The 135595-nt window shown below is 41.9% G+C and overlaps 3 protein-coding genes across 11 annotated transcripts; 1 reads left to right on the top strand and 2 right to left on the bottom strand.

The window, feature by feature from the left end:
- The first annotated feature begins 36438 nt into the window (after positions 1-36438).
- Positions 36439-99916, top strand: LOC308677206 (serine protease 27-like). 6 transcript variants are annotated; one of them, XM_081343421.1, is made up of 7 exons: positions 76709-76965; positions 77368-77485; positions 88904-88930; positions 94965-95130; positions 96418-96695; positions 97289-97479; positions 99543-99916. In XM_081343421.1, the coding sequence occupies exons 2-7, from the start codon at positions 77434-77436 to the stop codon at positions 99804-99806; spliced, it is 978 nt and encodes a 325-aa protein (XP_081199547.1). In that variant the 5' UTR covers positions 76709-76965; positions 77368-77433; the 3' UTR covers positions 99807-99916. The 6 variants fall into 6 exon arrangements, with proteins under 6 accessions (XP_081199543.1, XP_081199548.1, XP_081199547.1 ...); XM_081343419.1 differs by lacking the exon at positions 76709-76965 and adding an exon at positions 79015-79162 and having other exon boundaries at positions 77436-77485; XM_081343418.1 differs by lacking the exons at positions 76709-76965; positions 77368-77485 and adding exons at positions 77504-77690; positions 79015-79162.
- Positions 52048-77057, bottom strand: LOC308677199 (von Willebrand factor A domain-containing protein 5A-like). Of its 4 annotated transcripts, none has more exons than XM_081343400.1 (19): positions 77018-77057; positions 74562-74631; positions 74088-74290; positions 73438-73660; positions 72369-72535; positions 70475-70589; positions 69795-69967; positions 69111-69199; positions 68226-68370; positions 65620-65699; positions 65266-65380; positions 63426-63590; positions 63149-63252; positions 62152-62357; positions 60532-60615; positions 58481-58573; positions 57121-57272; positions 56131-56254; positions 52048-53910 (listed from the first exon to the last, which is right to left on the bottom strand). In XM_081343400.1, the coding sequence occupies exons 2-19, from the start codon at positions 74614-74616 to the stop codon at positions 53831-53833; spliced, it is 2373 nt and encodes a 790-aa protein (XP_081199526.1). In that variant the 5' UTR covers positions 74617-74631; positions 77018-77057; the 3' UTR covers positions 52048-53830. The 4 variants fall into 4 exon arrangements, 3 of the variants coding, with proteins under 3 accessions (XP_081199526.1, XP_081199527.1, XP_081199525.1); XR_014028434.1 differs by lacking the exon at positions 77018-77057 and adding an exon at positions 75178-75293 and having other exon boundaries at positions 52405-53910; positions 57086-57272; XM_081343399.1 differs by lacking the exon at positions 77018-77057 and adding an exon at positions 75178-75294 and having other exon boundaries at positions 52409-53910.
- Positions 99917-112108: 12192 nt separating the features above from the next.
- LOC308677787 (olfactory receptor 10AG1-like) lies at positions 112109-113044 on the bottom strand (the record flags this gene model as incomplete). The annotated part of the gene is made up of 1 exon (XM_081344483.1): positions 112109-113044. One exon carries the CDS (start codon positions 113042-113044, stop codon positions 112109-112111), a length of 936 nt encoding a protein of 311 aa, XP_081200609.1.
- Positions 113045-135595: the final 22551 nt, after the last annotated feature.

Genomic DNA, 135595 nt, shown 5'->3' with positions numbered 1-135595 from the left:
CCTAGGACTGAGAGTTAAGGGACGTGGTGGCTCAGTGGGTTAGGACGCTGAGCTTGTCGATCAGAAGGTCGGCAGTTTGGCGGGTCGAATCCTGAGTGCCGCGTAGCAGAGCGCCTGTTACTCGTCCCAGCTTCTGCCAACCTAGCAGTTCGAAAGCACGTAAAAATGCAAGTAGAAAAATAGGGACCACTACGGTGGGAAGGTAACAGCGTTCCGTGCGCCTTTGGCGTCTAGTCATGCCGGCCACATGACCACGGAGACGTCCTCGGACAAACGCTGGCTCTTCAGCTTTTGAAACGGAGATAAGCACCAGCCCCTAGAGTCGGAAACGACTAGCACGCATGTGCGGGGGAACCTTTACCTTTACCTAGGACTGAGAGAGAGTGGCTGACTCAAGACGCCCATTTGGCTTTATACTGAAACTAGAACTCAGGTCTTCAGTTTATCCCCACTGTTCCATTAAAATTAAATTAAGCACCAGGATCCCGTCACTGATTTTAATGTATTGAGCAATTCTTTATAAAGAGCTTTAAGTAGAGGTGATCCTCAATGTACGATCACAATTAAGCCCAAAATTTCTATTGCTAAGTGAGATATTTGTTAAGTGAGTTTTGCCCCATTTTACAATCTTTCTTGCCACAGTTGTTAAATGAATTGCAGTTAAATTAGCCAACAGGGTTGTTCAGTGAATCTGACTTTCCAATTGCCTTTTCTTGTCAAAAGGCTGCCAAAAGAAATCACATGAACCCAGGACACTTCAACTGTCATAAATATGAGTCATTGGCCGAATTTTGATCACGTGACCATGGGGATGCTGCAATGGTCCCGAGTGTGAAAAAACGGTCTTAAGTCACTTTTTTTGTGGTCATTAAATGAGCTATTGTAAGTTGGGGACTACCTGTGTAGCTCTGTTTTTTTTCCAACCTGTTCTTTAATCCAACTTGTCAGGTAGATCTTTATTATTCCTGTTTGTTTGGATGTGAGATCTAATTTAATCTGTATTACTGGTCCCAAATTAGTTTCCTAAGAAAGGAAGGTGCCATTTGCAGCTGTCAGATCCAGACAGGAACAATTGCCTGTGGTTGTTTCCAACTCTTTATCTTTTCTTCTGGTTCAAGGAAGAGTGAATATCAGCATTTTTCAATCTTAGTCTGTTTGTTTTTCGAAGTACGGTGAGCACCAGTTTTGATGAACTCTACATTTATATTACTGAGACAGTTGATCACTAGAACGGATGTTCTGAATACCATATGTAATTGGATGGACTGATTTTGTGTGCTTGTATGTGTGTGCCTGTGAAAAAGTTTTGACTCTGGACGATTGCCTGGATGAATTCCTGCAGTGTTCTTAGCAAGATTTTCCTTAGGGCTTTGCCATTACCTGCTTCCTACTGCTGAGAGGAAGTGAGTGGCCAAAGTCACCTGGCTGATCTTGTCCCTAAGGAGTGACTAGAACCAGGTCTTCTGATTAGCAGCCGGATGCCTTAAAATACTGCACCAAACTGACCCCATTTTTTTAAAAAACAGCGCTGATGATGTTACCTACCGGTAGTTAGGGTAGTGAAACGTCTGCAAGAAGACAAGCAAGCTCAGAGAGCACCAGTGACCCCTCAATATTAAATCTATCGGACTGTTCAGCTCTATAACAATTTTAGGCACATTATTTTACATTTTCCTCAAACAAGCCTTAAAACTGAGCCAATTTGACATAGACTCTAAACTAGAAAACGGCAGAGAAGTTCATATCATTACTTACATCTGTACTGTACAAGCCATTGTACATACAAAAGAAACAAGGCCAGCCACTATTAAAGGTAATCCTTGACTTAGAACCACAATTGGAACCAGAATTTCCACTGCTAACTTTGTGTGTGTGTTAAGTGAGTCACACTTGATGTTACAACCTTTTTTCTTATGGTTGTTAAGCGGATCACTGCAGTTGTTGAGTGAAACATGCAGTTGTTAAGTGAATCCCGCTACCCCTATTAACTGCTTGTTGGAGCCCAGCTGGGAAAATTGCAAATGGCAATCACATGTCCTTGGGAATTCGCAACTGTTGTAAATACACACTGGCTGCCAAGCACCTGAATTTAACCCTATGACAGTGAACATGCAGTGACGCTTCTGAGTGCGAGGGCCAGTGGCAAGTCACTTTTTTTCCCCAGTGCCATTGTAACTTTGAACAGTTGGTAAACAAATGGTTGTAAGGCAAAAACTATCTGTACTGAATATGTAGCTTTATTAGGGTGTTGTCAGTATAAAATCACCTTTACCAATATGAGCTTCCTGGAGAAAAAAAAACCCAAAGAAAGATCAGCTTTTTATTTCTTCTTCCAAAATAAAAAGGAAAAACAACAACACTTTTTGACTGGGAGTAAGTAGGAATTATTCTAGCCATATAGCTCCCTAAGATTTCCCCCATATACCTAAAGGCTTGTATTGGCCAGTAGCTAGAAAGATTCTGGGGAACATTTTAATTCCAAATGAAACAATAAAAACATAAATGCACTGTTATATATAAGTGCCAAGCATTTGTTAATCAGCTCAGTGCATTCTTCTTTGGATAACTGAAACACTGCATGGCTGAAGCATACTGTATTTATTTTAAAAGATTAACTGGGTAAAATATGCCCATGTATGTCTTGGTATAGCAAAAATTGGTTTCCAAAATAGAATGCAAAGAGATCCCAATGGGAGTAATCAGAAAAGAGCAAATAGGGACTATATTTGCTTCTGTCCTAAATTATTACTTTTTCCTTATAAAGGGATAGATGGTTTTCATTGTCCTGAGGAAAAATGTACATTTAAGAACCATGGGTCTAGAAAAGGCTTTCAACTATGATGCTTAAAGTATGAAATCCTTTCCAAAAGGAGAGAGATTAAACTCTTCTCTCCCTATTTTTGTTTGATTAGGCAAGAGTTTTAACTATTCCTTATAATTAAGGCCTAGTATTTATTTATTCATTCTTTTTAAACCGCTGCAATTGAAAGTGTTTATTTAAACTTTTATCTCCATCGGCAGTTCCTGGATGTTCGAGTCCCCTCTTGTGTTGCTGCCAAGGAGAAGTTTAACTGTTAACTTTTGGTCTCTACCAGCATCAGTTCTCTGCAAATGTCTTTTGCCCAGGGAAGTTGATTAAAATGCAATTACAGTATAACCTAACACCCCCACCCCCACCCCAGAAGACCATCTTTGTTCTTCCAGAAAGCTCAAGGGCTGATTTTGGCTCAGTCCCCTACCTTACAGGGCAATTGTGCAGCTAAAAGGCAGGGAGTGGGGTTGTGTCTGAAGCTTTTAGGAAGAAGAGTGTTATGTAACAAATTATAACAACTCTTTTGTAATTTCGGAAACACCTACTCTGGCCATGATCCTGTTCTCTAAAAATAAAATAGAGCCCTTAACTTCATTGCCTTGTTCTTCTCTGATCAGACTACTAAAGCCAAATGGACTTGTTGTCCAAGAAACTGAATTCAGAGCCCAGTATCTGTTTCTATCAGAAATTAATGTGATAGAAATGGAAAATTGTGACATATATAATTGGAGCATAATCATAGAAGCTACATTTAATTTTAATGACATTTAAATGTAAATGAGGGGAATCAAATTCACGTTTATTTAATGCTCTAGTTTTTAATTAACTCACTACTTTTGAAAAGATGGCTTCAGTCCATCACTCAAGGACCACATAAATCTTCCTGCTCGGAAAAAGAGGTGCCGGTCTGGTTTATTATGCTTAAAAGTAAGTACACCACTCACATCATCTTCGGTTTTTACCAGTCCCTGGAGGGTAGTAAAAGCAAAGGGATTAACAAACTCCCTACCCCAGTGGGATGCCAATGCTTATCTGGGTGTTTAGCTTGTACTGGGTCAAATGGCTGTCTCTGATAAAGTCATCCTTCTCCATGTCTTCGATCAAAGTCTCATTTATTTGATTTGGGCTTAGCATGTTTTGTGAACCCAATCTTTTCAGCTTCTAAACCATGCTTTGACATAGCAGGCTTTGTAAGTCCATCTTACAAATCTTGGCTTATTACTGTACAATATGTGAAGTAGACCAGTGTGCAGCTGCACCCAGAACCAACTAAGCATTGTTGTGTCTGAAGCATATACTTTGGAGACAACTCCTTTGACTCTCAGAAAAACCTTCCTTTCTGAGCTTTCTACTTTATTTTCAGTTTGCGGTCAGTGACTGTATATTTTCCTAATCCATCCACTTAAATGCTGCTTTTTCTGACAGAACTGGGTGGGACTGTTTTGCCTGGCACATTCCTTGGACATATCTATCTGGTCAAACCAGTTAGGCCCTGTGCTGTTTGCATCCTGGTCTGGACTAATCCCAGGGCAGGATCTCTTTGAGCTACACAAATCACTCTTGTCATTCTCTAGTTAATTAACAAGGCGTCTGATACTCTGTATACTTGGGCAAGTCTCTGTTTGGGATAAAAGGTCCCCACACTCTCCCACTCTCTCAAAACACCTTCTTTGTTTGGTATAAAAGGTCCCGCATTCACAAAACCATTCCTAAGACTTCCCTCTCAAATCTCTTGGCCTGAAACTTGCTACCTTCTTTAATGACAACAGATAAATGGAACTGCCCAGAACTTGCTTTCAGTCAGGAGCTGGAGAGTGAACCAGAACCAAAATAGAGTTCTGAGGTTTGTAAACCACACTTTGTATCAGATGCAGAGACCTGATAACAAACTGGACCAGAATAAGCAATCAGCTGAGTTAACTCTTTCTTTCCTCTATAGAAATGGCTATTTCCATTGGAGAATCCCACACCCAAATGTAGATGTATTGTGTAGGCTGTAGCAGGTGAGGAAACAGTTAAATGCCCCACCACATACTGTACTGTATGCAGTTATAATATACATTCTTGTTGTTGCAATTAATGAACAAAAAAACTGTCTGCTGTTTCCAAGGAGTCAGTTAAAGTCAAATCTAGTTTCTCCTGAGTTCCTTGCACGTTGCGATAAGCCCTGATATATATAAATGGATAGAATTTTATTGATCTCTGGCCATGTGAAGAATGCTTTTTTTTATTTTTTTTTTATTGAAGAGTTTTAAAATACAGTTTTCCTTTAAGAATCCCCCCTTCCCCCTCCCTCCTCCCCCCTCCCTACCTCCCCCCCTCCCCCCCTCCCCCCCCCGACTTCCCAGAGCTAAATACAAGGTATATATATAAAAAGCAATCATAAACAATCATATGCTAACAATTATAAACTCTAAAATCCATCACTCTCTAGCTTATATAAGATGAAACAAATAATAATAATATTGAATATGTATAAAAAAAAACTAAGATAATAAAAGAAAAAAACAACGAAAGAAGACTTATTCAAATGCTACATAAAACTTCTTAACCCTATACTTGTTCTGGATAAAATCAATCCATTTTCTCCATTCCATAATATAGCGTTCTTGCGAATGATCTTTCAAATAGGCCGAAATCTTCGCCATCTCTGCCAGGTCGGAAACCTTTAAAGTCCACTCCTCTATGGTCGGCAGTTCCTCTTTCTTCCAGTATTGGCCTATCAAAAGTCTTGCCGCCGTAATTAAATTCAACATCAACTTGGTGTCCACAACTGTGGCATCTGTAATTATTCCCAACAAAAAAAATTGCGGACAAAACTTTAACCTCTGTTTAAAAATCTTCTGCATATTCCACCAGACTTTTATCCAAAAAGCCTTAACCTTTTTACAAGTCCACCATATGTGAAAATATGTTGCATCTTCATCACCGCACCTCCAACATTTAGGCTGATAATTCGGATACATACTTGCAAGCTTTTTGGGATCTAAATGCCATCTATAAAACATTTTGTAAAAATTCTCTCTTAAATTTTGAGCTTGTGTAAATTTTACGTTCCTCACCCATATCTTTTCCCACGTGTCCATTGTGATGACTTCCTGGATATTTTGGGCCCATTTTATCATACAATCCTTAACAAGCTCTGTTTCTGAGTCAATCTCTATCAATGCAAGATATATCCGTTTGATATGTGCTGGTCCCTGATTCCTAATTTGCTTTATCAAATTTTCATCAGTCATTGTAAATCCATTTTTCTGGTCTTCTTTCCACCTGGCCCGTAACTGAGTATATTGAAACCAATTTTGAACAACCTTCTCTTCTCGCAAGAGGCTATATGATTTCAAACACCAAACATTTCTTTCCAAACTGAGAATCTCCTTGTACGTAGTCAAATCATGTTTGAAGCCAGCATGTATATTTTCTATTGCGTGTTTTGGAATTGCCCACAATGGTATCTTGCAACTTAACTTATGTCTGTACTTCTTCCAAACTCTCAGCAATGCCTGTCTTAAAATATGCACCCTAAACACGTTGTCTACCTTCTTATCATACAACAAATATGCATGCCAGCCAAACAACAAATCGTGGCCCTCAAGATTTAATAACCTCCCTTGCGTCAAATTAATCCAGTCACTTATTCCTACTAATGCAGCAGCTTCATAATATAATTTAAAATTAGGCAATTTAAGGCCACCTCTCTCACGAGTATCCTGCATAATCTTAAGTTTAACTCGTGGTTTTTTCCCTGCCCACACAAATTTATTGATACCTCGCTGCCATTCCTCCAGATTAGAATCTTTCTTAAGAATCGGTATCATTTGAAATAAAAATAAAAATTTAGGCAGGACATTCATTTTTACTGCTGCAATCCGTCCCAACAAAGACAATTGCAATTTTTTCCAACTCTCCAATTCTTTTTGAATTTTCCCCCATAATTTTTCATAATTATTTTTATATAGCTTTGTATTAGAGGGCGACAAAATCACCCCCAAATATTTAACCCTTTTAACAATCTCAAATCCAGTTAATCCTTCTAAAAGGGCCTTTTGCGATGTTGTCATATTTTTGGCCAAAATTTTTGTTTTTTGTACATTAACCTTAAATCCAGAAACCTTCCCATATTGTGTTATTATTTCCATCAGGTCCACAACAGAGTTCTCTGGCTGGGTCACTGTAACAACCAGATCGTCTGCGAATGCTCTCAATCTATAGTCCTGATCTCCAATTTGAATCCCCTTAATTTTTTCCGAATTCCGAATTTTAACCAATAATATCTCTAATGTTAACACAAATAACAAGGGCGATAACGGACACCCTTGCCTTGTGCCCTTCTCAATATTACATGCTTCTGTCAAACTATTATTAACTATAATTCGGGCAGTTTGTTTTTGATATAATGCCCTAATCGGTTGTAAAAATTTTTCCCCAAAATCCATTTTATCTAAAACTTTCAACAAAAATTTCCAATTCAATTGATCAAAAGCTTTTTCAGCATCTAAAAAAATTAGCACCGCAGCAATCTGGTTGTTCCTTTCCAAAAACTCTAACACATCAACTATATGCCTCACATTATTTTTCATTTGCCTACCACTAATAAACCCTGTTTGATCCCCATGAATCACCTGTTGCAGAACCCTCATCAGTCTATTAGCCAAAACCTTAGCAAATATCTTGTAATCTGTGTTTAAAAGCGATATCGGTCTATAATTTTTAACTTGAGTAACATCTTGGTCTTCCTTCGGAATCAAAGAGATAAAAGCTGTTCTCCAAGACGGTGGCACCTTTCCCCCCCTCTGGATTGTCTGGAACAGTTCCTTTAACGGTTTTATCATTTCTAATTGTAAATTTTTATAATAGGCCGCAGTCAAGCCATCCGTACCTGGTGCTTTATCCACCTTCAATTCCTTAATTGCTATAAAAATTTCTTCTTCTGTGATCAATTGATTAATCCCTTCTTTTTGTACTTGCGTAAGAACCGGGATGCTAGCATTTTCCAAATATATATCAATGTCCTTTTCATTAATTTTCTCCTTAGCATATAGTTTAGAATAAAAATCCACAAAAGTGTCCTTAATAAGGTCCTGTTGAAACACAACCCTTCCTTTATGCTCAATCTTGTCTATATTAGAAGCCCTTTGTTTTTTCCTCAATCTATAAGCTAACCATCTGCCTGGTTTGTTAGCGTTACAAAAAGTGTTATGCCTGGCAAACCGCAGATTGGTTGCCACTTGGTCAGCCATTAATTTATCAAATTGTCCTCTTAACAATTTAATAGCCTCCTTAGTCTTCACATCCTCTGAATTCAAAATCAAAGCCTTTTCTTTTTCCTTTATTTCATTCTCCAATTCTTTCCTCCTAGCTTCCACAGCACGTTTATGTTTGTTGTTCATATATATCAACACCCCTCTCATGTATGCCTTGCTAGCATCCCACACCATGTCCATAGAAGTACCTTTGTTCATATTAGTTTCAAAAAAATCCTTCATCCGCTGTTTGCATTCTTCCACATTTCTCTGATTTCTAAACAAATTCTCATTTACGCGCCACGAGCGCCTGTCTCTTTTCTCCTTATCAATCTCTAACCACACTGGACTATGATCAGAAATAGTTCTTGCACAAATCTTCACCTTTTTAGTCCTCAAAAAAAAGTCATTAGTCACCAAAATAAAATCAATCCTCAAAAAAGATTTATGTCTATCAGAATAAAAAGTATAATCCTTTTCCTGCAGGTGTCTCTCGCGCCAGATATCTCGCAATTCCAAGTCATCCTTCATTTCAAAAAAAGATTTAGGCAGTCTAGCATGACTTGGAATGCGCTTAAAAGCTCCAGCCTTATCCATCTGTACATCCATAACACCATTCCAGTCCCCCATAAAAATAAAAGATTTATAATCCAACTGGGTAAGCTTTGTATAAAGTAAACTAAAAAAGTCAGCCTGTTGTTGTTGTTGATTAGGAGCATACAGTCCAACTAGAAGCGTCTTTTTGCCTTCTAACAACAAGTCTATCAGTACATATCTTCCATGCTTATCTGCTTCAATTAAATCCGCTGTTATGGCACTTTTAATATAAACAACCACTCCATTTTTCTTATTCATTGCAGAGGCAACAAAATGCGTACCCAGTCTTGAGTTCAATAAAAACTTTTGGTCCATAGCCCTAATATGCGTTTCTTGCAAACATATAACATCTATCTTAAATTGTTTTAAATATTGAAAAACCTTCTTTCTCTTCTGTGGTGAATTTAGTCCATTAACGTTCCAAGTCAAAAATTTAGTTGCCATGCATATCCTCCCAAAGCTCTTGAAGCACTGCTTTGATAGGACTATCTTCTTTAGGCCGTGCTCCTCCCACTGCTTGGCTATGAGTACGTTGTGAAGATTCTGAAGACTTTTGCTGATCTTGTTCTTTTATTTTCTTTGCTCTTTTTAAAGCAGCACGCGTTACCCTTTGCTCTCTAGGATCATCCAGAGAGGTTGTAGCTTGATCTCCTCCAGCACCATTTTCCTCAGTTACATCCTCTTGATGTTCTCCTTCTCCTTCTCCCGATCCCTTTGCAGCTTCCAGAAGTGTTAATGGGATTGCTTTTAAAACAGTATTGTAGAAATCACGCGCTTGCTTCACAGTAATCAACCGGTACCTTTTGCCTTCATACATCACCATCAGCCCGTCTGGAATCTCCCATCTGAACCTTATATCTCGTTGCTTGAGCTCTTGCACCAGAAATGTAAAATCCTTCCTTCTCCTCAAAATCTTTGGAGGGATCTCTTTTAAAACCAAAACTTCTTGATCAGCAATCACAACTTTAGCATCATAAGCAGCTTGTATAACTTCATCTCTGATTTCTCTTTTTGTGAAGTAAACCACCACATCTCTAGGCAACTTTCTCTGTCTGGCAATCCATGAGTTTACACGGAACACTTTATCCATAGCTGCTCTTATTTCAGATGCTGGCTGATTCAATACCACTTCAAAAGCCTCAGAAACCAGCTGCTTTAAATCTTCCTTAATGTTCTCTTTTAAACCTCTGATTCTAACAGCAAACTGCATCTGGTAATATTGGGCAAGGCTTAACTCCCTTTCCATTTTGTCTCTTAAATTTTCATTCTCCCGTACTTTAACTTCTAATATTTCATTCTTTTGAGTCAAATCATCCAATTTTTCATCTAAATCTTCCACACATTCCGCCACTTTATGCACTGAAGACAAAATGTCTACCTTCATCACGCTGAGCTTCTGTTCCATCCTCTCTTCCATTCTCTCCTCCAGTTTCTCCAATTTCTCCTCCATCTGTGCAAATTTATCAGCCATTGATTGATTAATTGATTCCAAAAGTTTATCCAGAGCATCTCGTAAGTCCTTCGGTGTCAATACATCAGGAGGATGCAACGCCTGTAATGATGATTGTTGCACCGGAGAAGATCCACCACTCCGTAGAGTTTTAGGGGGAGGTTTAGTCGCCATCTTTAACTTTTCAATTGTGACGCACTTTCACTAAAAGTTTAAAAAGTCCATCAAGCTAGAGAGTATAATAAAATAATCCTCTTCACCTTTTCCTCTTGTACCGCTCTGCCTGCTCCTTTAATCCATAGTCCTTTCTTCAGGCAGGGGTGGTCTCAGACGCCTGGCTCTGCTCCAAAAAATCCGGAGCAGAGACGCCAGCCAGCTGGGAGCAACCCAGGCTTCGGGGGAGTTCAATCCTTCAGCCGCCCAAGCTCCAAGCTCAGGCGGCCCCGGAGAACTCTACCCCTACCTGGGGCCTCACCCCCTCCTCTTCTCCCGAGGAGGGGGCTTCAAATTCGCCCGAACAGCTGATCGGCGCTGTTTCGGGCGAAAAAACAACAGCTGAGCCGCGGGCAGCCCGGGAAGGCTGTCTCCGTCGCCGCGGAGCCACCGGAAGTCCGTGAAGAATGCTTTTCATTGAAAGATAAAATGCTTTGGATGGCATCATGGTTCATATTAGAAATTGCATTTATGTAGAGGTGACGAGATGGGACACTTTGTATAGTGTGAAAATAGTGGCATTTTTTGCTAGAAACTGGCAGACAATATCACAAATCGTGATCACAAGATTGCAGGCACTGCAACCTATTATAAATATGAGCAGGTTGCCAAGTGCCTGAATTGTGATCGCATGACTGTGGAGGGGCACTGCAACAGTTTCCGATGATCATAATTGTGAACGTAGGTTGGGGTCGATTTGCAATGAAAGAGGGCATTGTAATAGTTGGGAGAAATGCATATATACATGTGCATACAGGCTGACTCTATCCACTGCCAGGAGTTCGATCCTAAATGGCTCAAGGTTGACTCAGCTTTCCATCCTTCTGAGGTTGGTAAAATGAGGGTCCAGAGTCAGTAATATGCTGATTCTGTAAACCGCTCAGAGAGTGCTATAAAGCACTATGGAACAGTATATAAGTCTAAGTGCTATTGCTTTTGCTAAATATGTCATAAAGTAAAAAGGTAAAGGTTCCCTCGCACATGCGTGCTAGTCGTTTCCAACTCTAGGGGCCGGTGCTCATCTCCGTTTCATAGCCAAAGAGCCAGCACTTGTCCGAGGACGTCTCCGTGGTCATGTGGCCGGCATGACTAGATGCCAAAGGCCCACGGAATGCTGTTACCTTCCCACCGTAGTGGTCCCTATTTTTCTACTTGCATTTTTACGTGCTTTCGAACTGCTAGGTTGGCAGAAGCTGGGACGAGTAACAGGCGCTCATTCTGTTTTGCGGTACTCGGGATTCGACCCGACAAACTGCCGACCTTCTGATCGATAAGCTCAGCATCCTAACCCACTGAGCCACCGCGTCCCTATAAAAAAATATAAATATGTCATAAGGTGGGCCTTAATAGTAATCCCCCCTGGATATGAATTATGAAATTCATTTCCAGCTGAGATGCAGAATTATTCTTTATTTTTATTCTGAAATCTAGTTAAATTTTGTCTTTCAGATGGGCTTTCTAGACAACCTGGCATTTCTTACTTGTGCCCTGGGAGAAATAATTTAGTTCCTGAATTAAAAGCAATGCCATGTTTTTGTACTTATACCTGAAAGCTTGTTTGTAGAAAAATCTTTCAGACTTCCAAAGGCTGCTGAACCCTAATCTCATCCGTCCCAGATAGTACAGGCAACTGATACCCGGAAAACCTCAAGCTCTCCACCACTTTAGAACATCTGTGATGCTGTGTGAATTGCTGAGGCAAAACATACAATTTCCCTTACAATATTTGTTGAATTACTGTATGATTTTTCACACAGCTCCAAGATGCAGAGAAGATCTTACTGCTTTGTCTTCCATCTTGTCTACAGGAGACTGATGGAAAGGAGGCAAAAAGAGAGCAGTGAATGAGAGAGACTGAGTATACAGACAACTCTGTTGATGGTTGCTTTGTGCTTATGGGAAGCCTTTAATCATTGCAGCTGTAATCACATGTGCACTTACCTGGGAGTAATTCTCAATGAGATTTAATCTGGAGTCGATATACTCGGGCTGTCCATTTCTCACTGCACAGTTGTGGCATGACGCATGGTTCTGGAATTATTGCAATAAGCCTGTAAGCCTTTGTGGGATTGACTGGGCTTTAGCTGCTAAGCTATGGTTCCAGATGTTTTGGTCTGTAGCTCTCATCAGCACCAGCCAGCATTGCCATTGGTAAGGGAAGATAGGAATAACAATCCAAACATCTGCAAGCACCCAAATTTGCAGAGATTCTTGTGCTTATTGTTACTTTGTGGTTGTTTTGGAATATATTTTTTTATAAGAAGAAGGGGGAGGTGGGTTTTGTTTTGCTTTTTTTTTGCTGTAAACCACTCTGAGCTTAAGTGGAGCATGTAGGATAAAAAAAAATTCCCATTAAATTCAAATGATCATTTTATAAAAAATCCATTTGCATGGATTAAACAGGCAACACTGTTCAACTGTTACAGAGATTACCTATTACCTCAAGCTTTTTTCAGCACAGATCTTTATATAATCATTTGAGCAACTTTATATTCTGAATTATATAGTGTGCTTGTAGTATATTCTTCCATTGTTATAGAATCTTGAGGTTTATTTGATATGTGTGCTTAAGAAAACACGTATTTTTTATTTTCTGTAAAAAACCAAAGAATACCCGAGCTGCTTTACTCAAGAAGCAGGCGAGACAGCAAGTTAACAGTTTAACTTTTATTCGGAACCAGGCAAAGAACAAGGGAACAAGACATTTATTTATACTGACAGCTGCCGGCGGCTTGACCAATCAGGGGTGAGTCTGATCCCGCGCCGTAGTCTCCGCCAATCGGAGCCGTCCGGTTTTGACAGCTCGGAGCTGTCATCTGTAGCGCGTGTTGAACTGTCAATTGTTGGCGCTTGCGCGGTTTCGCCCGGCAGCTTTTGACAGCTGTCAAAAGCTGCCGCGGTTTTACCTCAGCCCTTGTAACTTCTGTTTAACTCACTATAATAACAATTAGTAAATACACAACACCCCTTCCCCCTCCCTCTGATTGAGTTGAATTTACCCCAACTGTTTCTTTTTTGGGTTTCCCCATTCGTAGTCTTTCAGGTATGTGGGAGGTTTCTTTAATCTCTCGGAGCGCCGGGGGGTAGTCTCGGTAGTATGTTCTGGTTCTCTTGGTGCTTCTTGGGTTGGCTCCGGGGGTGGGGGGTTTGGCTCTGCTGGATCTGCGTTGATTGGAGTGGGGTGTTGAAATGGTATGTTCCGGTCAGGGGAGTTTTGGCGTGCCAGTCTTTGCGCCGGTGCTTCTGTCGGTATTTCGTCGTCACCCCTTCCCCCTATAGTTTGAGGACTGCGTTGGCGTAGTTGGTCTATGTGTCTGCGGATGTGTATATTTTGTCCGATGTCAATGATGTAAGACAAAGGGCCTGTTTGTTCGATGACCACCCCTTGTGTCCATTTGTTTCCTCCCCCGTAGTTTCTCGCCCAGACAGCTTGCCCAGTGGTGAGAGTTCTATGATGGAGGGGTAGGTCTGGGTCTGGAGGGGATCTGTCAGGGTGGAGACGGTCCAGTCTGGTGGTCAATCTTTTGCCCCAGCGAAGCTCTGCTGGGGACTTTCCGGTAGTTGTGCAAGGCGTGGTGTGTTGGGAGAGAAGAAATTGTGCCAGTCGTTGGTGCCAGTTGCCGGAGATGATCTTGCGCAGGGCCTCCTTGGTTGATTTTACCATCACCTCTGCCAAGCCGTTCGATGATGGGTGAAAGGGAGCCGAGGTGGTGTGCCTAATAGAGTTCGCCGTTGTGAAACTCTGGAATTCGTAGGAGGTAAATTGGGGCCCGTTATCGGAAACTATAACATCAGGGAGGCCGTGAGTGGCGAATAATCCCCTTAAAACTTGTATAGTGGCCGAGGAGGTTGTATTGGCTACCGGCGCCACTTCGAGCCATTTTGAAAAGCTGTCTACGACAATTAGGAATGATTGTCCCTGGAACGGACCTGCATAATCTATATGAATGCGGGACCAAGGTGACTTTGTCGTTTCCCATCTATGTACGGGCGCCTGTGGCTGAGCTGCTCTAACCAGCTGGCAGGAATAGCAGCCAGCTACGTGTGCCTCAATGTGTTTGTCTATACCCGGCCACCACACATAGCTCCTGGCCAGAGCCTTCATTTTGACGGTGCCCGGGTGCCCTTCGTGGAGGCTATCTAGCACCTTAAGCCTGTGTTTGTCAGGGATGATTACTCTGCAGCCCCATAAGAGACATCCCTGATGGGTGGATAATTCCTTTTGTTTTAAGAAGTAAGGTTGGAATTGTGGTTCCTGGGGTGCATATTGCCAGCCCGTGGTGACATAGCCTAGGACTCTGCCTAGGATTTTGTCTCCCGCGGTAGCTGCGGAGATATCTTTGACAGTTAAGGGGCATTCTGGCAGTTCTGAGATAGCCAGTATCCTTCCAGCTGGTGCTGGGTCTGGGTCAACAATTGGCTGCGGCAGTCTGCTCAGGCCGTCTGCATGGCCCATGGTTTTCCCTGGCCTGTATTCTAGTTTGTATGAATAGGCTGATAGAAATGTAGACCATCTCAGGATGCGGGGAGATAATATTTGTGGTGTTAGCCTGTTTACTGTAAAGAGTCCTAATAGGGGCTTATGGTCAGTGTAAATAGTAAATGGTCGACCATACAGGTAATCATGAAATTTTTTTACGCTGGCCACTATAGCTAGAGCCTCTTTATCGATTTGAGCGTAATTCCGCTCAGGTTTTGACAGCGTTCTCGAATAGAACGCTACAGGGGTCTGTATTCCTTCTTTAGTTAAATGGCTTAGGACCGCTCCGATGCCGTACGGGGAGGCATCGCAGGCGAGACATAAGGGCAGCTGATCGTTAAACAGGGCTACCGTTGTGCTGCTGGAGAGTAAGTTTTTTAGGAGGTTAAAACTTTTATCATGCTCAGGGGTCCACGTCCAAGGTTTGCCCTTGTCTAATAATCTATGTAAGGGTTCTGCAATGGAGGCTTTATGCGGTAGGAAGGTGTGGTAAAAGTTGACTAACCCTAAGAAAGCCTGAAGTTCTTGTTTGTTTTTGGGGGTCGGTGCTGTTTTGATAGCTTTAATTTTTGTGTCCGTGGGGTGAATTCCCTTAGCGTCTATTTTAAACCCTAAGAACTCTGTTGAGGGCACCCCGATGGAGCATTTGTCTCTTTTTAATTTGAGACCGGCCTTCCTGAACCTTAGGAGTACCTTAGTTAGTTTGTCCGCTAGGTCATTTTCTGATTCCCCTGCAATTAGGACGTCGTCAAAATATGGGCAGACCCCGGGAATTCCCTTAAGTGTTTTCTCCATGATTTCCTGGAAGATTCCCGGGGCTGCAGAGATGCCGAATTGAAGGCGGTTAATTTTGAATGCTCCCTTGTGGGTGACTATTGTTTGAGCCAAAGCGGTGTCAGGGGTGACAGGCAACTGTAAATACGCCTGCGCCAAGTCTAACTTGGCAAATATGGCGCCTGACTTGATGGCCGCGAGGATGTCTTTGACAGCCGGTACCGGGTAGGCATGTGCGTTTAAAGCGAGGTTGAGGGTCGCTTTATAATCGGCACATAATCTAATTTGGCCGTTTGGTTTAACTGGGGTCACTATGGGTGTCTCCCACTCGGCCCCTTCTACCGGTTCGAGGACCCCTAAGTTTGTTAATCTGTCAAGCTCCGCTTCTATTTTTTCCCTCAAGGCGAAGGGAACCCTTCTGGCCTTGATTCTGACAGGCATCACATTTGGGTTCAGTTTAAGTGATACGGGCGGTCCCGTGTATTTCCCTAGTGAGCTGTCAAAAACGTCCGCGAATTGACAGCAGACGGATTCCAATTTTGACAGCTGAATGGCGTTGACACCTGTCAACGCTATTCCTAGTGCCTCAAACCAGTCTAATCCTAGCAGGCTTATTCTGTTTTCTTGGGTCACCAAAATAGGAAGGGATCCTTTAAATTTTTTGAACTCTACGGGGACGGAAGCTTTTCCCCGGAGTTTAATGGGCGTTTTCTGGAAGTCGGCTAGGCGGAGTTTGGTGGGTCTGAGGGCGGGCCTTTTCCTACTTCGGTTACAAATGTCCCTGTACGTTTGCCATGAGATTAGTGAGACGGAGGACCCAGAGTCCACCTCCATCTCACAGGGAATTCCATGAATCCGGACGTCCACCTTGATTTTGGGCTTAAGAATGCTGTGGACTGTATGTTTCTCCGCCCTCCCCCTTACATTAGACACTGGGGTTCTGGGGCTGTGCCTAGCTCTGTGTGTATATGGGGCCATACCTTCGGCTGTCACCTCCAGGTCGTGCAGGTTTTCCCGGCTCCGGCTGCGGCACACGGCTTTGAGGTGGCCTGTCTTCCCGCACCCGTGGCATTTGGCACTGCGGAACTGGCACGTTGCCCTAGGGTGGCTTCCGCCGCAACTGGCACACTTCGCCCTGTTTGTCGGGAAGTTGGGCCCCCTCTGATTGTTGGCAGGGCCCCCCTTGTAGTTGCGTTGCATCCTCAGTTTCTCGAACCGCCGTTGCACCGCGTCTATATCTGAGGGGCCATCGTCGTCCTCAGACCCGCTGAACCTGCCGTCTTCCTGGTGCACGGACCCCCGTGGTCCGCTGTCCGGTACCCGTCAGTCGTCTCCGTGGCAGTCTTCGTATGCGATGACTTCCCTAGCCACATCGGTCATTGTCATTTCAGGCTTGGCGATCAGCTTCTTCCTCAGCCGTTCGTCCTTGAGCCCTATGACAATCTGGTCCCGGATTCGGTCTTCCAAATCCGGGAACCGGCACCGACGTGCGGCATGTCTGACCCTGGTTATGAAGTCATTTGCTGACTCGTCAGGAAGCTGGAGTTTCCGAGCGAAGTTCACTCTCCAGTAGAGTTCTGACTTGAGGGGCATGAAGTATTTACTCAGCCCCTCAGTGAGGTCTGCATAGGAGATGGTGGCGACCGGCTCCGGGGTGAAGATTCCCACAGCAGCATCATAAACGGCGGGGCCGCTGAGCCAGAGGAGGGCGGCCGCCTTGGCCCGGTCATCCGTGATCTTCTTGACTACCAGGTACCCTTCTACCTGGCCCAGATGCGATTCCCAGCCTTCTGGGTGGCGGGTATCGAATTCTCGAATGTGGCCGTGGTTTGTCATGCTGTCTGTAATTGAGGTGCCGCTGCTTGCGTTGAATGGAAGTTTGACTTCCAGTGACTTCAGCAAGTGACCAGCTCGGCTAAGGGAAAAAATCTCTTCTCCCCTTAGGTAGTGACTTCAGCTAAGCAAGCAGCATCCCACCCTCGTCGCCAGTGCTTTACTCAAGAAGCAGGCGAGACAGCAAGTTAACAGTTTAACTTTTATTCGGAACCAGGCAAAGAACAAGGGAACAAGACATTTATTTATACTGACAGCTGCCGGCGGCTTGACCAATCAGGGGTGAGTCTGATCCCGCGCCGTAGTCTCCGCCAATCGGAGCCGTCCGGTTTTGACAGCTCGGAGCTGTCATCTGTAGCGCGTGTTGAACTGTCAATTGTTGGCGCTTGCGCGGTTTCGCCCGGCAGCTTTTGACAGCTGTCAAAAGCTGCCGCGGTTTTACCTCAGCCCTTGTAACTTCTGTTTAACTCACTATAATAACAATTAGTAAATACACAACACGAGCTATTACAAATTTTGCATTAGAGATGGTGGATGAAATCCATAGTCTTCTGATACCCTATTCTCATTTTTATTTGAGCCAAATTGCACTTCTTTTTCCCTAGTCAAAGAAGAGCTAAGAAGACATCACCAAAGAGAAGGGGGCAAGCTATAATTATCTGTACAAGCCTGCCCAAAGATATCTTTGGCATGTGAAATTAAAAGTCCTGGTGGTACCCTGATAGTACATTGACCATGCATTGTTCTTGAACAGGTTTCACAACCTGCCTTAATTTGCCAATCGCCACAATTGTGACTCTCAATATCCCTTTTGTGGTGTCGGAGCCAAGCCTAACTTAGCCTCGGTTGTCTCTTCACACAAATACCAGATTAGCTTTGACCATCACTTATTAATTATGTTCTTTTCTTTTTCCTCTCTGTCTTATACTCCTTCAACCCTATTCCTCCTGAACACCCTGGACTCACTTCTGGAACATTTTGTTCCTGGCCCATCAGAGCACTGCAAATTGCCAATCTCGGCTCTCTTTTTTCCCCTGTCTCTTGCTCTGTAGCTCTAAAGGAAAGCCCTTGAAGAAAACAGAAGGCCTCTAGGCATACAACAATGCATGGTTTCTCTTCCTTGGCTTCGTTGAAAGGAAGTGTGTGTGGGAGGGAGAGAGTCGCTTGGACTAGCTTAGGAAGGGAGGCAGCAGCCTACAGTTAATGACCACCAGAGGTGAGGGAAAGCATTTGTGTGTATCATTGTGTGCTGGAAACTGTCTTCAAAGTGATCTTGTGTGCAACTGGACGTACTGCTAGAACTTTCCTCATGGGGAAAATAAAGGGTGCAATGTGGTCATGATGCCACTGAGGGACAATTTCAGAATGGCATTACCTACCTCACTTGGTCCAGGCCTCAAAGAGGCTGGCAAAGGAAACTGTGAAATAAGGCAAGGGGGGGGGGTAGCTTGGACACTAGGAGCATCTCTAAAAATAGGACACTTGGCAGAGCATGTGAGGCCAATGAAGACTGATTTAAAGAGACACCAGAACAAACATGGGGCGTGGGAGACACCAACCCTTTTTATAAAATCCAAACATACTTAACACCATAACATCACATTTAATGTTTCTCCATTTGGATGGAATCAAGAATTGCCAGAGGATAACAGAGCTTACTTTGTGAGGGAGGGGTGGAGAGCTAAGGGTACTTCAGCTCCTCCTACATTTTGAAGAAAATAGGTGGTAGTGGGATAGAGAAAATAGGATTTCACTGGATTTCATGTGATTTAACTGGGTTTTCTGTGAAGAAATTAGCTTGAACCATTGAGTTAAGATATTTAAGGTTTTATGAGTAATGTTGAATTTAATTATGTTTTAAACTTGGTAGTTTGAGAAAGAGAAGTTATACGTAAAATAATCATTTTAACATGGATTCAACTTTACATACTGGCTTCTGCAGTCCTTTGAGACATTCCTTGTAACACTTCTGCTCTGTTCCAATGAAATAGGCTCGTTCAAAATCAAGTGAAAGTAGCTGCTACAGATTAACAGAAATATATTGTTTTATCATAGCTTTCCCTAATCTCTTAAAGATGGTTGAATTTCAACTCAGCTCCCACTATCTTGCAATTTTGGCTAAGAACAATGTCTAAGAACAGTTAAAGTCAGGATGGAGCAGTAGCCTGTTCTAGGGCCTTCAACAATATTGCCATTTCCACTTCCCACTGCCTTAAAAAGCTTTGTAAGGTTGGTACACAACCGTGTTCATTCCCACCAATCTCAAATGTAGAAAACAGCATCATGATAAGAAAAAAGAACAGAGAAATAGGGTTGGGGGTAGCTTCTGCCAAGGGACTACTGCATTGTACAGAAGCTTATACAGTGGCACACCTAGTGGAGGACAGAGTGTTTCCATGGTAGCCAATGAAATCAATTAACATAAGTTTATTCCAAGTTCTTTTTTTAATCCAACCAGAGGATGGTGAAAAAATTAAAAATGGAGCTTGGAATATTCTTGGCTGGAAAAAAAATGATGGCAGCTATAGCTGCCCCTAATCTACTCTTGGCTGGGAATTTGCAGAAAACAAGCTGGCTGAAATGGCCCACATGTTTTTGTGTCAGCAAATGAGAAACACAACATGCTTTTGACACATGTGAGTGTGAGATGATGTCACTGCATAAGCAAGAGCAGTTGCAGCAGCAATGCAAAGTAGGCATAAGTTATGTATTACTGTACGAATTAACGTTATGTATTAACGATATGGTTGGTTATGCATTAAGTGTTTAAGTACGTGAGGTAAACCGGCAGCTTTTGACAGCTGTCAAAAGCTGCCGAGGGCTAACGCGCAAGCGCGAGGGTTTGACAGCTGTCAGCTGTCAAAGCTATCGCAAACAGCGCAGGCGCGGCTAACAGTGACAGCTCCGGCTGTCAAAACCAGTCGCCGCCGATTGGCCCTCGCGGACCGCGGGAAACCGGCGCGGTTCAGATTGGCTAGCCAGCGTGCCAGCTGGGGTATAAAAGCAGGCGCTGGAAGACTGTCAGGTGCCCGGTTCCTCACCATTAAAGGTTGTTAAACGTGAGCCAGCTGTCTTGCGTGATCCTTACCTAAGACACTTCACTGGCGACGAAGGTGGGATTCACTGCCACACAAAGCTGAAGTCACTAGCCGGGGAAAGATAATCTCTTCCGTGGCTCAGAGCTAGTCACAGCTGAAGTCACTGAGCAGGAAGTTCAACTTCCTCAAAAACGCTCGCGAAGCAGTACCCAGATCCGGGACAGCATGGCCAACCTCGGGCATATCCGCGAGTTTTAAATTCGTCACCCAGAATGTTGGGAGTCGCACTGGGGCCAGGTCGAGGGGTTCCTGCTGGTCAACAAAATCATGGATGATCGGTCCAAGGCAGCGGCACTCCTCTGCCTCAGCGGACCAGCCATGTATGATGTGGCCGTCGGACTTTTCAGCCCGGAACCCATCGCCTCAGTATCATATGCGGAACTCACGGAGGGGCTAAGTAAGCATTTCATGCCGACTAAATCTGAACTCTTCTGGCGTGTGAACTTTGCACGATGGTGCCAACTCCCAGAGGAATCAGCCACAGATTTCATAGCGGGGTTCCGGCATGCCGCACGGAGATGCCGGTTCCCGGATTTGGAGGACTGCATCCGCGACCAGATAGTCATCAGGCTTAAGGACGAGCGACTGCAAAAGAAGCTGGTTGCGAAGCCCACCTTGAGTTTGGCCGAGGTATCCATGGAAATCATGGCTTACGAGGACAGCCACCGCGAAACAACTGGATGACCAGGGAACGGACCATTTGGGTCCATACACCAGGAGGATATAGCCCCCAGCAACTTTGGGGACAACGACGTGCTGACCGATGTAGATGCCGTCCAGCGGAGGTTCGAAAAACTCCAGACCCGCTGCGACGGCCGCGGGGGCTTGCCGAGCAACAAAACCTCCAGCAAAAACCCCAATTACCAAGGGGCAATCCCCAAGAAAACCTGCCCAGATGCGCCAGCTGCGGAGGAAGCCACCCCAGGGCCACCTGCCGTTTCCGTAGCGCAAAATGCCATGGCTGTGGCAAAACCGGGCACCTCAGGGCCGTATGCCGAAGCCAGAACCGGGAGAATCTGCATGAGCTTGAAGTGACGTCTGCAGGTATGAGACCAACAACGACCGATAGGGAAAGGGCCCCGGGGTCCCTAGTGCAAACCGTAGCTAGGTATAAGGGGTCACTGCGGTCCATCAAATACTTAAACCGAAGGTCAAAATCAAAGTCCAGCTCCAAGGGGTCCCCTGCGAAATGGAGGTCGACTCGGAGTCTTCGGTCTCCCTCATTTCGTTAAAAACCTTTCGGGAAATTTGCCGCCAATGTAAGCAGCAAATTCCCTTACAACCCACCCAAATACACCTAGCCGATTTCCAAAAAGCCCCCATCACACTTAAGGGAAAAGCTAAGATTCAGGTGGAGTTTAAACATTTCAAGGGATTTTTAACAATTCTAGTAACCCAAGGGAACCGAACTAGCCTAATAGGCCTCGACTGGTTCGAGGCCTTAGGAATTGCCCTAACCGGAGTTAACGCAACCCAGGCCGCAAGCCTCGAGGACGTATGCAATCAATTTGCGGACGTCTTCAATGGCTCGCTAGGGAGGTATACAGGTCCCCCAGTATCCCTAAAATTAAATTCCGAAATATTACCAATAAGATTAAAAGCCAGAAGAGTCCCATTCGCGCTCAAAAGTAAAATTGAGAGTGAACTAGACCGACTGGTTGAACTCGGGGTTCTAGAACCGGTCGAGGGCGGCACTTGGGAGACCCCTATAGTAACCCCAATTAAACCTAATGGCCAAATAAGAATTTGCGCCGACTATAAGGCCACCCTAAACCGAGCATTGAATTCGCACGCTTACCCGATCACAGCAGTGAAAGACGTCCTCGCTGCTATACGATCAGGTGCCATCTTCGCCAAGTTGGACTTGCCGCAAGTGTATTTGCAACTACCCGTCACCCAGGAAACCGCAGATGCGCAGACTATCGTTACCCACCGCTGGGCATTCAAAGTGAAGCGCCTGCAGTTTGGGATTTTGGCAGCGCCGGGAATTTTCCAAGAAATTATGGAAAAAACCCTTAAAGGAATTCCCGGGGTCTGCCCTTACTTTGACGACATACTAATAGCAGGCGAGTCAGAAGCAGACCTAGCAGACAGATTGCGCGAAGTCCTAGGCAGATTCAGAGCAGCGGGGCTCAAACTAAAAAGAGACAAATGCTCTATTGGGGTACCCTCTGCAGAGTTCCTGGGATATAAGATCGACTCCCAAGGAATCCACCCCACCGACACAAAAATAAAAGCCATTAAATCCGCCCCCACTCCAAAAAACAAACAGGAATTACAAGCCTTTTTAGGACTGTTAAATTTTTATCATACATTCTTGCCCCATAAGGCAACGATAGCGGAACCCCTGCATAGGCTACTGGACAAGGGAACCCCCTGGTCCTGGTCCCCCCGGCACGACACCAGTTTCCAGCACTTAAAAAGTCTACTCACAAGAAATGCCACAGTAACGCTATTCAGGGAAGAACTTCCCCTGTGCATGGCATGCGATGCTTCCCCATATGGGATTGGAGCAGTTCTAAGTCACTTGACTGAGAACGGAACTCAAAAACCAATTGCATTTTACTCGAGAACACTGTCAAAACCGGAGCGTAATTACGCGCAAATAGATAGGGAGGCTTTAGTGATAGTTGCCGGCGTGAAAAAATTTCACGACTACCTATATGGTCGGCAATTTACAATCTTCACAGACCACAAACCACTGTTAGGAATTTTTACATGGGATAAGCAGACGCCCAAAATTCTCTCTCCCCGAATATTAAGGTGGTCTACCTTTCTATCTGCGTATTCGTTTAAATTAATCCACAAGCCAGGGAAAGAAATGGGGCATGCTGATGGGCTTAGTAGACTTCCCCTTCCTACCAATGATCCCGCCCCCACCCCAGTGGGCAACATCTTTGCCATTTTAGAACTACCAGAATGCCCATTATCCTCAAAGGATATAGCCACCGCCACAGCCACGGACAAGACCATTAGCAGAGTTCTAAACTGGGTCACCTCCGGTTGGCAAATAAAATCCCCCGGTCTTGAATTCCTGCCATATTTCTCCAGAAGACAGGAACTGTCTTCCCATCTGGGGTGTGTTCTATGGGGAAATAGGGTCATAGTCCCTGACAAACATAGACCCAAAGTTTTACGCACATTGCACGAATGACACCATGGGACAGTAAAAATGAAGGCATTGGCGAGAAGCTACGTCTGGTGGCCTGCCATCGATAAAGATATCGAGGCACATGTAGCCGGATGCTACTCCTGCCAACTAACCAGACCTGCACAACCACACGCCCCAGTTCATAAGTGGGAGGCAACAAAAAATCCTTGGTCTCGTGTGCACCTAGATTTTGTGGGACCCTTCCAGGGTCAAGTATTTTTGATAGCAGTTGATAGCTATTCCAGGTGGCTGGAGGTCGTCCCTGTCAGTAGCACAACTACAGCTGCCACAGTATAAGTTCTGAGGGGGCTTTTTGCCACACATGGCCTTCTGGATGCAGTGGTCTCAGATAACGGCCCCCAATTTACTTCCCGCGAATTCCAGATTTTCACCAGGGAGAACTCTATTAGGCATGTCACGTTGGCTCCCTTCCACCCCTCGATGAATGGCTTGGCTGAGGTTATGGTGAAATCCATAAAAGACGTGCTACATAAAATCATCACGGGAAACTGGCACCGCAGGTTGGCCCAATTCCTTCTTGCCCAGCACACCACCCCCTGCACGGCTACAGGGAAGTCACCAGCAGAACTTCGTTGGGGGCGACGCCTGGTGACCAGACTCGACCGATTGCACCCCGACAGGGCAACAGCGGATCCTGAACAACCTCTGCCACACAGAACATTTGCTAGGGGTCAAACTGTCTGGGCAAGAAACTATGGGGGAGGGAACAAATGGATTCTGGGGGTTGTAACTGAGCAAACAGGGCCCTTATCATACGTGATTGACGCTGGCGATAATTGCCCCGTACGTCGGCATATCGACCAACTTCGGCAGCGCGGCACTCAAAACATGGGGGAAAGGGACAGCGGGTCATTTCCAATGCCCAGCACCATCCCCAAATGGAATGACACCCCCCGCGCAACACCCCCAATAATCTCGAGCAACGGCGGAAACCAGGGATCTCCGGATCCAGACCCCACACAAGGAATGGTGCATCCAGAACCGAGGGAAGGGGAACCGAATTCAGCAACACCCCTTCGCTGTTCAGTAAGAACCAAGAAACCCCCGGCATACTTAAGAGACTATGAATGGGGCATAAGTAAACGACAACCAAAAGGGGGTAACCCCACCAGTTCAGGGGAGGGGTAAGGGGTGTTATGTATTACTGTACAAATTAATGTTATGTATTAACGATATGGTTGGTTATGCATTAACTGTTTAAGTACGTGAGGTAAACCGGCAGCTTTTGACAGCTGTCAAAAGCTGCCGAGGGCTAACGCGCAAGCGTGAGGGTTTGACAGCTCTCAGCTGTCAAAGCGCTCGCAAACAGCGCAGGCGCGGCTAACAGTGACAGCTCTGGCTGTCAAAACCAGCTGCCGCCGATTGGCCCTCGCCAACCGCGGGAAACCGGCGCGGTTCGGATTGGCTAGCCTGCATGCCAGCTGGGGTATAAAAGCAGGTGCTGGAAGACTGTCAGGCGCCCGGTTCCTCACCATTAAAGGTTGTTAAACTTGAGCCAGCTGTCTCGCGTGATCCTTACCTAAGACACTTCAGCATATGTTAAGCAGGGACTTGTACATAATGTCACTGTGGGGTGAAGCTTTCCATAATTTGCCATATTTTGCTGCAGACATTGCAGGGGTTTTTTTGTGGGGAGGGAAAGCAATAACAAATTTACTGCACTTTTATGTAAACTATGACAGAGTTAGTAATAAAGGCAATTTTGAGCCAGTTTTGAGCCAGTTCAAGGTTGAAACCAGGAGATATTGAATTCTAGTACCACCTTAAGCATGAAATCCACCTGGGTGGCTTTGGACAAGTCTCTCTCTCAGCCCAACTTACTTCACAGGGTTATTGTTAAGGGGAAAACAGGAAGAGGAAGGAGTATTAAATATTTACTATCTTAGGTTATTTATACAAATAATGCAGGCAAAATATAAATAAATCCATCCAGCTATTGAATTCTGCTAATATTATGACAATGGGCACATCTGGAGCCTTTAAATTCTTGGGTGCCATACTCAACTGAAAAATATGAAGGGTCTAGAACAGTTATTCCCAAACAATGTTGTTTCAGATGTATTAGAATGATAAGTGAAGGGATTTTATTGTGCTTATGATGTTAGTATAAGTTTGACATTAGCAGCTATTTTATATTGTAACACTACTAACCATTTTATATTGATATTTGCATTGTTATTATGTAATCATTGTTTTGTTATTTTGTAATCATTGTTTTGTAGTCAGATGCTTTATGTATTTTGGAAAAGTAAAAGCCTCATGTTAAAGGGGAGGGGAAAAAGAGCTGTGGTGGAGCCTGGGTGGTTGTGTATGAGTCATCATCTAGGAATTATTTTTCTGTACCTTTTGGTTCTTAGTACCAAGACCAGATCTCTTTGTTCTGAAGGGAAATAAAAGGTGGAAGACATCTTTCCTGGTTGTTGCCTTCATCTCTCTACCAGCCACGAAGAGAGATGTGGCCACCCAACTCTATTTTGATCAAAATAAAAGTTGTTTGCTTGCTGAAACCTCGGCTCAAGAGTTTCTTTTGGCTCTTTTAAATTCCTGAGTAATGCTGGGGCAATTGTGAGGCTAAGCGTAAAACCTTACATCCTTTACTTTTCCAAAATACATAAAGCATCTGACTACAAAATAATGATTACAAAATAACAAAACAATGATTACATAATAACAATACAAATACCAATATAAAATGGTTACTAATGGTTACTGTATAAAAGAGCTGCTAATGTCAAACTTATGCTAAAATCATAAGCACAATAAAATCCCTTCAATAACACTCAAAACATTTTTAGCCAGCATGGCCATTGAATAATTCTGGAACTCTTGTCTCAGCCCATTTTGAGGGCCCTAATTTGGGGAAGGGAAGGCCAAGGATTGTTGGAAAGGAGGAGAATCCAGATCTTGGAATTGATATTTCCTCTCTTAATTACCAAAGCAAAACATGGTTCCAGAGTCTGATTGTGAGTGAATTTTTCAGGGATCATAAAGGATATACAAGGAATATGGATTTAAATTTTCAAATGTCTACTGTGCAGATTGCAGGTGGTTTACATTAAATGGTTGACCCTCCCCCCCAAAACACCAGCAAATATGAATTTTACAGGACATTATCTGACTCAATAGGGACGTGGTGGCTCAGTGGGTTAGGACGCTGAGCTTGTTGATCAGAAGGTTGGCAGTTTGGTGGGTCGAATCCCGAGTGGCGCATAGCAGAGTGAGCACCTGTTACTCGTCCCAGCTTCTGCCAACCTAGCAGTTCGAAAGCACATAAAAATGCAAGTAGAAAAATAGGAACCACTACGGTGGGAAGGTAACAGCGTTCTGTGCGCCTTTGGTGTCTAGTCATGCTGGCCACATGACCATGGAGACGTCCTCGGACAAGCACTGGCTCTTCGGCTTTGAAACGGAGATGAGCACCGGCCCCTAGAGTTGGAAACGACTTGCACGCATGTGTGGGGGAACCTTTACCTTTACCGTTTATCTGACTCAATGGTCCTCCTTTCCCAGATAGTTGTCTCCAGTTAACTGGCACCTTCTGCCCTGAAGGCCTGTTGGAAGCTTTCACTACCTTCTGAAATGTTAGCCAGAAGGGGCTATCCTAATACTGGGGTGAGACTATTTGAGCAATTGGGCTGCTACTGAGAAGACTTGCTTCTGGTTACTCTTTCCCTAATATCACAGGAAGGTGAATTTTCTGTATATCCTCTTGACTAGGATGTAATGGATTCTACCTTGCTCAGAGGCTCCTGAAAGTACTAAGAACCTGAGTTGCAAAGGGCTTTGTAGAGAATATCCAACATACTAAATTAGACTGAGAAGCAGACTAACAACCAGTGCAGGTCTTTTAATTTCAGTGTTTTTCTGCTACATCCAGGCTTACCAGTCAGCAAACAGAAAAGTACATTTTGTTCTGATTGAAGCTTCCAAACAGGCTTCAAGGCTGTCCCACATTCTTTTTTAACCTACGTAAGTATTATATTTGTCTCCTTTGAAGTACCCCTTCATGGATACTGTCTTGTCGTGGCGAAGGGGCTTGCATAATTCAATGAAGCTATGAGCTATGCCATGCAGGGCCACCCAAGATGGACAGATCATAGCAGAGAGTTCTAACAAAACGTGATCCACTGGAGAAGGAAATGGCAATCCACTCCAGTATCTTTGCCATGAAAGCCCCATGGACAGTACCAAAAGGCAAAAAGATATGACGCTGGAAGATAAGCCCCTCAGGTCAGAAGGCATCCAATATGCTACTGGGGAAGAGCAGAGGGCTAGTACTAGTAGCACCAGAAAGAATGAAGCAACTGGGCCAAAGCCGAAAGGACACTCAGGTGTGGATGTATCTGGTGGTGAAAGGAAAGTCCGATGCTGTAAAGATTTTTTCTCCATAGGAACCTGGAATGTAAGATCCATGAATCAAGGAAAGCTGGACGTGGTCAAACAAGAGATGACAAGACTGAACATCGACATCTTAGGAATCAGCAAACTAAAATGGACAGGAATGGGTGAATTTAATTCAGATGACTATCAGGTATACTACTGTGGGCAAGAATCCCTCAGAAGAAATGGAGTAGCCTTGATAGTCAATAAAAGAGTAGGAAAAGCAATACTGGGATACAATCCCCAAAATGACAGAATGACCTCAGTTCGAATCCAAGGCAAACCATTCAATATCACAGTAGTCCAAGTCTATGCCCCAACCACCAGTGCTGAAGAGGATGAAATTGACCAGTTCTATGAAACCCTACAGCACCTTATAGAACTAAAACCAAAAAATGATGTCCTTATCATCATGGGGGATTGGAATGCTAAAGTAGGAAGCCAAAAGATAACTGGAATAACAGGCAAGTTTGGCCTTGGAGTACATAATGAAGCAGGGCACAGGCTGACAGAATTTTGTCAAGAGAATATGATGGTCATAGCAAACACTCTTTTCCAACAACTCAAGAGACGGCTCTACACATGGACATCACCAGATGGTCAACACAGAAATCAGATTGACTATGTGCTCTGCAGCCAAAGATGGAGAAGCTCTATACAGTCAGTAAAAACAAGACCAGGAGCTGACTGTGGCTCAGACCATGAGCTTCTCATTGCAAAGTTTAGGCTTAAACTGAAGAAAGTAGGGAAAAGCACAAAGCCACTCAGGTATGAACTAAATCATATCCCTGACGAATATACAGTAGAGGTGACAAATAGATTTAAGGAATTAGATCTGATAGACAGAGTGCCTGAAGAACTATGGATGGAGGTTCGCAACATTGTACAAGAGGTAGCAACTAAAACCATCCCAAAGAAAAAGAAATGCAAGAAAGCAAAATGGCTGTCTGAGGAAACTTTGCAAATAGCTGAGGAAAGAAGGGAAGCAAAAGGAAAGGGAGAAAAAGAAAGATACACCCAATTGAATGCAGAATTCCAGAGAATAGCTAGAAGAGATAAGAATGCCTTCTTAAATGAACAGTGCAAAGAAATAGAAGAAAACAATAGAATAGGGAGGACCAGAGATCTCTTCAAGAAAATTGGAGATATGAAGGGAACGTTTCATGCAAAGATGGGCATGATAAAGGACCAAAATGGCAGGGACCTAACAGAGGCAGAAGAGATTAAGAAGAGATGGCAAAATTACACAGAAGAACTATACAAGAATGAGCTTAACATCTCAGATAATCAAGATGAGGTGGTCACTGACCTCGAGCCAGACATCCTAGAATGTGAAGTGAAATGGGCCTTAGGAAAGCTGAGCAACAACAAAGCTAGTGGAGGTGACAGTATTCCAGCTGAGCTATTCAAAATCGTAAAAGATGCAGTAAATTTGTCAGCAAATTTGGAAAACTCAACAGTGGCCACAGGATTGGAAAAGATCAGTTTACATTCCAATTCCAAAGAAAGACAGTGCCAAAGAATGTTCAAACTATTGCACCATTGCACTCATTTCACATGCTAGTAAAGTTATGCTTAAAATCCTACAAGCTAGACTCCAGCAGTATGTGGATCGAGAATTAACAGAAGTACAGACAGGATTTCGAAGAGGCAGAGAAACTAGAGATCAAATTGCCAACACATGCTGGATCTTAGGGAATCAGGGGCAGCTGCTGAGAAGGCACACTTCCAATATTCTGCCAGATGACAGCATTTAAGGGAGAGGTGTGTCCACCTATTGGACCTGATGGTATGGGTAGATACCTTTAAGGAAGATGGTCCCACAAATAATCTGGCCCCATGCCATCCAGGCCTTAAAGATGACAATACTGAGCTGCATCTAGAAAGAAATGGGAAGACAGTGCAGCTTGTGCAGCATGGAGTATAACATGGTCAAATCAAGAGGCACCTAAAACTGTACATGCCACTGTTTTATGGCTCAGTTCTAGTTTTGGGTCCATCTTCAAAGGCAGTAATGTAGAGCACATTGCAGTAATCCACTGGGAAGTGACCAAGTCGTGGGTAACTATGAGCAAGGCCTCCCTTTGTGTTTTTTTTTTTAAAAAGCAGTGTATCCTGAATAAGACACTGAAGCAAAACAAGGTTTGGGCTCCTCATATGGGAGTGTGGATGTTCATGAAGGGACCAAAGACTAAGTGATGACATGTGGAACACAGTGCCGTTATGTAAATAACCAGACTTCTGTACTTGTGTCAAATATGAAAACAGAATTCCATCATTGTGTCATTTGCACTATGACCCTATGATACATAGGCCTTATTATAGATGCTGTCAGCAGGGAGATTGGATTTGTAATATTAGAAACAAATAAGTTATGCTTAAAATCCAACAAGCTAGACTCCAGCAGTATGTGGATTGAGAATTAACAGAAGTACAGACAGGATTTCGAAGAGGCAGAGAAACTAGAGATCAAATTGCCAACACATGCTGGATCTTTTTGGTCCTTTATCATGCCCTTCTTTGCATGAAACAAATAAGTTTCTAAGTCAGAAAACTAGAATGTGATGCTATATGAATAGCCTGTCTTTTCTTTCTGTTGTACCAGGAAAAAAAAAGGGCTTCCTTGCAAAATATTTAGCATCCATTTGAAAAGTTAAGAAATCTCAGGGACTTATGGAGATTCATATCGATAACAAAGTGAAGTTGCTTAAAACTGATAAAAATACTCAACGTACGGCCACGGTAAGCCCAGAAATATGGTCATAATTCATTGCGGTCATAAATTGAGGCACCATATGACTGGACTTGATTTTAAAACCATTTTACAGTAGTCATAAAGTGAATCACCATAGTCATTAAGCAAATCACATAGTTGTTAAGTGAATCTATTCTCCTAAATGGGCTTTTTTTTGCTAAAAACTGGCAAAAAATGCTAGAAATGGGAAAAAAAGTTACAAATTGCAGACATGTGACTGGAATGCTGCAGCTGGTCATAAAGGTGAGCTGGTTGCCAAGCTCCTGAAATGCAATCATTTGATCTCTTCGGGGCAGGGATTCAAAATTGTGAAGTAGAATCATAAGTAGTTTTTTTTTAAGTCCGTTGTAACTTCAGACATCAAAACGGCTGTTAAATGCCTAGTCATAAGTCAAGGACTACTTGTATTGATGATGTAGTCTGGAGAGAATAATGCAATAATCCATGCAGACATCTGGTGGACATCTAGTTTCTTCAAGTTATGTTTGACCGGATACGGGGTCCATAGCATATCTTTCTATTATTGGCTATCCTCCTTGTGTTTTAACAACTGCATCACAGCCAAAAATTCAACAGATGCTGTAGCAGGAAAGGCCTTGCCTATTGAATTTCTGCCTCACACACAACTGTCAAGGCTTCAGGGAAGTAAGTGCCAGGCCAACCTGAGGCAGCTGCCCTTGCAAATCCCCCTCTGTTCCTTCTTTCCTCCCACCCGTGTGAGGCTTTGGCTGGTTACTCAGCCAGTGCCTTGGGTGAGGCGTTTTCCCAGTAAAGGAACAAAAGATCCAATGCCTGGTGCTGTGAAACTGTGTATGTGTGTGTGTGTGTGTGTGTGTATGTGTATAAATCAGAGAGTGAGAGACTTCTCAATGCCCCTTTGTGAAGCATGGTTGGCCTGCCAAGACGTAGGACTTGCAGGCTGACAAACAGCCACCCTCTTACACTGTTTTTCAGTTCAGGTCCCTCTTGGGACTCCCCCTGAATGAGATTTGGGTCAAGGGGTGCCCTGTGGAGGGAAGACCTCTCGAAGGAAAAGCCTTTCAGAAGACAAGGTGGCTGAGAGGGGAAGCTGAGTGTGGGGAAGGTTTCCATGGCAATTTAGGGAAGGGGGAACAGGCATCCAAAAGGAACTGGCCTTGAGCCTGGAAATATGTTGGCCCAAGAGGCAAGTTTCCAGGAGCTTCTGGCCAGGGACCCATCTATTCCACCCTTGCAGCACCCTCAGGCTGCCAGAGGATCAAAGCAGAAGGGGAAATCCCCCCAATTTTTCACCCTGAACCATCTGGTTGCTCTGACTTGGGGAGAAAGGGTGGAGGAGAAAAAAAGGCAGGGAATGGGCTGGGCCTAGTTTCCTTAACTAGCTTCCTCCTAAGCCTGCCAGGCATTAAGCTTGGATGGAGCTGTTTGCCAGAGGTGGATGAAATCCTCTCACTTGCAACATCCGGTTGTGCACGAGCAAGGAATTAAGTCCTGTTGCAGCCATCCAGTCACAGGTCATCAAATCACTCATCACTCAGCCAGCGCAGCTTGCCAGCTGTGTGAATTTCACAAGCACCCAGCCTTTTCCCATTTCAGAATTCACAGCTATTCCCGATTCTCTTTGAATGCAATTATTTTCCTTCAAAGTAGCTATCCAGAGAAGGTTTTGTTCACACACAAAAGAGGTATGGTTTGTTTGTGGTCTTTGGCTAGAATAATTCTATGAGGTCCCCATATTTAGAGGCAATATCCTGATTACCAATTCCCTTGGGCCAAAAGCGGGGTTTGTAGGGGACTGTTTTTGCTTTTAGGTGGATGTTTCCTTAGATTGGATACCCTAAGAAGAATAATACTAAATTAACTGATCCTTTGGTCTGATTTAGCAGAACAATTCTTATACGCTGATGGATGATCTCTCAGGCAATTACAATACAGGTAGTCCTCAAACTTACCACCACAAGTGAGTCCCAAATTTCTGTTGCTCAACAAGGCAATTGGTAAGTGAGTTTTGCCCCATTTTATGACCTTTCTTGCCACAGTTGCTAAGTTAGTAACATGGTTGTTAAATGAATCCGGCTTCCCCATTGACTTTGCTTGTCCTAAGGTTGCAAAAAGTGATCACATGACCCTGGGATGCTGCAAGTGTCATAAATACATGCCGGTTCCCAAGCATCCAAATTTTGACTATGGGGGTGCTCAACTCTCAAAAGCATAAACAACGGTCATAAATCACTTTTTTCAGTGCGGTTGTAACTTTGAATGTTCATCAAACGAAAGTAAGTCAGACATGTCAAACTCGTGACATCACATGATGTGCAACATATCGGGATGGTTTTGCCATTGCCGGCAATGGGGAGGGTGTGGCTGCTGGATGACGCGTCCGGCCCACAGGCCAGCAGTTTGACACCCTTGGTGTAAGTCAATGACTATCTTTATTTGTGGTTCTGAAATCCACAGTTCATATCAGCACAAGCTTGATTTGACCTATACTTGGGCTGCTTGTGAAAACATCTAGCTGTGATGGAAAAGGAAAGACCACATAACAATTTCATGCTGAATAGATACTCACATGGCTTACTTTCATCCAGGTCAATTTAATTGTGAAAAGATAAGGGATGAACAAAGATTTATGATTTATTTATACCCTTTATGGGGTCAATGGCACTTAGGCTCACATAAACAGCAAAATTATAGAAATAACCCCCCCTCCCCAATGCTGTTGCACTACAGTTCTCAAAGGCCCCTCTAGTGCTATCTATGGAAAAAAATTGGAGAGCTAGAGATACCCATGCAAGATCAGGAAATCTATAAATCAAAAGATGCTGAATAAAATTCCAACATGCTTCACCACTTAGCTGTGCTGGATGGGTCTGAAAGACATTGTGATTTCACCAATAACTGTTCACAGGTTTTCTACTTCTGCCCAACAGTATATTTCTACTATAGGCTGGAAAAATGGGTGAATAATACTATTGGGATCTGAAATTCTGTGACTGTCCAGGAATTTCTCACCTGTGTTTTTTGATAACAATTGCTAACATTTTGAGAGGAATATTTGCATTACTTGTTTTAAATATAAAAACATGACAGTGATTTTCTGTTAACGACCTTCCTAATTGGAAGATTTGGAAAAGAGGAGAATGCCATGAAGAACAGATTGCCTCTTCCTCCTGGCAGTTAAACCTCTTGTTAATGTTGAGTCCTACCCTTACAATTCATGTGTTTTTAGCATAGAGGCACTATTACTTCAGTCTTTTTAGGATATATTGACATTTCAACAGGTACATCTTTTCCTGACAGTGTTAGAGTCCTAAAAGACATTTCCAACTCCATTAAGCACTGGGTACCTCTACATTGCTGGTAAATACATAAAACATCTCATTGGTGCAGGAATATCTTGATAATGTGAACCAGAACATGTTGGTCTAGCTCATTCTTTCTGTGCAAATTTGGTGGGCAGAGATCTTGACATAAATAAACTGTTAAACTCCACTTGATGTTTTAACAGTCAGAGGAAAGTGGCCCTAATTAAAAGATACAACAGTACAATCCAATTGATTGTGAAGCCATGCCTAAAGAACAGGAACTAATAATAAGCCATATGGAGGAAGTTCAGTGGTTTGGAGTTTGTTGTCCTTTAACATGAGCGTCGAACCAAAGTAATTTGACAAAAAATTGGGGAAACTGCAAAAGAAGGCTGGATTAAAAGTCAAGCTGAAGTGCATTAAACAATAGCATAGTACTCTTAGTAACATTTGTGAAAGACCAAAAGAAAGATGTCATTCCCATGGTGATTAGAGACCAAAGAAAGAAGGAGGAAGCAATTTGTTGAGGGAAATGTCAAGATTTTAACAATTACAATTAGCTTCCTCCCCAGAGTTTTCACACATAGCTGCATATGGATGAAAAGGTACAATAAGCAAGGGTATCACCTTGAAAAGAAAAACGAAAAAGTAAAGATGAGATATAAGCAATGTTGATGAGAGAGATCTCTGAACAGGTATTCCTGTTAAGTGCTGAAGATTCCTTGCAGCATTCATTTTTACAGGTTCACTTTCTACCTAACTAAAATATAAACAATCCAAAGTTCCACTAACGAAGATTTACAGTTCATAACAAGTTGCAATGAAATATGAGTCCTTAACATGCCGTTGCTATAAAACAACCTAAAAGCTGCGTCTTGTGTTCAAAATGTAGGATGCAAGAAAAAAGAATGCAAGAAAAGGATGAAAAGCTTTTACCCTTTTTTTTCCTCCCAAGGGAAAAAAAACTCTTTCTTTCTTTCTTTCTTTCTTTCTTTCTTTCTTTCTTTCTTTCTTTCTTTCTTTCTTTCTTTCTTTCTTTCTTTCTTTCTTTCTTTCTTTCTTTCTTTCTTTCTTTCTTTCTCTTTTTCTTTCTCTCTCTCTCTCTCTTTCTTTCTCTTTCTTTCTTTCTCTCTCTCTCTCTCTTTCTTCTTTCTTTCTTTCTTTCTTTCTTTCTTTCTTTCTTTCTTTCTTTCTTTCTTTCTTTCTTTCTTTCTTTCTTTCTTTCTTTCTTTCTTGTCATCAGAAGTGACTTCTGCTTTTGCTGATGTACAGTGCCATGTGGTTTTGCTTTCCTGGCAAACATTTGACAATAAAAACCAAGCTCTTGCTTTCTGTAGTTGTTCATTTGTGACATTTCCTTATTTCAGTCATTTGTCCTAGGCTAAGGCGACAGGGTCTGGCTAGCAACATGATGAAATGAAATGTGACTTTTAATATGTGGGTGAATCTAAAAGATAACTGTGGCTTAATAGGTGACTAGGCCAGCAAGAAAACACACCCATGCATGATTAAGACACACCTCTAAAGAACTGACTATGTGCGTGAAATCATCTTTTTTATATTGCTAGATATCATTTGTAACTTGCAACGAGCTTGTACATGCAGTGATCACAGCAAATGGAAGCTAAGCTTATATTCAGTAAACCTTGGAAAAAAGAGAAGAGTTCCAATTTTTCAGTGTTTTCTTTCACTGCTGTATATGTATCAGTGTCTTACAGAGTTATGAGACCTAGTATGATATAATGACTAGAGCTGCTGAATTAGGCCAGACCCAGAGATAATGAATGCCACACCTGTTCTTGTAATAAATTTAATATCCTGAAAAGGAAGGAAAGAAAACCAATTTACTGTTTTAATATTTACATAAACATCCCTGCCTAGTTGCCTCATAGTAATTTCCAGGTGTCCAAGACGAATATGGTAACAACTATTGGATATAGATCTAATTTAAAAGTTCAGTAGGTTTAAAACAAAATGTAATGTGGCAGCTTCCTTAAAAATAGATTGCTTGGCATTGGCAAGGCCTCATCTGGAATAAAAGCCAAGTTTTGATTGCTTTATTCAAAGAACATATAAACAATATGGAAAGAGAGGGATTTAATAATGTGAGATTTAAAATGCATGAGCAACTCAGGCACAGAAAATGGTTAATAGAGGAATTAGGCATGTTTAATTTAGCAGAAAGTAAAGCTAAGCATAGATATGATGGCAGTTTTCAAGTATCTGAGAGCAGGTTATGTAGCTTCATATGCCAAAAAAGACTGAATTACGTGCCAAGAACAATTGTGCTGGAAATCATAGGTTGCACATTTATAGTCAGTAATACCAGATGTACATCATTTTCCCTAGGTCTGAAGATTCTGTGCAGAAGACTTATTTAGTATTCCTATAAGGGAAGGAAGGATGAAAAATCATTGTCACAATGAGTTGGATATCTTGATCAATCGCTTCATAAAAAAAGGCTTGGGAAGATCTAGATGTGATTATCTATCCTTAATTTTATTACATTTATGGTTATATTCTGGTCTTGTGACCCATCCAGCTGAATGTAGAATCCAGTCATCTCTTGTAGTGTTTCAAATCCTTTTGCAAACATGAGTCCTTAATAGTCCACCTTGCATGAAAGGTCCACCTGTACGTAGTTTAGGAGGCCAACAGATTGCAGATCTGTTGTGTGGACAACACAGTTTTTCCATTTGCATAAATAAGCAAATGTGCCTCTTTGTGTTAGAAGAGAGGAAATGCTATCATTTTTCTAAAGAAAATGAGATCAGCTGTTCATCAGTGCTATGGATAGAAGGAAAAGAACTCACTAGTTCAGTTTCAGAAGGAAGGAAGGAGGAAAACTATTTAGGTTGCAAAGCTATATGCGCTTACTTTAGAATTAGTTACTAAACTCAGAGGGACTTATGTCTGAGTAAATAAGCATGCACCGGTCCAGCCAACATAGCCTGTCATAAGGATGATTGAAAAATGGAATTGATAATATCAAACATTGCAGCAATTAAAGGTTGTGAAAGCCTATTATTTTAAGCACTTGAAACAGGCAACTCCCAAGCTTCCACACTGTTGGCATGGTTAAAAAGGTAGACTTTCCTATATCTGGCTTTCCAAATAAAGCACAAACAGCAAAGCTAAACCTCTTTGAGAACTATATGAAACTGAAGGAGATGTATCCACCAGAAGGTAGCAGCCAGGTTGACAGGGAAGGTAAACACAAACAATAACCATGGCATGTAGATGTGCTTAGCTTAATCCTGATAAGTATAAATGGGGACTTAATCATAGGCTTGGTCTGAAACTAGCTCTTTTATAGTTAAGCAGCAAATAATTAAGTTTACACAGGAGGGTGTAGGATAAGCAGCAAAGAACTGCGGTTGCAGAACCTCTTCTGTGGTGTTATCATAGGTATCCACAGCAAGGAAATAAAAAATGGCAGCTGCAGCTTTGCAAACCACGCCTCACTTCTTGTGACATGCAAAAAAGAGGTGGGGTTCTGATAGTACATACGTTGACTGTCGCTATCCCTTAGACTTATATATCGCTTCACAGTGCTTTACAGCTCTCTCTAAGCAGTTTACAGAGTCAGCATTTTCCCCTAACAATTTGGGTTCTCATTTTACCAACCTCGGAAGGATGGAAGGCTGAGTCAACCTTGAGCCAGTGAGAATTGAACTGCTGGCAGCTGGCAATCATCAGAAGTAGCCCGCAGTATTGCATTCTAAGCACTGCGTCACCGTATTGAACTACTGGACATTCCCTGTAGATCTCACTACCTCTTCCAGTTCTGTTTTTCATCTCCTCCTGTCTGTATTTTGAAAGTAAAGAGGCTGAAGGGAGAAAGGATCAGGTCCTTAAGGGTTAGTTAGCTTGTTTGTTTTAGAAATTCAGCAGTGAAAATAACAACAGGTTAGTGCTGGCCAGCAAGAGATTGCTAGGGTATCTGGCCTTAGCTTCAGAAGAAGCTTTTTGGGTGATTATTAGGACAACCCTCAGCTTAGTCCCTTAACAAGGTTAATACATAGCTTAACATGTTGAGAAAAGAATGTCTCTGATAAATGCTTCAGCATAAGTTTCCAGTAGGCTGCAACTTTCAGGTTTGAGTTTTATCTCATTGGTGGGGAACCAGCAACACCCATCTGGCAGAACCAGCTTCCTTCCTGGCTTAATCTTCCTTCAACAACATGCTAGTCCTGTTTTTAACTACAGGCTTAGGCCTTCTCTCAAGAGAAGGCTCAATCTGCATTTATAGGGACCCTGTGTAAGGCCTGGCAAACACTGCAAGCATTAGCTAGGCTGATATTTCTCTGGAAGCCAGCCACCCAATCTCATCTGCAGGCCAAGGGCCCAGAGATTAGAGAAGAGAGGTCATGCCTGCTGCAGCTTAAAATGTGTAATTGCAGCTGGGCAGAGATGCCAAACCTTGACTGTGGCATCAACCACAACATCATCAATGAAGCAAGCCATAAGAGTCAGTTGTTGCAGAGAAGAGAGAAAATAAAACTGAAATGGTTAAAGAAATGTTAAGTGTGAGCTAATCCTGAGAGGAAGAGATTCTTAGGATCTGGCAAAACAATTACTAGATCAACTTCAAGTTGTGGTTAAGGGGGCACATGAAGATCACCCCGTTTGCTTTTTCAGCCGAGAGGATGGATGAATTTTGTTCTAGACTGGGCACTCCCTTAGTTTCCTCAAATGTAGTGTTCTTTGGTAAACCTGTCATCCTATTTGCTAAGTGGAAGAATTATTCACACAGCTGGCATCTTCTAAGAGTTTCAGGTCTGTGGGGTTCACTGATGTTTGTGTGAACCAATAGATATAAACAGACATTCCGGGAATTAAACATTAGAGTAAATTTAGAGGAAAGCGAAGGAAAGCTTAATCCCCAAACATCCCACTGAGCCTTCTACCTAGTTGCCTCTGTGATTTGGACAAGTTTTTACTTTTGGTTTTGGTAGTGAATATGGATAGCATTCCTATTTATTTCCAGATTGTATTAAATGGCTGGGATTCCTACATTCCCTGGGTTAGAGTGCCACCTAGTGGCATTTACTGAACATTTCACAGCAGCAATATTTGCCTACAGTACTTTCCCCTGTTTCTTTGGTGTGTTATTCACTTAATAATCATTATGTATAATTTTTTAACTAAGAAAAAATAAAAAAGATTGGTGGTATTTTTAAATATATGAATCCTTTTAAAACTGTTTTTTTTGGGTGTGTGCTTGTGCCTTTGAGTCACAATGACACCTGGCAACTGCCTGGAAAAATTTCTGCAGTTTTTCTTGGCAAGGTTTTTCAGAAGTGGTTTTCCCTTGATTCCATTCTAGGACTGATGGAGAATGACTGGCCCAAGGCTACCAAGATGTTTGCATGCCTAAAGGGCAGACTAGAACTCACACCCCCAGTTTCTAACCTGATGCTTTATCCCCCACACTTAACTGATTTTTAAAAAACTAACTCAAAACTAATTTAGAATTAGGACAAGTTTAGTCTAGGAAATTACTGTTCAAGAGGTAATTTTGTTATCCTTGCAGTATTTTCATCACAGCCAGTTTTGCACCATCAGAAATATGCTACAGAACAGTCCATATCAGCAGGGCAAACCTTATTATTACTGGAAATAAAAAAAATTGAGCTGTCTTCTCTTTTTTATAATATATTTTATTATTTTTTTTAGCATGGTCACCTTAATATTTGGTAAACAGTGTGTTGTTTGGGTTTACATTTAAAAAACATTCACTAACAATTGGTTTCTATGATCTATAATCCACATAATAGCTTTACTTGATTTCCTCTTCTTCCCATAATGTTCTCTTTTACCAACCTTAAGTTAATACAATTCTTATTGTTTTGATAGATAACAGTTGAGTAAAATCTTTTTTCTAATATTTTCGCAAATAATAATCACATCAATATAATATTTCTTTTCTATCTAGTCATTCTGGTTGCCTCATCATAGATCCCGTTTACAGTTCTTATTTACATTTGTTTTTCCTGCAATGTACAAGACATTCTTACGGGTTAAGATTTACTCACAGTTAATTACATTTAAATATTTGATTCTATTTTTTTCTCATGTAAACCATCCCATAATGTTTACCTTACTTAAGGACTAAAAAAAGACTTAGAGAAAAAAAGAACAAGAGTAAAGAGGGATAAAAAGATAGTATGCTACCGAAAGTCCATGTTTCCCCTAAGCTAATACATATATATTTTGATAATGTCAAAAATGGATCTTGGGAAAGCATGGACATGGGTAATATGTGAAAGAACTTAGATTGAAAGTGGTATAATCTCAGGAATAGAATAGAATGAGTATTCTGTATTCTGTAGCTTCCAACAAAATAAGGAAAATGAACTTTAAAAGGTGAAAGCTGCATGGAACAAAATAAAAATAATTACAGGTAGTTTTTTTAACACAATTGGGACTGAAATTCAGTCATTAAGCATAGTAGTTGCTAAGTAAAACAGTGACTGTACCTATGATCTTACTTTAGCTTTCCTTTTCTTTACAGACCTGCGAAAATTATAAATGCAAGGACTAGTTGCAAAGTTTCTCCTTCTTCACTGCTGTAATTGTGAATGCTCACTATATGAGGTGGTCATTAAAAAAGATTACTTTTACAGAGTGCCATATGTGTGTGCAGTTAGCTTATAGAAAGTATGGAAAAGGATGTTTATTGAAAGGAATGAAATAAAAGAGTTTGTGGAGGAGAAACGTAAGATGTAATCAAGAAACCATGAACATAATAAGCCATAGGTTAAGTTATATGAACTGTATGATCAGAAATCCTGCTTATTCTTTGTTTCACTGGAAATGGGTTGTTAAATTTCTTAATACATTTTACTTGAACTTTTCTGCAATAAGACCTACCGTATTTTCCAGCGTATAAGACGACCCGGCGTATAAGACGACCCCTGACTTTTGACAAGATTTTCAAGGTTTTTCGTCTTATATGCCGGAAAATACTTACATGTCAGTTGCCAAGTGTCCGACACAAGCCTGATTCAGATTCAGCCCCGTTTGATGCAAATGGTGCAAAGCCACGCACTCTTCCAGGCCAGACTCTGCAAACAGCACGCCAGAAGCCGCAACCACCGCGGGAACTCTGAGTCCCCGCCTTTCGGCAGCCTGCACGGCCAAGCGCGATTCGGCTTTGAGAAAGCATTTGCAGACGAAGCAGCCGCCGCGTCTGGAGCCAAGCCCCGCCCAGGAGACGGTTGGCCAGGCGGGCCCGGAAGACACGCTAGAGAGCCGGGCTTGGGGCGGCCATGCCGAGGCCGGCTGGCGAGAGCCGCTGCATGGTCTGCGGGCAAGAGGACACCAAGTACCGCTGTTCCGCACTCCGTGACCAGGCAAGCAATTCTTCCGGTCGGCGCGGGTCAGGCGGTGCCTCGGCAGGAGCAAAGGTGCTCCCTTCCTACTGTCTGTCACGGCCTATGGGCGCGACATTCAGCGGGGCCCCTCTTCACAGCATGCCACACGGGCCTCACCCGTCTCCCCATGGACGCGCCTCCCTCGCTACGGGAGTCACCCCCGCCATCCCTGCACGCCACAGACGCAGGCCCACCTCGACTCGTCGTGAGCCTGCCTTCCGCGCGTCGGCTGCTTCTTCCGACCGTCTGACGCCACGTCCGTCTCTCCAGCGATCGCCGGCCTGGCTCGGAGGCAGGGGAGGCTCACGAAGAGGAGGCTTCTCCCTCCCGTCCGAACCCCGGTGGCGATGGCGACAGCAGCGGCTCAGCTCCAAGCCATTCCATCCCCTCCCCCGATCCGATGAGTGATTGACACACCGATGCCCGGCAGCTGGCCAGCGCGCACGCGCATGCAGGACAACTCTGCCGGGTCTCGCCTGGTGCCAGCGGGCTCCGTGGCGTCCTTGACCGGGACCGGACCCATCCGGGCTGCAGTGCCTAGACGCGGTGTGGGCTGGGAAGTTTGGCGGTGACATGCTGGCTGGGAGGCGGCTTTGGAGCACGTTGCCGGGGACTTCAGATCAGAGTGGTGAATATTATTTTCCGGCGTATAAGACGACCCGGCGTATAAGACGACCCCCCCAACTTTTGAGACGATTTTCATGGGTTAAAAAGTCGTCTTATACGCCAGAAAATACGGTATTATGTCATGGGCTCTGATGAGCAGGAATGAGGACACGCAGATGAGTACAGACAAACTCATACTTAATTTAAGCAGAAACTGTACTGAGAGATTGGAGTCACCCTGCTTCAATATATAGCCAGGTCCTATGGTATTAACCAATCAGATTGAAGCTATGGTTGCCGCCCAAAGTTGACCAATTGCAGGACCGGAGACGTCCTGTCTGAGTTGCTGGAGAACCTTTAGTTCTCCAGCAACGCACGTGGTGATATTCCAAAAGCCCAGTACATAACACCCTTCCCTCCTAAGATCAGACTATAATAAACTTGACAATAGTCAAGGCTTATTAATCACTCCCAACAACCAAAATAGTAAAATAATAAATAACAATAATAATTGTAATGTTTTGTTTTTCCAAAATAGTTAGAACTTTACAGACGTGTGCAACCTTTACAGACGTGCCTTGTAGAGTGGACTACAAAGAGATTAAAGAATAGCTTGTCAATGCCATAAACTACAAAGAGATAAAACAACGTCTAAGTGAACATGCTTGACAGCAGTTACATTTTACCCCCAATTTCTGTATGTGTTTCTTCCCACCTATGAACTGGGGCCTGAGACATTTCAGGCCTAGACCTCTGAAAGGTATAGCAACCATGGACTTGATCCTCCACAGCCTTGTCCAGGCCGGGCCACCAAAAGTAGCTTCTAGCTAAGGCTTTCATCCGTACAATGCCTGAATGGCCTTCATGTAAGGAATGTAAGACTCTGTCCCTCAGTGATGTGGGGATAATGACTCTGTTGCCCCATAGACTGCTAAGGCCATCTGCATGGCCCATTTCCTTCCCAGGTTTGTGAACTAACTTAAATTTGTATGCAGCCAAAAATATACACCATCTCAGCATTCTTGGAGACAGTATGTGGGGAGTTTGCTTATCTGTGGTGAATAGGCCCAAAAGGGGTTTGTGGTCAGTGAAGACAGTGAAATCCCTGCCATATAAATAATCATGAAATTTTTTGACTCCAGCCACTATGGCTAAGGCTTCTTTATCAATTTGTGCTAAGCTTGTAAGTCGCCCTGAGTCTTCGGAGAAGGGCGGGATATAAATGGAATTTTTAAAAAATAATAAAAAAAATAATAATTACACTCAGCAGCAGATAAAGTTCTAGAATAGAATGCAATAGGAACTTGTTTCCCATTCTTCTCTATGTGGCTTAAAACTGCCCCTACCCCGTAGGGAGATACATCACATGCAAGACATACGGGTTTAGACTCAATGTAATGAGTTACACTGGACTTTTCTGAAAGAAGGGCCTTTAGATCCTGAAAACTTTTTTCATGTAATTCAGTCCACTTCCAAGGGGCTTTTTTTTAATCAAGTAGCCTGTGGAGGGGCTCAGCTATTGCAGCCTTATGAGGTAGAAATGTGTGATAAAAATTCAGGAGGCCCAAAAATGCTTGCAGCTCTGCTTTTGATTTTGGGCTAGGAGCCATTTTGATGGCCTTAACTTTTGACTCAGCAGGGTGAATCCCACTAGCATCGATATGGAAACCTAAGAATTCCATTGAAGAAACCCCAATACTACATTTGTTTTTCTTTAACTTGAGGCCCGCATCGCGAAGCCTTTGTAACACAGCCCTGAGCCTGTTGGCCAATACTTCTGGGGATTCCCCAGCAATGAGAACATCATCAAAATAAGGACAGACACCCTGAATTCCTTTAAGTGTGCGTTCCATAATCCCTTGGGAAATGCCCGATGCAACACTAACTCCAAACTGCAAGCGTTTGACTTTGAATGCCCCTCTGTGAGTCACTATTGTTTGAGCTGCGGCTGTGGCCTAGTCTACCGGCAGCTGCTGATACGCCTGCGCTAAATCAAGTTTATCAAAAATGGTTCTCCCTTGCAAAGAGGCCAGAATATGGCTGACTATCAGGACCGGGTATACATGTTGATTTAAGGCTTTATTTAACATGCATTTGTAGACTGTGCAAATGCGAACCTCCCCGTTGGGCTTTAGTGGGGTGACAATAGGAGTTTCCCACTCCCCCCCATCAACAGGCTGCAATACACCTTGCTCTACTAACTTATCGATTTCAGAATCGATTTTATGTTTTAAGGTGAAAGGAACTCTGCGAGGTTTGACTCTTATCGGAACAATGTTAGGATCTAATTTAAAAGAGATGGGTGGCCCAGTATAAGTTCCTAGTTTAGACTTGGAAACATCCGCAAATTCCTCACAAACAGCCTTGAGGTCTGCTGTCTGTGTCCGGTTAATGCCTGTTATTTGAATGCCCAAAGCCTCAAACCAATCAAGTCCTATAAGACTTGTTCTAGGGCCCTCTACTACTATGACATCCAGGTGCCCCAAAAACCCTTTAAATTTCACCAATAAGGTGGCTTCACCCTTAACTTTAACCCGAGCATTGATGTCTGATGGTCTTAATGTGGCCCACTGCTGCGTCTGCATACAAGTTTAAATGTGTTGTGTGAAATAATTGAGACTGCCGAGCCGGAGTCCAATTCCATTTTGCATGGAATTCCTTGTAGCTCTACTGAGAGCTTAAGTTTAGGCTTAAGGGGACGACGAGCCCTGGTGCGACAAACGCTTCTCCGGCTCCTGAAGAACCCCACACTGACTGGACCCAGGGCCCCAGTATCTTTACTAGTCGATTCCTCTGACTGGTGCTTGGGTGGCCTGTCTCTCTGGGGAGCTCTGCATACCACCGCGATGTGCCCGGTCCTACTGCAAGCTCTACACATGGCCGAATGGAATCTGCAGTTTGTGCGGGAGTGGTTGCCTCCGCACCCTTTACATCTAGGTAAGAGAACTGCCTTGTAATTGTTCTCTCTTTGTTGATTTCCGTGGTTTTGCGCGCTTGACTGTCTCTGGAGCTTGTTGATTTCGGGTTCCTCTTATTCTGATGATTCTCTGTCACAAATGGCGACCTCGTGGTGGACGGAATCTTCTGTCTTTGGGGCTTTGGTGGGCTGTACTGTTTGTACTGCACCTGTGGCTGCTTCATCAGACATGACCTCGTCTTGTGCTTCAGTGAATGTGAGATTTGGTCTGGCAAATAATCTCTGCTGCAAGGTTCTGTCTCTCAGTCCGCAGATGAGTCAGTCTCTCAGGTGCTCCTCTAAATTCGAAAATTTGCAGAGATGTTCGGCCTGCCTTAGGCCTGCGATAAACTCGGATGCTGTCTCACCGGGAAGCTGCACTTGTTGGTCGAATTTAAACCACCATGCCATCTCCGACATTTTTGGCTGGAAATGCCCAGTCAGCTTCTTCTTCAGCTCAGTAAAAGATACTGCTTCGATGGGCGTTGGCACGAAGAGGTTCTCAGCTAGATTGAAAGTCACTGGCCCACATACACACAGCAACGTCGCAGCTTTAAGGCCTTCCTCTGCTATCTGGTTAGCTCGTAGGTAATTTTCTACCTGTGAGAGGTAAGATGGCCAATCTTCTGGGTGTTTAATGTCAAATTCTCTGAGTTTGCCGACCTTTGGCATTTTTCCTCAATTCCTGCGCTGCTGTTGAATCCTGCTTCTAGTCTCAGGGAACGCTTCCTCTGAGCATGTGGCTGCTAGCATACTTTACTAGCCGGCTAGAGAGGGGGGCAGGGAAGATGCCTCTTCCTTCCAGCGAGTAATGCCGTCCCCTCTTGACTTCAGCCCTCAGGCGGAGAAGCAGGATCCCACCTTCGTCGCCACTATTATGTCGTGGGCTCTGATGAGCAGGAACGAGAACACGCAGATGAGTACAGACAAACTCATACTTTATTTAAGCAGAAACTGTACTGAGAGATTGGAGTCACCCTGCTTCAATATATAGCCAGGCCCTATGGTATTAACCAATTGGATTGAAGCTATACTTGCCGCCCAAAGTTGACCAATGGCAGGACTGGAGACATGGTGATATGCACGTGGTGATATTCCAAAAGCCCAGTACATAACATCTAATATTCCATCATTTACATATAATTTGTTGGACTTTTGAGCGCTGAAACACTTTAATAATAATAATAATAATAAAGTTGGAAGGGACTTTAAAAAATAAGAATTAAATTCGGAAGAGAACAGTCAGACCTGATAATTAGACAGAGGAAAATATCTGAGAGGAGAAATAGAAGTTTGAGGCGTGCCCACCTAAACAACTCTTTCCTTCTGGCCATCACAATTATTGTATAAAAATGTTTTGATGTTATTTTTATTTCTACCATATGGATCGACAACTTGAGGCTGTGTTCTGTTTCTGAATTGTTTTTCTGTGGGTCCTTGAGCTCTGTCTCCAACCAGCTTTTCAAAACCAATGCTATAGTTCACCACTGCATCTACCCCTTAATGGTTTCTACCAAGTTATCTGTCTAAATGTTCAGCAACCTATTTGTCTCTTACATTAATTTCTTTAATGTACTTTAATCATGTCTTCTAGCTGCCTTCTACTGTTCTAATAGCTTTATTGCATCCATTTCTTCCAATATTTTCCACTGGCCTATTTCTCTCCTAGTTGCTGTGGTACATGCCATTATTGGTGAAATGCCTTTGTAACCCAGATTTTTTTTCTAAAGAAAATCTGATTACTATGGAACATTAGATTTGTCATTTGGAGTAAATTTGGAAACAGAATGTGAGTCCATAAGTTATCATAAAACAGACTAAGAATTCTGTTGTGATTTTATAATTTTTACTCTCGCCCACCCCATTTAATATACTTTTGTAATCTGATATCACCATCATCCTCATCATCACCACAAGTGTGTAATATATCTTAGAGATTTTCCTAATAGCTGCACCATAGTGAATGTGTTGAGTTTGTTACAGCATGGCAATGAAATAATTCCTACCCTTGTTTCTTACTCAAAGGTGGTTTTTCTTCTTCAAAAGGCAACTGGACTGTTTTTTTCTTGAGGAAGAAGAAAACGTTTCACTTCTCATCCAAGAAGCTTCATTATTTCTGATGAAGTGTTGGGGGGATGAAAGGATAGGTACTGATAGGATGTGGGTGTGTGTGTGGGGGGAATGGAAGGAGTGTATTTCTTTGAAGTCATCTGGCTGTTAGCACTCTCTGAGAGCTGTTGAGGTCACTTGGGAGTTTATCTGTGCCTGAATCAGAGTGCAAATGGGTGTCAAACCTTCTTGGGAGTGCTGCAAGGGCTGCATTGTAATCTGGAGATAGGTGGTGTCTTATTCCTCCCCCTCTGTTGTTCCCCCTGTGTTCTTGTGTCTGTGGATGGCCTGACATACCTTCCATCTGGATTACTGAAGGCAGACAGTGGAGGAAGGGATGCACCCTAGCAAGCCAACATTCAGAAAACAGGTAGATGTTTGTCATAGAAGTTTTCCTTCTTTCTCCTCCCCCAGTAGTATGGTGTCAGCAGTTCATTACTTTGAAGGGATGAGAGGAAAAGAGTGCTGAAACAGCTTCTAAATAGACTGATTTTCCCTGTTTATTTCATATCAAGTTAATATAATGGGAACAATTGCTTGCCTTCTATTAATCCATCTGAGCCTTGTAAGAACCCTGATAGGGATAAGAAGAAAAGAGGCTGTGGCTGCTCCCATTGAAACTAAAAAATAGGAACAGTAGTTGGAAAACCCAAGAGTACTGCCAGCAGAAGACCACACTGTGCAGGCCCTTGCAAAATTCTGCAAACAAGGCAGGACAAAAGTCTTCATTTGGAAGCAGCCATCATCCCAAGAAATGATATTGCTGAGTAAGGGTTTCAAAACAGGCCTTCCTGTTTTTTACAAATCAGTGTCTGATTTTTATGTTGATTATGTTGATTTTTATGTTGATTACGATCATGATTTATCACTGTTGCTTGTATGTACACTGAGACAAATTCCTTGTGTGTCCAACCATACTTGGCCAATAAAGAATTATATTCTAAATAATAGCAATAGTAATTAGACTTATATACCGCTTCACAGTGCTTTACAGCCCTCTCTAAGCAGTTTACAGAGTCAGTATATTGCTCCCAACAATCTGGGTCCTCATTTTATTGACCTTGGAAGGATGGAAGGCTGAGTCCACCTTGAGCTGATGAGAAACGAAGTGCTGGCAGTCAGCAGAATTAGCCTGCAATACTGCATTCTAACCACTGCATCCCCATGACATTGCTTGATTTCACAGAATATGCTAAATTTCAAGTCAGAGTGACAGAGTCATAGTCGCTTTTTTACAATAATGTGATTGGTTGTTTGACTTAGTATGTGGGGGACAGTCAGTTTCCTTGCTGTCTGCTGAATCCACTCAAGTACTGAGTTCACCTGGGGATATATGACCTCTCCTAGCCAGTAGGCACCATGGGATCTTCTAGCATCAGCCAGATCATAGCACACCCTTATTATTCTGGATTTAACAGAATAACAAAGTTGGAAGGTTCTTTGGAGGTCTTCTTGTCCAATCCTCTGCACAAGCAGACCCTATACCATTCCAGACAAATGGCCATCCACTCTCTTCTTAAAAACCTCCAGTGACAGAGCACCCACAACTGCTGAAGACAAGCCATTCCACTGGTTAATTTTTCTCACTGTCAGGAAATTTCTCCTTAGTTCTAGGTTGCTTTTCTCCTTGATTAGTTTCCATCCATTGCTCCTTGTCCTGCCTTCTGAAGCTTTGGAAAATAGGTTGACCGCCTCTTCTCTGTGGCATTGAAATACCGCTATCATGTCACCCTTTAGTTTTTGTTTGGTGCTGATAGTGTTTGTTTGGTGCTGATATTGCAACGGTGAAGTTGGAGAAGCCAATCCCTTTCTCCTAAATAGTCTTGCCCCTCTGTCTGCCCACTTTGGTTCTTTTCCTGCAAAGGTGGATTGGGGGATCACTGGCTATTCTGAAAAATGGCACAAAGAATGCCATAGATATAAAGGAAAGACAAATTATGAAGCATGCACAGCAATATTGTGATGTAAACCCTGCTTCTTTTGTACATGTGATACAATGTTGCACACAAGTATATAAGAAGGAGAGAGGTTCTGTTTTTACATCCTCACATACCATTTGCACATACCATTTGCAGGTTCGAGTCCCACCAGGCTCAAGGTTGACTCAGCCTTCCATCCTTCCGAGGTAGGTAAAATGAGGACCCAGATTGTTGGGGGCAATAAGCTGACTTTGTAATAATGCCGCTTGGGTGTGTGTGTGTGAAAGCCCTAATAAGCAGGCATATACATAGAATGAAGGCTACTGCTAAGCTTGTAAGCCACCCTGAGTCTTCGGAGAAGGGCGGGATATAAATGGAATTAAAATAAAAAAAATAATTTTTTTTTAACAAAACTGCCACCTTGCTGGGGTGACTGGAAAGAACTCTCTAATATTTGCAGATTTCCATTCCAATGAAAAGCTGAGTTTTCCAGCTTTTGCCAAATCCCACAAAGATTTGAAGATTCTGCAATGGGAAATGGAATGGCTTTGAGACTGAATTATGACCATGGATAATAACTCACAGTTTACTATGTCGGTGATGACAGAATCCAATTTAGCAGCCACTCATATGCTTGAATCATTTTATGATCTGCCTGTCTTATTGCTAAACTTGGCTGCGACTGAATAAACAGTAAAAGCCTTCAAATTAATAAGTTACAGAAACCAGGTTTCCTGCAACAAAACCATATGAGATTGGGCTTAACAGTTTCCAAAAGAATTATCTCAAGCTTTCCATGTTCAACTGGCTAAATTCCATGAGAAAATCAATGATCCTTTTACACTCTTTTTTTCTCCACTTAAAGCTTGTCTTTATGATTCCTTTAAAGCCTTTTATTTAAAGTTCTTTTTTAAATGTTTTCCGAAGTCAAATTCAGTGTTCACTACAGGTAGTCCTTGACTTATGACCACAACTGAGCCCAACATTTCTGATGCTAAGTGAGACATTTATTAAGTGAATTTTGCCCCATTTTATGACCTTTCTTGCCACAGTTGTTAAGTGAATTACTGTAGCTGTTCAGGTAATGACATCGTTATTAAATGAATCTGGCTTCCCCATTGACTTTGCTTGACAGGATGATCACATGACCCCAGGACACTGCAGCCGTTATAAATACGAGTCAGTTGCCAAGCATCTGAATTTTGATCATGTGACCATGGGGATGCTGCAACAATTGTGTGAAAAACTGTCAGAAGTAAAAAAAATTCAGCGCCATTGTAACTTTGAATGGTCACTAAATGAACTGTTGTAAGTCAAAGAATACCTGAATTCATTCTTGATGATCACATTTCTTCTTTTCCCTGTGGTATTTATTGGGCAGCCAACAAATTTAATAAATAAATAAATAAGCTGTTCCCCATGTATTTCCAGTGTGCTGCACAATTTTGCTAAACAGGGATTTCAAGAGGTGTAGTAGAACCTGCACACCTGTCTGAAATAAAATATATTGTTTTTATTTATTTATATTTCACATTTCTAAACTTCCCATCTCCCTTAAAGAAGGACTTATTGTTGACAAAATCTTGCAAGGTCATAGAATTGCTCTCGGGGCAACCTTTGGGAGACTATTGCTCCATATTCTGTTTTAAGAAAAATAGAATTGATGATGACTGCCTTAACTATACTTTCCTTAGGCACATATTTTAAAGAAGGAACGTAGATAGTCCTCCTTGATAAATTAACCCTAACCTTTTTGAAAGGATCTGTTTCATCTTCTGATCTCCACCACTATCTGAACCCATCATATCATCTTCTCCTCATGGAGGCCTGGAAAATTCTGAAGAAAGTTGTTATTGAGTAGAATTGATTATCAATTATGTGGCTAAAGGAGGAAGTGAATGAAGAACTTGAAGGAACTGTAAGAAACTCAATACATCAATTTGTATTAGACCGTTAAACCAAGAACACTGTATATTAGATATATTTCCCTGTAGCATTTAAATGTCACTTTAGTTTGCAGAAGTACGTGTGTGATTGTGGATTATTTCCTGTCCATTTCCCTCAGTACCCTCTGATATAGCTATAGATGGCCAAAGTTTGTTTTATAATTTATTTCTAGTTATGATACCAAATACTGATTTTTAAGTCAACAAAGGTCATGCATAACATTCCCCTAGTTTTTGTAGTATATTTTCCCACCTGGTTTACTGTATAAAAAAATGTTCAGTAGCTCTTCTACCAAAATTCCTTGGCAAGATATGCTTATTTTTCATTCAATCCAGTAGGTTCCACTACAAATGTCTAGCATATAAATTTCTGATTGTGCCGAGCAGACTAATTGGGTAATAATTAATTGGATCAGACTCATCCCCTCTTTTAAATGGTGGCTATAATAGTGGTCCTCAGTCTTCCCAAATAATTACTGTTGTCCAGAGAGGTAAGCAGATATGTGCCTAAAATTAGTAATTAGTAATCTTTAATCTACTCCAGAGGTCTACAGTCCCCTACAGTTTTGCCAAGTTTCAATTCTGCAAATAATTTATATACTTTAGAACAGGTGTGTCAAACTCAATTTCATTGAGGGCCGAATCAGCATTGCGGTTGCCCTCAAGGGGCCAGGTGGGTATGGCCAGGGTGGGCGTGCCCTACTGGGTGGGCGTGGCTAGAGTGCATATGGCCTACTGGGTGGGCATGGTCAGCTCTACATCGTTCGCATCAAGGGTGCCTATGGGGGCCTGGGCAGGAGTGGGACAGATCTGAGGGTCTCTGGCAGAAGGAGGGTCTCTGGGCCAGGGCCAAGGCAGTGGGGGCCATACCCTGTTTCCAGGATGGCTTCGCGGGCCACATGAAACCACTTTGCAGGCCGGATCCGGCCCCCGGGCCTTGTGTTTGACATGTCTGCTTTAGAGTGACAGGAGCCCTTGGTCTACGGATCTGAGCCAAGATTAGGAATACACCTAGAATCCTATTCAGCTGCTAATTTAGATAAACATTTTTTTCTTTTTCTGCTTCAAATGAGAGAGTGCTCCTTTCTTTGCTCCCTGAATAACTTATTTGCCAGAATCTTACATTATTTTTTTGCCAAAATTTAATAAGTGGGTAAATATCATTGGGTTATCAATATATCTGTACAACCTATAGTTTTTTTTTAAAAAAATGCTTATTAAATCAACATTTTGATGCTTGACATTGACTATCCTGTTTCTTACTAGGAAACACAATTTACAAGATGTAGCAGATTTGATAGCATAAGATAAGACAGGAACAATTTTTAAGTATTAGTATATCTGTGCAATAATTGTCTAATCTCTAAGTCTCTTTTATTCTGATATAACCATTTTCAGCCTGCATTGCAAAGACACTTCAAGATGAATAACCCCTTCATAGAAATTCATAAATATCAAACAAAAATAAAACTATGGAAAGCTTGTCACATCCTATTTCGAGAAGCTTTATTAGTTAATTCTTTCAATAACCCAATAAGTATGAGCGGTCACACTTCAGATGGAAAGTACATGAATTATGCCATTTACAATATACTCAGGTCTACTATTCTGTCTACTGAACTAGAAACAACTATGATTTCATTCTTGATTTTTAGATTGGATAGTTTACCCTGAGTCCATACCTTCTTGACTGGAAATTATTCTATGAAAGTGTGCAAAAGTGTGCAAAAAAGCCTAAGATCCATCTACTTTTGTTTGCTTCAGTGTCTGACACACAGCATTATTTGTTAACAGTAGCAGAAATGGTGTTTTCCTAAAACCAAGCTGAAACTTCCCTTCTTGGCATAAACTTCAGCTTGGGAGTCCATAGATTTGATAGTTAATGACTCAAAAGTCTATTAACTTCATAACTAAGCAGTTCAGTTCATACAGCCTATATGTTGTACTCCATAATGGCAGTTATTAAAGGATTAGAATCATGGTTTCAGCTGTTAACTGGCATAGCATTTATTTATGCATATTTTCCTTGATGTAAAGAATATACATTAATTACTATCAGGCTCTCTTAGCTTGACCTGGATCTGAGCAAGTCAAATACATGAAGGCCAACTATGGAAGATTGTAGTTCTGTTGATGTCAAGAAACTCATGCTCCTCTTTGTCCATCTTTTTTTGATTCTTTACTCAAAGTGGGTCCTTCTCAAATTTCATGCTTCAAAGGGATTGGAGAAAAGTCCCTATTTTTATTTATCAGAAGAATCAATGTTTACGAATGCATATTCCAAAGCACTGTTGATATTACAGAATTTAAACTGCAAATTAAAAGGTAAAATTTGCAGGTGAAGAACCAGCCTTCATTTCCATGCTTTTTATGAAAGGTTTTTTTTCCACCTTGCCCATTGACTTGATATATATCTGTCTGTATTTATTTCACAATTAAACCTGTATTTATAAACAGAGTGCTTGTCTTATAAGGTACTGATTGAACAGATTGAGATTGGGAATTTAGCATGTTTGCAAACAAGAGAGCTAAAAGCTTTTAAAGCAGGGGTCCACAACCAGCAGCCCTCGGACAGCCACCAGTCCTTTGCATGTTGGGAACTGGGTCACACAAGTGAGAGAAGCTTCATCAGTTCATGTGCAGTATTTAGGTAGCATGAGAAACCATGCCCCCCTCCCTCCGGTCCATGGAATTCCCCCCCCCCGCAGAACTGGTCCCTGGTGCCCAAAAAGTTGGGGAGTTGCTGTTTTAAAGGATAATTAATGTTGTAGTGAGGATGGGGGCAGCAAATCACATTTTAGCAATAACAAAGGCTTAGGATAACTCAACGCCCCCAAATCTGAGGGCTCACACTGCTTCCCAGGACTGCATTACCAGCTTTCACACACTCAGCCAGCTGATCTCCTGAAAACAAAGAAACAAGTGTCAAAACCCAGTATAATTAATGTGCTATCGTCTGCCATATCATCTTCCAATGCCAATGAAGTAAATCTGGATGCACCCCATGTTTGTTGACTTTAATTTCCAGAACTCTAAGCAATGGCTACAGTGGCAGGGACCTCTGGGAACTGACCAAGGAAGGTAGTAATAGCCCATTTTCTTTGCCACGATATGGTCGATGTAGAAAAAAAGGATCCTTTCTGTTAGTCACACGGCCAAAATCAAAAATATATTAAACCCTCTTAAAATATTAAAAGACAAAAACAAATTAATAGGCAACAATCAAAGTAGAAGGGGATTTAATATGTAAGATAGTCTTAAGAGAAATGAAGCAGTTCATGCACTGAGAAACCAAGAAGTGGTCAACAGGAAAGTACACACATTTAGGGCTATCAAATCTGGGCTGCCAAATTCCAAAAAACATACCATAGCACTTTCAGTTTCTCTTTGCAGCCATGTGCCAGAGGTGCTTTTTCAAAAGGCAACTGGACTTCCCTTTGTTTTTCCTTGAAGATGTTTCCCTTCTCATCCAAGAAGCTTCTTCAGTTCTTCTTCAGCTTCTTTAGTTCAGAACTGAAGAAGTTTCTTGGATGAGAAGCAAAATGTCTTCAAGGAAAAACAAAGTCCAGTTGCCTTTTGAAAAAGCACTTCTGGGACACCCATGATCAGGATGAGAATCTCCATAGACAATTTGCAGACACGAATGTTCTCTGGATTTTTTCCATATCAGATCTAATAGCCTCAGCCAAGAGAAGTTCAAGAAGATAGCAGAGGAAGTTTTGGAGAATGAATAAAGGTGGTTCTGATGTCTGAGCTCTTTAATCCAGAGGATACCAAACAGCTATTCAAGATAGCACAGTTTTATACATTAAATTGATAAATAGAATTCAAAGTAGTGTATATCCTTGACTAACTGACCCCCACCACAATTATCCTGTGAAATAGATTAGGCTGAGAATAAGTGATTGTTCTAAATTATCTAGTGAGCTTTCACAACTGAAGATAGATTTGTTGTCTTTGGTCCTATTCTAGCACTAGAACCACTAAATCCCAGTGGCTGACATTGGGGCAGGGCCCAAAGGTTAATAAATATAAAAAACAAAAACAAAACCCAGTACACTATTTAGTCAGGCAGAAGGAAACTTTTATGTATGAGTATGCTATTCTTTTAAGAAAAAGGGTATTGACTTGTATGGTAATTGTACCAACGTTTACTGTAATGCACAAAGACCCAATTTTTGTACTTTAAGAGTTACTGTCAGAATCCATTTATATCACATTCATAAATGTATGTTTAAAACATTATCCCCCCCCCCCATGGATTCTGCCATCTCCCGAGGAAGGAGGAGCGCATGTGGATTCAGCCTGCCTTAGGTTATTTCAAAGACCAAGGGAACCTTTTGAACTGGGGGAACAAAAGGGAGGGTTAGAGAAGGCATCTGGCCTGTGTCTTCATTTAATTCTGTAGAGGAAGAAGGCAATAACCATAAAGATTCGAAGTTCCTTTTCCCCCACGAAAGGGATGACATGAAGTAAAATGATGGGGGCTGACCAAATGGGGTTGAGGGAAGGGGGGTTGAACCGGGAACCCATTATAAAGTTTCAATTTGTAAAACAATACTAAGTCCTGTCTTGTATTTCCACAACCAAGTATGTCCTAGTAAAAATTCCTTTTGGACTAGAACTGACTCCAAGAGTTTTTGTTTTCCTAAGACGTGGGTTGGGGTGGGTCCTGACAGTTACATTCTGTGCGATGCAGGGAGGGGGTGGGTAGGGGTGGCAGTGTCCAAAAAGAGGTCCAAAAGATTCCTCAAGGAATTATGTTCTTAATAAGGGCTTAGATAAAGTACATACAGTACATAGGAATAAATAAGGTTAATGGACACTACCATTGGAATTATATTCACCAAAGTGTCATTTCTATAAGAGGTGACTCTGTGGACACACATCCATATATTTTTCTTGGCAATAGTTTAGAACTGTCCTGACATTCTCTTCTCTTGGTATAGTTTTCTGACTTCCAGTATGACTAGCAAACCTAGTTGTTTCCCATCCAAGTACAAACCAGATTTGATATTGCTTAGTTTTTTTCATGGTTGCTCAAGGTAGGCTAAGTGGTGCCACAAACCACTGTTTCTTATCTCAGCACTGACTTCTCTTAAACAGCTGTCCACAGTATCTCACCTGCGTTCACTTGGAGCCAATGGACAGCTTTTCCCTCCAGCAGCTCCCACTCATCTTTCTGCTCTGCAGCATTCAAATGAAGCCAGAGAATAGCCAGGACTGTTGCCCATATATCTGGGGCCACCTGAAAGCAATGGTAGGGAAAAGACTCTGAATGAGCTTTACATATTACATTATTCCTGTACAGGTATGCATAATGTTTGGCCAAATGATGTTTAGTAACTATTTAACAACTAAATATTATTGTAAATGCAGGCTGTTGCAGAGAATACAGAATAGTGTGTTGAAGAAGGTAATGGATGCCATAGTTTCCATTGATAATAGTTAAATTCCATATTTTCCATTGAATGACGACCTCTCCAGCACTGTTTATTACTCAATTCCTGTTCCATTCTATGTCCTACCATAGAGAAATCTTTGCTTGGTCATCTGAATGCTCTGTATTATGTATGAAATCTTGAAGTTAAGATGCTAGAGCAGACATGTCAAACTCGCAATGTCCCATGATGTCGCACAAGGTATCAGAGCTTTTTCTCCATCGCTAGCAATGGGGTGAGCATGGTTTCCTGATGACGCGTCCTGCCTGCGGGCTGGCAGTTTGACACCCCTGTGCTAAAGGCTTTAGGGGAAAAGACTGCATTCTTCCCTTCTTGTCCTCATCATGGAAAAATCAGGGATTAAATGCAGACTAAGCATCCATTGACTTGGCTTCCCACCTATTTTGACACCTCCCAAGTTCACAGAAATGCTGTTTTACCCTCTATCAATATCATGACATTTTTTGTAACAGCTTAGTTCAAGTCCTGGAATTTTATGCCTTCCAGACCTTTTCGATCACAGTACATCTAGAGGGTTCTAGGATGTGTAATATAACCATAATCCTGTATTCCATTCCTCCGAACTGTATAGCCTTTTCTAATCATAAAATGCATTCTTGCAAACAAATGAATCCCACCTGCAGTAGATGCCATAAAGTCTCCACAGACTTACATGGGCTGGTGCTGTGCCTGAGATCTCAGCCTCATTCCGGTTTAGTATGGCGGCTAGGGCAGGCCCATGAGACCAGGAGCCATTTGCATTCTGCAGGGATACCAACTTCAAAAGAGGAGATTCTTCCTCCTTAGGTCTGCAAGGTTCTGGCTCTTGAATTATATAAAAAATAATAATCTCAACATCACAGCACATTGAGAACCCATCAAGGTTTATACAGTATGTATCTTCAATTTCCTATTGGTTGATTTCTTCATACTGAACATGGCATTTTAACTACTCCTCTTGCTGAACTGAGAAATTCTGGCTCGAAATATAGAGGCAAAAATCACAGCTTCAGAGGTAAATCTATTTTTTTACACAACCTCAGGAGTCTTCGTCTTTTTAGGCCTAAGAACCATATTTATCCAAAATATATTTTTTTAAACCCACTTTACCAGTACAGAAGTATAGCTTAGTCAAGGGAAGCAATGTCTAAACAAATTTATCTAATAAACAGAAGACCTTTCACTGGGTATGAGAATAAATATTTACTTTTTTTTAAAAAAAAATTAATCTAGACCAGGCATGTCAAACGTGTGACGTCACGTGACAGCACATGACATATTGCAACTTTTCCCCCATTGCTGGCAATGGGGTGGGTGCAGTTTCAGCGTGAAGCATCTGGCCTGTGGGCCGGCAGTTTGACATGCCTGACCTAGACTACCTGTTACTGAAACATTACATTTCTAGTTTATTAATCTAAGTTGGAACCTTGGAATAATACTTTCTGTGTTATTTGGCTACCATATGGAACTTTAAAGAGATTAAAAAACATGATTTTTGAGGACAAAATTTCTAGATTTCACACTTATCTGACACATTAAACAACCTGTTTCATCCCCTCTTTCTTGTCCCCCCCACACTACTTAATTTTAACTACAGGTAATTCTTGATTTACAACCACAACTGGGAACAGAATCTCTGTCACTAAGCGAGGTGGTGGTTAAGGAAGCAATGTTCAATTTTACATTTTTGTCACAATTTTTAAGTGAATCACCTTTAGAGCAACTTCAGAAAAGAGATTTTGGGAGACACAAATCCCAGGTATCCCTTACAGTTTTTCCATCTCATTCTCACAAGATCAAATGTGGAATCAGAAGTGGCTGCAATATAATCCAAACCAAATGCACATATACAATATCCATCTTTCCTTATTTTCACTATAGGTTTAGGAGTTACTACTGAAACAAACTAATCCATTCCTTGTTTGACTCTTCCATTCAGTAAACAGTTTGTGAGATCGGTATTATTTCATTAGCTTTGTAAATTGATTGACAGGAATTACCTAGCTTGCACTTCTGTGATCTGATGTTCATACCTGCTAGAGGATCACATCCGTCCTCAGATGATAGTTCTTCAACATTATCATAAAGATGTTTGCTTTCTAAGGCACATTCATATCCAAAATCATCTTAGAGGAAAAAAAATATAAGATAAATTCTTACAGGAGAAGCCAAAGTACCCAAGACTAATTTTTTCCTTCTTGTTCTGTCCATCCATTCTTCCTTGACCTCTAGGTGGTCTAAATTTCAGCAGATGTAGGGTGATTCAGGTGAGAAGTCTGACGTTGGAACACAAACTGTTAAACTCCCAAAGAATTATTGACAACCTGGATTGTTACATTATATTATAAATTGATCTTAGTTTAAAGTTTTCAAAACTTATTTGAAACAACAATAGGCAATCTGCATTCCTCAAAATTGTATGTTGCATTAGGGATGTCCACAAGGAAAGAGGTAAAACAAATCAAGATGGTGTCTATAAGTACGTGATTGAAGTGTCATCCTTTTTTACATCTATCATGATGCATTTAAAAAGGGGTGGGGGCTTTGATTTCATGGCTGTGACTGTCACCTTGACTTTTTTGACCTCCCCGACTCCTCTGTTGTGCCCCCCCCAGATTCCCCCTTTTCTTAGACTTTCTAATTAAGTGGGATGAAATACATAAAAGTCACTGCAGAAGTACTAAAATAATAGCAAAAATAAGGGACTAGAAAAAAATAGCCCCCAAAAGCCGTAATAGATTTTGTAGGTACTTACCACTTTCTATAGGTGGTAGGGAAGTTGCAGCAAAACAGGATTTGTTATTTTTGCTAAATTGATAGACAATGCTTACTAATCTAGCAGCCACATTTTTGTGAACACTACTTTCCAAGTTATCTTCAAGGGTCACGTTAGATAAAATGAATTTCAGTAGGCTAGCTGAGAGATGCCAGTAGCATATGTCTTATATGCATTATATGTCTTATATGCATTATTTAGCTCTTCTTCCAGTGCATCACTAATCAATTATTGCAGTTTTCATCTCCCTTCCCCACCAATTAAATATGACTATCACTCAATTTTGTGCTTTCTGCTTTAAAGGAAAGATGCAGGAACGCCTGCCGATTGTGGTTAAAAAAAACCAAAAGAAACTGCCTGCAAGGTGAAATTGAGTATGTTTAAAGAAGTATTATTTTTCTTTCAGGATTAGAGGTTTAGTTCATTGAAGGAAAGAGGAGATGCTTTAAAGCAGAGGTGGGGAACAACGGCCCCTTTATGACTTATGGATTTCAACTCTCATGGCTGGCTCAGGAATTCTGGGAGTTGAAGTCCACAAGTCTTAAAAAGGCCATCATTCCCCACCCCTGCTCTAAAGTATTGTTTTTCAACTTTGGCACCTTTAAGTTGTGTGGATTACAATGCCCAGAATTCCTTATATAGGAAGTTGTTGCAGTTGAAATTCACACAAATTCAGTTTGCCAAGGTGGAAAAAACCCCTGCACTAAAGTATAACTTACTCTTTATAATCACTCACTCACTGAATAGCAGGTTTATAGAACTTATAATTACTAACTATAAAACTGCCTTTCCTCCTCCCCCAATGTCATGATATTTACATTTTGTTATCTGCAACTTCAAAATAAGACTTTCAGAGGTACAAATGTTAGGCATTGTCCTAAGGATCCAATTTTGGATTCCCAACAGTTGTTTCCACCTAAGTTCTGCCAGCCTCATAAAAATAAGAGGTTACAACATAACCCCAAATAATCTTATACAAATACTATTCTACATTTATTTGTTGTATTTATTGATACAAATGAATGCATCCAGTGGTGGGATTCAGCCATTTCACACTGGGTCAGTAGAACCGGCAGCTAATTTTTTGTTGAATTCGGTGAGCCGGCTGAATCCCACCACTGGATGGTGCCCACTGAAAAGCCCTGGCCCTTTTTTGCAAGGCTCAGAACGGCCCTTCGGAAGTGCATGGATGCCATTTCCAGAAGTCTTTATTTCCATACAGAAAATAAAGGAAGTCAACAGCATTTCTTTGGTTTGCACAATGACCAACATGAATTACTTTGCCCGATGAAAAAATAACTTGCCCACCTGAATCTTCAAGGAGGTCGCATGCCCATTGATTGTTAAATGATGTCATGGCACAGCAGAATAATCCTGATGATGCCTGGCAAACTGCAGACATTCCAAAGTAAAGCAGAGTACAGGAAAAATATTTTGCAATAGAAACTGTATTAAGTCAAGATTAATTTTTCCTTCTCTTTGTACCCTATTCTTCCATGAATTCTAGATGGACTAAGTCAGCATTTCTCAGCCATGGCAATTGTAAAATGTGTGGACTTCAACTAGTCAGGAGAAACCTATGTATAGTATCTTAAAGTTGCTAAGGTTAAATAAATAAATGCTAGCTTAGATCCCAGCAAATGGAGTGTGAGTTATGCAGCAATTTTGAGGCTGGAATACAGAAAAGTTTCCTGAGAACCTATTGGCAGCCTGGATTATCTACCTTACTTCTTAGAATGGCTAGAAACCAGGGGACATGAATTCTAGTCCCACCTAAGACACAAAGCCAGCTGGGGGACCTTGGGCCAGTCACTCTCTCTTAGCCTTGGGAAGGAGGCAATGGCAGATCGCTTTTGAAACTTTGCGAAGAAAACAAGAGACAATAATCAGGAGTCAACACTGACACACACACACACACACACACACACACACACACTTCTTAGAATGAGATTGTAGCTCTCATAACCTAGGAAAATGGGGAATATCAGTTAAATTTATGTGCTTTATGTGGCTTCATTCATCATTGCCCAATCCTTGTACCAGCCATTAATCATTAAATGCAACCCTGAGCCACAAAGGCTGCCCTTTTGCCCCCCAAAATGGAGGTAACTTTCCCAAGAAATATTTGCAGCTGCCTACAAGAGAAATTCAGAAAGATTCCTGGAAATGGAGGACGTAAGGAAAGAGGAGATGGTCTAATGTAGAAAACATTACATCCGCGATTTACAACCACAATTGAGTCCAAAATTTCTGTTGCTAAACCAGGCAGTTTTTAAGTGAGTTTTGGCCTATTTTACGACATCTTTTGCCACAGTGGTTAAGTGAATCATGCAGTCATTAAGCGAATCTGGCTTCCCCCATTGACTTTGCTTGTTAGAAGCTGGCTGTGAAGGTTAGAAATGGTGATCACATGACCCTGAGTCAGTCCAACTGTCATAAATGCCAATTGCCAAGCATCTGAATTTTGATAGCATGACAATGGGGATGCTGCAATGGTTGTGAGTGTGAAAACTAGTCATATGTCACTTTTTTCGATGGTACTGTAACTTTGATTGGCCACTAAACAAATGGTTGCGAGTCACCGACTACTGGTATTGTATTCCTTTCTATAATATTACAATCAATAATTCCCATTCAGAATTGGAAAACCAACAGCTCAGGAAGGAGGTAGAAAACCAACAATCCAGCTAGGTCATTACAAGAATATGATATGTTGACGATACCTGGCAATCAATAAGAGTGGATACCTGCCACTTGCTCCACCAATTGCTGGACTGCTAAAGTCCCGGGAGCGATAGGCTTTTTAACAGAAGCTCCACCAGGCAAGACTCCAGACTATCTGAAGAAACTCAGCTGCAAATCAGTCCATTTGGTTCAATGACCACTCAAGGCCTGGGACTGATCCGCCATATTTTGCTGCCAACTCACCTGAAAGGGGGACATCTCGGTGGAGGAGAGCTCCTTGAACCGGCTTGCCCAGCTCTGTGTTCACACCCACGTAAGCCGTCTGGGAACACACCACCCCAGAGCTCAGGCTTGTCTCTAGTGCCAGGAGCTGCTTTTCTTCAACATTCTCCTTGTCCTCCTCTAATTCCTGCAACAGCGCCTGAGCTGCAAGACGGTGAACAGGGAGCCTGCAAAGAAAGGAGAGGGATGGGCAGAGAAAGGTCTGCCATCACGCCACACACCAAGTCTTAATTTGTTGTCAGCTCCTTTTATATCGTGGGTTTCTCTCCGGAGGATCAGCTGACAGTAAATATAACAAAGTTAATAATGACTAACTGCTTGTGTTGGATTTTAACTCAATGAAGCTGAAAATCTGGAGCAAAAAACCCCTTTCCTTGTTGTCTCTTCCCTGAGAAGAGAAAAAGCAGAGCCTGAATGTAGCCCTGGAGAAGCACTTCTGTAGCCTGGAAGTAACATAAAAGAACACAAGTGGTTTATTTTGCATTGGCCTGGGTTATTGGGCTTTAGTCAATATGTTCTTAACTATGTTTTCACAATGAAAACTGCCAGAACAATGATGAATCTAGTCAAATCTCTGGGTCCTTGGCTAAAGGTTTGTGACTCCAGAGGGCAAGAGGTGACACACACATCTAAGCAATAAAGTTGATCAAGGTGGTGGCTTCCTACTTTCACTTGGCATTAACATACAAAGGACACGTCATCTCCAAGGGGAAATGGCTCTGCTAGGTGAAAAGCACCTTTCTCTGAATCAACAAAATGGCTTCATCTTTTTCTTGGTTCATAAGCTACTCCAGGCTGCACTGTATGTGAAGAGATAGCTGGGAGTAGGACATGAAGAAACTCTGTGAATCTGAAAAAAGAGGCATCTGCTTCAGGAGTCAGAAAAATATTTTGGATGTGCTCCCACTGACTCATTCATGTGCCTCTTTTCAAGGGTTTCCTCAGCCTTGGGTTATACCTGTCTGTCTTCTCAAGTTGGAGTGAGAACTTGGTTGTTTCTGTGGAAGTCTCATTTTGGAAATTATACCGAACAATGGCTGCCCCCTCCATGGAGCCCGACGCCTGTATAAAAACAAAAGTTGCAAAGGAAGGAAGGGGGGAAAAAGGGAAATTCTTTCCGAGGATCAGGACAATTCTAGGATTAGAGCTGCTGAAGGAGGGCAGCACAGGGTATATAGTCTGCACCACAGGAGGGAGGATTTCTCAGGTTGGTGGGCCTCAGGTGGATCACTTGCCTGAAGTTGCCCCCGGATCTGGGCATAGATGAGGCAGCGCTGACCTTGGAAAATGACCTGAGGGCCTGACCCCACCAGTGTGGCCTCAAGGCCAGAAGGCAACTCCCAGTTCAGAGAGATCCCCGTCATTGCTGGCTGAAGGGCCTTCTTCAGACTTTGCAAAGCCTGCAGGAAACAGGAATCTTATGAAGAAGCAGTATAAGATTTCAGGATGCTCTGAGAAATAAAAGGCAAAATTTACTTTGAAAATATTAAGGTTGTCCCTGCTCTAGCTTTGAGATTATAAAATAGCTTCTGCAAAAACAATCAAAATTTTGACTGCACAGTGTTCTATTCTCCCACTCCTCATGATAAACAGTAGCTTTTGGCTGCAAAGAAGGTAAATGCAGATTTATGCTGCAACTGCAGAAGATTAATTTTCAAATAATTATTCAACTGTATTCTGCTTTGTACAGCTCCACCTTGAATGCCATGTCCAGTTCTGGCCTTTACTCTTTAAGCAGAAATGAAAGAACTGAGCAAATTCAGAGGAAGATAAGAAAGAAGATAGGGGAATTAGCATCTAAGCTCTGTGAAGGCAGACTGAAGGCGCAGAGTATGTTTAGAACTCAGAAAAGATGGTTGAGAAGGGATACAGTGGCACTCTTCAAATACCCGAAAGGGATTGCAGAATTAGTGATGAATTGGGTGGACTTAAAACATTTAAATAAATTTATACATTGCCTTGAGCTCCTAAATGAAGGAAACAAAGAAGACATTATCTTTTATTCCAGAATGCAGGGTATGAAATAGTGGATTTAATTACAGGAGGACAGATTCTGATTTGAAGTTAGACAAAACTTTCTGATAGTTAAGAGCAGTTCTGCAGTGGAATCAACTACCTAGAGAAGTAAATAGGCTTCTGATCATTTGATGTGTTCAGATGGAGGTGAAGCAAGATGTTTTAATGAGGGCACCTGCTCTGAAAGGGAATTGGACTGAATAGCCTAAACAGTACATTCTGTGATTCTATGAATTATATCTTGCAACTTTGGTTAATACTGGACAACCTATGCCTGACTGGGTCATTGTTTCAGAAATATTTCTAGCATACAGATAGATTTTATCCCATCTGATGGCTTCCAGTTCAGAAAGAGATGTCATACAGGTAATCTTTGACTAACAATCACAACTGAGCCCAAATTTTCTTCTGATAAGTGAGATAATTGTTAAGTAAGTTGTTTGCCCCATTTTATGACTTTTTTTGCCATAGCTGTTACGTGAATAACTGCAGTTAATAACATGATTGTTAAGTGAATTTGAGTTCGCCACTGACTTTGCTTGTGAGAAGATCACAAAATGTTATCACACGATCATAGGACACTGCAACTGTCATAAATATGAACCAGTTGTCAAGCATCCAAATTGTGATCACAGGACCATGGGGATGCTGCAATGGTTACAAGTGTGAAAAATGGTCATGTCACTTTTTTCAATGTCATTGTAATTTCGAACGGTCACTAAACTTATAAGTTGACTGTTGTTAATTTCCAGGTTCCAAATAACAATGACAAGGCTCTATATCTGCTACCCCAAAATATGTTCCTATATTTGTGCCTCATATAGAACATGTATTATAAATCAAAATAAACACTGGGTTTTCACATTAGTTCTTGTTAGCACTAAAGAACTGAATCCATGTAATTTCTGATGCCCCCCTATATCTCAAAGATATTAAGCCACTGCAGCTGAAATATTAAAGACATATAATAATGTGGCAGCATAAAAGATGCTAAATCCTGGAACTATATATCAGTGACATGCAGCAAAGCTAAAGCCCGTGAAGAAGAAGAGACCTGACCTTGGCCTGCATGCGTTCTTTGCCAGTGATGAATTCGGCACTGCCTCCAGCCGCTCGAGCAATGCCTTTGACCAGGGATGTGGAAGCCCCTTCCCCAATGCCAAAGGAAAAGCACCTGTTTGGTGAGGAAGGAAGAGGGCAGAAGCTGATGGAAACTAAGTGACAAGAACATCAAGAAAATAATTTCAGCCTCTCTTCTTACCCGTTCTGTGTGCCTCTGACATATAGCCATGCTGGCTACATAACCATGGAAATTGTCTTCGGACAATGCTGGCTCCCTCAGCCAAGATACGGAGATGAGCATGTGCACTAGAATCGGACACGAGTGACAGGGAAACCTTTACCTTTTCTTACCTGTGGCAATGACTGTTACGTCGAACTTCAGCAATGACCTCATCTGTATTGAACACTTCTCCATCAGTGAACACAAAGATCTGTGGAGATAGAGAGCAACTTGAAGTGAAAACTGTAAAGGGCAGAAAGAAGAAGATTGGAAGCAGGCAAGAAGAAATGTAATTTGAACTTCCTATGGCTAGTCAAAGAGACAACAGGACTGGAATGAAGCCAAAGCTTTGCTTAACAATCTCTACACCCCCCAAAATGGCTTGGTTCGAGACATGGTGACCTGCTGTCTCTGTGTATAGTTACTGTTTTTGTTCTACCAATGTTGGTGAGATCTGAGTAACTGTATGTTGGCTTGCGAAGTAGTCTCTAGATTAGAAATTTGACTTGATCACAATAGCACAAGCAAATTTAGTTTTCATCTTGGTTTTCTTGATGGCATATTGACCAAAATATGCCCAAACTAGTCAACGGTATTTACCATTAATAAAGAATGCTGCATGTAGTGTTAGTATAACTGAGACTGATAACCTAATTCAGTAGTCCCCAGCTTTTGCGACTTGACAGCCTGACTGGAGGGGGGAGGGGAAAGAGGGGAACTGGGCCATGTGAATGGTGGGGTACTGTGCGTGCACGCACACAGGTCCACTCATGCAAGAGATAAGAGAAGCCTTTGGGGCGTGGTTTCACGCTGCTTCATGCTTTCGCATGCCAAAAGCTCTTGCAAAGGGATGGAAGGCCTGAAATAGCGTTAGATCACTCCCCTGAAGCCTTTCATCTGTTTGCAAAAGTTTTTGGTGCAGAGAAGACTTTGAGGGCAGGTCTTGTGCTCTTTCAGACTCACTGAGGCTGCCCGATGCTCCAAAAGAGAATCGGGTGTCCTGCTCAGCCAGTCTCAGTCAGTCAGCAAAGCTGAGCAGGGCATGCTCATCCCACTCAACCTCTGCTCTCACAGCTCCGCTTTTGGAGCATCATGAGCAGATGGCTTGACAGCCTGGCTGGGATGGAGAGGGGAAATTGGCCTTGTGAGTGGTGGGCACACATGCACAAAGCTCCACTCACGCAAGAGAGAAGCCTTTGGGGTGTTCGTGTGAATGGAGCTGCGAGTGCGCACTGGCCCACTTCTCACATAGCCTAGTTCCGAATAGGCCATGGCCCAGTAATGGGCTGGGGCCTGTGGGTTGGGGACCCCTGACCTACCATATTTTTCCGGCCCAGGCTGAGAATTTTAATTGGGGTTTTTATTTTTTTTAGGGATTGATTTAATCTTTTTTTAATTTTTTTAACTTTTGTATCGATCTTTGTTTTAAATACCCTGTAAACCGCCCTGAGTCCTTCGGGAAAGGGCGGTATATAAATCCAATAAAATAAAAATAAATATATAAAAATAAAAAATATAAGATGCTATTTTTGCCTGCAAATACCCTGTTCAAAAATCAGGTGTCTTATACAAGTGCAGCGTCTTATACATGAAAAAATAATGGTAACCTCCACAGCCCAGGCCATGCCTGTGTGGGTTCTTTAAATGCTGCTGCCATGCTGCCTGGTGTCAAGCCCCTGTGGGCTTGCCACTAATGAGAGGGGGCAAGATTGTCGGATGGTGGTATCTGGAGGCAGCGGATGGAACCAGCAGCATGGATGGCAGCAACAGCCCTTTGCCTCCCTCGTACCTGTATGTTGGCCAGGGACCCTGTGGAATGTAGCTACGAGGCCGTCCTGCTCAATAATAGTAGCAGGCCAAACTTCCAGATTTGCCGTCTCAGCTGTTCGGCGCTCCACCAAACAGCTGATCAATGCGGAGAAATGGTGGGGAGTTTAAAACCTGCCTTCACTTCCCTTGCCTTGCTGTCATGCCTGTGTTCACGCTGGTTTGTTTATCAGGGTCGGAAGGCTGCTACTGTGAACTGACTATGCATGCTCATCATGCCGGCTGTGGTTAGGTGGGTGGGGCCGGCCAGGAGGCGTCTATTTAGAGCGCTGGGAGGCGGTTACTCCCAGCACTGACTTTGTTTGCTGTAAGCTTGGAACTCGCATGCCAGAGTGTCTTATACAAGGGTGCATCTTATACATGGAAAAATATGGTAGTTTCTATCCTATCTTTTAAAAGTGGCATCTGAAGACCTTAATGATCTAATGCCATGATGGGCTTTGGAGGTCAATATTTATGGACCCACCAGGTGATAAATCATTACATTTGGAAGAATATAAGAGTAGTAAATATAGAGAATGCAGATTAATGAAATAAATGGAAGAAAACAGAAATGTATCTGTGAAATTAAGAACAAGAGAAGGATGTAATAGATCTAAGTGAAGGCGTTTTGGTATTATAGAATAGAATAGCTATATATACAGAAATGAAAATGAATATTTAATGATGGATGAAAGGTCTCAATTGTATGTTACAAAATATGAATTGGTCTCATCTAAATCTATTTGAAAGGTTGCAAAGCACGACTGTGCTTGTAACACTTACAGCATATAATAAAAGTAAAACTTCCTTCTAAGAGTCTTTATTTGGTAGTTATGGGCATTATTATGTGCTTTTGTATAAATCTTTTTGTGCTTATACATAAATCCTGATTCTATGTAAAAAGAAAGATCTTATTAGAATTGAATACCTGTCGAGGATGTTCTTCAAGGCATGGCTGGCTGTAAATGGCATTCAAGGGTTTTACAATCTCTGTGCCTCCCAAGTCACAACGCAGCTCCTTCACACGTTGGACAGATGTATCCATGGTCTGCTGGGTATACTTAACACTCTGCCTGTGGAAGGCACCAGAGGGTGAAAGCTAATACTAAGCTGAACCAAGTTCTCCCAAACAACCTTTTATATATTCCTCATATCCACAAGAATCTACTCTTCATCATCTCACTTTTCATAGCCTTAAAGCACAACCACACAGACCAAAGCCATTCTTTGTAATTTATCATCCTTAATATGCTAAGAAGCATAGAGAACCCAAGGGCTCTATATGGCTATCAAGAAGGCCAAAGACGACAAGGGAACACCTCCTTAGGACCCAATAGGAGATCTCAAGGTCATGAACTTTCACCCAATTATAATTTTCATTATAATTCATGATAAATGAGGAAATTACTAGAAACATTGGGAGAAATTAAACAATGCTTACTTAATGTTTCTTGCTGTCAGTAAAATTTAGTTTTTGTGTTTGCATTATTTCTCTTTGGATTGCAGACTCTCAAAAGTGAAGTGGGGCCCTACAATCCAAAAATTCCATATGCCTCTGGTCTATGATAAAGCTTTCATATGATATTCAAGTTAAGAAAAGGGATTTCAAGGAAGTGGCACATGCAAGACATTGTGTAATTTTTTTTCTTCTACTCCTAATTTAAAGACTTTGGAGTTTCTCCTATTTAACCCTGTATTTCTTTTAAAACCAAATTATCCATTTAATTCTTTCCAAATATTCTTTACATAACAAGTAGGAGCTGGAGAAACCAAGAAATAAAAAGATGGACAAAAGACATCTTTTAATACTCACGGGTAAAATGAGTCATAAGTAGAGCCAAAGCCATAGATGTTGAAATAACATCCCAGAGGGAGACTCTTTAACAAGAAAATCAAGGTCTCCTGAAATGGAATGGGGGAGTGAGAGAAACATCTGGAGTCACTTTAGATATCCCAGCACATCCTTTCAGACTCAAAATGTTTCCATGTTTATCACCTCCACTTTTCTGTAGTCCTCCCTTTGCAAAGTCAACTGTTGTGTTTGGATGTAAGTTATAGGGATTTGGGCTCCAATTATCATCACAGTTCTCACTTTGTGACCTTCCCTAGACACTAAATCCAGTTTACTTTACAGAGTTGTTTTAAGGGTCTGAAAGGTCAAAGGGAAAGGACCATGTACAGTAGCATAAGCACCTTGAAAGATTTGAGGAAATTCTACACAGGCAATAGATGTAGCCTATAAATATTGTAGACCATTGGTTCTCAACCTTTTCTTCACTAAAGACCCCCTTTAAATAGCTTGGCCATAGACCCTCCAAGACTTAACTCAAGATTTAAACCATGACATTTCTTCAAGCCTTCATGCATCCCCTGTGATAACGTAGCAGCCCCCCGGGGATCCATGGACAGCAGATTGGGAACCACTGTTGTAGACCACTTTTCATTCTCCATCTTCAACAATCCAATTGATTCATGCACTTATCCACCTTTAAAGTACCTTAGCACTCTCGATGCGTGCTAGTGAGCCAAAACTGGTACCCATGATGGTATCCATGCTGCCAGAGCGATCCAGTAGGAAGATAAACTCTCCAGGAACATGCTGACCTGCTTTAGCAGGTAGAATCTTGGGGTACAGGCTTAGCAGGAGGGCTGGGTCCCCCATCAGTGAACCTATATATTGCAGGAAGAAAAGCATTCAGTAGGCATTTCACTCAAGGCAGGGCTCCTCCAATTCTTAGGACTTCCACTTTGGCCACATGATAGCTTATGCCAAAGGTGAAGAACTCGTGTTCCTCCATATGTTGCCTCCGGAGCTGTGGATGGCCCCTGACCTTCGGTCCTTCCGCCGTGACCTGAAGACGTGGTTGTTCCAACAAGCGGGCCTGGACTGACTACGATTTTTAATTAGGCTTTTACTGGGTTAAATTGTTTTGTAATTTTGTGTTTATTGTTTAATTTTCTTTTAAATTTTTTACTCTATGTTTTTTAATTTTTATTGTTGTGAGCTGCCCTGAGTCCTCAGGGAGAAGGGTGGCATATAAATTTAATAAAATGAAATGAAATATGTTGCCGAATTGCATCTCTCAGCATCCTTTGCTGATAGGCAGGCTAAGAGGGATTGCTGAGTACTATAGTGAAGAGGCATAAATTCCCTCCTTTGTCTTCAGCTTTGCTCACCTGGGGCAGCTCCAGATTTCCCAGCCTCCAAAATGGCACTGGTCTTGTGAACATCTTTATAATATATCAGCAGTTCCACATCACGGTCAAATTGGTGCCCTTTAGCCAAGGAGACCTTTGGGAAGATAAGCAAAACCAAAGTGCTTGCAGGTTGCAGTTCTAACCTTGCTGTGGAGCCCAGGCTATGAATTCTCAAAGTAAGTGCTATGCTAAGTCACTAAGATGCTACAAATGCTGCCTTGCCTTAAATCTCCCATTAACGGAGGATCCCTTTTAACTCTGATAGGAACACTGACAGGAGCAGATCACCCAGATCCCTAGCCATTTGGCCCACTCTAAGAGGACTTTCAGAGGACCAGTTCATCCTTGCAAGCTCATCTCTTTGCGAGAAAGACCATTTACAAAACCCGGTGTTCTCCCATTTGCATAAACCTTGCTTTCTGGGAATGATGGGAATGGTAGCACAACATATCCGAAGACTACCTGATTGGGAACAGGCACCTGGGAATCTTCTGGCCATGTATAGTCAGCCCTTGGAGCTGTAAATAACTTCATCAAGGCAAGTGAGTTAGGGATTTACTCATTATTTCTAAATAAATAATATGTATTATTTATGTACAAATAATTATTTGGGAAACCACATATGAGTAGCCCTTGACTTATGAACACAATTAGGTCATAATCTCAGACATTGAAGAAAGAGACGTTTGTGCAAGGCTTGTTCTGGGCCTCTCCCATCCATCAGGCACCCACACTTTTTGCCTTACCACGCAGCCTCTCTGCTTAGATTTTGATGCCCTCTCGTCTCTGGGGGCTGGCTGAAAGAACTGTTTGCCAAAGGAGTTCAGATCCCCTTGATACACGAAAGGGAAATCCTTTGATTGGGTGCAAGAATGTAGTTTTTTCAGCCAGCACTTATAAACCAGAGGGCAGATGCAACAGCTTGCAACTACTGACTTTCTGGGAAAGCTAGTAGAGAAGATTGCAAATGACACTTACTGTACATGATTAGAAGGTGCTTGGCAACTGGTTGTAATTGTGAATAGGTTGTCATGCACTTAGACAGTGATCACATGACTGCTGGGGTTTTGCAATGGCCAGAGATGCTTTATGGCTGTAAAGCATCTTTTCTAGGCTACCGTAACTATAAACCATCATTAAATGAAGTTATTAAGTTGAGGATTATCTGTAGCTCTACTTTTCAGCAGACCATTTTTTCCAGCAGTTCTAAAAGGAACTGCATCTGGCAGCTCCTAAGCATTTAGAGTCCTCTATTGGGGCAGCAGCACCATTGCTTTTCAGCATCAGTCTTAATCCCACATCCCATTTCTGTTTTTTTCTTCTAAAAGTCAGTTCAAATGGTGTGAACAATCCTGTATTTCATTTGGCTGTTAGGTTCATACAGGTTACAGGTAGTCCTCGACTTACCATAGTTCGCTTAGTGACGGTTGGAAGTTACAACGGCACTGAAAAAAGTGACTTATGGCCATTTTTCACACTTATGATCGTTGCAGCATCCCGAGGATCACGTGATTTACATTTGGATGCTTGACAATTCACGTTTATGATGGGTTGCAGTGTCCTGGGGTCATGTGATCACCTTTTGCAACCTTCTGACAAGCAAAGTCAATGGGGAAACTAGAGTCACTTAACAACTGTGTTACTAATTGAACAACTGCAGTGATTCACTTAACAAATGTGGCAAGAAAAGTCATAAAAAGGGACAAAACTCAGCAAACTTCTCACTTAGCAACATAAATTTGGGGCTTAATTGTGGTCGTACGTTGAGGGCCACCTGTACTGATGAGGTGTATGAAGTGTGCAGGTGCTGGAAAAATACTTTTTTACCCAAAGTTTCTCCCCATCCAAATCTTTAGGTCCTAAGCAGCCTTACCTGGGCAGCAGTGCAATCCTCCGACATATTTTGTATAAGACTGCATTTTGAATCCACCCGAATGATGCCATAGGGGGACTCCACCTTGGCGTTGAGGCTGAAGGTGTAGGGCAGAGCTTCTCTAGACACTCTTGGTATCTGCTGGGTAACGGTGCCCCCTTCTGAGCCTGATAAGAGATAAGGGATTCCTGGGGATAGCTGCCTGAATCTGGGGGCAGCAGGACACCACCTGAAACAAGAAAGTGGCACTGGGGTGCTGGGATTATTGAGCTGGACCAAGACAGGTTCAGAGCCCTGTATGGCCACAATTCTCACTCTGATTTTGGATCCCAGTAGATGCTTTACTTGGACTTCAAAGCTAAGCAGGGAGGGATATGCTTACTACTTGGCTACCATGGAAGAAACCAATGGGAAATCACTCCTGCCAAGAAAAGGAAGTGTCCATGAAGTCACAAGGAATCCTGCTCAAATTGGAGAATTTGTCCTAGTCAAACCCAGCCTTCTTCATGAAGATGGTGTGAGAAGAGGAAGGGAAGAAAAGCACTTTATATCAGTATTTCTTTTTAATTTGGAAAGGAAAATAATGGGATGCGATAACGGAAGGTCTCTGAATTCTTTGCACCTTCTTATACTCATTTGGCGGGCACCATCTTGCAAAAGTCTGGTCTAGCAACTACACACCATTTTGAGCTCTATCCATGAATAAAAATAAAGAAAATGGTAAAGTTAAATGGAAAGGATCAATGACAGCATGCCTCCTTCTCAAGCTTCTTACTTCAAGAGTTTATTGTTCTAACGGCAAACTATAGCTGTGTTTGCACAATGTGACTGAAACACTGCTTAACTGCACATCCCCAAAGAATGTACAGAATACGTCGACTCCTATGCAAGTATCGTACATTATGCCTTCATGTCTTGTATGAATAGAGCCACAACTATTGGTTTTTAGGATGAAACTGAGTTAACTGTCCCAGTGCGTGACACCATTGAGCAAGGAAGGCAGGGAAGGTGCCTATTGGAGTCCTTGCTTTGGGGGCTCCATGCTGAATTTAGGAATATAGTTGGTTACCTTCAGGAACATAGCGGGGGTTCAGGACAGCTGGCAGGACAAAACGGACGGCCTCATCTGGTTCCATAGCTAGAGCTTGAACGTAGCGCAGTTTCAGTGTGGCCTTCGCACCAGGAGGAAGATTGCCCAGGTTGCATGTGAAGATGTCACTGGTATTTTCTTCTCTCTCGAGCAGAAAAGCCTGGCGGCCTTCGCTTAAGGCATCGTCGTATTCTTGCTTTGCCTGTGTTGAAGAGGGAGAAAGAGGACAAGATCACTGATTAGAGTGGTCACAAATAAAGAGCCTCTGGGACTTTGGGTTTTAAAATAATCCCAGCCAGCAGTGGCAATTCACTTTCATAATGTTCTCAAGAAGACTGCACGCACTTACTCATCAGTAACCTTTCCAGATAGTATTCCTTTCAAATGAAAAACACTTTCACATGTTTGGGCAGTTACACTGTTCCTACCACCACTTAACTTTTCACTATGGTAGAGGAACAAATGTCATCAAGAAAATACATCAAACCCGAAGGAAATGTATTTAAGTCTGTTTAGCATGGCAGACTGTGATGTGTAGATTTCTTGTCACAATCTGGGTGCAGTGATATAGCCTCTTATGCCTTCCCAAAACTATACCCCTGTATTCTGAAATGTTTAGTCTTCTGCACCTGCTTCTTCTCTCGGATCTCGGCCTCAATCCGTGTTCCACCAATCAGACCCTCAAAGGCATAAACTGCAGCTTCATCATCCAGAGGGAAGACAAAGGTGACCTCCACTGGATTCTCTTCCTCATTCTGGTACTGGAGTTCAGATACTACATCAGCCACGAAACCTCGTATAATGACATCCACAGAAATGCTTTTCAAAGGCACTGGGGTGTGGAAATAGCAGAAAGAGGATGGTTAATTCAAATATCTAGCCTGGCCTAGAGCAAAAAAACTGAACTCAAAGCTAATTCTAAAGATACCAAGTCCACATTCATTGCAGGCATTGTACACACCTCTCCCCAAACCTCAAAGCCATAATTCTCCTCTCCCCAAACCTCAACATTCATAATTATAGCTGGAAAGCACCTTAATTTCATTTTTAAGCAGAATACTACTGGCTGTTTACCAACCAGTAATCATAGACACTCAATTTACCTGGCACATTAGAGGATGTGAGGAAGCCATATCTATGTGCAGCTGATGGCCACATATTGAGAGAATTCACCTGAAGAAGACAAAAAATATAATTCTATTTTTTTATTCTGATTAATTTATTGAAGAAGACAGAAAAGACTTTGGGACAGTTTTCAGCTGAGTAATTTTCTTATGGCTTGTCTGGCTAATTCCAGATATAAATTGCTTTATTTATAGCCATTTGTGTTTTGCATTTCTGTCACTTAGCTAGAGATTTGATAGGCACAAAACAAACTAGAAATAAGACAAGGAACAACCTATCTGTTTCACGCAGCATTATACCACATCTATGATCAGGTAGCTAACAAAGGATAGTTTTCTGACCCTGTACATATATCATGATAAATCAAAATAGTTTTGTTGGGACTTGTTTTTTCTTAAAATCCTTTTTTAAAGAAAGTGTTGTGTTTTTATTCTTGTTCATTGCCAGAGCTCGCTGGGGGATGGGTGGCTGTATAAATTTCTTAATATGAAACTAAATTAAAAAACAGGCTATATCTTTTGAAGGATTTTAAAGGGAAGAAAAGTAAGCAACTATAATATCACCGAACCACTGCAGAAGAGATATAAAGCCTACCTGTTTTGGTACAATGATTGTTAAACGGAGGCAGCAGCCATTCACATGTCACTGCAAGTATGGTTTGAAGATGCCTTGCTTGTTCAAGTACATGTTGCATAATGCAGTCTATCTCATCTCCAGCCCATAGTTGAGGTAACGTAACGTTATTTTTTCATTTCTGATTCAGAACTGTTTTTCTCTTCTCCTGACATGCAAATTTCTGGTACTTTGGTGGCAACTTTGGTGATGATGCTATGGGTGCTAGGACCTGCCCACTTCCCATTTTCATCTGTTGCTGGCATGTCCCCTCATCTCTGGTCATTGCTGATTTTCCTTTATGGATTTTGACTTGGGCAGAGATCAGCCCTCAGGCAGTTGCCCATGTAATGTCAGCTGGGTACTTTGTAAAGTGCTGGGCACCATACACTGGGAGAGTCTCTCCTGCCTAAGGCTTAATGGAAACCAAGGCATTTTTAAAAATGGTCCTTGGTCTCCCACAAAAGTGCCAGGCTTGTGTAAAAAAAAGTACCTCATCTGACATTCACAGGCAGAACTTCCTCCTGTTTCAGTCATCATCACACTATTGTTTGATCTACATTTCTCCTCAGGTTGGCAAGATAAAGTTTCACTAGGTAGCTTCCATCATTTTATCCCAGTGGATCAGTTAGCTTCCACAGTAGTAGTGGATGTAGGAGAAGAATTGCTTCCTAGTTAATCCAGTTTCATTCCACTGTCCAAGTTGCCTGTCAGTCAGGGCATTTCTCCCCAGACTGGCAAAAGAAGGGGTGGGGGATAAATGGCTTCTCTACTTCCTCCTTCTCCTTGCCTTCCTTACCACCAGAAAACAGAATGAGAGGACCACCACCATCCCTTATTGATCAGACCGCGATTTGCAGATAATGAACATTGTATTGTCTTGCCTATTTTATATTCCAATTAAACATATTCATGGTGATCTATTAACTTGGCCAAGTAAAGATAATAGATACCAAAATATACCCCCCACCATAATTTGAAAGGAAAAGTTAGCATTTGGTTTTTCTCATTTCAGGTCTATTGTAAGAATTAAAATACATGAAGGCAGATGAATCAATGGTCAATGAATGAATCAAAACATATCAAAAATTATTTTATATATTATTCAAGCTCAGGTAGTTTTCTCCTGAAGCTTAGTGGGATAAATCTGAGAGCTCTGCAATCACTTTTATTTTTATGAATGGGGCTCTTGACTTATCTGGTAGGACCTCTGATGTCTACGTGGGGGTCACTATGTCAAAAATCCTTAGAAGATTTGTAACAATGCCATTGATACAGAACACCCTTTTCCAATTAGCCTGGATTCAAGAATGTTGGACTATAGAACAACTTTTACCATCTCCATCAGGGCTTTTTTTCTCATAGAACGCTCAGAACGGAGTTCCAGCACCTTTTTTGGATGGAACCTTGTAGGGTAGGCAAGGAGGGTTTATGACGGTGTGTGAGTTCCTGCACCTTTTTCTTTTACAAAAAAAGCACTGATCTCCATCAACACTGTCTGGAAATATGGAGTCTAACACATCTTTCCAGGTAGGGAACAAATAACATTTAGCATAGAGCCTATTTTTTTCCCTGTTTATTGAAGGGACCTAAAGTAGGAGAAGAAAGCTGTCAGCTGTGATTCGGGAAACAGGACACCATTGACCTAAGTGCAACGGCGCAATAAAAAACATTCCTCAAACAGATGGAGAAGCAAATGTGCTTTTGGTTCTCTAAAGATTCAAAATGCAAAAGCAACAGGACAGAAAGTAACCTTGGAAGAAATAAAAGGTATGTTAGAAAAGGGAAGGGAAACTCTCTCCTCCAACGGAGCTTGGCCTACCTGCCTTCAAAGATGGGAAGCTGCGCGTCCCACTTCCCTGAAGCAAAAGCGAAAGTAAAACTTTCCGGGGAATTCCCCGTTAAGGCCTCCTCTCACTAAAGAACGCCATAGAATACGTAGATTCTTCGACCAAGCAAGCTCCAATCAGCGCGATCCTAACCTTGCTCGGTCCGAAAGTTGCGTGTGACGGGAACCAATGGAGCAGCGGAGAAGACCTTTTGGTCGTGTCGCTGCCTCCGCCCTTTTGGATTCATTCCTGTTGTGCCATTTTTTTTCTCCTCCAGGGGCTCTGCAACCTCCCCAGAGGCATCTTATTCTCTCTCTCTCTCCCTCTCGCTTTGGTAAGGAAGACGTGCAACCGATATCCTGCAGTTCCCATATTTGACGATCCTCGGCCCTGCCGCAAAGACGTCTGGATGACAGCTCCCATAATCATTCACAGGCTTCGCTGTCAGGATTTGGGAGCAGGTGAAGCTCAAAATCTACCACGTTATTTACCCAGAGCGAAACGGAGATTCAGTCTTCCTCAAGCAGTGGGTCCTGTAACTTCAGTTTTGTTCAGCGAGGAATTTCGCTGAAGGGGGAAGGAAGATTAATCCCGCCTACCGCTTGTACGAACTGGATCTTTCAGAACTTCGTAGCTGCGCGATAATCTGCTAATAATCCACCGAAGGTGCAGTTTGACTTGTATAGTTCTTGTTGGGTGTGAGTTTCTGTGTATAATACATTCGGCTTGCCTAAACCAACTACTGATGCTGCTGCGTACAATGTTTGAAATGATGCCTGGAGTTGGATAATCTGTTCCGGGCATATTTCCGCTCCCCAACAGACCTATTGTTGGAACAGACTTCACCCATATGTTACAATTGACCAAAAATCGGGTATCCTATAAGAGCATAAAAAAGGCTGAGCGCCAAAGAATTGAGGCCTTAGAACTGTGGTGCTGGAGAAGACTCCTGTGAGTCCCTTGGACTGCAAGGTGATCAAACCGGTCAGTCCTAGAGGAGATCAACCCTGACTCCTCTTTAGAAGGCCAGATCCTGAAGCTAAAACTCAAATACTTTGGCCACCTAATGAGAAGGAAGGACTCACTGGAGAACTGCCTAATGCTGGGAAAGGTTGAGGGCAATAGAAGAAGGGGACAACAGAGAATGAGGTGGATGGATGGAGTCACTGAGGCAGTAGGCGTGAGCTTAAATGGACTCCAGAAGATGGTAGAGGACAGGAAGGCCTGGAGGAACGTTGTCCATAGGGTCGCAATGGGTCGGACATGACTTTGCAGCAAAAAAATATGGATAGTTCAAAGATCTGGATAAACTCAATCTTTCAGCAGGCACAATGCCCAGGTGAGTTTACCTTTTAAAATGAAATTTGGGCGCTAAAATAACTATGCCCTGATTTCTGCCTGTACAGATGTTTAATGAAGACAGGAATGCCACCCATTTCAATCAATGACCCTGGGCGGCTTAGAATTCCACATCCTCTTTCTTCCTCCCTCCTGCTTCTACAATCTTTTATTTTTATATGGCAGGCCATAGCCTCCACCATCTCTGAGTCAGCATGACAATTGGTGTCCAGTAACCAGTCTGAGTCTTCCCTTGACTGCAACTGTTTCAAATTGCAATCTGAAGGATCTCCTTTCTTGAAGAGTCTACCCATCCGAACACATCTAGCAGGATGGGCATGCTGCAGATCCTGTCAGCCAAAGAGTGTAGACTGGCAGGGACTGGAAGATGGTCTTTTCCCAGAGTGTCCCCTGATCTATGGAACATCCTTGCTTCAGAGATTAGAATGGCCCCAACCCTGTTAGTCTTTTGTAAGCCTAAAAATCTGACTATGTTCCCATACCTGGGGTGCTGAAAGTGATAAGGGCCCAGTTTCCTGGCTGTACTGTTAACTTGCCAAGTATCTTGGCTGCTATGTATATTTATTTGGATGTTTCTATTTTTATTATTTTAAAATGTTTTAATATTTGGATTGTAATATCTTTTTTGAAGGATGTGAGATGGCTCAGCAGTTAAAGATGCTGAGCTTATCAGCTGGAAAGCTGACAGCCTGGGATTGAGACCTGAATGCTGTGCGATGGTTTGAACTCCCGTCCTTGCCCCAGCTCCTGCCCACTTAGCAGTTCGAAAGCAGGCAAACGTGAGTAGATAAATTGGTACCACTTTGGTGGGAAGGTAACAGTATCATATGATCCTCAGTGTATAATCATTCTGGCTACATGACCATGGAAATGTCTTTGGGCAACATTGCCTCTCTCAGCTAAGAAACAGAGATGAGTGCCATTCCCTAGAGTCAAGCACAACTGGAGAAGGGAAACCTTGGCCTTTAGCTTTATATTTTTTGAATTTTAAGCCACCCAGAATCATTGATTGAGATGGGAAGCTACAGAAATTGAATAAATAAATGAAGTTACTACAGTTACCTTTTTGTTTCTTAAATAAGCACATTTGCCCACTTTGAGAATGCACCTAGACTGTGACAGAATAAGGGGTTTGTGCAACACTGGATTTGAAGGGCGAGGAAGTAGACAGGGACACTCAGGTTGTGTCTGTCAGCAACTTGTTAAAGCAGTGGCCTCATTTACAGAATGGCATGATTTTTTGTAGCAGTGGAATCCCAGGAAAAAGGCACTTTTGGTTTTATGGAGTTGCTGACAGTTGCTGACAGATGTGTTCTGAAGCATCTTTTCATATTTTTTTAATATAAAGAACATAAAAATTAACAGAAATGGATACAGAATAAGCAGAACAAGGAGAGAGAGAAAAAATTTGCAGAAAGGATAAAGAAGAAAAAGAAACAAGAAGTTTCCGATTTCCTTTGCAGCAAATACAAGTGTGATTACTCTATGACTACAAAATACCTACATTTTTCTGTTATCCAACTTTAAATCATCAAATCACAACTGCATTTTTTTCCTGTTTCATGCAAGAAGTTTCCAAGTCAGCCATAAATACAGGAATTGTCTTTTCTTTAATCAAAAAAGTTATCTCTTGCCATCTCTGCAAGTTCCATCATCTTCATCAACCATTCCTCCATTGTGTGAAGTGTGTAACCTTTCAATTTTTAAGCATAAAATAATTTTGCTGACATCTTTCCTCCTTGAATACAAAATCCTGCACATTGATACAAAATGCTACTTTAACTAAATCTGATTTGAACTTCATTAACTCATGGGCTGGAGATAAGATGGACATGTGTGATGAAAGTTGCCATGTCATGTCAGGGTCTTGGTCCATGGAGAGAATAGAGAATGGTATGTAGATGCCTTTGGAATCCTTAATGATGCTAAAGACCTACACCATTGTGCCAGAATGCTAGATGAAAGCTGGCCTCCCATAATCAAACATTCCTGAGAATTTGTACAGATGTGTGATAGAATCAGGCTTCACACATGTCATCAAAATAAGGAAAGTCAATAAAATTGGTTTAATATTAGTTTGACACTGTAAGCAAGTTCAGTTGGAAAATAGCTCATAGAACATCTTAATAATCAAAGAAACCATATGTAGGTTAATGATTGTGCAAATTCAACCTGTTGTGCCCACTACTACCTTGTTTTTTAAACTATTGACTTCAAGATGGTGTTGATTTTTAGTAGCCTCATACACCTTTTCCAGGATGATCTGTTTCCAGTTTGGACCTTGAGATCTTCCACACCCATTACCATTCTAATCAAGTGCATCCACCTTGCTGCTAATCATCCTCTTCTCTTTTCTTCTTTTTAAAATTGTAATATAGCTGAATTAGAGTATGTCCTTTTCTCTTGAGTTTTGAGCATCCTCTTTCTCCATCACTAAAATAGGATTCAGCTAGTAGTTTATCAGGCTCTGTATCTGTAATGGGAGAAGATGCTGTCTTGTCTTTAATGTGACAACAGTTTTGGGCTAGCCCTGGTTTATCATAGCCCCATGAATTTGTATGGTCCCTGCAGAATTTCTTCTCAGCCCTATTATAAAAACATGGTACGATTGTGAGCTTAAAATGTACACATATGAGAAAGTGCATCAGCTCTTTTTGATATTGAAGCATTGGTTTTAGAAGGCAGCTGTGTACCAGTAAAGAATAAAACCCACAAGATTAAGATTACAGAATCAGTCTATAGCAGGAGAGACAAATATCATCAAATTACAATAATTATGTAGTTAAAAGTACTGACAGTACTAAAGAAACAGATAGAAACTCAGGAGATTCCTTAGATATTAGCTTTTAACATGGCATGCTTAGCTTTCAAACCAGATTAGTAAGGTTTTTGCACCACCATCTTACTTCCTGTGGCAGGCAGCTGTTTAACCAAAGTGTAGTTTTGCAAATACTAAACTGTAAGTTCACACAAGATGCTAAGCCAAACTCAAACAAATTATATAATAATAGCTCTCTTTGGCTATTTTCTATGAGACATTGAAATCAGGGCTCTGCAAAAGTTGAACTAATGGAATAAACCATTGACTGAGCTCATCCATATTAAATTAATGAGTAAAACAAACTATGGTTTGATATCTATGAACACATTATTTTGCTTTATAAATATTGGTGTATTTATTTTTTTCAATTTAGGCACCACCTGACAGCAACTGACTTTTGTTTATGGCTAAATATTGTGTGAATAGCTTATTCCATAAATCTTACTTCAATAATTATAATCCATTCCTAGAATGGTATTAGAAATCAAACCACAGTTTATAAAATTCCCTTTCCTAGGTTGGTGACTTCAATGTGGCTTCTGCTCCCATCATTCTTAGCCCATCATAGTCAATGACTAATGGAGAATAAAACTGAACTTTTCCATAGTACAGCAAAGTTGGGGAAGATTGCTTTAAAAAGTAATAGATACAGTGGTCAATTCCTTTATTGCTACAACAAAACATTGTTAAGGTTTTTTGGGAATTTCAAACTGAAATCTATCTGCTGTCAAAACTCTCCTGTCTTTTGAGCCCAAACAGTGAATTGTAGTTTAAACATTTTTGAATCAAGATATCTCAAGTCCTATGATTTAAATATGTACAAAATCCAGGTCCCATTCCCATATAATTGAAATTTCAAGTATCTTCACACTAGTTGTATTCACAAACTTGTGGCTACTGCAGTATCACTGTGGTCATCCACAGTTCAAGATATCATGATTTCTGATGTTCTTGCCAGCTTCCAATAAACAAAGTCAATGGGAAAACTTGCAGGAAGTCAAAAGTTGCTCCTACCCCCACTGCTTTTTTGCCTGCCAAGTGGTCATTCAGTTTCTCTGTTTAGGTAAGGAAGTATCCCTGAAAGGATGACACAGAGGGTCATGGGTCATCCAGCTGAAATCAAATGCTTTTTGAACAAAGAAAATATTTTTTCACACAGCACTTAGAGTACTGTAATTAAACTGTGGAATTTGCTAGTCATAATTGTGGTAATGACAGCTGATTTGAGTGGTTTTAAAATGGCACTAGAAAGATCTCTACATGGCTGGGATTAGTGGTTACTAAGTGTTTACACAGGCTGGATGAACTAATGGTTTTATCCAGCAGGGCTCTTATAGTTTTGTGGGCCACTCTGCCAGGGCCCAGTGATTTTTGATATTGCAGAATGCAAATTGTTGAGGGTGCAGTGTCGGTTTGCATCAGAACATGAGTTAAATTTGTTAAATTTTCTGGAATTTTGTGAGTCAGTAGAAGAGCTGAACTGAGCTTCCGTGCCTATGGCTAATGATACAACACAGAGTAGCAACGATGCTGGCAGAGCCAAGTCTTAAACATTTACTAGAACCTCACTGGGTTTGTATGTTCCCAAATGAGTAAATCATTCCTTGAAATAAAATTGAACAGAAAATGTATATAAACAGTATATTATATGTGTCGCAAGAATGATATAGTTTCAAGAACATAAACCAACTCGGATGTTAATGTCTTTCTGTATAATGTATGCTGACAGTTTTTGGCTGCGTGCTGATATGACTCATAGACTTTTCAATGTGCACTGTCGGCATGGTGCTAATGTTCCAAATTAGCAGCACAGTTGATGGGAAACCTGCTCTTCCAGTGCTTTGGATTTTGGTTGCTCTCCTGGGAGGTCAGTTAGGATAGGGAGGGAACAGAATGGAAATTGAATTTTTATTTACATTGCATTGGAGGAACAGTGATTTCAAGATAGTTTTTGGGTAATGATGCATAGTAACTCTGTGCTGTTGATTTAAGTGAAAGAAACAGAAAACTAATTCTGGTAAAGGATGGGTGGAAATGTCCACATATATAATAATTAGATAGTGGTCATGAATGGTCTGAATTGATTGAACTGTTAGTGAACTCTTGAGCTTCAAGTAGTCATTTAAGCAAGGTCTAGAAATATAACAGAGTCAGATGAAGTAAGAAGGGGGAAAGGGGCAGATAGTATGTGGTTAAAAGGTTACTACTTTTTATGAATTATGGTATAGAAAAAAACCATTGTTTTCTGGTATGAATTATGGTGTGAACTGTGAAGATTGACATATGTTATTGGATAATATATAATATATAAATATGCCATTTGGGGCATATTTGTTTACCTTCTCCTAAGGTAGAAGGTCTTATTTTCTTGAAGGAAAAAAAATAAAAGTTTTGCTTTACCAAATATTGTTAGATTTTTTAGGCTACAGAGCCAGAATCCTGGGAGCCAGCTAATTACCTTCAGATCTTAGTTAGAGATGACATAACCCTAACCTAAAAATATAATATCAAGGAGTCTGCTTATTGGTTGATCTGGCTTTATCCACAATACTGTAAACTAGCAGCCAAGTTTGAAATTCTAGGTAGTTTGCAGGTCAAGTTCTGAGCAGAGCTTTATTTATTTTTATAAATAAAGAGCAACAAAGATGATTGGGGGACTGGAGGCTAAAACATATCGGGAACGGTTGCTGGAATTGGGTATGTGTAGTTTAGTGAAGAGAAGGGTGAGGGGTGACATGATAGCAGTGTTCCAATATCTCAGGGGCCGCCACAAAGAAGAGGGAGCCAAGCTATTCTCCAAAGCACCTGAAAGCAGGACAAGAAGCAATGGATGGAAACTAGTCAAGGAGAGAAGCAACCTAGAACTAAGGAGAAACTTCCTGACAGTTAGAACAATTAACCAGTGGAACAACCTGCCTCCAGAGGTGGTGAATGCTCGAACACTGGAGGTTTTTAAGAAGAGACTGGACAGCCATTTGCCTGAAATGGTATAGGGTTTCCTGCCTGAGCAGGGGGTTGGACTAGATGACCTCCAAGGTCCCTTCCAACTTATTATTATTATTATTTTTTACAACAACAACAACAACAATAATAACAACAACAACAATGAAAGCACTAGCAAAGGATGACGGTTACAAATACCTAGGCATATTGGAAGCAGATAACATCTTGAATGGAAAAGTCAAAGAGTCAACACAAAAGGAATACATCAGAAGAGTCCGCAAAATACTAAAATCAAAGCTGAATGGTGGAAATATAATTAAAGCCATTAATACATGGGCAGTCCCAGTGATACGCTACCCAGCTGGAATTATCAACTGGACATTTGCCGAATTGGAACACCTAGACCGGAAAACACGTAAACTTTTGAACATGCACCATGCTCTACATCCACGAAGTGACATTGACAGATTGTACCTGCCAAGAAGAATAGGGGGCAGAGGGCTAATGCAAATCCACCAAACTGTAGAAGAAGAAAAATGAAGTTTGAATGACTATGTGAATCAAAGTACAGAAAAATTGCTGCAGGCTGTGAAAACAGAGAGCATTATCAAAATAACAGAAACAAAGGCAGAATATAAGGAAAAATGGCTAGATGATAGATTAAATAGATGGAAAACCAAAGCTTTGCATGGACAACATTTGAAAAACATTGAAGGAAAATGTGATAACAACCTGACATGGGCATGGCTTAAGATGGGAACCATCAAGAAAGAAACAGAAGGCTTAATACTGGCTGCTCAAGAACAAGCACTACAAACTAATGCCATGAAAGCAAAGATACAAAAATCTACTGACAATCCAAATTGCCAACTTTGCAACAACAAAGCTGAAACTGTTTCACATTTAATATGTGAGTGCAGCAAAATCACGCAAACTGATTACAAAGCTAGACATGACCGAGTTGCTAAATGAATCCACTGGGCATTGTGTAAAAAATATGACTTGCCTATGTCTGAAAAGTCGTGGGAACACAGGGTGGAAAAAGTTGTCGAGAATGAGAGGGTGAAGATCTTGTGGGACTTCCGAATACAGACAGATCGTTATTTGGAACACAACACGCCAGATATCACGTTGTAGAGAACCGAAGCATACAGCTGATTGATATTGCTGTACCAGGAGATGCCAGAGTTGAAGAAAAAGAACTGAAAAAAATTATGAAATACCGCGACCTGGCCATCGAAACTACGCGATTATGGATGAAATGCGTAACAGTGATACCCATTGTCATCGGGGCACTGGGAACCATGTCCAAAAACTTTACAAAACACATAAAGAAATTGCAACTTCATGCAATAACTCCAGCAAAGCTACAAAAAACTGCGCTACTCGGAACATCTTACATTTTAAGGAGATACCTGGTTGATACCTAGGATGTTTGCAGCAGCCCGTGTCAACCATTAGTGCCAGTCAATTTGAGTGTTCAGTTGACTGAGTTTCATGTTTTATGAATAAAAGTTTTATAATTGGCAACTGAGCAGAACTAAATGATCTCTGTGTTATAAAAAGACCATGAATTCAGTTCTCAAAACAAAAACAAAAACTCATTCCTGGATAAAAAATTACTCAAAGGATCATTTGAGTGTGTTCCTTGATTCTTAGTTTGTGTTTGCTTACCTAATTCATATTTTATGTTTCTGTAGTATTCTAATAAAGAGAAATCTATTCAGCAAGCTTGAATTCAGCTTACCTCTGTTCTCTGTTCTAGAGTATGATAAGTCTAATAATTGAATTTAAAGAATATTAAGACTCATTCCAATAGGTTATCCAATTCTTTGATAGCAAAGCCTATAGGATATTATATTACAAACAGGGTTGAAGTGAAATAATTGAGGCTGAGAAAATAATGCTTTGTAAAGGCCATTACTGAGTTGGTAGTTACAGAGAGATTTAAGCTATGGACAATCTGTGATATGCAAGCCAGCTGCTACCCTCCATTTAACGAAGAAGAGGACTCAACTATTCATGGTCAAAGATACCTTCAGCTACATTCCTATAACAGGTAGGTTGGGGAATTCTAGGATTTGAAGTCCACACATCTTAAGTTGCCAAGTTGGAAAAACATTTGTGCAGGTAACAGACTGAAGAGACCCAAATTCAAATCTACCCTCTGACATGGTAATACTGAGCACAGCGATAGCATTGAAGAAGGTATGCATTATATAACATCAACTGAAAAGGAGGAAGAGTTAAGAAGGAAATTCAAGATTTGTTCTGTCTTGAGTTTCATTGGTGTAAGAGGGGGAGATAGAATCTCTTGTCAAGTTTGCAAGTTTCTGTTATTATACCCTTTAATAAAAAAGTGCCTATTTCCAGGTCTGGCCTACCTCACAGGGCTGACAGATATAGAAAATTCAGTCAAGTTATTTTCTTTCAGCCCAGCTTAGCCCACATACCAGAAGCTTAATATTTCATGGAACGTTGGCTTGGTTGTATGAACTCAGTTTTTGTGGTCTATAAATGATAGCTTAATTATTATAGAGTCCCAACTAATTATTGCTTAGTATGATATCTGAATTAGGTGTTAGTGCCATGTTACCATGCCTCATTATGACTTGAACTTAAAAAGGGATAGGTTTTCTAGGAATAGATTGTCCATCTTTAACAAATTAAGGCAAATATATGTGTCCCACGTGTATCACACCTTCTGGTGAGATAGAAGTTCCCTGAGGATGGGCTCTAGCACGAGTCTAAAAGCTCGGAAGATTAAACCTCTGGTCCTAGTGACTGACCCACATTGGATCCTGTTCAACTTTGAGTTTGCAAGTTCTACGCACACCTAGACTACATCTTCCAGGAATTAAAAACGTTATCAGCACCCTCCATGGTGCCTGAAAACAGTATAACACTAATTCTTGAAGTAGAAATTGTAAGAGATACAGCTTTTTATCTTACCTTCAATAGCAGATTGCTATAAGATAATTGTTCATATTACTCCAAATTACTTACACCATTTCACTCCACCCAGAGGTGGAGATAGAATAGTTAGGATACTTGATTTCCGGCCTGTGAGTAGGTTGCTCAACTTGCCCCACTGAAAAGCTGGGGGTGGAGTGAGAGAAGGACATACACACCTGCTCAGGTCTCTTTGGCAGTCTGCTTGATATTGAGCAACATTCAAGAGATTGCTCCTTTGGTCCTCTACAAGTCTGCAAGGTGCTTGACTTGAACATCACAGTCCAGTGTGCTGTTCCTCTATACCTGATCTGCACTAGGGCTGGATGACTGAATGCTGCTAGTCCTGGACAATGTTGCGTCTCTGTTGCTCCCAGATTGTGCTTCTGTTTCTGTTGCTGAAAGGTGGGTAGCCAAGACAGAAAGTGCTCAATATTTGGGAGAAATCTGAAAAATTGGTGAGCTACAGCAAGGGATGTGGGATGAGTTTTAAAACCTGAGACATTTGAAGCATTGCTTTCTGGGAAAAATGGGAAACATGGATTCTTGCAGTGCATTAGAACCAGGAAATCTGGAGCATGGAAGCTGAAACATCTAGCAAGTATTGTGCATATATATCTAGATTTCTACACTTGGAATGCAGATGGGTTTTATTTTGTCTCCCTGTAGCCATTACATAACAATCACTTTGATGTATTTTGCAATTGACCAATTACTAGACTGAAATAGATTGTGTGTATGTGGGTTCAAAAGAGGTTTGGGTTATTGTTCTCTTCCCATTTCTATTGTTCTCTTCCCATATTCCTATGACAATATGTTAGAGAGATCAGATTTGCTGCTTATCAGTCTTCAGAGAAAGATCTATTGCAGTTACTGACCCAAGGAATTTTCTTAGTAGCATCTCTTTTACCAAATTGGTCTTATGTGCCATATTTCAGGCCTAGACTCAGTTACATATCCCTAGGAATCCAGTTTGGGAAAAATCTCTGCAGGCTTTTGATAGAATGTAAACCCATGCCATCTGATCTTTCATGTTAGCCTTTTGGATCAAAAACAACTAAAAGGTTTGTAGCATGGATTAGAAATACCTACAGATATTGTTGAGAAAGGAAATGGTAAGAGGAGAAGTGACAATGTAAATTAATCAAAAATTGAGTTCATTAACAAAGAAATAGCTCGACATAGTGTTATGTCACAGATGAGCTGGTTACACATGCAGACAGCCTTCATAGAAGATGCTTAATCTGTTTACAGATTTAACAACTTCTCTGGCTTTGCATAACAAGCTAACCAAATCTGGGTTTTCATAACCCAAAGCCACTAAAAAACAAACAAACGTTAGCACTAGCTAACCTTATCTTCTTGTATAATTATGACTACTAGGTCTTTAACTGACCCAGTTAAACATTTTACACGTGGTCCAGTTTAACTATTAGACAGGCTGCCATAGCTCCTAAATCAGTGGTTTTCAACCTGTGGTCCATGGACCTCTGAAGATCTGCAATGTCTTGGGGGTCTGTGACCATAGCCTGTGGCCACAAAAGGTATTTAAGGGGGGGTGTCCGTGATGAAGAAAAAGTTGAGAACCACTCTCCTAAAGAATTATTATTCAGCTGTTTTATAATAAAAGTGATTATAATTCTTTCCCCCCACAAGGATAGCAACCTTGCCGTTGTCGATAGTGTATTCTGGGAAGTAAAAATATTGACCTAGTGTTTTTTGGTAATCTAACTCCTGATCTCTATCTACTAATAGTAATGGTTTTTCATTCCGTCTCTTTGACTTTATTTATTCTGTTTTTTAGGTGTGGAACACACTGATGCTCAAAAAGGTAAGAACACACTCCGAGTAAAGGATAGTCAACCTAATAATGGGGAAGAGAAAGCCTAGAGAAGGGATAATGTCATAAAATTGAGTTCAAGCCTCTCAAAATAGAGTTTTCCAATAGTTGTTTTATTCTTGTGTTATTCAGACAAAAAGCAAAGCAAGTTTGCAACTAAGCTTAATTATTTCTTTTATATGTGTACACATACTTGTCTAATTTCAAAGTTAACTTATTAGAATAAGCTATGCCCATATTCAAATAACTATGCCCGACAAGGCTTTTCAGGTTACTGTGCCCAACAAGGCTATTCAGGTTATTGTGTCCAACAAGGCTATTCAGTTAACTATGCCCAACAAGGCTATTCAAAGAACTATGCCCAACAAGGCTACTCAAGTTGCTGTAAGTATTATTGCCCAAGTAGACTACACATTCACACAATACTCACATACACTGTCCACACAGGTGATCAGGCCTTGTTAGAGTGGGCTGGGAAACAGACTCAGGATGTCCCCTGCTCCAACAAGAGTCATCTCACACTTCAGGGGTCTGGGTTCATTCCACTCTTTTCTTTATACCCAGCTTTTTTACTATGAATCCATATGTATGGTACATCTTGCCCGGGTCTTGTCAATAACTTCACATTTTTACTCCCTGTTCCATGACTCCATGAAAAATGCAATCCATTGCATTCCTTATGGTCACTAATATTCCACTTGGTATTCATCAGCAATAATTCACTCATACACATATCCCGGATTTCTGTTGTCAGTAATACACACATTCTAGCAACGTGAGTTTCCCAGAGGGTTCAGGAAAAGGCTAGATATGGTTGTACTATAGCCCCACTATACCCATGATTTATTTTAATATATTATACTTTATGCATCATATTTAATATCTAAAGCTTCCTCCTTCCATTATGTATTCAAGATGGCAGTGATTAATATTTATATGTTACTTATATGCAGTGGTGGGATTCAGACAGTTTGCACCACTTTGGCAGAACCAGTAGCTAATTTTTTGTTGCCCAGGCCCAGAATGGACTTCCAGAAGCAGCATCCACACAGAGAATATGTTCACATATTTGAATCCCACTACTGCTTATATGTAAGGGTGTAGGTCAATACATATCTTGTATATAGTGTGTTTAAATGTGTGTTATGTATGTGTATACTTTGAGGGCAAGCAACTAAATTTCATTTTTAATGTGTGCAATTGTGCCCACAGTAAAAAATGACAATAAAGGTTTTCTTTCTTTCTTTCTTTCTTTCTTTCTTTCTTTCTTTCTTTCTTTCTTTCTTTCTTTCTTTCTTTCTTTCTTTCTTTCTTTCTTTCTTTCTTTCTTTCTTTCCTTCCTTCCTTCCTTCCTTCCTTCCTTCCTTCCTTCCTTCCTTCCTTCCTTCCTTCCTTCCTTCCTTTCTTTCTTTCTTTCTTTCTTTCTTTCTTTCTTTCTTTCTTTCTTTCTTTCTTTCGTATTCATAGCTAACATAATATGTAACATAAGGAATAATTTTCAGACTTATAAATAAACCCTTACATATATAAATTTGAACATGGACACTTCTCTATTTACACTTTTTAAAATATTTCTTTCTTATCATAAGTTTTAGGTTATGGCCCGGAAATTTAGAAAGTGTGGAAGTTTATAAAGGTTTCTTTAGTTTAGTAGGAAATCCATACATATTTGAGCCTCCTTTTTCCACTTGGTGCAAAAACTTACTCATTTTCAAGATGAGCATTTATAGAATGCATATGCTTCAATATAGTGCAGAAATAGTCATGAGACAGAAGAGTGTGTGTGTGTGTGTGTGTGTGTATGTATGTATGTATACACACACACACACACACACACACAAAGAGAGAGATTAAAAATGTACATACTTGCAAATGCAGTGTAGCGTGGGGCCTGGAGACTTCCATGTGGGCACATCAGTTGTACATGGATGAGAAAAATCCCTCTGTAGGCAAGTTGTGCATGGATGCTGTGTATTTTATGGGCCTTTTGTGCATATTAATAAACATACCTGAGAGCTAGGTAGATAACACACACATATATACACATCTTTCCCCTTTCTCTCTTGTATAAATGCTACTCTTCATTTAATTCCACTGTTTACATTTCTGTAGATTATGCATGGCATAGAACCTATGAATATAGCTGAACTCCAGTAGAAATTTCAACAGAAATTCCAGCATTCCTTATAATTGGCTATGATAATTAGGAATAATAGGAACTGTAATTAGCAAAATTTAGTTCCTGCCTCCATCTATTTATTGTTGCTTGATCAACACCCATCTACCCACATTCTTTCTACAGTTCTTTCTTTCTATCTAGTTTTAGATATAATTTGTTTCAATGTAATTACCTTTAGTTATGACTCATCCTACTCTGTAAATGTATGGCAGTTGTCAACAACATCTAAAGTAGAAAATATATGACACCTGGCTAGGCAAACACAAAATGTTTTTAAATATCAGTAGATAATTTGGTACCCTTTAAATATATTTTCCCTCATTCCCAACTAATGGAATGGCTAGTGATTAAAAGAGTTGTCTAAATATCTGGAGGAGATATTAGTTTGTCTATTAGTGTCTAACCATTTCTTAAAAGATGTGTGTAGACCCCAGGTATTCTATCATTATAAAATTAATTGGAGAGCCCCTATTTTTCTTTTGTACCTATAAGCAAAGGTTTTCCTGCTGATTATCAATAAATGATAACATATTCAGGTACATATTTAACATATTTGTATTACTGTATGTGCTCATTAATCTACTGCTATTCTCGTATGCCTTCCTAGTAATCATTTTTCTTATCTATATATCTGGGATATCTTTCCTCACCCTAACAAGTATCCTTAGCTCTTGCTACCTGTAAGAGATAACCAGGCTGAGCCTGAGGGAGGAGTCAAATGTGTCATCAGTCATGAGTCCCTTCATGTCCACAAGGGATCCAAGTCCAGCCCACCTTGAATTCCTTCTACTCTTATCTCCTGCTAATTTCCCTTGGCCTTTAGTAGTTCAGATTCTTGTAGAGAGCTCAAGCTCATAATAAATCTTTATACCCATTTGAAATGTCTGGATCTCCTGCTTTTCCTGGTGCTTGACACTACTCCATCACATGCTGTAACTAATCACAATCCTTTAATTTTGTTGATTCATTCTAATCATTTCATGCTTCCACCATCTGATTACAAATTCACTATGATATGTAGGGTGTCCACCTAAGTGGAATAGGACCAGCTTATTATTTGGATGGAAAACTGTCAGGAACTGGGAAGATGAAAAAAAGCAAAAGACAATTGCGATCCATTTTCATATTTTTACCCCTGAAAACTGTCTGGATGTGCCTGTGAAATGATCAGGAATAAGCTTTCCCTATAATATGCTTTCCCTATAATAATTTACCTATAATAATAGTGGGACGCGGTGGCTCAGTGGGTTAGGACGCTGAGCTTGTCGATCAGAAGGTCGGCAGTTTGGCAGGTCGAATCCCGAGTGCCGCGTAGCAGAGTGAGCGCCTGTTACTCGTCCCAGCTTCTGCCCACCTAGCAGTTCGAAAGCACGTAAAAATGCAAGTAGAAAAATAGGGACCACTACGGTGGGAAGGTAACAGTGTTCCGTGCGCCTTTGGTATCTAGTCATGCTGGCCACATGACCATGGAAATGTCCTCGGACAAATGCTGGCTCTTCGGCTTTGAAACGGAGATGAGCACCGCTAGAGTCGGAAACGACTAGCACGCATGTGTGGGGGAACCTTTACCTTTACCTTTATAATATGCTTTAGGATTGAATTGAAATGAAAACACTCAGCATCTAAATCTTAGATCTTCTGTTCCAGCTATATTTTGAAACAGAAAGTGAAAAATATCATCTATTTATCAATCATGGATAAAAGAATAAGAATTTGAAGGAAACCTATAATATGTTATTTTCACTCATCAAAATAGCTTGTGGCTTCACATAACAACAACAACAACAACAACAACAACAACAACAACACAGACAAGCACCTGCTACATAACACCCCAGACTTAACAATTGTCAATAAAAAAGACAAAAAAATCTGGATGGTGGATGTGGCAGTGCCTGGAGACAGCAGAAGAGAAGAGAAAGAACTGGAGAAGATAACAAAATGCAAAGACCTACAAATAGAAATAGAATGACTGTGGCAAAGGCAAGCAAGGGTAGTACCAATAGTAATAGGTGCCTTTGGTGCAATCCCAAAACAACTGGAGCACTACTTGAACACCATTGGCATTGACAAATTCGCCATTAGTCAATTGCAAAAGGTGGGCTTACTAGGAACTGCTTCCATCCTGCGACGATATCTGTAATACCATCAAACATCCACATCTGCCTATCCCAGGTCCTTGGTAAGGACTCAATAGGTAGACAAAAGTGCCAAATCCAGTCTGAACATCTGGCTGACTGTGCAATGATCAATAACAACAACAACAACAACTGCAACATAACACCCTGGACTTAACAATTGTCAATAAAAAAGACAAAAAAGTCTGGATAGTGGACATGGCAGTGCCTGGAGACAGCAGAATAGACGAGAAAGAACTGGAGAAGATAACAAAATACAAAAACCTACAAATAGAAATAGAAAGACTGTGGCAAAGGCAAACAAGGGTGGTACCAATAGTAATAGGCACCTTGGGTGCAATCCCAAAACAACTGGAGCACCACTTGAACACCATTGGCATTTGAAAATTTGCCATCAGTCAACTGCAAAAGGTGGCCTTACTAGGAACAGCTTCCATCCTGCTGTAACACCATCAAACTTCCAGATCTGCCTGTCCCAGGGGTCCTTGCTAAGGACTCAAGGGCATCACTGGACCCAACCCAGTGATGCCCTCGCCGTGATGTCCCGTTGCCTGGAGGCGGTCCGGGTTTGGATGGGGAGAAATGAATGAATGGCTGTTCATTCCGGCATCTCGGACTGACCAGCTTTTTCCATCATTAACAATAGGGGGTGAGGTGTTACCCCCCGTTGATAGGGCTCGCAACTTGGGCGTCCTCCTGGATTCACGGCTCAGTTTTGAAGATCATATAGGAGCCGTGACCAGGGGGGCTTTTGCCCAGGTTCGCCTGGTGCGCCAGTTGCGGCCCTATCTGGACTGAGATGCTCTACGCACAGTCACTCATTCGCTCGTGACCTCCCGGTTAGACTACTGCAATGTCCTCTACATGGGGCTGCCCTTGAGGACCACTCGGAGGCTTCAACTGGTGCAGAATGCAGCCGCGCGAGTTGTGATGGGAGCTTCCCAATACTCCCGTGTAACACCTCTTCTCCGTGAGCTGCATTGGCTTCCGGTTGCCCTCCGGGTGAGATTCAAGGTGCTGGTAATGACCTATAAAGCCCTAAATGGCTTGGGTCTGGACTATCTAAGGGAACACCTGCTGCCAGCATCATCTTCCCATCGTCCTGTGCGCTCCCACAGGGAGGGCCTTCTCAGGGTACCGATGGTTAATGAATGCCGATGGGTTATTCCCAGGGGAAGGGCGTTCTCTGTGGGTGCGCCTGCCCTATGGAACCAACTACCTATGGAACTTAGGACTGCCCCTGACCTTCGCTCATTTCGCCGGGACCTGAAAACTTGGCTCTTCGAGCTGTTTGGCCCAGACTGAGGGGTTTTTAATTTTAATTGGGTTTTAGATTTACTTTTGGGGCTTGAATTTAATTAATTGTTTTAATTGATTTTAATTTTTGTATGTTATGGTTTTAACTGCCCTGTAAACCGCCCTGAGTCCTACAGGAATAGGGCGGTATACAAATTAAATAAATAAATAAATAAATAAATAAATAAATAAATAAATAGGTAGACAAAAGTGCCAAATCCAGTCTGAACATCTGGCTGACTGTGCAATGATTAACAACAACAACAACAACAACAACAATAATATGTTTGCTGAATTATGAGAAGATTGGCTGTATTGGTTATAGAAAAGCAATAGCATCAACCGTAATATGATCTCAAAAATTTCCTACCGTTCTCATCTACTTCTCACATTTCTCTTTTTTCTTTTATAGTCTGTGGGCGCCCCAAAGTACATTCCCCTCGAATTGTTGGTGGAAAGAATGCTGAAGATGGGGAATGGCCATGGCAGGTCAGCATACGAGAAAACAGACTTCACGTGTGTGGTGGAAGCCTCATTTCCTCCCAGTGGGTGGTGACAGCTGCTCATTGCTTTGACGGGTAAGTAGCAGATTTGCATTAAAGAGACTGTATCTCAGCCAATTTCTCTTCTTTAAGGGAATCAGTAATTGAAGACGGAGCTATAGCACTAGGGAACAATGGCAATTCAACTAAGTTCAAAAATTTGGCAGTGGACCAACTTTATCTTGCTCTTATGAAGATAGCATTAGCATTAGATCCTCCCCTGCTACTGTATGTAGCTGGTCGGGCAGCTATATGAAGATAACAAGAATATAATCAAATACTTATTAGGATCAAAACCCAGGAGGGAGGCATATAGCCAATTAAAAAGCATAAAAATACATCAAAAGCTAAAATATGATTCACTTAATGACTGTGGCGTTTGTTTGATGAGTGCAGATTCATTTAAGGATCATCAGAGTCACAGGGCATTGTCTCTCTTCCTGTATCGGCCTCAAAAGACAGCTGAGAGAAGTGCATGACAAGTAATGGCCTCTAGTAGTTAGGCTCTTTGAGGCTAGTTGAATTAAATTTTAAATTTGGGCTAACGTTATATAATTCTATTTTAATTTTAACTGTATTCTAACTTTTGTACTGTTTTAACTGTTTTTAACTTTGCCCTGTAAACCGCCCTGAGTCCTTCAGAAATAGGGCGGTATAGAAATCTAATAAATAAATAAATAAATAAATAAATAAATAAATAAATAAATAAATAAATAAATAAATAAATAAATAAATAAGTGATAGGGAAGGCCTGTTGGATTCATTGACAATAAAAGGTTGGAGACCTTGCTAAATCCAGTTGTTGCTCTGTTTCTGTCACATACTGTTTAATGAGCGCTTTGGCCTGATTGTATCCCACGCTGAATAGAAGACTGAGGAGAAGCCCAAGGATGAGATTTTAGTGGCCATTGCCTTTTTCCACGAGGACTGAAAGTCATGCCTCATAGGTCAAGGCCAAGGGGAAAAAAAAGATAGTTTGAGTACATTTGCTCACATCTAGTCTCTACTTTCATGAGGCCTGTCTCTAGTCTCGGTGGCATTAGAGATACATTTTGAGACTTGAAGGGCCAATCTTAGAAATCTGAATTTCGACTTTGACTGTACCCTTCCCTCCTTATGCTCACTGATCATAATAAAGATTTGATTTGACAGCATAAATATATAAATGTTGCCCTCCATGATGCTCCATGAATGAGACCGAGCAACTACATGGTAAACACATTGCCTGAAGCACCTTCATTTGAGAGCCCCAGATTTCATGTTGAGTTTCAAAGCTGAGCAAGGATTATAGAAGACTGATTTTTTCCACCTTGGCTCCCATAGGCCACTAGTTACATCTAAGTATCGAGTGCATCTGGGGGAGTACGAACTCCCCAAACCAGCATCCACCATGGTCTCATCTGCTGTAAGCCTGATTGTAGTACATCCATACTATGCTGGAGTTGGGCTGAGTGCTGATATTGCGTTGGTGAAACTAGAGGAGCCTGTCCATTTCTCCCGAACCATCTTGCCTGTCTGCTTATCCACTGTTGCTGATCCTGAACCTTTCCCTGCAGGGATGATATGCTGGGTCACTGGCTGGGGGGACCTTTATCCAGATGGTAAGAAAGAGGTGGGGTCTTCTTAAATCAAGTGCATAAGTTAGGTTTCTGCAAGACATAAGGAATGTGGTCTCCATTTGGGGGTGGAGGATTTCCCCCCCCCCATGTTTTGAAGGCATTAAGCTGCATGAAACTTTATGGAGGGTTAACAAATTTATATTATTGCTTATTGCTGTAAAAATATTATTTTTGCAGTAGTGATTTGACAGTGAATTGTGATGCCATGATTTGGCTGGCCTGTAATAAATGAGTTCTATGGCACATGTAACCCATGACTTACAGTCCTCATAACAGAGTTAATTACACCCATTATTTTTGCAGTTGCAGTATTTGTTTGTTTTTTAATCAGCCACTTAGTGGCATCAAGAATGTAGATGTTGGTGCAAAGACATTATTGCAAAGGGTGTGGAGCCCAAACATTTGGTAGATGGACTGGAGGAGTTGGGAGACATTTAAAATGAGGCTCATAGATTAAAACATCACAGATACTTCCACTTACTCCTTTGATCTTTAAAAGCACATGGAGGAAGACTCCACCCTTAAATGTTTAGAAGCCGATGTTCAGTCTCAGAATCTCCCTTTTTTTGCACCAGCCTCTTTCGTCACTCGGATTTTGCAGAAATTGGAAATGCCAATCCTAGATGTTGATAAGTGTGATGAAATGTACCATAATGACTCCAGCAGCTCAGACACAGATACTGAAGTTCTGCCAAAAGACTATAGGCTAATCTACGATGACATGATCTGTGCTGGATATCCAGAAGGAAAGAAAGATTCTTGCCAGGTAAAAATAGGGGATAAGAGCCATGGACCAATTATGACTTGTAGCAGATATTACATATAAAATTTGCTTGTTTATCGTGAGTTACAGCATGTTCTTGAAGGGACGCGGTGGCTCAGTGGGTTAGGATGCTGAGCTTGTCGATCAGAAGGTTGGCAGTTTGGCAGGTTGAATCCTGAGTGCCGCGTAACAGAGTGAGCACCTGTTACTCGTCCCAGCTTCTGCCAACCTAGCAGTTCGAAAGCACATAAAAATGCAAGTAGAAAAATAGGGATCACTACGGTGGGAAGGTAACAGCTTTCCATGCGCCTTTGGCATCTAGTCATGCCGGCCACATGACCATGGAGACGTTCTCGGACAAGCGCTGGCTCTTCGGCTTTGAAACGGAGATGAGCACCGGCCCCTAGAGTTGGAAACAACTAGCACGCATGTGTGGGGGAACTAGGCCATTGTAATTTATTATATAACCATGCTGAGCGAAATGTGTGAATCCAGCAAATTAATATTTTCTTCCATTCAATAATGCCCAATTCTTGGAGACTGCCTATTAGTCCCTGCAGTTTACTTGGCAAGGTTCTTCAGAAGTGGCTTGCAATTACCTCCTTCCTAGGGCTGAGAGAAAGTGACTGACCCATGGTTACCCACTTGGCTTTTTGCGCAAGCAGAACTAGAACTCATGGTCTCCCAATTTCTAGGTTGATTACTATACCAAACTGGTTATCCAAGTAATATATGATGGAAAAAGAAATCACTGGAATCTTAATATTGACCATGAATCATAGCGGTCATAATAAAAACAGGTCTTCAGTTTGTAAGTCAGGGTTTACCAGTAATATGAGTAACTATGATTGACAATTAACAATTGACAAGTAGCAGCAATGCTGGACATGAAAATAGAAATAAGCAACTTAATACAACTGAAAGACTGATACTGTAGCATTAATTTCAGTCTGAACTGTCCACTTTTTTTGCCAAGCCTCCTATTTCTTTCAGTGAGGCCCCAGAAATGAGCTATTTCTTGAATACGGCCTTTGATAAAAAAAATGGCTGCTTACACCGGCCAATTGTTGATCCTTAGTTGGCTAAATGCATGAAAATAGCAATTTATTACAATTAAGAAGCAAAAGGTTTTCTGTATTTACAAGAAAAACTAAGTTAGTGCAGTAAATTGCTGTAGATGTGCTTTTGTTTAGATCCATTCCACCAATCCATTTTCCCCCTCCTGTCTATAGTGTTTTGTGATCAGTGAGCATGCTTTCAGGTCATTAAGTCTTTACCTGCTCCTCCCCCCAATATATTTTTAAATAATTTTGTTTATTTATTCAATTCCTAAACTATGAGGATTTTAACAACAATAACACATTTTTGCACATATACAGTATTCTTGTAACTACCCATTTAAAATAAGACTAATCTAGTTCCCCCTCCAAATTTTTTTAACAATGAACAATTACTTTAAACATTTTTCTTTATTTCATTCTTCCTCTAAGTAGATAATGGCAGAATTGTTTCATTTTATTTCCTGTTGATATTTATAACATGTCTTAGAATAATGACAGCCTAAAGTAAATTTGATAAGTTATGTGATGAAGGTTGACTTTAAACTACAGCTTCTCAGTCTAAAGAATGTACTGTTCTTGCAGTACATTCTTAATGGCAGTGTATTTCGTCCCATAAAACAATTTATCCAAAGTTTCGGTTTTGCATAGTCCTTCTGAGGCAGATGGTGCAACAAAGCAGCAAGGAAATTTTCTTCAGTGATGTCACGAATTACTGAAAGCAGAGCAGCAAAGGCTTCTAAGCATGTGGACAATATCCTTAGCTAGCCTTCAAACCCATATCAAAGACCTTTAAGATACAACATTGATTCCCCACAAGATTGTTTCCACCATTATTATTTCCCGCTTTTCAGTAATGGAAAAGGCTTGGCTAAATAACATTAAGAAGAACTGGTAAATAGCCACATTTGTCTCATCTGCTTAAATTTAAACTCAAAATGCACATTATTTCCTTAGGTTTTACTTACTGGAAGAGTGTTCCTAGTTAACCCCTGTCTTTCTTTTTAGGGTGACTCTGGGGGACCCCTGGCCTGCAAGGTGAATGGTACGTGGTTTCTAGCTGGCATTGTGAGCTTTGGGGTAGGTTGTTCTGAACCCAACCGACCCGGAGTCTACACCAGAGTAACTTCTTATATGGACTGGATTCAACACACTATAGAAAAGAACTCAGCTTCCAGTGGTGGTGTCCCTCATCCCAGTGGGACTTCTGTTGTCTTCTCGTTATTAATTTTTCTCCTGAGCACTTTCCATATAAGTGCTGTTCACTTATAATTTGTTGGAAATTCAAGTACAATGTAAAAATACCTAGTTTCAAAGGCAAAAATATAACCCCCACTGTGCATAGTGGAAAAATTCCTGGAGATCTGACTATATTAACCTCCTGTTACCTCTTTCTTATTAATCATTTTCAGAATTCTGACTTAGGTATACATTTGATAATAAATAAAATATTAAAAAAACCCTCAGATGGTTTCCTCGAATCATTACAGGCAAAAAAAGAAGTGCTGGGTGCCATGAGATAAGGACTTTCTGAGTAAAATGTTCCCCTTCCCCAAATCTCATTCTTAGAGTCTCTTCTACCATCTACCCAATAATGGACATGTTTAGACAGCATGGAAACAACATAGTAACCTCTACCTTGGTTTGCTGTGTGGATTGTCTTGAGAGACGATAGGAGACAGCAGGCACGGTCCAAAACAATGCGTTTATTGGGCAGAGGTCCCGGGCGAAAACAACGCCGGGAATCCCCCGTATTTATAGTCATCAGGAACAACAACAACAACATCAAGAACCAATAAACAAACAGGGTTCTCCCGCCAAGCAAGAACGCCCAATAAGAGAGAGACCGGCTAAAGGTAGGCGCGGCTGAACCGGCTTGTTGCCGGGGCCAGCTGGCAGCTTTGACAGCTCCGGTTGAGCTGCGCATGCGCGGTTCTCTGGAGTTTGACAGCTGTCAGTGTACTGCGCATGCGCGGCAGTTGACAGCTGTCAGAGTCGGCCGGTTTGACAGCTGTCAGTGTACTGCGCATGCGCGGCAGTTTGACAGCTGTCAGAATCGGCCGCTAGCCGCGTGTATGGGGGGGAATGCCGCGGCAGCCTTTTGACGGCTGTCAACGGCTGCCGGGGGTCCCTTATAGATGTGAGGGGGTTTGTTGTGTGTGTGAATATGTAACACCCCTTCCCCCCTTGCCCCTGGAAGTTTAGCTGGGGTCAGTTCCGCTAGTCCTGCTGCCGGCCCATTCATAGTCCGCCAGGTACGAGGGAGCCTTCCGCGGTCTGGTGGAGCGGCGGAGGCTCGGGCTGGGCTGGCTTGTGCTGGGCTGGTCTTCCCTTTCCTTGGTGGGGAAAGTTTCGGGGTTTGGATGTTGGGGGTCATCGGCGATGTCAGGGACGAGTGGTATTGGGTTAGGTGGCGTTGGCGGTGCTGGTGGGGAAATTAGTGTGCCCGGTTGGGCTCGGGAACTGCGGTCCTGCGGCACCCGCTTCCTCAGTTGGTCAGCGTGTCGCCGGATGAGCCTTCCGTCTCCTAAGTCGACGAGGTAGGAGACTGGGCCAGTCTGGTCGGAGATCACGCCCTGTAGCCACTTGTCGCCGGCCCCGAAGTTCTTTGCCCAAATGGGCTGGCCGGGAGGGAAGACCTTGACGGTTGGTGCGTTGGTTTGTTCGGCGGCTGCCCTGTCGGGGTGCAAACGGTCTAGTTTTGTGACCAGGCGTCGCCCCCAACGGAGTTCGGCCGGAGACTTGCCGGTGGTGGTGCATGGTGTGGAGTGCTGGGCCAGGAGGTATTTCGCCAGTCTGCAGTGCCAGTCGCCGGAGATGATTTTTCTTAGGGCCTCTTTGGTCGCCTTCACCATGGCCTCTGCGAGACCGTTCGTGGAGGGGTGAAAGGGCGCGGAGGTGGCGTGCCTAATCAAGTTGGCCCTGATGAAAACCTGGAATTCATTAGAGGTGAATTGGGGCCCATTGTCAGATACGATGACATCAGGCAACCCATGGGTGGCAAATACCCTCCTTAAACCCCTGATTGTGGCTGCTGAGCTTGTGCTGGGTACTGGGATGACCTCGAGCCATTTGGAAAAACTGTCTACTATTATAAGAAAATTTTGTCCCTGGAAGGGGCCTGCGTAATCAATGTGGATTCGGGACCAGGGTTTTTTTGTCACCTCCCACTTATGGACAGGGGCGTGTGGAAGAGGTGGCCTGGTCTGTTGGCACATGTTGCAGGTTGCTACAAAGTGTTCGATGTCTGCATCGAGCCCTGGCCACCACAAGTAACTGCGGGCGAGAGATTTCATCTTGACTATCCCGGGGTGGCCTTCGTGAAGGGAGGTTAAGACTTGTTGCCTGTGCGGGGCGGGTACGATGACCCGGCTGCCCCAAAGGACGCAGCCGAGGTGGGCTGACAGTTCAAGGCGCCTTAGAAAGTAAGGCTGAAATTCTGGACCCGGGGAGGTGGATTGCCAGCCAGTGAGGACCCAGGTCAGAACCCTACCCAGGATTTTGTCCTTGCTGGTTGCTGAAGCTATTTCTTTGGCAGATACGGGGCGGTCAGGCAATTCCTGGATGGCCAGGAGTTGGCCGGCGGGTGCGGGGTCTGGGTCGAAGTTGGGCAGGGGCAGCCTACTGAGGCCATCTGCGTGGCCCATTTCCTTGCCTGGTTTATATTCAATTTTAAAAGAGTATGCTGCTAGAAATGTTGTCCAGCGAAGCATTCTGGGGGATAAAATTTGCGGGGTCAATTTGTCCCAGGTAAAGAGTCCTAGCAGGGGTTTGTGGTCAGTGAAAATTGTAAAGTGGCGGCCGTATAAGTAATCGTGAAATTTCTTCACGCTCGCCACTAATGCTAGGGCCTCCTTGTCAATTTGCGCGTAATTGCGCTCGGCTTTGGACAAGGTCCTGGAGTAGTATGCGATGGGGGATTGGGTTCCATCGCTATGGAGGTGGCTGAGGACGGCGCCTATGCCATAGGGGGAGGCGTCGCAAGTGACACAGAGGGGCATTTTCTCTTTGTAGTGGGTGACAGTGGACTTGCTCGAAAGGAGTAGTTTTAATTTGTTAAAACTGTCGTCGTGGGCTTGGGTCCAGAGCCACTGGGCTCCTTTGTCTAATAGCCTGTGGAGCGGTTCTGCTATGGAAGCTTTGTGGGGGAGGAAGGCATGATAGAAGTTTATGAGACCCAAAAAGGCTTGTAATTCTGCCTTATTTTTGGGAGGTGGTGCTGCCCTGATGGCTCTGACTTTAGAATCCGTAGGGTGGATTCCATTAGCGTCAATTTTGTACCCCAGGAATTCCGTAGAAGGAACTCCAATGGAGCACTTTTCCTTTTTTAATTTGAGGCCGGCGGTGCGGAACCTTTGAAGCACCTCCAGCAGCCTGTCAGCTAGTATTTCTTCCGATTCCCCCGCGATGAGCATGTCATCGAAATAGGGGCAGACCCCAGGGATACCCTTAAGAGTCCGCTCCATGGTTTCCTGGAATATTCCAGGTGCTACTGCTATCCCGAACTGCAGGCGGTTCACTTTGAACGCTCCGCGGTGGGTGACTATGGTTTGGGCATTGGCTGTTTGTTCTGAGACTGGCAGCTGCAAGAATGCATGGGCTAAGTCTAATTTGGCAAATATGGTGCCTGCCTGAATAGAAGAAAGCACGTCCCTGACAGCTGGGACTGGGTAGGTGTGGGGGTTCAGAGCCCATGCTTTATAGTCGCTTTATAGTCCATGCAGAGGCAGACCTCCCCGTTAGGCTTAACAGGGGTGACTATGGGGGTCTCCCAAGTGCCCCCTTCTGTGGGTTCTATGACTCTCAGTCCAATTAGTCTGTCGAGCTCTGCCTCTATCTTGGATTTGAGAGCGAAAGGGACTCTTCTTGCCTTAATCCTGATGGGCAGGACCTCTGGGTTTAATTTTAGGTCAATGGGGGGCCATTGAATTTCCCCAATGACCCGTCAAAAACGTCTGCGAATTGTTGGCAGACGGCTTGTAATTGGTGAGGCTGGAATTGGTTCATGCCCAGGATTTGGACCGATTCCCACCTCCCTCTCCCACAACCCGGTCGAGTCCTTAGTTAATGCCTGGCAACAGGCTGCTTCGGAGGCGCTCGACCGCGTTGTCCCTTTGCGGCCTCTGACCCGGCGCAAGTCCCGACTCGCTCCTTGGTTCTCCAAGGACCTGCGGGAGATGAAGCGCCAGAGAAGGGGCCTAGAGAGCATTTGGAGAGCCAGTCGGTCTGAGTCTGACCGAACACAGTTAAGATCCTTTTCTAGATCCTATCTTGTGGCAATGAGGGTGGCAAAGCGCGCCTACTTCACCACCCTCATTGCGTCCGCAGATAATCGCCCGGCCGCCCTATTTAGAGTGGTCCGCTCCCTTTTAAGTCAAGAGACGGGAGAGGACCCCCTACATAGACGAGCTGAGGAATTTAGTAAATATCTGGTGGACAAAATTGCTCAGATTCGGGCTGGTCTGGACTCTGACTGGGCAGTATCTAACGAGAGGAAAACGATGAAGTTGGCCGAGTACATTTGGGAAGAGTTCGATCCTGTGACTCCGGATGAAGTGGACAAGATCATGGGGAAACTAAGTGCCGCCACATGTTTGTTGGACCCGTGTCCCTCCTGGCTAGTCTATGCATCTCGGGAGGTTACACGAGGCTGGCTCCTAGCAGTTATCAATGCCTGACTGAGTGAAGGGTACTTCCCTGCTGCCTTGAAAGAGGCGGTGGTAAGGCCCCTCCTCAAGAAACCAGCACTGGACCCAGCTGTTTTAAACAACTTCCGTCCTGTCTCCAACCTTCGCTTCCTTGCGAAGGTCGTTGAGAGCGTGGTGGCACGACAGCTCCCTTTGAACCTGGAGGAAGCTGAATATCTAGATCCGTACCAATCGGGTTTCAGACCAGGGCACAGCACGGAGACGGCATTGGTCGCGCTGGTGAATGATCTCTGGCGGGCCCGAGATAGAGGTTATTCCTCTGTCCTGGTCCTATTAGATCTATCAGCGGCTTTTGATACCATCGACCATGGTATCTTACTGCGTCGTCTTGAGGGGCTGGGAGTGGGAGGCACCGTTCTGCGGTGGTTCTCCTCCTACCTCTCGGACCGTTCACAGACGGTGTTGGCAGGAGGGCAGAGGTCAAGCCCTAGGCCTCTTAATTGTGGAGTGCCTCAGGGTTCGGTGCTCTCGCCCCTCCTGTTCAACATCTATATGAAGCCGCTGGGAGAGATCATCCGTAGCTTCGGGGTGAAATATCATCAATATGCTGATGATACCCAGCTATTCATCTCCACCCCGAACCAACCCAGTGATGCCCTTGATGTGATGTCCCGTTGTCTGGAAGCGGTACAGATTTGGATGGGAGAAAACAGGCTTCGACTCAACCCGGCCAAGACTGAGTGGCTGTACATACCGTCATCTCGTTTAGTCCAAGAGGTTCCAACTCTGACTATAGGAGGAGAGATGTTACCTCCCATTGATAGAGCACGCAATCTGGGCGTCCTCCTAGATTCACGACTCAGTTTTGAAGATCACATTGGAACCGTGGCTAGGGGGGCATTTGCACAGATTCGTCTTATATACCAATTGCGCCCCTTTTTGGACCGAGATGCCCTACATACAGTCACCCACGCACTCGTTACCTCCCGTATTGATTACTGTAATGCTCTCTACATGGGGCTGCCCTTGAAGACCACCCGGAGGCTTCAGCTGGTGCAGAATGCAGCTGCACGGGTTGTGATGGGAGCTCCCCGATACTCCCATATTACACCCCTCCTGCGTGAGCTGCATTGGCTACCAGTTGCCCTCCGGGTGAGATTTAAGGTGCTGGTACTTACCTTTAAAGCCCTACATGGCTTAGGTCCGGGATACTTGCAGGACCATCTGCTGCCGGGAACAAATTCCCATCGTCCAGTACGCTCACACAGAGAAGGCCTCCTCAGGGTACCATCAGCTAGGCAATGTCGGCTGGCGACCCCAGGGGGAGGGCCTTCTCTGTGGGAGCGCCAACCCTATGGAATCAGCTCCCCCCTGAGCTTCGGATGGCCCAAAACCTCCAATCCTTTCACCGCGGCCTCAAAACACTCCTGTTCCACCAGGCTGACCTAGACTGACAGGCATTTTAATTAATTTATATTTAGTATTTTTAATTCATTTTTTAAATTCTCTAATTTTTATTGCACTGATGTTCTCAATTTCATTTTATCTTGATTTATGTACTTATTATATGTTTTATTGTTAGCCGCCCTGAGTCCTTCGGGAGATAGGGTGGGATATAAATCCCATCAATAAAATAAATAAAAAATAAATTTTTATCCCCAGGGGTTCGAACCAGTCGAGGCCAATGAGACTGGCTCGTTTACCTGTTGCGATTTGGGCTGTTAATTCTCCCTGGAAATGTTGATAGCTAATAGAGAGCCTCGTTTCCCCCTTTAATTTGATAGGGGCGCCCTGGAAATCAGCTAGCAGAATTTTTGAGGGGGTAATAGGGAACCGGCGCCTGCATTGGCGCACGATCCCTTGTAGTGTGTCCCAGTGTGATTATGGATTAGGTTGATTTTTTTTACAGTTCTCTCATCCACCGTTGATTTCTGTTTGTGTGGAACAGTTTTGGAAAAGAGAAAAATAAGATACTCCCTAATATTGTTGTGGAACTAAATATACATCTCTCCACATGTATAAAATGCAAGGAAAGTTGCAGCTGGCCTCTTTCTCATTTTTGTAATCTCACCAAAGAGTTAAAGAGAGAAAAATTCTTCAGCAGGATCTATAATGTTTCTCACAATTTTCACCTCTAGGTAGAAGATGGCAGTTGGGACTGTCAAGAAGCTTGTAAATAGTTACAGGAACAAGAAACCAGAACAACACTGCAAGCTGATCAGAGTTGCTTTTTATTGTTGCCTACCTATTTACAAGAATCTCACCAGACTGACTACATTCTCTTGGGATCAGCCAGATAAAGGCTTCAGGAATTCAGGGGGTGGGGGGGAAGGCGGCTGGCCTTTGTTAGTTTGTTCTCAGCAAGCTCACCAGCCTGTTCACTCATTCTCCTATTCTACCTGGAGATTCCTCCATACCACTTGACCTTGGAATACTGTGATATTGCAGTCATGTGACCACAAGGGTGCTGCAATGGTTGGAATTTCAAGGATCAGTAATAAGTTTGAAAGGTCACCAAACAAGCTATCATTACATGAGAATAACTTTTAGGTAATCATCAGAAATTCCTACTTGATTTCATGGACCTGTGTACTTTTTTCTTCCCTTTACTGTTCTTCTAAAGAACAGCAATCTATTTATAAAGTTATGTAAAGTCCTAAGCACATATCAATAGATTGGTAAATATATTTAACACAGCAACAGATTGGAACATTGGATATTTATGATGAAGGCTACTTCCTGTTTAATATAGGAAGCATCAATGGAATTAGTTAATCTCTTATTGCTCAGGAAAGCAGGGTACTCGGTGTTGTGTACTGGGTTCTTTGCAGCAAGCAGGAGATGAGGCGAGAGAGTTCAGGCAGGAACATGCTTTATTGAATGCAGGAACTGAACTATTAACCAAGGCTTCTATGCAGCTATTTATAGTGCTGGCCACTAGGCAGCAGCCAATAGGGTTGAAGGAGCCTATTGCTGCCCTTGAGCCAACCAATGGTGGACCTGGAGACTGTTTGTCTGAGGAGCCAGCAACCGTTACTCAACTCCCTGATTAAGCAATCTCCAACAGCAATCAAGACACGTGGTACAGTTCAAGCAAAACAGGCCCAATACATTACACTCTGCTTATATTTTTAGTCTGTTTCCTCATTCTTTCCAGCCTCTTCTGTGGCAAGCACAACTATCAAGATACTTGAGATGACAAAACAAGAAGATAAATGAAGAAAAATCCCCATAATAAAAAAACAATAGAACAAGGGAAGTTTCCCTCACCAGACACTTCGAAGATGGAGGCATATGTTTCCATCACAGCAAGCTGGAAATAAATTTTAGTCTAAGTATCTAATGTTCTTTTCTCTGTTTGTTTTAAGGGAGACAACCACACGTGTTAGAACCAGAGCCAATGATTGCTAAGGCATTTTTTAATTATACCTTTTTTTGAGGCAAACCTATTTTAATAAGGTGAAACCATATGTTGTAAAACTCATTTTACAAAAGGAGTTACAATAGATGCATATGTATCAATTATATAAAGGTAAAGGTAAAGGTTCCCCCGCACATGCGTGCTAGTCATTTCCGACTCTAGGGGCCGGTGCTCATCTCCGTTTTAAAGCCGAAGAGCCAGCGCTTGTCCGAGGACGTCTCTGTGGTCATGTGGCCGGCATGACTAGATGCCAAAGGCGCACGGAACGCTGTTACCTTCCCACCGTAGTGGTCCCTATTTTTCTACTTGCATTTTTATGTGCTTTCGAACTGCTAGGTTGGCAGAAGCTGGGACGAGTAACAGGCGCTCACTCTGTTAAGCGACACTTGGGGTTTGACCCGCCAAACTACCGACCTTCTGATCGACAAGCTCAGCGTCCTAACCCACTGAGCCACCGCGTCCCTATTATATAATTATTATAATTATTATAATTATTATAATTATTATAATTATTATAATTATTATAATTATTATAATTATTATAATTATTATAATTATCAATTATATAATTATTGACAAATGTGGTAAAAGGACAACCAGGTCATTGCTGTACAAATTTCTGAAAATGGTGCTTTAGTTAAAAGAGCTGCTGAATTGACATTTTCCTGGTGGAATGAGCTATACACCTCAAGTAAAGGCTATAAATCAGAAATATTTAGGCTTTAAGTCAGTATACAGGACATTTTAATTCTTAGAGAGAACCACCACGCATTTTTAATTTCTGAATGACTGGTGAAAGGACATAGAACTTGCATCTTGGAGACACCACTAATAATTATAACTAAAAAAAGGTTGAGAAAAAAGAGTTTGCCTTTGAACAACTGGCTCTATGGAAGATGAATGATGGTTTAATTCAAATAAAATATTATAATTAATTTTAAGGTTACATGCTGCCATTTTTGGAGATCCACATCCTCTGGCACAAAGTATACCCATAATGTAAGAATGGATTGCAAAGATGGTAGAGCTTGCAGAAATGGCTAAATTGACTTTTTTTATTGGCAGAACAACAATATAAAGGAATGGAAACCCTTTATGGACTTTTTGTTGTAAATGGATAAAAAAGAATAGGTGATGTTGGAATTTATTGGTTAAGCAGGTTTGTTTATGGAAAGAAAGAATTATAATATATATTAAGAGAGGATGGAGGTGGAAATTACTCTGTAACTATTGAAAAGAAGCCTGGAAGTCATTCAGATAATTTTTTCTCATTTTTTTTCTTTTATAGCTCCTTTTTTCTACTTTTCCTTTTATATATCGGCAGTTTTTAATCTTACATAAAATCTTCTTTTAATAAAAATATTTATTAAAAAATAGATGCTTCACAGGGGCTCTGGAAAAGGGATGCTTAGTAAAGTTCAACTTTAGGAAACACCAACCTTATAGCCGTACTTTGAATCTTCTTGAAGCATGACTAGGCTATGCATATTCCTGAGATTGATCTTAATCCTTCGTAATTTTGGCATTAAATAACATGGGCTCAATATATAGGGGGTGTTTGTGTTAAGTTGTTAATGTTTCATTTAGCAAGTTCCCAGCTTGACTCTGGGAACTTTTCTGGGATACTATTGTGAGCTTCTGGTGGGGGGACAAGAGGAGGGGGTACAAATGTAAAATACCAATATATTTAAATTTTTCTTTAAAATAAACTTACCTGTAAGTTGGTTGACAATAGTTTAATGAGCTGGAAGGAGGCTTTTGTCGGTATACTTAGTCAGAGATATAAAAATTACAGTCATGGTTCAGGAGCAAAAAACAAAACAAAACAAAACAAAAAACAAAACAAAACAAAACAAAAAACCAAGCACCTTAACTGACAAATAACTGCTACTTTATTTGAGCAATAACTTCCCTTTACTGATGGTAATTATAATACAGTATTTTTTTATGTCCTACACTGCTCTCTGCTGACAAGCTTTGATATTTACTCAGATGCAAAAAAAATCCTCAATGGGAAAAATTGCAAAGAGGTGCTGGTTGAACTATAAGTGATTCAGCATACAACCAGAAAGGAGGACCGTCAACTCAGGCTTTCTGTACCAACCTCTTCAGAAAATAGGAAATGAAGGAAACCCCAAATAAACAAATATCTCAAAACAGAGATATTTAATACTTGGAAAATCAAAATTGCCTTTTGCTTATTTGTGTACGTTTCCACTGCTGAATTAAAACCAAAGGATCTCTTGAGCAAGATCCAAAGAGTTCTTTTCATTTTCATTCCTTTATTGCTTATATGCCAATATTTCCAGTTTACTGATCAGTAGCATGACTCGTATATCCAGAACTAAATGACCCAAGGGAAGGTAAGATGATCCCCCACTTGGTCAAGACACAGGGCTACAGTTTGTATCATGTCGATTGACCACCCTGAAATTTGATGGAACAGCACTAAGAAAAATTCACACATTATTAATTTAGTGGAATCAGCTTAGGTGTGAAAAAGCAGTATTTTCAGGAAGAAGCAGTATTTTCAGCAGTATTTTCAGGAAGAAGAAAAGGAATGAGACTTTACATACTGGGTAGGAAAAAAAGAATCAGGCCACCATCATGTGATCAAGAGACCTTGAGGTTGTCAAGACGTAAATGGAAGATTAAAGAAGGATGTGAAACCCTAACCCTTGTTGTTAATTACAGACTTTGAGGGGAAAAAATCCCAACATTAATTTTGCTATTCCCACTACTGCCCCCTTTTTTCACATTTTGTTATTCAATGTCCAGAATGATAAAGAAATCTGTAGAATGCTAAAGCTTTCCCTTGACTAAATGCCATTTTAGTTGCAACTTAAAAACAAAAAAACTCTAGAACAGACATGTCAAACACAAGGCCCGGGGGCCAGATCCGGCCCGTGAAGTGGTTTCATGCGGCCCGCGAAGCCATCCTGGAAACAGTGAGGGAACGGCCCCCACTGCCTTGGCCCTGGCCCAGAGACCCTCCTCCTGCCAGAGACCCTCAGCTCTGTCCCACTTCTGCCCAGGCCCCCATAGGCACCCTTGATGCGAACGATGTAGAGCTGGCCATGCCCACCCAGTAGGCCATACACAGTCTAGCCACGCCCACCCAGTTGGCCACGCCCACCCGGCCCCCTGAGGGCAACCGCAATGCTGATGCGGCCCTCAATGAAATTGAGTTTGACAGCCCTGCTCTAGAAGAAAAGACATTATTAACAAATTGGAATGAGTTCATAGATATGCAATAGAGCATTATCATAGCAGGATTGGTTGAAAAGAAGAGATATGAACTCAGCCAATGTCTTCTCATTCTTACAAGGTCGATCTTTCATTTCTGACTTGCACACAAAACTGTCTTGCTATCTCCTGAACTGGAGGGGGAGATAAATTTAAGCCATCTTTGCTCATCATCTATGTCAGTGGTTCTCAAACTTGGCAGCTTGAATATCTGTGTACCTCAACACCCAGAATTCCCAAATTCTGGCTGGGGGAATTGTGGGAGTTGAAGTCCATCCATCTTCAAGTTGCCAAGGTTGAAAAACCCTAGTCTATATCCTTTGGAGCACACCATCTCAGTATTACCAGATGTTAACCTTCTTGAAATATCTGAGACACATTGTTATAGCAACCCACTTGGAGAGGCCTACCCAGAGAAAATACTGAATGAAGAATCACAAGGAACATCCACAAAAGTCATAAATGCTATTACAATATGACAAATTGCTTTGTTAAAAGAAACCACCAAAAGCAGATGATTGATGACCTTTATCCTTTCATAGGAATCTTATACTGAAATCAGGCCATTCAATATTTTCTTCCATACCATTTCAGATGATGGAAACTTGGGTTCCTGTGATCTGATTTCATCCATCACTTTAAGCCATGATGAAGTGTATCTGGGTTGCTTTAATATGTCATATTAACCCAGCCATTGGTTGGGTACCTCTCCAATCATATTTAAAACATTGCTTCTTATTACGCTTGATCAAGAAAACATTTAAAAACAAAACAATAAAACTCCAGTTAATTAACTCTAACAACATCAACTAATATATGAAGCCTCAATGGAACAGATTTTATTTTAAATCCTGGCCTAAAAACCACTAGTGAGCAGGAGAAGAATTCCAGATGTTAAAATGCCACTAAAAATTGCTGGACCAATCTGATGGTTCTGCAAGAGTTTCCCATGCATCTATCATTCCATGTAATTGCACATTTTCAGTGCTAACCCTATCAGCTATAGCCTGAACTAATTTAGCAAGAATGTTTGGTTGACACTAAAGCTATAGGGCAAATTGAATTTTACTAGTAATGTAGAATTAAGGGGTTGATTAATTTTTTAGAACTGAAATAAGACCTATGGCAAAATAAGCATGCTGTGGAGTCTGCCTTATTTTTTCAGAAGATATACAGTATCTTGCTGGCTTTGAAGGTTCTAAAAGCAAGAGAAGTGTTCAGCTGATGACTTCAACACTATCCTTGCCTACATCAAAAGACTATTTATTACTAAAGAGCCTTCTCAGGGCAGTCTTTACGTCCTTATTCCTCAAAGTGTAGATAAGGGGGTTGCAAAGTGGAATGATGACTGTGTAGAGCAGGGAAAGTAGCTTGTCAATCTTAACAGAATCTGTCGTTTGGGGATGTAGGTATACCAACATTCCTGAGCCATAGAAAAGACTGACCACAATCACATGAGATGAACAAGTGGAAAAAGCCTTCTGGCGCCCCATGGATGATGGCATGTGCAATATAGTCCTGGTGATATAGAAGTAGGAAGTTAAGATGACAACTAGAGGAACCAGAGCAAATATAACATTCTCCATATATACTATCAACTCATTGGTGGAGACATCAGCACATGCCAGACTGAGGACTGCCGGCATATCACAGAAGAAGTGGTCCATTTCATTGGGGCCACAGAAGGGAAGGGAGAAGATGAGTCCAATTTGTACCAACTGCATCGGAAAACTGAGAACAAAAGAACCAGACACCAGTCCTATGAGCATTCTTTGATTCATTATGGTCATATACTGCAGGGGCAGGCAAATAGCAAGATAGCGATCGTAGGCCATGGCAGTTAGTAAGAAACACTCAGCACCACCCAGGAAGAGCATGAAGAACATTTGGGAGGCACAGGCTTCCAAAGAAATGGAATGGTCTCCTGTGGCCAGGCTGGCTATCATTTTGGGAAGAGTGACTGAAGTGTAACATACCTCAAGTCCTGATAAACTTCTTAGAAAAAAATACATAGGGGTATGGAGGGCAGGATCTCTTGTTGTCACAATCACAACAAGGCCATTGCCTAGAATGACAGTCAGATAGATAGCAAGAAAGGCAGCAAAGAAGAGCATGGGGTGCTCACGAAATCCCAGTAATACAAACTCATTCACAGCACTTTTATTCTCCCAGTGCCTGGCCAGCTCAGCATTCATCTAGAAAAGACCAAAGGGAAGTGAAAAAGAAGGACTTCAGAGAGTGTGAATTCTTATCTAATTAAAAATCAAAACTCTTAAACTACCCTTCCAAAACCTAGTATTTTCTGATGTGTCAGACTGAAACTCTCAACATTTATCTCACCATTGTGGTATTAAGACATTCTTGGAATTTCAGTCCAGCAAGTTGTGAAATGTTGTTCTTGATCCCTTCACTTCTCCAAGATATTTTCATAGGAAACTGAAGTTGCCTACAAAATTTATTCATCAGCACATCTAATTCCAAATCACTTTTATAGGCTAAATCAAATAAAATCTAGCCTGAATAAATCCTCAGGAAGGAAAGCAAGAAGCAATCTTGGGTCAGAAAATAAGAAAAATGCAGAAGTCATTTCAATAATTTCAAGTTCCTAATCATCAGCTTTTGTGCCCACCTCACTTTGACGTTGAAAAATGTGTACTATTATATAGATTTGTTATAGATAATTGTATCTAGGATCAAATGAAATGCTGTGCATCTTTTGGTGTAAAGATCATTGGACCTTTTAATAAACTTCATTGTTTCTTAAATTATCAATAATATTGGTAATAACTTGTTAATTTCAGTAGCGTGTTCATGTAAGTGTGATCAGGGTAATATGTTTATGTTCCCTGAACCCCCTCTTAGCATCCTCTGAAATTTTCACCACAGGATGTTAAGAAAACTGGATAATATTAATTTGAGCAGGGAAGTCTTTCCTGTGCCTTTAACTTTAGAGTATCCTTTTTAAAATGAAAAAAATATATATCCATCTTATAATATAGGAAAAATGCAGTATTTATTTATTGTTATGTTATGTTGTTATGTCATGTTATTTGTATCCTACCTTTATTATTTTTACAAACACATCTTCATCCTCCTATTTTCCCCACAACAACCCTGTGGGGTGGGGTGGGCTGAGAGAGAGTGACTGGCCCAAACTCAGTCAGCTGTCTTTCATGACTAAGGCGGCACTTGAACTCATGGTCTCCCACTTTTTAGTCTGGTACATTAATCATTTAATAATAATATTGTACTCTATGTATCTTTGCTGTGCATTTTTGCAGAATTAATCATTTCTAGCACATCTAGCATGCACTACATCTAAAGTCCAAATATATTTCATTTCTTTCCCACTAGTATCATCACTGTTACTTTAGAATTATACTATGCCGTAAATCTTGGCCGTAAATTAGTTTCTGGAAGTGGACAAAATTCATTTGACTTCCTATTGATGAGCTATGAAAGTGTACCCTGATTTTCTTTAATTATATAACTTACCTTCTTTGTTCAGGGACTTTCATGAGGTTTTTACAATCAGCTTCACTTTCCAATTGCAATTATTTTGTGTTTTCCTTCTCTCTTTTCTTTCCTACTCTTAAAAACTTTCAAGAAAGGTAATTAGCTTGTATGCACAGTGCTAGGAACTGGAATCACTTTTTGTCTCAGAACTTGGAGCCTCTAGTATCTAGAATTATGTAAGATTGAACGAAATCATATGCCACAGAGGAACGTGCCACAAATTGTTACAAATCTCTATCTTCTATCTATTTATTTGAAGTGATATCATTCTACCATTGCATATCCTTAAAAAAAAAGAAGTCCAGTTATTTTTATTGGATATCCAAATACCAGCCAAGAAAGTAGAATGAAATCACTTACCTCTGATGTTGTCACCCTTAAGGGCTAAACAAACTTATGCTACCTTCAAAAGGAAGAAATGAGAGACTGATTGCTTTGATTGGCAATCATATAAACAAAGGAAATCAAAGTAATGGATGAGTAAATTTTATGGGAAAAATAGACTTGGGTTAATTTCTCTCAAAAATTCTTACTAAAGTACCAAAGAGAATGAGGAAAATTTACTATTTTTATAGCTGACATGTTTCTATTTTCTGCTCTAGGTGCATTTTGTCCTGATGGTCCTCATTAGCAAATTTTTCCTGTCACCTCTTTACAGAGATCAGTAGATATCTAGAGTTATAGGTGTTCATCGTAGAAAAGCTGTCTATGGATGTTCCATAGGAATTGATAGCCCTTGGGAACAAGAGACTAAGATAAGGGATGAAAAAAAACTTTAAAAGTTCTCAGCTTTTTCCATTTGAAAGCATGTTTGTGGTGTATAAAGGTATAACGTATCCCCATGGTAGCCAAATACCAGCCAGGTTCATAGTACAGAGAGAAAAAGCTTCAAAAAGCTTAAGCCATTTAAAGTTTCATCTGTGTACAATATTTGTGTTAAGATACTACTAAAGCTTATATACAGTATGTGGGGGGGGGAGAGATAACGCTGTGTAAGAAACAAGGTTGTTCTTATGAGCAGCAGGAGGAATAAATGCACCAGTTCTTTTTGGCTGCCACAGCTCCCAGCCCATGTTCCGGGTGGAATAGGACAACTCACCTTGGCCAACTTGCCATGAGACAATTCAACAGTTCAATTTAATTATTTAAAATATTTTTTTATTATTTTTGTCATTCACATTTCATTTTGTCTATTGTTTTGTATCCTTTCTTTACTGATTCTATTCCACCATTTCTTCAATATTGTATAACTTTTGTCCTGCAGTGATTTGGCTGCAGTGAGTTGTCTGCAGCGAGTTGTCCTACCTAGACCCTGTTCTGGGGATTGCTTGTTTGTTTGTGTGTGTGTGAATGATTCAGGTTTATAGTGCTTACTGCTATAGGAATAAAATAGATTTAAGTTTATTTCACCTAGATTAAATAAACAAATTGCTAACAAGATATTGAGCTTTGATCACAAAAATCCAGATTTCTGAGGAATTTTGGTTTATCAGCCTTTTTGAATGTAGCTGAATAAGTAGTTAATCTTCTCAAATGTGATTAAGAATATGAATAGCTCAGAAGAGATCTTGGTGTCCCAATGTTTTCTTGCCTACCTCAATAAAGGTAGAGGGGCATAATGTTATTCCAATGCATTTAATATTTTCCCTTTCTCCTTTCTATTAAATAGAAATTGCAATTCAGTGAGAATTTTGGAAAGTCCTCTGGAACTACATCCAAAGTTTAGGAGAAGGGCTTTTGTTTGTTTTAATAAATGGCAGGTGTTTCACATGATGGGTTTAATTGGGTTAGACTGAGTTATTACTGTACAGGAATGTCATAATTTTCTCTGAGAAAAATTACAGGAAGCTTAATACCCCGTACAGTGAGGAAATTCCAATATCACCCAGAGTTCAGATCAAGATATCTGGAGATGCAGCTAAATGGATACCAGGGTGGCTAGTACATTAGAAGAATATTCATCTGTTTTATCTAGCCTAATTTAGCTAATCTAAGTCTAGCTAATATAATTTAGGTTATAGAAAATCTAAACCCACAATCTAAATTTATCTAGATTAGGGTTTACCTGTTCCTCTATTCTATCTACCTTTCATCTCTTACACTGTGAAAAACATACTTTTGAATGTGAATGCCTGCCTTTTTATCCCGGTTTTATTATTTTTATAAATAACTCAAGACAATGGACGTACTTTATACTCTTTCTTCCTCCCATTTTACCCAGCCAGGTTTTCATTCCTCAAGTGGACCTAGAACTCACAGTCTCCTGATTTCTAGCCTAGTGCCAACTACTAGACAAAATCAGATCTCTAGTTAGATTGTCTGCTTTTCATAGTGCAAGAGATGAAAGGCAGATTGAATGGAGTAATATGCAGATCCCTTTTAGATTTCTGGATATGTGTTTCTAGGAAGCAATTGGAATGGCAACTGTGGATGAAAAAAGATATTAACACTTGTATTGCCATGCCTGGACCAGGTCCCCTCCCTTATATATAATGCATAAATAAAACATAGCACAACAAAGCCAACTGTTCTCAAAAACCTGCTATACTGAATCTTGAAGGATTAAATTAAAAATATAAAATAATAAAGATGTAAACCATTTTTTTCAATTGGCGTACAAGTGAACTTTGTTTAAAACATCATCTTAACTTAAACCACCTATTTATTGAGGCTACCAGAGCTATGCTGCAAAAAATGTGATAATCACTGAATTGTAGCAAAGAGAGTTTCCTATATCTTCTAGTCATTCAGATTTTTGTAATACAGAGCACATTGTCCTACACGAGAAAAGGGAAAATGCACCACTTGGTTTACAATACAGATATATTTTTCATCTTTGTAAGGTCATTGTAAACTCACACGAAATTAATATTAGGGAAGAAAGCCTAAAGCTGCACTCCAGTGTTTTGAAAACTATATTCAAATGCCTGGAAGCAGTTGATTGAAACACCTTTTGTGACAGTGGCTGGGAAAAACTGCTGAGCGTTTTGTCAATAGTAGATGAACTAGGACAAGAATAAAGGAGATTTGTGATAATTGTAATCTAGTAAATTGAGAAGTAGGTTTGTCTGGAGCTTCCTTCATGGTGCAGAACTTGATACACATAATCTGATTTTAGTACAAAGTCAAGGTGCTGGTGATTACCTATAAAGCCCTAAATGGCATCGGTCCAGATTACTTACGGGAGCACCTGCTGCCGACGTCCACTTCCCTTCGTCCTGTGTGCTCCCACAGAGAGGGCCTCCTCAGGGTGCCGTTGGTCAGAGAGTGTCGGCTGGCGGCCCCCAGGGGGAGAGCATTCTCTGTGGGCGCGCCAGCCCTTTGGAATCAGCTACCGGTTGAAGTCCGGATGGCTCTTGACCTTCGCTCCTTCCGCCGTGATCTGAAAACTCACCTATTTGAACAAGCCGGCCTGGTCTAATGGGTTTGGGGTATTTTAATTTGTAATTTGTAATTATTTATTGTAATGGGCTAGTTCTATTTAATCTTATTTTTAACTTTTGTATTTTGTACTTTTATTGCATTTTTATTGCCCTGTACACCGCCCTGAGTCCTTCGGGAGAAGAGCGGTATAGAAATTAAATTAATAATAATTAATAATAATAATAATGAAAAGAAGCCCAGAAAAAAATAAATTAGATTGCTTGTAGGTGAAATGAAGACTTTTAACCATAATCTGGGGACCTCCATTAGTAATACTTATTTTGTTTTTTTAAGTGTAATGTAAAGGCCTATTTTTTTTAAAAAAGTGGATTTTTTTAAGAAAAGGCATTCAGGGTAGGTTTTTGTGGTCTTACAGTAATAATTACAATAACTGTCTATTTTTGATTCTTGGTAATGTATGTTTCCTGCAAAGAAATCAGCTACAACTCTTCCTTCCTTCCTTCCTTCCTTCCTTCCTTCCTTCCTTCCTTCCTTCCTTCCTTCCTTCCTTCCTTCCTTCCTTCCTTCCTTCCTTCCTTCCTTGCTTGCTTCCTTGCTTCCTTGCTTCCTTGCTTCCTTGCTTCCTTGCTTCCTTGCTTCCTTCTTTCCCTCCTTCCTTCCTTCCTTCCTTCCTTCCTTCCTTCCTTCCTTCCTTCCTTCCTTCCTTCCTTCCTTCCTTCCTTCCTCTACATACCTGTTTGGGGATGAGTAGGGAGGAGCATGCTATTCTCAAATATGGCACATCAGATTTATTGATTATAGCTCCATTAACTGATGCTTGTTAATCTTATTAGATTAATACTGCAAATTGCTCATAATATACAGAAATGGTGCATCAAATAATGCTAATATTACTAATTCTAATGCATCATATAATAATATAAATATAATATATTAATATATCAAGTTTATATAGCCAGCCATCTCACAAGAGGTGATTCTGGGTAGTGTATAACAAACAATAAGAACAGATTTAAAACCAATGATTGTAAAATTATAAGTCATTAAAAAATAAATAACAAATTTAAAATATAAAAACCCCACTGAAAGAACAGGAGATCAACCACAATGGAGCCAACTAAGAATGTCTCTGGTTCCCTGGGACTCCTGGGCCATTTGCTATAGCAAATTCTTCAGGAATTTCCAGCATGATTGCAGGGCTGGGGCTAACCTGATTTTGGGAAGGGGAAATAGTCCACGGGGCAGATGCCATGGCAGAGAATTCCTGTCTTATGGGACCCACTGAATATAGGTTCATGGAAGAGAGTACCAATAATATGGGTTCCCAGCCAGATCTAATGGGATAGGCAAATGTAATTGGGAAGCTAATGCATGTCATGAAGGGCTTTAAAGAGTAAAATCAGCACCTTGAATTGGATCCAGAAGCAAGTTGGCAGCAGCAAGAAGAGACTGTTGATTGGTTACAACTTAAAATGCAATGTCAGAATTTTATAACATGAAAGGGGAAGAATGAGAAAACTTTGCAAGAGGCAGAAAAAAGGAAGCACATGGACAAAAATCTGCAAACATAGGAATTATGTAGAGAAACGGTCTGCCAGGAATCTAAAATTTAAAATTGGTACGACAGGAAGACTCCAGGCTAACAAGAAAAAGTAGAAGTCTCCTTGGGCTCACCTTGTATATTGCTAACCAGAGTGTGTATATGCTGTGCTGATTTTAGAGGCTCTGCTCTCATCTTATCTTCAATTCATCCTGACCCTACCACAGAGGAAACCTAGGGCTGTATTTAGTTGTTCCAGAATTCCTCAGACAGCATGGATTATTTGATCAGGGACAAGGATATGCCTAATTTATATTGCCCATTTTAGGTGCTGCAGGCATGCTCTCTTGGTCATTGTGCTCCATGACCATTTTGGCATAGGCAACTGAAGAAACCAAATAATTGGCTCTAGTGGATATCATCTGTCCATGAAATGCCTGACAGGCATTACATAAGATTCTTATCTATATGGAGCTGATATGTATTCTGACAGTATACCATGTGGAGTTACCTTAATCTGCGAGATGGGCAGCATATAAATTTAATAAACAAAAGAAAATTTTAAAAAGCTATTTTTAAATATATATTTAGCATTTATTTATTTATTTATTTATTATTGAAAAGTTTTACAATACATTTTTTAGATAATATATTTAGCATTTATTTAAAGGAGCATTAGACTTCTCTTTTTTGAAAAGAGGACTGGATTGGATGCTTTAGTTAAGAATTGTTTAGTTTTGTCTTGTGTTATATGCAGTGTGTTATATACAGATTTTCTACTGCTTTCGCCAGCAAAGGTTTCACATGGTAGTATTTTTTGGAGGACGTGTATGTATGCCATTTTGCTTGCTTCAACATAATTTTGATTTCTCTATGGGTTGCTGCCAGCTGCTGCTAGTTGTGACCACTCATTGCCATTCTCTTTCAGCATTTACCAGTTTGGGATAAATGGAAAGTGGAACGGACAAAGCAATGCACTTTCCTCTTTGTAATCCAAGTGACAAATGACAGGTGCAGCCAAAGGTCATGAGATGAATTGGGTGTTTTGGCCAAGGCCACTTATTGCCAGCACATCTATTCCTTGGCAATGTTTGCTAATTGTTCTTTTCTGTTTAGGCCTATACTTCCTGCATTGTATGCAGCAAATATTTCCCCTGTAATCTATCAGTTGAGCTACTTCTGACACATATATAGTGCTTGTCTGACACATATAGAGTGCTAAACTTGTGTTAACAAAAAACAGCTAGGTCAGGTCCATAAATGAAAGGGTACTCAATGAAATGGGAAAGAACTTGAGAGGCAACTCCCTCATTCTTCAGTCTGCATTCCTACTGCTGGGTATGCAACCTATCAGCTGGGCTAATATTTTTTGGTATGGATTTAATGCATTTCCAGAAGAGTGCTGTTCATGTCCTTAAACAGATCCAGCTCAGAAGAATAGTAGATCTATGTGCAGAAATTGCCCAAATGAGAGGTCACCAGCAGTGTGCAAAACGTTGCACCTGTTCATATGAGTATATTAGGATGAACTATTACTTAGGATAGATAAACCTCTCTCCTAGGTATCTGTCCCACACATAGTCACTCAATATGGCCCACTATGCTTTTAAAACTAGTTGTTTTTTTCTCCTAGCAGGTATCACTGGGCCAAAGGGGAATTGCAGTGGAAGAATTCATTAATTGCTGCCCTTGAATTCTCCCATACTAAAACTGTAAAGATGGTGTCATCATTGAGGCAGAACAGGGCCTAACCAGTGGGGCAGTGTAGCTTAAAATATATGTCCAAGTTAGGAACTGGAAGAATAAATGTTAAGATAATGTTGAGAAAGATCCCTAAGAAAATGGGTTCTTGCTTAGTATTCATTATAGTACAGTGTATGCATTTACTGTGTGTTTATATGTAGACATAATACAAACAGAAGCTGACCAACACTAGAAAAAAGCTTTTCAGGTCTTTGACATCTAAAGAAATGTATTCTGAGAGGACAATTCCTCTGCTTTATGGGTATTACCAAGGAACATCACTGATTAAAAATACACTCTTTCATAAAATTAAGTTGCACTAAAATCTGATGTTTGCCCCATGCCTAGATTGGTCAGAGCACATAAGTGTGCAATGCAGAACTGATTACACTGGCCTGCGTTGTGTTGGTAGGTGTGTGCGTGCGTATAAGTTAAACTGAACTATGCTTTACCTTTGTACATAATAATTTTGTGCACAACAACACTTCTGTGTCTCTTCTGACAGCAGCTTGACATTTGCTTATTGCTTTCATTAAACAGCAAAGCAAGAGAGGGAACAGCTGTGGACAAGGGAATTGAGAATTGGTCTCTGGGCTACTAATCAACTCCTTGTCAAAGTTCAGTCCAAACTTACTTTGTAAGTCTGACTCAAGATATAATTGAGTACCTGGTTGCATCTGCTTCTCAATTATAGCTAATTGCAGGATCTTGACTTGGAATGTGCTATTGGGAGAAGCCACTTTGGGAGTTGGCACTAAATAGTGAGAGTAACATTCAGGTAAACAAGGTCACAACAAAGGCCATTCACTAAGTTAGGAAAGAGTTCTGAGTTGCCGTTTCAATATACTATAATAAATATATAATTAACATTTTTTCACTTAGCATTTTCTCTTTTGATTCTTTTAGCCTCTGATAGGATGAGGGCACTGGATATTTTGGCTCTTTAAATGCAAATCATGTCCTAAAGCAACATGCATTATTAGATATTAATAAACAAGACTCATAAAACACAATTATATGTAGGAATTTTCCCTTTCCACAATAATTTAATGCTTCTCCCCCATACTAATTTTTGTTGTCTGTTCCCACCCCACCTTCTCTCCCTGTTCATGCAAGGATGGTTCTGTTATGGAAAATACATATTATACAGCCATGAGTTAAAAAATCACTTTGTCTGTTTTTTCTGCCAACTTTCTACATGCTTATAGACAATTATTTTCATTATTTTTAAAAGTCATATTAACTGACTGAATATTGATTGAAAGAAGTTGTCAGCCAACACATGATTGTGGTTTTTCTGTGCAGCTGGCCAATTCAAGAGACATTTAAAGGTCGTTTATGTAATGCAAAGGACAGTATTAATGGTCTCTGAACATCTAGGTGATTGTGTTTGGAAGATCCTTTCTCTCTCCTAATTTTGGAGTGAGAAATATGTAGAGAAATAATCATTTGTTGTGACAGAAACATGTCAAAATTGAGGCCTAGCATGTATAATAAACTGATCTCTGACTGTAACAAATAAAATGCATGATTTTTAACCTATGTAAAACAAAAGAAGCACATCCTATCACAAGAATCTGTACATATCATACAATAAAATTATTTTTATATATGCCACACTTTAATTTTCTGAAGCCTGAGAAAGTATGTAAAATTCTCATGGCTTTTATATAAGATTTTTTGATCATAGTCTGGTTTATCTTATTTATAGTAGTGGTTGACCAAGTACAGCCATGATGGCACAGGGGTTAGAATACAGGATTGCAAGCTAATTCTGCTGACTGCCGATTGCCAGCAGTTTGGCAGTTCAATTCACACTGGCTCAAGGTTGACTCAGCCTTCCATCTTTCTGACTGTAATGTATTGGGCCTTGTTTTACTGAGTGTACCACGTTAGTTTTAAATGCTGGAAGGTTGCTTAAGCTAGAAGCTGGCTAACGGCTCCCAGCTCCTCAGACAACTCATCTCTGGAGCTGCCATTGGCTGCCTCTAGGGTGGCAATAGGTTGCTTTAAACCTATTGGCCGCCACCTAGAGGCCAGTGTATAAATAGCTGCATCACAGCCCTGTTTTTCTCAGTTCAGTTCCTGATGTTCAATAAAAGCATGTTCCTGCCTGAATTCACTCACCTCGTTTCTTCCTTCAAGAAAAGAACCCAGTACACCACACTGAGGTTGATAAAATGAGAACCAAGATTATTGAGGGCAATATGCTGATTCTGTAAACTGCTTAGAGAGGGCTGTAAAGCACTGTGAAGTGGTATATACAGTAAGTCTAAGAAGTGCTAAGTGCTAAGAGCAAGAGAGTAGTGAGTGTGTCCTTCCATGATGAAATGATGTCATCTGCTTTAAAGAAAGTAGTAGTTCTTTACAGTGGTAGGATTCAAATATGTGAACAATTGGTTCTCTGTGTGGATTCCGCTTCCAGAAGTCCATTCTGGGCCTGGGCAACAAAAAATTAGCTACCGGTTCTGCCGAAGTGGTGCGAACTGGCTGAATCCCACCACTGGTTCTTTTACTTCTTTTTGAATCCACTGGAATAGAATGAAACAACCTGGTTTTGAAGCTCTACAGAATGATAGAAATGATGGAAAAGTACATCGTGATATTGGTACTACTTAGCTTACAACCACAATTAAGATCAGAATTTCTATTGCTAAGCAAGGTGGTTCTTAAGCAAATCATGCCTGATTTTACTACCTTTTTGCCTTGATTGTTAAGTGAATTGCTGTAGCTATTGAGTGAATCAAATTGTATTAAGTAAATCCAACTTCCCCCATTGACTTTGCTTGTTGAAAGCTGGCTGGGAAGATTCCAAATGGTTATCCCATGATCTTGGGACACTGCTGATGAATGAATGAACCTTTGTTGTCAAAGTACAACCATGTATACATTGAGATTGGCTAAGCCTCCCTTCGTGCCCCCACCCCCAACTCACAGTGACTCACACTGGCTGATGCCAGTTGCCAAGTGCCCAATTTTTGGTCATGTGACTGTGGGGATATTGTGATGCTTGATCAGTCATTAGTCACTTTTTTAGTGCCAGTGTAATTTCAAATGGTCTCTAAATGAATGGTTATAAAGAAAGAACTACCTGTACTTGTTAATTTCCTTTCTAGAATTTTCAATTTGTGTAATCTTATTTTCTCAGTGAAGGAAACCTGCTAAAAATGATTCTTTAGATGGAAATCTGAAGTTTTCCTATTGAATTTAATCTATAGGCAATTTGCAAATTCTACATAAATGTGATCACTTAGCTTTGTTCTATATTCAGCTGAGTAGTAAAATGACACATATTTTCCCACCAATTCAAAGATATTTCAGAAAGAGATGTGACTTCTCATGAACAACTGTAGACAGTAAATGAATAAATTTATCATAAAAATGAAAACTATATTGGCTATTGTTGTTAGACTGATGAAAAAGTTATGAACCAGGAAAAATATTTATTCAGTAAGAAAACTGGGAAAAAACTCAAATACTAGAGAATCAACCTAAATTTTATTTGTTAAATGTAAAAAGCGGTTTAATTTTTTTTTTCTTCTCTTACACTACTGTTTAATTGCTCTGTCTTTTGTGCAGAATTATAGGTTCGGATGTTTCTACTTTGAACTTTCATTGTCTTTGTGATTGTATAAAATATCTTTTAGGAAACAGTTGTCTTCTTCAACAAATTAAAAAACCACTTTATTTATTCCTCTCTTTACCTATCTATATCATTCAGAAATAAGTTTGATCAAGAGAAGCAGAATGTAGCCTTGAATATTTTATTTGGTTGCAAACACTGTAAGACAGATATGAGCAGGGGGTTGGACTAGAACAGGGGTCCCCAACCTATGGGCCGTGGCCCAATACCAGGCCATGGTCTCTTGGCCAGGAGGCCATGGAAATGGCTGGCCAGTGCGCATGTGTGTGCGTGTGCATCCCCCACTCGTGCTAGCCCATGGCCCTGTTTGTGCATGTGCATGTGTGCAAATGGAGCCATTAGTGCTGGGCAGGTGTGCTAGTGGTCCATTTGCGCATGCGTGAACGGGGCCGCTAGCACCAGGTGAGTATGCACAGCCCATTTGTGCATGAGCTAGTGTTGCACCAGTGAGCATAGTTCCACTTGTGTGCATGTGTGCATGCACATACCAATTTGGAGGCTGCTCTTCTTCTCTCTGTAAAGGTTGGAGATCTCTGGACTAGAAGACCTCCAAGGTCTTAGCACAACTCTGGTATTCTGTTGTTCTATATCAGTGATGGCGAACCTTTTAGAGACTGAGTGTCCAAACTGCAACCCAAACCCCACTTGCAGGGTGGGCATGGCTGCAGTGGTCATGGCAGATTGGGTGGGTGAGGCCAGGGTAGGCATAGCCACCTCAATGTTCCTTGTAGGGAGGGACATCTGTGGGGGTTGGCATGGTTGGGGGAGATCCAGAGGGTCTCTGGTGGGTGGGATGGTTCCTCCTGCCCATTCAGCTACAGCTTTGGTGGCTCTGTAGGTAGAGCTGCAAGAGAACTTCGCAACTCTGCCTACAGAGCCACCAAAGCAGCAGGTGGAGTGCTGGGGGCTCGGGGAGAATGGGTGCTGAAGTGGGTGGGTGGGCCATTGGCAAGAGCAATGCTATTGAGCAGAAAGTGGCCTCAGAACAAGTTGGGCAGGTAAGGAAAGAAATTCTCGCTCCACCCAGAAATTGCCTTTCTTTCCTTACCTAAATCCATCAGTCTTTCTAACTTCTTGAGATCTCATGAGAAGTTAGAAAGTCTGATGAAACATTTTTTTTAACTGATACTCCCACAAACATGGAGCGAAGGCTGAAAAGCAAACAGAAACGGAATGCAGCTGAAAGGCAGGTTAGTAAAAAAATTCTTGGGGGAAGCAAGGGCATCTGGGCAGGGGCAGGTGCGGCAACCTTACCCTGCACGGCTTTGGCAGGTATCTGGCAGGGGGAGGGAAGCAACTGGTCTACCACCATGCTAGCGCTGCCGCGTTGCTTCTCCATCCCATGCACAGGCCCCGTCCCACCCCTCGCATGGATTGCCCTGCTACTGATGCTCCCCCCACCCCCACACAGCATCTTCTTTCCAGCTGTGATGTGTCACTTCCTCTGCCACTGTGTGGGACTAAAAATAAAGTTCAATCAATCAATTCCAACTTTGTGAGATCTTTTCCCCCCCTAAAAATCAGGTCCTGTTCCAAGCTGGGAATAAAAAATGGAGACTGCTTAGGAAAGAAGTTCAGTTTATTGAAGAACAGAACCAACAGCAGTATGTGGTTCTGGGACAACTGACCATTGATTTGATGAATACAAGGATTTTAATAGTTTTATAGTATTTCATAGATTGCTTTGTGTACTTTTTTTTATTAGATTTGCAAATACTTACTTCCTTGGTCCTAATACTTACTTCCTTGGTCCTAACAAAGGTAATTAATTTTATCCCCTTATTTTTAGTCTGTCTATTACCTCCATTGAGCTCTCTTCATGAATCCACAGGCCTGATTCAATGTTTCTGTTTTTTGCAATAACCAGCGATTTCATGAGTGAAACATTGCTTCTGTATATCTTTTCCTGAGTTTTACTCTTGTGATTTTTTTTGCGGGGGGAACATACTAAAAAGGATTGGGGGTGGTGCGTTCTTACCACAGCAGTATCTTGCTCCCAGTCCAGAGCTTTTCTTAATGACAGACAAAGGAGGAATTTTTTTTTAAATGAAATCCTTTCGATTGCTAGCTCATTTCCCCCCCTGAACTCTATTCTTTTGCAAGGAGCAGAACTTTAATGGGGCTCTTTGTCTGTCTGTCTCTTTTCCCCATCCAAGCCCCAATCGCCTTTTATATCCAACTTCTGTTTTTTCACATTTTGCGTCATGTTGCATTAGGCTTGAAGTGTCACTCAGGAAAGCAGAGAAGCTGACGCCCCAAGTAGAAAGGACTCCCAGAGAATGGGGGGTGGGTGGGAAGAAGTGCAGCTGCTCCACCCTTGTGGATCCCGCTGCTGATCCAAATGAGGTGCCGTGACATCACCAGCATCTCACTTCCCCAGAGTTCAGTTGCAGGAAGGCATAAAATATTAATTCATGGAGGTGTCCACTCCCTTTGTCTTTTTTGTGAGTATATCATCTCGTCCCTAAATCCTGAGATCTTGAGTCACTCTTACTCTCCTCTCAGTGAAAGCAGGATGTTTAAGGGTAGGTCCAAGCTAAATTTAGAATGGACTGAATAACAGAATAACAGAGTTGGAAAGGAGATCTTCTAGTCCAACCCACTGCTCAAGCAGGAAACCCTATTGCATTTCAGACAAATGATTCTCCAGTCTCTTCCTAAAAACCTCCGGTGTTGGAGCACCCACAACTTCTGGAGGCAAATTGTTCTAACACTCAGGAAATTTCTCCTTAGTTCAAGGTTGCTCCTTTCCTTGATTAGTTTCCATTCATTGTTTCTTGTCCTGCCTTCAAGTGTTTTGGAGAACAGGTTGATCCCCTCTTCTTTATGGCAGCCCCATAGATATTGGAAACACTGGTTTTTCAGATTTTGATGTATAATAACCATAATAATGGTTCATGAAGATCAGTAGCAGATATATTTCACACCACTGCTATGTGGGCTAAAATAAGTATTTCTTTTCTATCATTCCCTTTAGACATTTTTGTTTTGGAATTGGTGAAGGGATCTCTACCCACCTAATAAAAGTTATGGCTGAAGCAGGCCATGGCCATGCTGAATTCATCAAACTCAAGAAGAAAATGCCAGTGAGTTACAAGCATTTTGTCTTCCTTTCCAAAATCTTTTAGATCTCACCCAACTTAACCAAGAGCTAAGATTTCTGGGTGTAAGAGGTAAAAATATATATACAAATATATAGATTAGAAATTGCTTAATGACATTTAATCTTAATAATTTTAACTAAAAGTTAAGGAGTGAGTTTATAAAATGGAGTAACTTAGGCTTTTAACTTTAGGGGCTTCGGCACATGCAAGATAAGCTGTTGTGGTTTATATAAATAGGTTAACAGAACATAACTGCAATTTTGTGACAGTTAGAACAATTAATTAGTGGAATAACCTGCCTCCAGAAGCTGTGAAATACAGATAGGCCTAGTGTCAGCATTATTTTCCTTCAGATTTGGGATGATTTTTTTTCCTTTTTAATGATATAAACGTATTAAATTTACTTTAAAACTCACACTACAATTTATTGGGTTTGCTACTTCCTAAAGTGAGAGATAATTCTGCTACCCATTTTTCAGTTCTGATGAGAAGGGTCCAGAGATTGAAAAAATAATAATCAAGGGAGTTCTAGTGACCTTGGGCCTCAAGTTGCCATATCCTGATTTTTGATTTCTCATGATGCATAAACATAGCCATTGGATTTGTAAATCATGCTTTGTGGCCCAGTGTGTTATATGGACCAGACTACTACAGTCTGATCTGCAAAAAACATGCAAATTTAGCTGGTGCCCATGTAAACTAGGCTAGATGAGATGCCACCATAATCTCAACTGGTAAGATATTTTCATATCACCTGGTTTTCTGAGCCTACTAAGAACAAAATATGGTATATACCTGGCATTCTTCCCCCTAAGATAGAACTTTTTACTGCAAGATGTTTCTTATACAGGCCTTGACTCTATGAAGCTAGCCTTACAACCAAAAGAGAAGGACATCTTTCTTCATTAGGATTTGCCTTCTAGGCTTGAGGCTATGCTTGTGCGACCCACCCCACAGGTCATATTTGCAGGAGAATGTTATCTATGCTCAAATCAGTGTGCCACAGAAAGCAAGCAATTTCTCTCATCTAAAATATTAGAAGTGAGAAAAATGATGTGTCTGTGCTGTAATTGTAAGAGGTAAACAGAAGTGTTAAGTCGGGTTCGCAGATCGATGAGACACAGGCGTGAGGTGTGCAAGATTCTTTATTAGGAGATAGCGTGGTCCGAACTGGGGAACAAAGGTTACCTGCCTTATTTTATACCTGACCAGGTGAATGCCTGGCCAATGGGTTTAAACTCAGGTTTCCCGCTGGCTGGGCAGCCAATCCCTTTAAATCCGGCTTTCCCGCCAAACACTGTTCCTGCAAGGAGCTGTCCAGCTTCGCTCCTCCTTATTCAGCTATCACACATGTATGCTATGCCAGCATACACTACACCCCTTCCCCCATAAGCAAAGACAATACCCCTTTCCAATTTCCAACCTTCCCCCCCAACATAACTATATACACTTTAATTCTCACACAGGCTTTTCCTGCCACCCCTCAAGATCGCACATACTCTGAGAGGTAAGCAGGAGGCCTGTGCGATTGGCCAGAATGTCTCCAGGGTTCCCCCCTTCAGGCCTGGTGTTACTTTTTGAGTTGTTTGACCTGGAGTTGTGGTGTGCCCCAGGTGCAGGTGGTAATGTTTCAGGTGTGGGGATGCACCTGTCCTCCTTGGACCTGGAGTTATGGGGACTTCCTGGGCTAGTACCAGATGTTGTAGTCCCGTTACTCAGGTCCTGATGTTGGTGGGGTCTGATTTGTTCCAAAACCCACGGATTGGGAAATGCTTCTCTGTTTACTGTGTTTCATTGGTCCCTCTGAGTAAGTTCAGGTCTGGGTAGGGCCTCCTGAATGTTGCTGGCTGGCACTATTTCAGGTGCTCGACGCCTGAGCTGGTCAACATGTCTCCTCCATTGGAGGCCCCCCTCCACCCTTAAGATGTATGACAGCGGCCCTGTTTTCTCAACCACTTCTCCCTGCACCCATGCTTCCCCAGAACTGTAGTTCCTTGCCCAAATGGAGTCCCCTTTTGAAAATTCCCTAGGGGCTTTTGGGTGTACTATGTCTGCTGCCACTCTGTCTGGGTGTAGTCTGTCCAGAGTAGTTATGAGACGCCTTCCCCAATGAAGTTCGGCTGGGTTCTTTCCGGTAGCGGTGCAGGGTGTGGTGTGTTGGTGCAGTAAAAACTTGGCCAAACGTTGTTTCCAGTCCCCTTGGATTATGCGCTTCAATGCGTCCTTTGTGGTGCGCACCATGCATTCTACCAAGCCATTAGTCGAAGGATGGAAGGGAGCAGAGGTGACGTGTCTAATCCCATTGGACTTCAGAAACGCCTGGAATTCCGAGGAGGTAAATTGTGGACCATTATCAGAGACCAATACATCAGGAAGGCCATGAGTGGCAAAGAGTCCCATGAGCACTTGGACAGTCCCTGTTGTGGTCATGCTACTCACAGGTACCACCTCCGATCATTTGGAGTGGCTGTCCACCACTACCAAGAATGATTGGTTGTGCAAGGGGCCCGCATAGTCAATGTGTATTAGGGAGCAGGGGTGTGTGTGTTTCCTCCCACTTGTGGACTGGGGCGTGCGGCTGTGGTGGCCGAGATCTTTGGCAGGTGTAGCAACCAGCTACCTGTTCCTCAATGTCCTTGTCAAGGCCCGGCCATTGACAACGCCTTCATCTGTACCACCCCTGGGTGACCCTTGTGTAGTGAGTGAATGACCCTATAGTATCTCTCAATGTTTGTGGTATGATGACCCGGCATCCCCACAATAGGCAGCCCCTGTGTGAGGATAGCTCATGTCTCCTGGTGAAGAATGCGTGAATTCAGGCCCAGGGGATTTGTCTTGCCACCCCATGTGCACCCATGTCTGGACCCTACTCAAAATCTTGTCTTTTAGTGTTTCAGCTGCAATGTCCCTGGCACTGAGAGGACATTCTGGCAGACCTTGAATGGCCAATATTTGGGCTGCAGGTGCTGGATCTGGTTCAGCATTGTTCAAAGGAAGTCTGCTTAGGCCGTCAGCATGGCCCATTTCCTTGCCTGGCTTTTGCACTAATTTACATGAGTAAGCCGAAAGGAAAATGGACCACCGGAGCATCCTGGGTGACATGATCTGTGGGGTCTGCTTGTCTGTGGTAAACAGACCAAGTAAGGGTTTATGATCTGTAAAAATAGTGAAATCCCTACCTTACAAATAGTCATGGAATTTCTTTACTCCAGCAACTATTGCCAGGGCTTCCTTATCTATTTGCGCATAGTTCCGCTCAGCCGCTGACAATGTCCTGGAATAATATGCAATAGGGACTTGTCTGCCATCGTCTTCAAGGTGGCTCAACACAGCCCCCACTCCGTAAGGGGATGCATCACAAGCAATGCAGATTGGTTTGTTTTCAATAAAATGGGTAATGGTGGCATTGCTTGCCAAAAGGTTTTTTAGAGACTGGAAACTGGTGTCATGTCTCTTTGTCCAGTTCCATGTGGAGTGCTTGTCCAACAACCTGTGCAAAGGTTCAGCAATAGATGCCTTGTGGGGTAAAAAAGCGTGATAATAGTTAAGTAACCCCAGGAAAGCTTGTAGTTCCGCCTTGTTTTTAGGTGTGAGAGCCTCTTTGATTGCTTGCACCTTGGATGCTGCAGGATGAACCCCCTGAACATCAATTCTAAACCCCAAAAATTCTGTTTCTGGCACCCCAATGCTGCACTTATCTCTTTTAAGCTTAAGACCAGCAGCACGAAATCTTTCCAAACAGTCTGCAGTCATTCTGCCAGAATCTCCTCTGTGTCCCCTGTGATGAGAACATTGTTAAAGTAGGGGCAGACTCCCGGTATACCTTTTAGCATTTGCTCCATCACCTCCTGGAAGATGCCTGGAGCTACACTAACTCTGAACTGCAACCGGTCTACCCGGAATGCCCCCTTGTGGGTGACTATTGTTTGTGCAGTGGCGGTCTCTGGGTTGACCGGGAGTTGCAAATAAGCCTGAGCGAGATCCAGTTTGGCGAAGATCGCGCCTCCCTGGAGTGATGCAAGGATGCTGCTGACTGTGGGCACTGGGTATGCGTGTGGATTTAACACTTTATTGACTGTGCATTTATAATTAGCACAGACTCTTACATCACCATTTGCCTTGAGTGGGGTAACAATGGGGGTTTCCCACTCAGCTCCCTCAACCGGGTGTAAAACCCCCTGCGTGACTAGCTTGTCGAGTTCCCGCTCGATTTTATGTTTTAATGTGAAAGGTACCCTCCGGGGCTTGATTCTGATGGGTTGTATGTTGGGGTTCAATTTGAACGCAATTGGTGGTCCCGTGTATTTTCCCAGCGTCTCATCGAACATGTCTGCAAATGCCTTGCACACGGATTCAATGCTGAGTGTCTGGGTCTGGTGAATTCCGATAATGCGAATTCCCAACGCTTGGAACCAGTTTAACCCTAACAGGCTAGTCCTCTGTCCCGTGACCACTAGGACGTCCAAGGGCCCCTGGAACTCTCTGTACCGCACAGAGAAAGTAGTCTCCCCCTGGACTTGTATTGGGGTATTCTGAAAATCGGTAAGGGTGATGCTAGATGGCCTCAAGGGAACCCACTGGTCTGTTGCAAATTAACGTATAGGTCTCGTGTGAAATGACAGAGACAGTGGAGCCGGAGTCCAGCTCCATTTTACAGGGAACCCCTTTGAGCTGCACATTTACGAGCTGCGATTTATGAGCTCCTGTGTTACAAACCGCCGATCTGCTCTCGGTGTAGCTGATAGGTGCGATGCGTTTTGGAGCTCCGGTACCTGATGGCAGGTGAACTTCAGCATCCAGCTCGTGCAGTGTGTCTTGGCTCCGGCTCCGGCAAATGGACACGATGTGTCCCGTCTTGCCACACGCTCAGCATTTGGCTGTCCTGAATTTGCAGTTGATTGGTGATGACTCCCACCGCACCCGGTGCATTTCTGTTTAGCCACGCAGCACTTGCATCTGGAGCATTTCTTGTCCTAGCTGTTGGTTGCGGTTGTTGGCCATTGACCCCTCGGGCTGTCACGCTGCTCCGACAGATGGGTTGCTCTGCGATGTAGCGCATCCACCTCTGCCGCAAGTCCATCCTCGCTGCTTCCTCTGGCCCCGTGCGTCTGATGAACGGTGCTTCCCTGGCTGCTACGGCTGGATTCGCTTGGCTCTGGTTTCTCCGCTAACTCCCAGGCCAGTACTTCTTCCTGTACTTCCTTGAGGGTCAGTCCTGGTTTGGCAAACAATTTCTGCCTCAATTTTTGGTCCCTGAGACCGAAGACGATTCGGTCTCGCAGTCTCTTTTCTAAGTTCTCGAAATTACAAAGGTTAGCCGCCTGCCAGACTGCGGCCATGAACGTCGATACCGATTTGCCTGACAGCTGGTCTCTCTTTACAAACTGGTACCTCCACGCCAGCTCAGACATGTGTGGGTTGAAGTGCTGATTCAGCTTGTCGATGAGATTGTCATACTTCACCTCGCCAATGGTTGTCGGTGAACACAGACCCACCGCCAGTTTGTAAATGTCCTTTCCGCATGTGCTGAGCAGGGCAGCAACTTTCATGCCATCCTCCGTAATGCGGGTCACCTTTAAATAAAATACCAGCTGCCCCATGAAGGCTTCCCATTCCTCTAGATGGGCGCTATTGAAAACAGGAATCTGACCGACCTGAGCCATTGTGTCTGATCCAACCGTTCCTGCTCCGACTTCAGCCAGGTTCCTGGCAGATGCTACTCCTGTGGGGTATCCTACAGCCCCTCGAAGCAGGATCCCATCCTCATCGCCAATTGTTAAGTTGGGTTCGCGGATCGATGAGACACAGGCGTGAGGTGTGCAAGAGTCTTTATTAGGAGATAGCGTGGTCCAAACTGGGGAGCAAAGGTTACCTACCTTATTTTATACCTGACCAGGTGAATGCCTGGCCAATGGGTTTAAACTCAGGTTTCCTGCTGGCTGGGCAACCAATCCCTTTAAATCCGGCTTTCCCGCCGAACACTGTTCCTGCATGGAGCTGTTCAGCTCCGTACCTCCTTATTCAGCTATCACACGTGTATGCTATGCCAGCATACACTACAAGAAGCATGGTCTTACTTTGTGATAAAAATGGATTCGGTGATCCATTGGATATTCATTTAGATAATTACTTCTAGTATGCATAAAATGAAAAAGTAAAAAGTAGTATATATAGATATATAAACTGCAAAATGTATTTTTAAAAAGAAGATATAATTTCTGTATAGGAGTGTGTAGGCATTGGTGCAATCCTTTCCCTGTAAACCCATCTGGGATGGAAGGAATCTCAAATTGGTGTACCATGGAATGTGTATAGCCCTCCAGGTAATTTGCTGTACCCACACTTTGTATTAAGGCATGGTTGTAGCCTATATTGAGTCTCTCAGCTCACCACTGGCATTATTGGGGGGCTTTTGCCCAGGTTCGCCTGGTGCGCCAGTTGCGTCCCTATCTGGACCGAGACGCCCTACGCACAGTTACTCATGCGCTTGTGACCTCCCGTTTGGACTACTGTAACGCTCTCTACATGGGGCTGCCCTTGAAGACCACTCGGAGGCTTCAACTGGTGCAGAATGCGGCCGCGCGAGTTGTAATGGGGGTTTCCCGATACTCCCATGTAACACCTCTACTCCGTGAGCTGCATTGGCTTCCGGTTGCCCTCCGGGTGAAATTCAAGGTGCTGGTTATCACCTATAAAGCCCTACATGGCCTGGGTCCGGGATATCTGAGGGAACACCTGCTGCCGGCATCAAATGCCCTTCGCCCAGTGCGCTCCCACAGGGAGGGTCTGCTCAGGGTCCCGCCGGTAAGAGACTGCCGGCGGGTGACACCCAGGGATAGGGCCTTCTCGGTGGGAGCGCCTGCCCTCTGGAACCAGCTGCCGGTGGAGCTGAGAACTGCCCCCGACCTTCGATCATTCCGCCGGGGCCTGAAGACCTGGCTCTTTGAGCTCTCGGGCCCAGACTGAGGAGGAATTTTTAATTTGGGGTTCTTTTTAACTGACTACAGGGTTAATTTAATATTTTTTAATTTGGTTCTTAATTTTTGTATTTTGGATTTTTAATTCCCTGTAAACCGCCCTGAGTCCTTAGGGAATAGGGCGGTATATAAATATAACTAAATAAAATAAAAAAATAAAATATTGATGGAAACAGCACCAGAAGAACATCTACATTCCTAGTGTTTAGACAAGGACAGAGAGTGTCTTGCTTTTGCAGTGAGAGCTGCAAACTGACAAACTTCACCAGTCTTTTCCTGATGAAGTTTGTCAGAGGTTGTCAAAAGATGTTTCACCATTATCCCTTCCCCCTACAATCCTTTTTGATTATCTTTTTTAAAACCCTAACATCCTTGAAGCAGAAGGAGATGGAATCGCCCCACTGTAATCAGACAAATTTCATTCATTGGCCTTTCCCTCTTGCTTTCCAGGTTCAAGGGGTCACTGGATTTTTCCTAGTCCTTGATCTGGGTGTAGTTTGAAGAGGAAGGATCCATTCTTTATGTACAGATAAAATCACAAGAATCCAATGGGTCTGGTAAGCATTGTATTAGGGATTTCAGAGAAGGGGATCTTCTGCAACTCTGGGTGATAATACAGCTACTTGGCATACAACATATAATTTAGAAAATGTCTTAAAAATTTGTAAACACGATTATGGATACCTAAAAAGAGAGTAATCCATAGAGAATCCCTCCCTTCTCTACTTGTACATTTATACCTATAAAATTCTCTAAAATCATCTCCACCTCTGGCAAATTAAGTGATGCTGTGGATGTCCTATTCAGGTGTCCAGAGGGTATAAGGCTCTGGTTTCAAC

Source organism: Vipera berus (genome assembly GCF_964194415.1).
Source record: "Vipera berus genome assembly, chromosome: Z".
In the NCBI taxonomy this organism is placed as follows: domain Eukaryota; kingdom Metazoa; phylum Chordata; class Lepidosauria; order Squamata; family Viperidae; genus Vipera; species Vipera berus.
This window is presented reverse-complemented; position numbering and strand designations above follow the sequence as displayed.

Bases quoted from the DNA above. Each gene is read 5' to 3' on its own strand.
- LOC308677206 (XM_081343417.1), top strand. From the start codon at position 36,495: ATGAAAAATCATTGTCACAATGAGTTGGATATCTTGATCAATCGCTTC. The intron at 95,131-96,417 runs GTAAGTAGCAGA...TGGCTCCCATAG, and splicing joins GCTGCTCATTGCTTTGACGG to GCCACTAGTTACATCTAAGT. The intron at 97,480-99,542 runs GTAAAAATAGGG...CTTTCTTTTTAG, and splicing joins GAAAGAAAGATTCTTGCCAG to GGTGACTCTGGGGGACCCCT.
- LOC308677199 (XM_081343400.1), bottom strand. From the start codon at position 74,616: ATGTGGCCATCAGCTGCACATAGATATGGCTTCCTCACATCCTCTAAT. The intron at 74,291-74,561 runs GTAAATTGAGTG...TCCACACCCCAG, and splicing joins CACATCCTCTAATGTGCCAG to TGCCTTTGAAAAGCATTTCT. The intron at 72,536-73,437 runs GTAACCAACTAT...ATCTCTTATCAG, and splicing joins CCCCCGCTATGTTCCTGAAG to GCTCAGAAGGGGGCACCGTT.